This window comes from Halichoeres trimaculatus, unplaced genomic scaffold (assembly GCF_033239565.1).
Source record: "Halichoeres trimaculatus isolate MK-OKI-2021-1 unplaced genomic scaffold, fHalTri1.1 fHalTri1_scaffold_9, whole genome shotgun sequence".
In the NCBI taxonomy this organism is placed as follows: Eukaryota; Metazoa; Chordata; class Actinopteri; order Labriformes; family Labridae; genus Halichoeres; species Halichoeres trimaculatus.
Window position 1 is genome coordinate 14382885 of NW_027437188.1, and position 144179 is coordinate 14527063.

Genomic DNA, 144179 nt, shown 5'->3' on the forward strand with positions numbered 1-144179 from the left:
ATGAGTAACACCCACAACTGAAGCACTATCTGGCTGCAGTTGGGAGACAACACTGTTTGAATACCAAGTTTGGTTCTGTTTCTGTTCAGGTTCTATCTTGTGGGTTCACGTACAGTGTTTTGTTGTTGTTGTTGTTGTTGTTGTTGTTTTTTGTTTGTTTGTTGTTGTTATGTTTTGTTCGTTTGTTGTTGTTTTGTTTTGCTTTGCTTTGTTTTTAGGTTTTGTTTTGGTTTTTTTTTCATTTGATTCTTTAAAAAAGTTCAGATAAAATGTTAAAAGTATGAATATCTGCTCTTGAAATGGAACGTATGCATAAAATAAGGCGATTATGGGGCTTCCCACAAAAACACTGAATACAACAGGCTTTATTGATATAAAAATCATTCTTATTTGCCAGGTACAGCTAAAATATGAAGCTACAAATAATACTAAACTAAGAGCCGTTCGGGAGCCAAAAGAGCCAGCCGAAAGAACCGGCTCCTTGAATGGAGCCGAACTTCCCATCACTAATGCAGGCAGGTAAGTGTTGCTTTCTGCATAAAACCACAAGGGGGCGACAAAAGTTAACAAAGGAGGACTTTTGCTGTTGGGACCGTTAGGCATCAACACCCCGCAGACAGTCAGTGATGAATTTGAAAAGTCATATACACAGAAAGCTCCCTTTGATTATCTCATCTTCTCACACTCGCTACCATCAAGTCGTGTAGAGTGTTAGTTATAGTGTAAAGAATAAAAAGTCGACAGCTGTATTCGTGGCGAATCTTTCAGCCATCTGCAAATTAAAGCTGGTCTGAATTAAGGTTTGAAATTGAACTTCATGTGACCATTGACGTGAGAAACACAACTTGCCCGTGAAATGACACCGACAAGTTTTGGTTATAAAAGCAAATAACAGAAATGTTGATGTGAAAACACCCTCTACACTACTTGTGCACACGCACATAAATAACACCCTGTTTTATTTTGAAGAAAACTCAAGAATTCCTCATTTTAATAATGTGTCTGCTTCACCCCCCCCCCCCCCCCCCCCCCCCCCCCCCCCCCCCCCCCCCCCCCCCCCCCGCTGGGAGCTGAGGTGGGCGGTGCTAGTCAAATTAATCTGAAGACTAAAACCTTCAGACCCTTCCCTTCATTGTGAACTGCGAAGTCGGCACCTGATCTGTGTGTGGTGACTTGACACGGTGGATTTGATAGGGAGGAAAACATTTCATTGCCGGTCCAACTCACGTTTCTATGAGGAATCAGCAATATTATATTAATGAAGAAACCCTGTTCTGATGGTGGGACTTTTATCTGCCCGGAAAGTTCGGTGACTGAGTGACTGAATGTCGCCTCCTGACACCATGGATTACAGCTGGATGGCCCCTCCGGTGCCCCCTCACAGCTCTAAACCCGCCCGGCCTGGGCACGCGGAGGGTCGGCTGTTGAAGTGCATTCTACTCGGAGACGGAGCGGTGGGTAAAACCAGCCTGGTGGTCAGCTATACGACGAATGGATACCCGACCAAATACGTTCCTACAGCGTTTGATGACTTTTCGGGTAAGCATAGGTGGAGGAAAGATTCCTAGAAACGGTTTTACTCATTTATTCATTGGTTCCAAGTGCGACAAAATGTAGGCATTATACCCAAACTTACCTAGATTGGCTGTCATCTCCCAATATACCGCATTAAGTAGTGAATAACCGTAAAATCCTTGTAAGTGTTACACTGTGAAGTTTGTGGACAAAACTTTATTGGCATTAGTCCCATTGTATGTGTAACCCTTCCTCGACCTCCATTTTTAAGCCCATGGTAGATGTTAGTATTTCATTTAGTCTGTGCTCATTCACGAGTTTTCCTCCATACTGTATCCAGAAGATTCCTATATGACATATCCAAACTGCTCACCTGCCCCAACAAGCTTCTGTGTTGTTGTTGCTGAAATACACAGAGCAGAAAGAAAATCCTTCGAAAGAGAAACATGTTTTAAACTGTTGGTTGGCACAGGAATAAAAAAACACATGGTGTGTTGATTTATTGACTTTCATTGCCTTACTATCCCAACATTTTCTTCTTGACATTTTGAATGCTAAAAAACACTAGATTAACACTTTAAATAAAAACTGACAGCTTTCCTGCTTGGAGCCCTCTCCTCTGTACTGGAGTTGGCACATCTGTTCCTGTGGCTCAGAGGCAGAGATTGTTCTTCAACCATGGCCTGACAGAGACTGATTGTGTGGATGGGAGGGGGCCCTTAATGGTGATGTCATTTCTCTGTTCATTCTCTGTGTCCTCTTGAAACTTCTGAGCTGTTATGCAACGCCGCAGGTGGTGAGAGAAGTGCAGAGGAGAGGGGAAGATAAGGGCTAGTTTGAGTCTGGAAAGTCAAAGCAGTATCATATGTCAGAGTTTATGAAGTGATAACACAATGCTATCTCTCTTTTTCCTTTCCCTTCCTCCAACTTTTCTCCTTGCTTTTGTTAAAACACAGTTCTGTGAGTTCTGCTCTTCAACTTGAAAGATCCAGCAAACCCTTTGATCAGGTGGCACAACAAACCACGTACCTCAGGCGTATTGTAAATGTTTCCATGTGCCTTTTGCCCCGCCTTGTGTTCTCTTTTCTGAAGAGAATATTGTGAAACACTCAGTTAGATGACTCATTCACTTTTCCAATCTTGAACTGTGGCCAACTGGAAGAGAGTCACAGAATCTGTGTGTTTCCCCCCTCATATCACTACCTTTGAATGGCCTTTGTCAAAACAAGAGAGAGAACAAAGCCCACAGTGACTGTTCAGTGCTTTGGTCTCAACTGTGACAGAGTCAAGGTGGGCGAGACTGAGCAGGCCAGGCGGTCTTTGTGTCTTTGAGCTTTATTTCAGAGAAGTTTTTCTGAAGTAAAACCTGTGTGTTATCTCAACAGCTGTGGCTTAGTATCTCTGTCTGTTTCTGTGTCTACAGCAGTGGTTCAGGTGGATGGAAACCCAGTGAGACTACAGCTGTGTGACACTGCAGGACAGGTGAGTTCCAGTCACACACATTCACCACCATTTTTCCTGATATCGTCATCACACTGAGTGACACTCTAAGCCTCCAAACCTTTGCCAGTCTACACATACATAAAACATGTAAGCGATGTTAGTGTTTTGACTCTTAAAGTGGCGGTGACAGCTGTTCTAGTGTCAATCAACCATTTTGACATGACTGAAATACTTTAGTTACTACAACAGTCTTTTCAATACCTTTTGTCTTATTCATAGTCCCAAGAAGCCAGATCAGTTTCATGATCCCTCAGGGCTCACATTTTTGGTTCTCAGAGGAATGTCTTTTTAATTATGACCAATTATGTCTCCTTAATTACGAGTCATTTTATGGTTCCTTGGGAAATCTCATATTTACTCTTATTTATCTGTTTCTCACAGGTCAATCGTAATTACTTTTGTGATTTCTTAGATTTTCATCAAATTTTAGTTTATCACTCAAAAAAACATGTAATGCCTCTATACATGGGAACATCCTACTGGGTACACCAGCTGTGACATGTTCATCAGTTCCTTCAATTCAGAAGTGATGAAACTTCTTGGATAATTGGCGAAATGTCTTCCCAACTCTACACAGTCCAGTTGTGTTGTTTTTCGAGGCTTCAGAATAACCTTGACCTGGATGTATGAGAATCTATGGACATGTCACTGGAATTTTTCTGTGTCATTGTTGACATATTAGTATTGTAAAATTAGTTGGGGTGAAACAAAATAGTCAACTCCCGATACGAAACAAAATACAGTTTAGGGCTCACTATATGAAATAACTTTTTTTGTTGATTGTCTTTATACTACTTTCTCAAAGAGTTCATTTCAATGTCTGACTTACATAACTGGCATTGTTATCTTTAAAATTAGGAGTAATATTAGGATTTACTATATATATATAGAACTACAGCACATAACATTGCGCAGAGTTTATCTTTGAAGTTAACGTCTTATCCCATTGAAAAATGACATCCATCCACAATAGCTATTCCTCAAACAGGGCAGACTGGGTGATTAAATCAAATGCACCCTTCCCAAAACTGTGGAAACTCCACACTGCAAGCAGCTTACAGTGGATCAGTCTGAAAACAGTGAAGTTATATTTCCTGTTCAGCTGATGAGGAGGATGACCAACAGTGTTTTCTCAAACTCTGATACAGACATCTTGTTGAAGGGGAAACACAACGATACAAGCAGTTTGACGCTGCCTTGCTGTAGTTTCGATCAAACGTAACTAATGTTACTTAAAGTTTGTTACTTTAAAACAGTTGTATGCCAAAGTTATGATCTCCTAACAAACAGTAGTCTCCTGTGCCCCAATGCAGTAGGGGGGGAAATGTGAGAAGCACTGATCCAGGCAGATGCGTCTTCAGCCAAACCTTAAAAAAAAACTTGCTGAGTTGTACAGTGCTAATGTATCTCCAATGTTATCAGGGTCAGACTTCCGCAAACTAAATGTTTTGAGCAGAGTACCTGCAGAAATTCAGGCCTCCTTTAATTTTTTAACTTGATTTTATTTCACACATTTTGAATTTTATTTTGCCATATTTTCATTTTGCAAAATTTTATCACATCCCCAAAATTAGTATTAAGATCATTCATGAAAAGTTCTAAGTCCATTTTAAAAACTTTCTTCTTTTTATTTTAGCTAAGTAAAACATCTTATACTGTACTGTTACCTTCATATAGATAGACCGAGCTCAAAACAAAGGCACTGAAGCTGTAATTTTCTGTATTGTTCTACACTGAATTGATCAAGCTAATATTAGATTAAAAATTCAATTTTTCATGAATTCCTCTCATTCGCTCATCCTTTTAGAAATTGCCTTGGAGAAGGTTAGGCTAGGATAAGGCAGCAAAAAAAAAAGTGAAAATTAATTTCTGCTCAGACAAAATGTATTCTCTCAAATTTAAGACAACCCTGAAAGGATCTTTATGTGAAAGTAAAGTTTTCACTCTCAGGACACAGAGTTCTGCTTGAATAGGCCTTCACAGACGCTGAGGGGCACTGCCTACTCGACACAGACTCTAAGGAAACAGCATTCAGACAAGTTTCTAATACATATAAAACTTTACAGCAAGTTGAGCTTGCTGTGTCAAAACTGCAGACTCCATGGTATAAACACAGGCAGACAAGCAGGGGCAAACAGATGAAAGTACAACACCTACTGTACCTTAGCAATTTTATACGAGTGAAGCTTTGGGCCAGAAACAGGTCAGGGTGTGCCAAACAGAAAGAGGGAGGAGAAGAACGTGAGTAAGCAAGGGAAAGGAACAGAGTAAAAAAGATAACAGCTGCAGCCAGGACGGGTAAACAGAGTTAGGTTTTTTTCCCCAGATGTTGATATGTGTGAATAATACAGACAGAAACTCATATCATTTGATCTAACAGGGTAAAAATGCTTGTATGGGAAACGAATGTGTCTGCTGTGTTTGAATTCCACTAGTTCTGCATTGTCTCTAAATTTCCTTGAACCTTCAAACCTATTCTAAAATGTTTGGGAGCTATCTTTTTTAGCCATAGCTACGACAAAGGTTTTGGGCCACAAAAAGGTCAATTTATGAGATTAATCTCATAAATTAAAATATGTTTTGAGGAGGATCTGTATTACTTGGACTGCCTCTCTGTCTTCTGGCCCAGAGTCTCCGCACACTGTCGTAAATTACTTTTAGCAAGGCGTGTGTTTGTTTTGGCATTAAATGGAGATGGATCGAAACAAATTTTCTTTGCTCAAAACAACTTTTTACTGCGTACAACGAGGTGAGGTAAGGTATTTGTCAGTACAGTTAAATAGTGATATGGTTTGAAACATGACATCGAGCAAACATTGTAGTGGCTGGCTATAGTAATGCTGTAGTGCTATCTGCGGCTCGGTGCTCCCATGTATCTGTAGGCTAACGTGACAGCCCTGTGCTCTAAGACATGTCCTTAATGGTTAATGTTACTAAATCCTGGTGATGTCCTGCCAGTCATCTACCAAGCAGAGCTAACATAACCTCACTCTTCATTTTATTGATAGACTCTCAAGTTTGAACAGACCACTGCAGAATAACTGCTGACTGCGGGTTGGAATCAACATTATCACGAACAGATTAGCCCCGTGTTAGCTTTTAGGTGGGGCTGTATCTCTCTCCTGTTTATCTGTCTTCTGCTCTTCTGTCCTTTTTCTGTCTGACATTTAGGCTCCTGAGTCCATCACTGCAAAATTAGTCACAGAAATCATTTTCAGCAGAGAAAAACACAGATCTTTCTTCTCACTACTAAACTTCATCAGTCAGCGTGGTGCTGTCATAGAGACCTAGACATGCCATAAATCAATCCAGTCCTTCCGGATCAGGAGACTAAGAGGCAGCATTTTGAAATAACCTATAACCTGTAATATTGGCGCTGATAGTCCCATGTTAAAGTGTGGGTTACCCTTTAAGAGAACACTGTCATAAATTTCGGAGAATAATATTAGCTATTGGCTATCAGAGGATCTAAGAAATTAAGTATGAAAAACATTAGATCACATTTGTAAAATGATTATGATAACTAAGCTACGCTTTCCTGGGTAAAATTATTTTACATTTCTGTATCATATTTTATTGGGGCTGCAACTTGCAGACACTTCATTTGAACAAAAGCTCGCTCTGCATCGAGGCTAATGAAAGTTCCCCAGCTCTGAGAAAAGTTTGTTTTAAGGTTGCTCATTGTGGCTCACTGTCTACTTTGCTGTGATTGCAGAGAGCCGTTGATTTGTAAAAGCAATGTCCCACTGATGAGTTATTGATCGGGGAAAAGCCAAATCTGTGAATACTTTTTAACTCTTCTAGAGTTCTTAACAATCCTCTGTTTCTTAGCTGAAAAGGTGGCATCAGCATAACATCGTCATTGGTGAGCCAAAAGATAAAATAAGTACTTACTTGTGAAACCTATACTAAAGTATAACTTCACAAGATGCTCACTTGTCCTCATGTTTTTTTGTACAGGGGCTCTCCTGATAGCCCACAGCTCTGGACTTAAATTTGTGATTTTATTCTCTTTTTTTTTTTTTTTTTTTTTTCACTTTTTTTTTCACTTTTTTTTTCTAATTCTCCCTTGTACAGAGCTGTGTGGCCCTAGAGTGTTAATTTAGGAGATTACTGTAGATTATGTGAATCAGAAGGCACAGCCTGTGTGTGGTGAATTACCAGAACATGAAATCTCTTAAGACTGTTTCTTTTAAACAGTGGCTCCTTTTCCAGTAATGTGACACAGTCGAGTGAGAAAACATGAGTGTGACGTCAGGCTGGGTGGAAAATGGAACAATGGTCATCATTATCATCATCAAAGACAAACTTAAATGTTTTTTATGATGTTTTAAAGTTTTACACATCGGCACAACAGTAACAGTGTGTTTCCATCCTCATCAGGATGAATTTGACAAACTTCGCCATTTCTGCTACAACCGAGCCGATGCCCTGCTGCTCTGCTTCAGTGTGGTCAGCCCTGCCTCCTTTCAGAACATCTGGGAGAAGTGGGTCCCCGAGATCCGCCGCCGCTGCACCCTCACACCAATCCTTCTTGTGGGCACACAGTGCGACCTGAGACAAGACGTCAAAGTGCTAATTGAGCTGGCCAGGAGGAAGGAAAGACCTGTGTTGGAAGAAGACGCAAGGGCACTGTCAGAAAAAATAGGAGCAGTGACTTACATAGAGTGCTCAGCACTGACACAGAAAAACCTAAAGGAGGTGTTCGATGCTGCAATTGCTGTGGGGCTGCGACACTCTGACAGGAGGGCGAGGAGGGAGAGGAAGGTCCGCAGCACAGCAGATAAGATGAAGATGCTCTCCAAGTCCTGGTGGAAGAAATATGTTTGTGTCCAGTAAAGAAAAAGGAAATAAGTATCCTGTGACCGATGACAAAACTGGATCTACAGACCTCTTTGTGGCTGAGTCAGATGTAACAACTATGTTAACATTCTCCAGGATGACCCAAGATTCATACAACTTTTCATTCAGTGGGCAAAACAGAGGCATTGCATAAGGATACATGAGCTGAGCTGTGATGTTTTCAGAAATGTTCCTTCATCTATGCCCAAAAAGACAGTGAACATAAGGCTGTAACCACTGTCTGATCCTTTGGATAGGAGTCAGAAGTGTTGGACTTGGACCAGTGTTGAAAATGATGGAGTCAATAAAGTTTCACAGCTCATGCACTGCAGGTCACAGCTGACTTGAGAGAAATGTGAGCAGATTCAAGTGGAGGGTACGCTGTGTTGAAAAAGTCTCTTTAAGGTTTGTGTTTGTGTGTGTGTGTGTGTGTGTGTGTGTGTGTGTGTGTGTGTGTGTGTGTGTGTGTGTGTGTGTGTGTGTGTGTGTGTGTGTGTGTGTGTGTGTGTGTGTGTGTGCGTTACACTGTATTTCAGCCTAAAACACTTGTCATAGATTCTTTCTGTTTTGATAAAATGAGGGTATAAGGTCACCAGAAACTGCCAAATGTCAGTCCGTCGTGGTCAGTGATGAAATTGTTTTCCCCGTGAGGATCAGAGTTAGTCAAGCACCCTGTTTTTGAACCACACGTTTCTACAACTTCAGGTTGAGGCGTAACTGATTTAAGTTGTTTCAACTTGTTCTCTTGGACTACAATCAAATGTAAATGATTACAAATTCTTCAGAGTTCTTCAGGAGCTCTGGTTTGAACTTGTTTGTTGTCCAACCATTGAGGTTTGTACGTACTGAAAGCTCCTGCAGGGACTCACTGTGATGTGTTGATACAGTTGTTGTACTGTTCATCAGCCAGGCAGTTGGAGATCTACAAGTTTCCTCCTGTCTATGCCTACTAAAAGAGGTTAGTGGAACAAAATGTGTAAGGTTCAAGAGTTTGCCTTGTTGACCCTGACTAAAAAGTTCACTTAGATAGCCAGCTGAATACATTTCAGAGCTGTTACATTTTACAAGCAAGCAGTAGTGCAGCACTAAGTTGAGTGGTGCCACATGGTTGACACACAGTGATGTAAATCAGACACAGAGCAGGAAAGTGCGCCCCTAGTGCTTGTGATGCACTCCGTTCTAAATAGGGATGGAAATCGAAAACTGGTTCCTGTTGAGAATCAATAAGAAATTTTTCAATCCATCGATATCATCAGTCTTTGTGCTTAACGATTCCAGTATTGATTCAGGATTTTCAGCTTGGAGTTTTACTGAAGAACTGACTTCATAAAAAATATACATTACTCTCTCTCAGGAGATTCATATTCAGTACATTTGAAATGGAATAAATCACCTTATTTACCAAAATAACAAAATAGCGCTTACGCTGATGCTAACCTATATGGGAAACTGCATTGATATGCTAGCAGTTAGCATACATAAGTATAACTTCAGCTTCAGAATAGAATTTCAACTTTCATCACAGAAACATATCACATCAACTCTTTGTAAAAAATACTGAGAATTTCAAATGTCAAAAGCTAACAGGCTATTGGCTCATGGCTGACTTCATAACTACGAAAAGCTTCCAAACAACTTAAACCATTGCTATAACCACTTTGAGACACTAGATGGCCTACTTGAATTATTAATGTATTACCACACAGTACATCAACGTCACATTGTGTGCAATTTTTTCTTGTTTTTGTATAATTTTGCCCAGAAATATCCAGACTCAGGGACCAATTACATTTTATTCACTTACAGTATAAACTCATTTAAATGTTGTTGACACAGAAAACCTGTAAAGCTACTTTTTGTACCAAGAAAAATTCACAACAAGAATTGATAAGGGAATCGGTATTGACAAAATCTTATCAATTCCCATCCCTAGTACCAAAACCAAAGTGACTCATACCTGTTTTTCAACTGAGCTGGTGCTTGTGCTCGTTCCAGGCTAGTGCCTGACTTAGCCCCAGTTCCCTGTGTTCCCACAAAAAAAACACTGGCTCCGGGTGCTCAAAACAGGGTCTTAGCAAGAACCAACTCTTTGCTGTGCCAGAGCGAAGCACCGACTATGTCAGGGGCCAAGGACAGAGCAAGCGTGTCTGCAATGGCCACATATGCAGTGACATACTGACATTTTACGGTGACGCAATGACGTGGCTCCAGCTTCGAGGTAACTCCAACTTGCTGATATAAATCAACTCACAGGGTCTCTCGCCATAAGCAGACAACAGATTTTAATTTATTTTTGTTGGTTGGTTTATCAGAGCTTTCTCTTTTTCTGAAATAATTTTCTTAAATGCTAAATGAGGTGAAATCACTGAAAAAAAAACAGATTCTTACTTTGCTTCTTATTTTTCAGAAGCCTATTATTCAGCTGTTTGATTTTCTGCTCCATCTCAGCCAATAACTGATTAACAGCAATGTGGAGCAGATGTTTGAAATATATATGACATTATGTATGTTACATAGTAATCTATTATGATGTTTGTAATGTCATCAGGATAAATCTGACTGACACACTGTATAAATGGTACGTACAGTAGGAATGTTTTGCCTGTGTACTCTGTGAGCGGTTTGTTGAGCTGCGTGGACAGAACATAATAAAATGTGAGATGTTTAACCGACTCAATGTTCTGTTGACCTTTGCATACGTATGTCTGTATGTGTACCATATATATAATAGCTTTGGCTAGTCAAGGCCAAGACTTCACTGTGGTCAGTGTTGAAGGAAAGTGTATGTGTATCTATATGTCTTTATCTATATGTCTATATCTAAATATGTGAAACTGGGGAAAATGCAAGTTTGGCATTGTGTAGTGCATAGTTCTAAGGGCTAAACTACAAATTAGTCTGGTTATAGTTATTATAATAAAGAAAATGTCAATGTAATGTTTTGTGTGCAGTAAACAAAGCACAGTATTCAGAATCTTTAATAGCTTTTCTGGGAGGACATTTAGCTCATTTGCCCTTTTCCTAGTTTTTACTATGTGAAACTTCTGACTAAGCTTTATATTCTGTGGAGGACACCCTGTCATCTACCCCAGGGGGAAGTTTGTTTACATTTTGAACTTGATGTATTAAACCAAGTCAGATTAACAGAAAGCCTTCGCTGAAACCTCCATGGGTGATGTGTTTTCATAGGATGTGAACTCGTTGTGTCACTAAATCCCCTCACATTCTCTGACATTTATCTGAAGTGTTAGTGGAAGCTATGGACGTAATGGAAACTTCGAGAGTTCCCTTTTAAAGTAATAATGGTTGAGATATTGTTGTGGACTGGGTGGCCCTGCCAGCTGAAACCTGGTTTAACTGTAAAAACTTTTTGGCTGTTGAACGCCTGGGACCTGTAATCCCACTTTCTTACATAACCTCTAAGGAACATTTAGGTAACAACTGAACTCTGGCTCCACATGTAAAATGCAGCTCTTCTATCAGTTTGAAGTCTGAGAGTTGGAGAGATTTCAGATAATTACCCACATACTGACATGAGCTGAGCCCATGTTTTGGGCTTACTGAGTAACATTAACATTGTCTATCAGCTCTGCTGGATTGAAAGTAGCCTGTGGTCTACTTTGTACATTGTCTTAAGGATTAACTATTGCCTCAAGCTCTTGTAATGCAATACGATATGTCTGGGGCCCCGATTAAAAGACACCCACACATCAACTTAATCATGGGTTTAATGCAGTTCATTATTCCTGACACAAATCTGCTTTAGTAATTCTCTAAGACCTCCTTGTCCCTCCTGACTCTTCTGTAATGAGCGATTTAAGTGACTAAGTCTCATGCTCTCAAATCCACAGGACTGTTAGGGTGAAGTGCAGGATCACTGGCATTTACATTCAGGCATTATGAGCAGTGAAGATGGTGGAAATAATTCAGTTTGGTAAAAATTTACCACCTTCAAATTTTTATCTTTTAAGAAACAGATGCATAATTCAGCAGAAATCCTGATGTGATGTCCACCTTGAAAGGATTGATTCAGGCTTTCCTTTTTCTTTTCTTTCTTTTTTTTTTTTTTTTTTACAAACCAGTAGTACACTTCATAAACAGCATCTTTTTCCATTCATTATTTCGGTTATGGATGGGTTGTACAGTTTTTTTTTTATCTTTACAAAGTTTTAAATACAACAGAGGATAAGGGCCATTTTTTAAAAAGTTAAAAATAAAAGGGAATTATGAGACTCATCTCATAAATTAACATGAATAGAGTCATAAATTTATGGGTAAAAAAAGCTGTGAATTTACAAGAATAAAATCATAAATTTACAAGAACACAGAGGCTCTGGGCTGAAGAAATTTCCTAAAAATCAAAATGTCAGCTTTTACAGGAATAATCCAGCGCAACTGTGTTCCTAAGGCCCTTTTTCATGTGTGTCAGTGTGTCTTCCTCAACCTTGTTTAATTGAACCCCCTCCTCTGCCTGTGTGTTGAAGTTTTGGTTGTATCAGGAAGTTTCTGGGCGGATCATAAGCATGGTTACATCAGCCAATCACAGCGTGTCGAGTGCACAAATGACTTTACGTGTTAATGCTGCTGGTGCTGATCCAAGGAGGAGGAGCCCAGCTTGAATTTGTGTTCACTGAAAAGTCACAAAAATCTCTGCAGACCCTACCTTTGACAATTTACTTGCGTTAAGTCAATATTTCACATCTGTATTTGAGGTTCAGCTGGTAAACATTCAGATACATACTTTAATGTACAGACATGAAGAAGATGTGTGTCTCACATCTGCTGTTTGCAGATTATCCTCAATTTTGTGTACTTGGTTTTGTTTTTAAGTGCCAAACAGTATCTGGACCATGAAAGTAGAGTAGAGACTGTGGGGTATGGCTCAACAAGATTTTGATTTCAAAGGGTAACCAGCTTTTTGAAGTTTTTTTCTTTCTTCAGGAGATCATATTCACTAGCTTGGGCACAGCTGTGCTCCTGACGTCACTAATGGAGATGATGATTGGTTCACAGCTGCAGCCCACTGCAGCACATATTACCAGCTGGCCTCCTGAGAGTTACATTGACCTCTGTAGAAATGGCTCATGGGTGCAGTGACCTTAGGGCATGTTGCAGGTTAAATACTACAGTTAAGCAATTGATAGTAAAATAACCGAAAAGAAGAATTTTGAAAGAAATTTTGAAATTAATGAACCACAGGGTCTCCTGGGGACATTTCAGTACGTTTATTTTTACTTCCACTTCCTGTCATTGAAGAGGAAGAAAATCAGTATTCCTGTACATGTGATGGTCCTCAGGGTTAAAGTTTTTAGACTTTTAGGCAAGATGGAGACAGGGAACAGAGCAGGATTAGGAGGAATAACGGCCATAGGAGAGCAGTGGAGTTGTGTGAGGAGAACGAAGCAGGTGTCTCTGTGAGTGAGCACTGTTAGCTAGTGATATGTAGCCTGATGCTGTGTTCACATCAGCAAATTTAAAGTTTGAAATCAAAAACACTGACTTTAAAAATAAGTAGTATGAAGATCATAAAGAAACAGCCTTCATGATAAAGCCCACAGAGAGACAGACAGAGAGGTCTATCAGACGTCTATCCACTGATCTCAAGTCAGAAAATCAAGACCAAGCAACATTTCCAATGTTAAAAAGGATTAACATTTCCGTCAGGTTGAATCTCAGGTTGAATCTCTAGCATTCCTAGTGCCCGTCTGCCACCAGGAGCCTGGTTAGGGGCTGCTCTTGCCGCTGAAGCTGCATTTGTCTGTATTGACGGAACAGCACCCACGTCAGTCTCACCCAGACTTGGTTCTGGTATCCCATCATGAAACTCCCTCCATGGACTGTATAAAATAGACTCCATCATATCACCAGGCACAAAATCTTTCTGTGGAAAAATGGGCACCATGGACGACTATGATTTTTGTGACCGATGCAAAAATAAAGTCCCGTTTGTCACCTGCATGAAACAAATCCACGCACCCACTCACTACCTATTATTTACATTGGCTAAAATAGAAGTCAAGGGATGTGTGTCCCCTTTGCTACGTCATATGACGTGATGTTAAGAAAAAAAACTTCTTAAACAGCTACACTGAAAACAGCCACGTATTCCTCTAAGTGTGTGCCCTTTTCTGTTGTATGACACATAAAAACCAATGATTGACTTATTCTACTGCCATTATCAGACAATGTTAAGTGTTAATTTATGGAAAAATTTACCTTGCAATGCGCCCTTTATTTACTACAGGGCCTACTGTTTGTTTTTTTTCCACACACACCCCTTCCTGTTCCCATCAGTGAGCTCACACTGAGACTGTCTGCTGAAGTTAAAAGCAAAGCCCTCCTGGTGATTGATTGCTCTGTTATCCTGCAGTAACAGCACACCAGACCAAAATCACTGTCGCAACATGTGTGCTTGACTGTGCAGCAGGTAATGAGCGCCCTGAGATGGATCACAGGACAGAGTGAAACTGCATTTCCACTTGCTATCAACACCGCTCCCCTTCTTTAACCAAAGGATATAAATGCTTCCATTTTTAGAGCCCAATTACAGAAGCCATTTCCGTGATCCACAAAGACACAGTGGTACTAAGTGGAGCCAAACAACTTATGGTGACCCTTTGACCTCAGCCCTGAGCAAGCTTGGAAACCTGAGAAAGCAGTTGTGACCTTTGACCTCCAGCCTATCATCTCCCATGGTTTAAGGGGTCCACTTTGCATCCCCCCTTAGGACAGGATGTGACCCACGAAAAGAGCTCTGTAGGAGGGCCATGACCTCAGACACTGTCCAGACTGTGTATCTGTACCAACCTCATGTGAGGCTGGCAGGGTGAAGGCAACAAGATGTAAGAGGTCAAGACGTGTCAGATGGACAATAGACATCAAGAAAAATGTGCAGAGGAGAAAACAAACAGGCTACACTAATGCATTAGGTGCATTAGCATTATTGTTATATATTATAACAGGGGCTATGTAAGGACACTTTCCAAAAACATTAATGGGTCTAGACACGTTAAAGTTATTAAAAGTTCAGAAATCTCAGACAGAACCAGACTCATGTTGGACATCCACCACAGCAGGCCAGCCACAGCAACAACCCAAAATCTACAAGACAAACTCAGAGACCCCCAGAGGGATGTATAATCAACATAATGATAAATAATGACATAATAAATTAATAACTGTCAATCAATCAATCAATCAATCAACCAATCAATCAATCAATCTTTATTTATTTGTACACCACTAAATCATAAAAAAAAATGTTTCAAGACATTTTCCAAAAACATCAACAGGCTGAGACCTGTTTGAGACAACAGTTCTTATAAGAAACTTATTCAGAGTAGAATGGTAACAGTCATTCATTTTTCAGCATGGAATTCTTTTTTTTAACTGACTATCAACTGATCAATCGATCTGTCAATCAATCTATTAATGGATCCATCCATCCATCCATTCATCCATCCATTAACCAACTGTTATTGGTACAGCGCTTTTTGTACGAATGAAGTGCAGTTCAAGGTGCTCTACTGTATGGACAAAAAAAATTACAGTAGAAAATGTATAAAATAGAATTATGACACAAAAAATAGAATTGTTTTAGAGTAAAGACTAATACACATGTAAATAATATATTTTAAAACAGATAAAAAGTTGAAAATAAGCTAAAATTTAAAAAAGCAAAAAAAATGAGAATAATTCATAAGTAAATATTAAAGAAATAAGAAGGTTAGAATGAAAGTTAAGATAAATAAAAGCAATGAAACACCAAGATTCTAAATAATAAAGATAATTTAAAAGAAACATGAATATTGAATTAAAAAGCATCAGAGTTATAAAATTATAGAATGATACAACTCTACATAAAAGCCAGATTAGATAGATAGATAGGTCATTAATTTACATTTAAAAGTATCATTATTTGGAGCTTCCCTCTGATTTTCTGGCAGGGTATTGGAGAGTAGTGACTAAAGGAAGCATCATCAAGCATCAGTTTTTGTTCTCCTTTTGGGAGCAGCCAAAAGAGAGGAGCCAGAAGATCTTAGAGGTTTTCCTGGTTCACGGCTAAAAGCATTTCTGAGATATTGTGTGGTGCCAGGCCATGTTAAAAACTGATAAAAAGAATTTCGAAAAGGATTCGAAATCAATTTAAAAGCTAACTGGCAGTCAGTGTAAAGATTTCTAAATAGACAAGATGTGGGGTTTTTCTGGTTTTATCAGAACTTTTGCTGCTGCATTCTAAAAAAACTGCAACTGATTAACTGCGCTATGTGATGCACAAAAAATACCTTTTGCAATACTTTTTAATATGTAAAAAAAAATTTAGAGCACTATACTAATTCTACGATATTACATTAATATTAAAATGTCCTTTGAATGTATAGATTTATTTTCTTTAAAGAAATTGAATTGACAAAAGTGACTGTTTTTGCAGGGGTTGTTGATTGTGTTGTTTTTATTTAGCAGGTGTACAATGAATGTCTTCGTACAATATTCTAAGAAATGTTTTCTATTCAAATCTTTTTTAAAAGTCAAACATCGCAACAGATTTTGTTTTTGGGAGACTTTGCTGATGGAAGTGAAGAAAGAGGGGGTTCTGGGAGACGGAGGGGGCAAAAGCAGACAGCAGAGGGATGTGGTATCAGTGCCAATGAGGACTGATTGAGAACTTTATTACCTGACTTATGTGACATCAGCCACTGGCCAATGTAAGAAGCTGTTTTTATTTATTGCTAAGACAAGACTTTTGGTAAAAATGTGGCTCATTCCTGAGTAAAGAGAGAGGCTAATTTTCCTGGTGAGATATAAGAGACGGATGGAGACAAAAAGAAAGAGACTGCATTCCTCCTCGGGGCTGCCTCCTAATTGGTCTCATTACTGCGTAACTTGGTGGTGAATGCAGGCCACTCTGACCTTGGCCTTTGAAACATAGACCCATGGCATGTGGCCAAGGGACAAACAACAACCCCTTTTGTCACACGTGTATGCCCATGCATGTGTGTGTGTGTGTGTGTGTGTGTGTGTGTGTGTGTGTGTGTGTGTGTGTGTGTGTGTGTGTGTGTGTGTGTGTGTGTGTGTGTGTGTGTGTGTGTGTGTTCATGGGTAGAATCACAGCAATCAGTCATGAATCTGCAACTGAATCTTTTTTTCTGCTGGTTAGGAGTATGACTACGGTTTGTATCTGTCCATAGTTTCCCAGATCTACTTACACTGATAGCTTTCCCATGCCTTGAGAATAAAAGAGACAAACACACAGAGTGACGTTGGTTGTTGCTGACTCTGGCCTGGAGACTTCTGCAGCACCCATCACAGTACAAGGGGACAATCAGTCTGTGAACAGGGTGGAAGAAGTCTTTGAGGATGCCGTGAGCTTGACGCAGACAGTGTTTCCTCTGGATGTCCTCAGTGGTGTGGAGTGCTCAGCTGGGTAGAGCTCGTAGCTTCAGGTGCTTTGGAGCTCTCAGGAATGAGTCAAAGTTTGGTGATAAAATTGTCAGGGAGGTTTAATCCAGAATCTAAAAGATACTGTCAGTTGTTAAGGCGAAGCTGTTCTGTATGGACAGACTCAAGATGAGCAGGAAAGTTACTGTAAAATTGCAAAACTGAGAGCGCCTGTGCTGCCATCTTGGTCTGAAATCTTCTCTACCATCTGAATCTGTGTGTGTTGTCTAATTGAAACGACACTGATTAATCTCCTCTTATCTAAAACGGTTCAGATTCTGAGCAAAAACTTGACTTTAGTGATCTTATCCTTAGATCTGTGGAGGAGGAACAAAAGAAAAAGAAAGTGTGTCTTTTGAGAGGAACACAGAGGGAAGCTTACGATGCAAGAAAATTCCATGTTTCCCAATGAATGTTTTGTCTTTCTGATGCATGGGACATTAATGGGCGGAGTTAAGGAGTCAGCTGGTGGGAGTGAGTGGCAGGTCGGCGAATGGCATAAAGTGTATTTGTGTCTGTGTCAAAGAGGCTTATTGAGCGAGTGCAGACAAAGATAAACAAGAGGTGCCATTCTCTCATCCTGACATGTTTCAGCATGGATGGTCTGTGTACTGTGTCCGCCCATATGCATTACTCTGTTCCTCCACCAACCCACTCCCTCTTATATAACCCACCCTAAACCTCACAGTAATGTGCTGTTCATGCACACACTTACACACTGGGAGCTTAAAGATAGGCCCACATGGATACAACACAGAGACTTGTCTAGAAAAAAAAAGTCATACTTTCAGGACACTTTTTGTTAGGAGATATTATCCACCCACAGTCCTTGCAGCTGCTTTGAATCTCTCTGACTTGAGAGTAAATCAGACACTACAAACACCCAGTTATATACAGACAAGACAGGTTGCTGCATGGACTCCTGCGGCTCCTGTGTTATATAAAGCCAGCAACCTATTTAAGACATGGTGGCCATTGCAAAGCTGTCCGAACTTCACTTATAAAAATAGACTTGCAACTCCAGACATTTACAGCCAAAGACAAAACAGAAAAGAAGCCAGACATAAAAGGATAGCACCGATGTTTGTTTACACATCCTGGTGAAAAGTGAGTGGGGTGCAGTTTTATGACCTTTCGATTAACAGATCAGTTGCAGACAGAGAGTATGACATTACAGGTTTATGTAGGAAAAGTAGATGATTGGTACGGCAGTTCAAGCCAACGTGACCTTGAAGAAGAAACGGGGTGCTCTTAAAAAAAAAAGACACAAGAATTAGGGGATAGGAAGCACGTAAGTGAGGACAGAGGAGATGGAGAAGGATGCAGGAGCTCTGAACTCAGAAGACGACTAAGAGGGCAAGTTGAGAAGACATAATTATTCCTGCAAAAGTGAGGCCAAACATTGGACACAGGAGCCTAACTGTCAGACAGAAAAAGGACAGAAGAGCTGAAGAAAGCTTAACAGGAAATTGATATGGATATGCTGTAGCACCGAGCTGCCAGTAGCGCTACATATAGCTGGCTATTGACATACGGTTAGGGATGGGTACCGTTCACATTTGAAACGATACAGTGCTGATGCCCAGGACCTGGCAATTGGCACTGGTACTCAATGGTACCAATTTTCTGTGTTTTTTTTTGTGTTTCTGTAGTAAAAAGTAGCACTTTGTTTAATAAAGTAAGTTTAATAAAGTATTTTTTTTTTCAATTCAGTTACATATTCATTCTTCAATATATAACCTTGCAATGCTGTGTTCATGTCCAGCATGGAAAATAACCTACTCTTCCACTCCCTCACAGTCACAAGGATGCATTCAGGTACCTAGACATGGTACCTTTTAATTTTGCATGAATCGGTACTTTTGACAGAATTTGGTCGGTACCTATAAAAGTACCTAATTCAGTACCCAGCCCTACAAATGGTACAAACTTACAATGTTTGCTTGTTGTCACGTTTCAAATAACAGCGCTAATAAACACCGCGTGTTGTATCTGGTAAAAAGTTGTCTTGAACAAAGAAAATTTGTTTCCAAAACAAACACAAGTGTTGTTAAAAGTCACATCTCAGGACAGTGTGCGTGAGACTCTGGGCCAGCAGGTGGCAAGGCAGTCAAATTAAAAAGGGCCCTCCTCACAATGTCTTTCAGTTCATTAAAACTCCCATAACACAAATGAGCTGCCACAGAGGATGCTCAGGGATGGTGACACACTCAAACCTGACATGCACTCAGCTAACTGTTACCACTTAAATAACAACTGTCCTGGTTTTGCGCGCGTGTGTTTGAGTTTTATACAGAAGTAAGAGCTGAGCTCTGACACAGCCTGTGTTTTGGTGCCATGTAAACTTCAATATTGAAGTAACTGTATGTTTTGGTACCTTGGCAGTAAAAAGGCACGGGTCATAACGATGAAACTTTTACCAACTTTAAGCTAAGCCCCTGCCCCCACCTGTGTACACCACTGGGTAAGGAGGGCTAAGATAAAAGGGGGATTACACACCCCACCGGGCCAGTGAGGAGAAATAACAGGCATGTCACAGTCATGAGAGCAGATCCCCTCTAGGTCCAATCTCAGGGATTCATCCCTCAGCTCAGGCATTTAAACCTCATAAAGCCTTCATGTCAAATATTAGATTTAAGGCAATAGAGGCCAAACATTTTACTGAGCACATGTATAAAACTCTCAGACCTTTTACCAGCGTCAAACTGCAACTGAGTGAAAATGTATCAACACTTTCCCCTCATCCAGAGCAACAGAAGTCTAAAGCTGGCAACATGTTGATATATTTAGTGTCACAAAATAAAAGTAACTAACATAATACCTTCAGTGTGACATCGAGCCTCCGATTTGGCACCTAGCCTGAACTCAAACACGTGCTTGATTATAAGCCAAACAGTCACTGTTCAAATATGGCTTGAGTTCACTGAATATCAACAGACAGGACACATCAAACGTGGTCTAAAGCTCTGGACAGACTAGGGTTGTTGAAGATACAACAAATCTAAAATATTTTCATTATTTTGCCGCCTTTAATGTTTCAACAGACAAACTAATACTACAACAAGTGTTATTTATTGTATTAAAGAAGCTTTGTTTGGAGTTGTATGGGCAACGCCTTTACGGCATATTGTCAACGAGGACTTGCTGTTGCAGCGTTTCAGAAAAAATCCACTCTGGAGGCCGTTTTTAAAAGTTTGCATTTTAGGTTGGCTAAAACACTGTTGCTGTGTAAACGAGAGGCCAAAACGCAACAGTACTTTCGCATTTCATCCTAAAACCTTTGTTGTGTAAACAACCCTTTAGTTTACTCAGGCTGCCATCAACACCTCTGCTGTAGGTCATCTTGAAGCCTGTGATGGTCTTCATACCACTTTGTGAGCCTCGTCAGACTTTGAGTTCAAGAGTGTGTTTGTGTCCCCCAGGAACCGAGGGCTGCCAGGAGGGAGATGTGTTGGACCAGTAGCATAACCAGTTCCTAGGTAGTTCAACATCAGGAGAGTTAAAGGAGACATACAGTATGAGGTTACTAAGTTAGGTGTGATACTAAACCTTGGCAAAGTTTTAGAACACAATGTACATGAAAGAAAGATGCTGAATAGGGCTGAAATAAGGGTTTTAAGCACAGACAATCATGAAAAGCTACTCTTAAGGTGTCCCAGACTGACATGATACAAGGTGGAAACAGTAAAATAGACCTCCTATTAAAGTAAGGGTTAGAATTACAGCAGAAGTAAGCCTGTGTGTCTGTAGTCAGGGCGTAGCAGAGAATAAATCAGTGTACCCAGCTCTACTTACCCACTCAGTACAGAACTCACGCCTCAAGGAGAGACGCATCAGTGGCTGCTTTTGGTATGTGTGTGTGCATGCCTAGGCTGCTGATTAATTGATGCAAAGATAAGACAGTGAGGAAATCTGTCAAACATTTGTCATTCTAAAATAAACACCCACGTTTGAATTGGGTGTGTGGATTTTTTGAGCAAAGGTTACAAAAACTGTGATTATGCTGTGAAACAACTCCTCAATTAAAGGAGCTGCTTGCACTAAATCACAGACTGGATGAGCATACTTTAAGGATTGTTTTGGGAAAACAAGACATATTCCTGGATAAGAAAGAAGAACCTTTTGAGAATGGTTTGGCATATTTGAGAAATAGTTGATTAATAGTTGAACTAATGAAGATATCTGAGGTTAACGGGGCTGTGAGGAGGACAACACCACGTCAACTGACGAAGTTTAGAAGTGAGAAGAGACATCTGTGTTTTTCTCTGCTAAAAAATAATTTCTGTGATTAATTTTGTAGTGATGGTGGACACAGGAGCCTAACTGTCAGACAGAAAAGAAGAGAAGAGCAGAAGAAGGCTAAACGGGCAAGTGATAGAGCACAAGCTAAAGGCTAAAAAGGCTGAACTATTTGTGATAATGTTTAATGTTAGCTTTGCTTGTTAGATGACTGGCAGGACATAACCTGGATTTACAAATGTTATACATTACAGACATGCCTTAGAGCAGTGGTTCTCAAACTTTTTTCAGTGACGTACCCCCTATGACATGTATTTTTTCCGCCAAGTACCCCCTAACATTAGTTTTGGTTGGAAAAAAATGTAAAACAGCGCTGTACAATTAGTGTCTACTGGATAAAGTACTCGGTTTAGGAACTTAAACTTATTTGGATTCAAACATCAATTAAATAAATTGTGTTAAAGGGATTTTTCTTGGTTGATTTTCTTTTTTAATATACATTTTTGAATCTTGCTTACCCCCTGGAGTGCCCTTGCGTACCCCCAGGGGTACACATACCCCCATTTGAGTCTTAGGGCACCGGGCTGTCAATAAGGCTACATGTAGTCAGCTACTAAACTACCAAACAAACTTACAAAGTTGTTGTCACATTTCAAATAACAGCACTAAGTAACTGTGATGAATACATTATATCAGCTTGTTGTGCCAAGTAAAAAGTTGTCTATATAATTCCAAAACAAAGACACCCCTTGTTAAATGTCACATCTTCTCGACAGAGTGTGTGAGACTCCAAGGCCAAAACAAATCCTCCTCACAGCACATTAAAACTGAGAAGTGCACAAAGAGAATGTAATTTTCAATGGGAAATGATCAACCGCACTTAGTGTCTCAGGTACCATTTACAAATCTAACACCTCTCCTTCATCTTTTTTTCCTCCATCCTCACAAGCATAACTTTCTGACCTTCTCTAGTCTCATCACACCAATGAGTTGTCCCATCTCCAACCCCTCAAAGAGCCTGACTGGGTGGTCCCCCTCCTCTTACAACCAATCCACCATCACCCCTCCAGGGTCAGGAGTCAGAGGTGAATCTCAACAGTGTGTGGGAAAGGTGCTGCCTTGTGTGTTGTCCTGGGAGGAGGGAAAGGAGCTGGGGTTGGGATGTTTCTTCCTCTGGCTGGTTGATTGGGGTCTTGAGGTAAGCAAGATGTAAGAAACTGCTGCTCACAGTTTTGATTTACTGAACACATTTATTCTCCAAATGTGAACTCGCTCTGGTTCAGAGGGTGAAAGAGCAGACAGGCTCAGGCTGAGGGGATCAGTACAGACGCCATGCGGGATAGTTGTGTATGTAATTGTCTCTGTGTAAATGTGGCCGATGTGTCTGGCAACACAGATCCCTTGCTGAGTCTGTGTTAGCTTGAAGCATTTATCAGCAACTGTCTAGCCAGTGTCGTGTCAAAGGAGCTTAAGTGATTTATTCTGATGGCTAAGAGAAGCTGGTTATTTCCCTGGCAAATTGGTGTGCACTTTAGAAAAATGATAACCTTGTTTCTGTCCAATGGGGAAAAGCAAGTCTGGCTGTCAAGTAAACAAAACCTGAGCTGAACTGGAAAATCTGTGATAATAACAGCTTCAGATGGATAAAGGATATGAGACCACATACGAAATATTTACCAAAGAAAGCAGAAAAACTGAAGGACCAATTGGCCCAGGTTTACCCAGCCAGAGTCACAAACTGGGTTCAAATCTTCATATCCCAGTGACTTTTTATTTTCCCCTAACATGACAGCCAGTAATGAAATATGAGACAGGTTGTGTGATTTTAAAGGTGAAATCATACACTTTTATTATACTTTTTATTTAGTTTATGTTGGTTGCATAGGTCCCCAAATCATGTATTTGAAGACCGTTTCATTTTGGCATGCCTTTTTCAGCCCTGCTTAAATCAGACAGTTTCAGTTGGCAGGGCTTTGAAAAGCTGATGCACTGTCTGGCCATGCCCCAATCTGGACGTGGATGTGGCTCGGCTCACGTGTGCCCACGTTCACATGCTCTCACACCTATGGCTGCATACACAACCAGCTGAAGTTTGAGCCTACGACTTTGATCCAGAATCCGATCCAGAAGACGAGTCACCAGCAGAAGCTCGGACTCTCCAACTACAGCAAGATGTTTCTGAATTGTTAGTTGTTAATTAAGTTTGACAATTTTTGTGATGTTACTTTCTGATTATTTCTCAGCACCAATAAATGAGCCCAACACCTCTGTTAGACTCTTTGAAGCTAAAGTGTGTTCAGACTGTGGTTTGACTTCACGTTTAGTTACATGGGGTTGGCATGACGTTTAATTACTTCAGTAAATAGGGACAAGGTTTCAAGTCTAGCTTTTCCTTATTTAGTAAAAATATATTTAAAAATACAGTTGGCCAAAATTATTTGAGCACCAGATAGTTCTGAAAGGACTGTATATAAAGCATCATGGCATAAAGATAACTTTAAAGATACTTTACTTCTGTTTTGTTTTTGTTTGTTTGTTTGTTTGTTTGTTTTGCAAATTCAACAAAACAACTGAAACCTCTAAAATGTGCAAAGTGTTTAGATAATTATTGCCACCACTGTACATTCCAAAAAGTCAAAAGTTTAAACTTATCAGGAATGAGCTGGAGTGCTGCTTTTTCAAATAGAGAGCTAATATTATAAAAGATTTTTTTCTGTTTATGTAAGATAAGGGTGAGGGGGCTGTGTGTGTGTGTGTGTGTGTGTGTGTGTGTGTGTGTGTGTGTGTGTGTGTGTGTGTGTGTGTGTGTGTGTGTGTGTGTGTGTGTGTGTGCAGTGAGACTCTGAAACAGGCACTAACATCATGGAAAGAGAAATGATGTGAAATCAGAGGCTGAAGCTAAAGCTCACAGGAGGGCTCCATGATTAAAAGATTATGGAGGAAATGAAAGAGCTTCTCTCTCTCTCTCTCTCTCACACACACACACACACACACACACACACACACACACACACACACACACACACACACACACACACATACACACACAAACACACACATGTTTGTGTGCGCAAAACATGTGTGATGACTGCAATAACTACCCAACTACCCAAATACAACAAAAACAAGGATACTGTCATTTGGAGCTTTAGGTCTGTACAGGAAATGAGGTCACAGGGCTCACCTGTCTGTTCCTGCAGACACTCAGAGCTCTGACACTGCCGTGGAATGAGCTGATTCAGTAACAGACTCCAACAAGCTTCCTCCTACACCCGTCATCCACACACATCAAAAATGACTCACCTGACTCAGACTTAAGGGCTCCACTTTTTCATCATATATCATTTTGTATTGCATCAGAAAAAATTGGTTTTTAACTTTGTGTGCTTCAGAATGTTACATAGACAACTATCAAGTTATTTTTCAGTTATGGTTGTTAAGACTATGTATTATTACATAAAAATGAATGGGGGAGACAGAGTTGTTGACCTATTCTGCAGCCAGTCACCAGACTAGAAGCCTGACTTTGAGCCATGAAAGATCATGTCCATTTTATTTACTGTGAATGGTGATGGCAGCTGCTAGCTAGGCTGAGAGTCAGGGGTGATATGGTGGGTTTACAGATTGTTGTGTAGAGATAAGTATTTGTGACATGCATAGAATGTGAAAAAAAAAATGATAATGATAAAATTTAAAATAATAATAATAATAATTGGATGTCATCCTGCTCTGCTTGACATGAGGTCCCCCTGGTGGCTGGCTGCAGTATAGGTCAAAAACTCTGTCTCCCCAGTCATCATTAAAATGGGTTGGGAGGGAGAGCCAAGAAGAGGTTAAAATAACAACATATTTTTGCCACCTGGCTCCACTCAGATTCTCTCAAAGTCCCTCATAGTCTCTGGTACACAAACTCGGTGACGGGGTATTATGGCTTCAAAACTGTAAAAAGGTAAAAAGCAGAGCCACACTGACCACTCTAAATACAGTCTATAGTGCTCTCTGATTGGCTCACCTTACCAATTATTGTCTAGTGATACAGTGATATAATACTGTCATGTTTACGGACTGATACTGACTAGAAGACAGGACACAGTGGGTTATGGTGGCTCACCAAGAGGTGGCGGTACTCGATATGTAAGGGAACTCTTTTGAACAAAAACCAGAAGTGCAGGTGCGGGTGAGTTCTGGCCTATTTACTGCACTGGTAGGAGACATATTTTAATGGAAACCATGTTAAAATTAACCATGCAACTTTGCTGGAATGCAGCGGAGAAACTTTAATCTGACATGAAATCTAGAACAAACATTAACATTATTTCTTACTGATAGTTGATTCAGCAGCTGAAAGTTCAGCATACTTTACACACTTTAAAGTAAGTAACAGTGATACTATTGTCCCAACTTTTTTTTAAAATTGTGAGACATAAAGAGGATGTGCACAGACATCTCTGGGATTTGTGGAAACACTAGTTGTGGTCAGTGATGTCATCCATCATCACCCCTGACATCAGCGAGGAAAGGCTGTGGGTGCTCCCGCCCCTCTTTGACATTTTGCTTCAGGGGCAGCAAAGCTTGCATGGACTTGCAGGAGCCAACATATGAGCTCTGGTTTCTTGAGGACTTTGTTTGGATTTGGACAAGCCCCACTGGCCTAGATTTTTTATGTTGTCCTGCTCTTGTTACATATCGACTTCACTTTAAGATCTGTGATCTATGAGAAATATGCTCTCACTGAAATGCATAATTAATCAGATTCACCAAATAATTGCCCCTTAAGGCACAGATTTTGAGATACTTTGTTGTTTCTTTACACAAATAATTGTCAACCACAGCCCAAACAGGCTGTGTAGGTTGTTATATTAAAGTTGAGAGATTTAAATAATTGTGGGATTGGATCTGGAGATTCTGAGGCTGACAAGTATGAGAGGAAGGGGAAATACAGGGAAGCACTGGGCATATGTTTATACCTGAGGGAGGTAAATTATCCTCCAGTGGCATTATGAGAGCCCATAGATACCCTCTGAGATTATAGTGAGTGGGAAAGAAACCTATTCAATGAAGAGATAGCATCAAAGGCCCGCCTTGAGTAACTAATAATTAGGCAGTGCTGTTTTCCGTAGATACGATGCATCGAAGTAAGAAACATACACAAAGGTAACATGAGGCTTTGCGGGTAGAAGGTATTTCCTGCTCATTCTAAAGACACTCAAGTACAAAGTAAAGTAAAGAAATGAGCCGTTTCCACCCAACAATCCTGAGCCTTTGTGTGCAGGTAGTCTGGCATATCCCTTGATGTTTTCTGGAGGGGCTCTTTCAGTTAACTGAGTGTTGAAAGATGAACTGACGGTCACATTTAGCAGAATGTGCCTAAACAAAGACATGGGTCTTCTCCTTCCTTGCAGCTGAAAAAGGATCATGTGGTGGCAGTCAGCCACAGAAGAGCTTGAGTTATGTAGCCTTTATCTACTCTTTCACTTGTTACCCCTGAGGACCTGTAAAATAACCTTTAAAGCAGATCTGTACGAATTCCATATATCCTGAATGACATCACTCCAAAATTCCTTAACAAGTTATATCCAGCATGCATGCAGCAAGAGCAGATGAAAAGACATTCTATATATCAATATGTGACATAAAACCTGTCTAATGAAAGTGCTTTATGATCTTATAGGAGCCATGAAGAAGCCTTCAGGGCTTGTTGGTGATTGAAATGCCATGCACTGATGTTTTCTTGAGATTAAGTAATAACTTTGCAAGTGTGGAAAAAAACAAGTTATATAAACTGAAATCTGGTTTGAACTTTTTGGGATGTAGACTATTAAGTTAATATTCTGTATCATATTTCATATCATATCATATCATATCATATCATATCATATCATATCATATCATATCATATCTTATTATATATCATATCATATCATATCATATCATATCATATCATATCATATCATATCATATCATATCATATCATATCACATTGCTTGTGTTGTGCTGTATTCCATCACTTTGAATTGTATCATATAGTTTATCATATTACATTATTTTGTCTCACATGGTATCATTATGTATCAAAAATGGTATATCAAATATTTAGTATTATATTGCATTGAAATGTACCTTTAATTTAAAATGCATATATACAGATTGTCACATGTATCTCACTTCAGAATGGATTAATGGTCATAAGTCCTCATTCAATCAATGCAAGCATAAATAAATTGTGTAAGGGAGTTTGTATCTCTTTAATGTTCTTACAATATAATAACCCTTTTGGAGTCAGCAGGCCTTGTCAACACCAACAGCACTAACTAACGGTTTTAAGGTGAAATGCAAAAGTATTTTTGCTTTTTGGCCTCACATTTACACTGAAACAGCATTTTAGCCAATCTAAAATGCAAACTTTTGAAAACGGCCTCCAGAGTAGAATTTTTCTGAAACGCTCCAAAACCGCAGTTTTACAAAAAGTATCATCCTTAGAAGAAAACCAGGCTTGCTAAAGATGAATCATTCAGTAGGAAAAGTTTCCTGTAACTTGAAAATAAAAACTTCTTACAAATAGCGTTTTTAACAAAACAATGTGATGCATTCTTTGAATCAATGTAGCATTGGGCTAGCTTGCATTATGCAGCCTGCTGGCTTTGCTGCATTCATTTTAAAAACTTTAGCACTGTTTTTATCTTGGTCATTACTACCTCTTCCTGACCACCTTTGGAGTGAGTGTTTACAAAATGAGTTGAAAATAAAAGCTCTGTGTCTCCCTGCGTCATCATCCTCAGTGTTAATCTAAGTGGGGGAATTCTGTTTTGAATGCAACAAACAAAGTAGCAAACACACTGGTAGTCTGCAAATGCTAGATGAATGTCAAGTGAAAACCAATACGCCTGAGAGTCTCTGGGTAGGTTATGGTACTGTCAGTCTATTTTCAGTCATCCCTGAGAAGCTGAAAGGCTGTAGTGGCTATAAATGAAGTTCATTTTTAGCATATAACCTTGAAGTCTATATAGCTTTTTTCTGTCCTTAACCTCAGTGAAAATAGCTTCAAATAAGGCAGAAGAGAATGGGTTTTTCGCTCTAACATTTTACCATACCTAACTGCAGATACAAAAAGGTGATGAATGAATAGGGAAAAGAAGCAGATGTTTCTGATTCCTCAACCAACAATAGAGGACATTTCTTTTCAAAGGGTACCCAGTCAACTGCTGGCCGAAGACACTATGTTTATGAATTACTCTTTACTACAGATTTTGACAGTACTGCTGGTAAAATCTGCCCACATTCGTTTTCTTTTTGGTCTACATTCTCTAGACTCAAAGGTTTAAGTTCAAGCACACATGAAGTGTAAGCATTTATGCAAGATATGCAAGGTGTAACTATGCAATAACATCATGTACTTTGTTTTATATTGTGTCATCAAGAGATTTATTTTTGTAATACACCTCAACACTTTGCTGTCTTTTAAAATTCAGAACTTGTGTTTCTTTATCTTTTCTGCCACCTAGTGGCATGCTGTTGCATATGTGCAATAGTCAAGTTGAATAAGACCACAATACATTAAGTAAATAAATGAAGTAATTAATAAAGAAAAATAAATAAAGAAATAAAATAAAATAAAACAAATGTAGTGAAAAACCTTTTCTGACTACAATTTGCTTTGATCAACACTGAAAAAAAAGCATTTTGAGGAGGGAAGACGGTAAAATGCATTGACTGTACAAAGATACATTTTAATAAATAGTCCCCAAAATGAATTCTTACCAAGTGCATACCATAAGAGAGCACTTTTGGTGGACACATTGTATTAATTTAAAAAAGTAAATCAATGTAACCGAAAAACTGGGTACTGGTCAGACGAGCGATGAGACATGTTTCAAAACGTACATAATTTAGAACATTTGATATAAAGTAAATATTATTGGCGATAATAGAATATAACAGAGATTCTATCAAAACGCAAAATGAACCAAACATACAAACAATCTCGCAAATTTACGATATTCGGAGCAAACACCCTTTTTGTCTTACCTTTGTTGAGTTTTTCGTGTTGACGAACTTTAGAATTACTATATGGTAAACTGCACCTGAAGGCAACACCAGATGACGGATGACGTAGCAAGGAGCGACCGTATATGGTTGTGGCCGGAGCAAAAGAAAAAAAAAGGTAGGAAGGGTTTCAGGAAACCTCTGGTATCGTAGATAAACACCATTTAAAGGTGCGAACGAAGCCAGTGATCCTGTTAGTGTCACAGTATCAAGAAGACATTAATAAAGGCCCGAAAGAGTCATTGATACAACGAGGGTCAACATGTCTGAGACATACGGTATGTTTGTGCGCGTTGGCAGATTATTTCATGCTTGCTAACCGTTGAATGCTCTGACAGGGGAGAGATGAAACAGACTGGCTACTAGCAGCTCAGCTAGTTTGCTAGCTACGCCGTTAGCTTGGTCTAGCTGCCACCCAAACACGTCCTCTGGTTTCTCTTGATGTTTTATAGTATTCACCACTGACATTCTTTCTAGCCTAATCGGCACTGTTCGCTACGTCTGAATCAACTGACACCCTTGTACTGAGACAATGGCGGAGAGAAATAGCTGCCTTTAGCGGTCAGTAACATAAGCAGACAGATTTCCAGGTGAAGTTGGCCAAACTTCAGGCACAAAGCGACTGTATCATGTCGACAAACTAAGTGTGTGTTTTTATCTTAGTGTTAGGGCTGTATGGGTGACTGTAAGCTGGAATAACGGTACATTTAGTCTCATGTGCTGCGTAGTTTTACCAGAGGTTGTTTTTTGCCCAAAGGCCCATAAGAGGAAGTTGTATACAGCAAAGATAATCAACTCTTTACCTGTAGAGCAGAGGATGTAAGATGTTACAGATATTCTCATCCACAGCTCCGCTCATCTGCTCCTCAAGCAGTTGATATTACAGGAAGATGTCGGCACAGAACACCTTGACCTAATGACCAGCCAGCAGTTGGTTCGAAGTATTATGGAGACATTTATTTAACATTGGCCTGACACTGAAGATCCTGTTGTTTAAAAATTCAAACCATCATCCACTCTTGCTCCACACCCTCTCCCTTTCTCTAATACCCTCTCATGTAATTGTGACCTGTCTTATTATTCTGTAAAACACTTTATTCCAGGGGGCAATATTTGTGTGAAAGCGCTAGAGTAAATGGTAGCTGTAGTGACTTTTATTGGTTACTGTCTCATTCTCCTATGCTGTCGTCTCTCCTGGTTGGTGTCTAGTTGAATTAGCATATGTGTCGGTTAAATAATGGCATATAAAAAGTACATTTTCATTTATTATTTCAATGAAGGGTAAAGGTTGAAATATTATTTGTGTGTAAAATACAAAATTGTACTTATAGTGTTTTTTTTTTTTAAACAATCTCTGAGTGTGAGTTCATCTCTGAATTCTGACAGATATCTCTTTTGTGATACAAAAACAAACTAGACTTTCCTGATTATTTGATTGATGCATCTCATTTATGATCTGCCACTTTTTGTATAATAAAGGCCCTGCCTGAACTTTATAAGCAAAACTGAAATTGTGTCACTTTTGCAAATTTTCCTGTTCATAATCCACAATTTCAAACAAGATTATAAGCGCCAAACAGTTATCCTAACCTAACCTTCTGTACATTAAACTACAGTACAAATTGAGTTTACAAAGTTAAAAGTAGAGCTACATGACAACAAATAAATACATAATCTTGTCACTTTGCATCCTGCAGACAGTTGTTCTGAACATAGAAAAGTAGTATTAAATGGCTACTTTAGGGAAAGGTACCAAATTAGGTACGTTTATAGGTATCAACCATAATTCTGCTTGTAGTACCATTTCACTTATAGTCAAAAGGTATCTTGTTTAGGTACCTAAACACATTCTTGTTACAGTGAGTGAGTGGAAAGGTAGGCGATTTTTCATGCTGGACATAAAAACACAGCATTGCAAGGTTATATATTGAAGAATAAATATGTTTCATTGAGAAATTTAAAGGTTTTATTTTTAAACGATTTGATATGTATTGTCACATAAACACATAAAAGTACAGAAAACTGTTACCATTGAGTATTGATATCAATTGCCAGGTACCAGGCATCAGTATCGTATTGTTTCAGATATTAAAGGTACCCATCCCTAATTTAGGGTCTGCAAGAATTTTCATCACTTGTTCTTAAACACAACATCACGTGTTGTGATGCTCACTAGCTCACCAGCCTCCTGCAGCATCGCGTCTCTATATGGAAGAGACTCAAGAGACGTGCACCTGACTTGACATGTTAGCACAAGCCTATCACTGGTATTGCACACATACCTGCTCAGCAGAAAGCCAACTTGCGTCCCACTTCACCAAATGCCCGAAAGAGAGTGAAAGTCGAGCCAAGCTTCATCACGGTTTAGGAAAAAGCGTTATCTGTTTGGTGTTTCATTTCGCTTTGGTTGTGTTTTTCATCCTTCACATTGCGTCCACTGTCTTAGCTGTTATTAGCTTCCACTCGCAGTCATCAACACGCAAAGTCACTTGTACACTGGGCGCCCTGTGATTGGATGAAGTAACCTTGCTTACTTTCCCCAGAAATGTCCTGAAACAGGCAAAACAACATACAGGCAGAGGAGGGGGTTGAGACAGAAACAGACACTGACACACTTGTATAGAGGCTCAAGGGTGATGACTAAATAAGATTATTCCTGTAAAAGCTGACATTCAGTATTTAATGAAAATCCTGCAGACTTTCCCTTTAAAAATAATTTCTGATTTTAATTTTTTTCCTTTCAGTATAAATGTATGCCTTTTTGTATTCCCTCCTCCTTCTTGCTTATTGACAGCTCAGTTATTATATGTAGATCTCATATGCAATGTGGATTGCAAAAGTATAGTCTCTTTTTCCCTGTCATCATGACAGTTTACAACGTAAAGATGTAAGATTGCTGTTGCAAAGAGAAACTAAGTGCGTGTTGGGTTTTTTAGTTGAGCCTTTGTGTTTCTCTCACTGTGAATTTGAGCCCTAGCTGGTGTTGTGTTAGAAAGTACTGGCTTTAACGAACTAAAGGTGTACCATTAACTCTGGCTGGGTCATCAGATGAATGTGGCAGCAATGGCTCACTGATTTTTAAATGTCACACAGGCAAGTGAAGCCAGTTCAAACCTTTTCTAACCCTGTAACTACTGTTTCTCTTGACCCGATGAGGTGATGTCATGACCAGTCATAAGCTAAACCAGTGATCCTGACTGCAGTGCCAGTGCCTGAGCCTGAAGTGAAATGCACTTTGTCTTCAGGGTCCAACTGAATCAGGCTCTGTGGTGGAGAGGTTCAGTTTGCAGCCATTACCAGCCTTTGTGATTCATCTCTCAGGTTTCCTGTTTGTCTCTCACAACCTCTCTGGGCGTTACAAATACACACTCCGTTTTGATTCTCAGACCCGGCGTAGAACACCCAGGTGAATGCTCTTCCTCTGTCTTTGATTCCTGGTCACAAAAAGACGTCCATGCACAGCTATGAATGGACTTGCACGTCAGGAGTCATTAAAGATTTAGAACACTTGTGTGGGTCGGGTTCTCTCTGGAAGATCCCTGTCCCCACGACAACAACATCTGCACTAACAGCTGGCTGTGGTTATTCAATCCCCAGGCATGACAGCTAACCTAATCCAAGTTCAATAACAAGCTCTGACTGGCTTCTGTAAGGTGTTATTGAGCGCTGGTGTTGGTGTCATGTTTCACCTTAGACAAACAAGCATATTTAATTAGAACTATAAGCTGCAGGTGATGGTGATTACATGTAAGGCTTTGTGATTAGCAAGCTAATTTGGGGCTGTTGGATACAGTGAAAGTAGGAGCTCAGGGGGATTAAGAGGAAATCTAAGGATTGTCTCTTGCTGAGACAGAGCAGCAGATTTAGATTCTCCTTCTGACATTGGTGATGCATTTATCTCTACCTCCTTTGCTCTGCTTTCAGACTTCCTGTTTAAGTTCCTGGTGATTGGCAGTGCTGGTACTGGGAAATCCTGCCTCCTCCACCAGTTCATTGAGAACAAGTGTAAGTGTTCACTCACTATTTAGCATTAGCTAAATCACCATGTCTACATGTCTACATGTCTAAATGCACTGAGTTGTTGCCATGTGATTGGCTGGTTAGATATTTGCATAAATGAGCTGTTGAACATGTGTACCTAATAAAGTGACTGGTGAGAGTTCATAATCTGGTTGTAAAAGACCCACTACTTATTTGGTGAGTAAGAAATGTGACAACTCAGGGTCACACACTTGTGTTAATTTGATTAAAGGTGTGTGAGGTCTCTGTGCTGTCATAGAGAAGAAAGGGAGAGCACTTTGACAGTGTGACTGGCTGGGACACGGCCTGTTTTAATACAACTTTGTTATTCTAAAAAGCAAAACACACCTACCTAAAATAAATAGGAGTAGCAGTCTGGGAGCAGTTTTCTAAACGTGTTCTGCTTTATGATAGAACACAGCTGTTGCTTTAATAGAAAGCTTAAATTTACAAGTAAAAAAAAAACTGATGACATTTGGGTTCATGCTGTTCTGTTTCTTCATACTCTCTCTGCATCATTGTTGCAGTTAAACAAGACTCCAACCACACCATTGGTGTGGAGTTTGGTTCCAGAGTGGTCAACGTTGGTGGCAAGACGGTCAAACTGCAGATCTGGGATACTGCTGGGCAGGAGCGATTCCGGTAAAAGAGCCTTCAGTATTTCCTGTTTGGGTTGGATTTACTTTTAAAAGATACAAAGATGTTAAGAATCAGTGGGCCCACATGCTGTTTTAGAGAAACATCCAGATTCAAACAGTTGTCCTGCCAGTTAGCATGTGTTGACTCTTCTCCTGAGGGATTTCTTTTGCTCATACTGACCTGGTAAATGCATTATTTACACTGCTTTGGTTTCTCTTCACAGGTCTGTTACACGCAGCTACTACAGAGGAGCAGCTGGAGCCCTTCTCGTCTATGACATTACCAGGTAAAGCATTCCCCAAATTTACCGTCCAATGGACATTCCTTAAAGAGGCTGTTTGGAGTTTCAAAGTGATCTTTATGCCACATTCAAGTCTCTCTCAGAAACTTTTCTTCTGATTCTGTGCAGCTTTGGGTCAGCCAGACCTCTCCCTGTTATAGTTCCTCCCAGTCTCTGAGGGTCTTTTGATAGTGAAGTAAACTGTACTCACTGACACCACTCTTTGCAGTTTCCTAGAAAGACCTTTTCTTGAAATTTCTTGATGGTCTGTCTTTCTATTATTGCCCTGTCATTTTTATCGTATGAAACTACTTTCTGCTGTTCAGTCATGCTCACAAGGGTCTGGTACCACAGTGTGTTCAGCACTGCTTTTCTACTGACAGAGATGGTCGTGAGTAATACACAGAACACTGGGACACATGTCAACTTTCAAAGCTTGATCAATGTCCATTGCTGCAGAACAGCTGTAAGTTGTGAGAGGGTCATTCTGCATAGTTATGAAAAGTTCATTATTTTTCAATTTTGGGTAACCTTACCTTTTTTCTTAACCTGTCAGTTCATCACTTATTTGATTACCATTTCAAGCATTGGACTTGAACTGCTTGAATTTGAGAAGGCTGTATGTGTGCACTGTTGCCTTACAGCAGTGTTTCTCAATTCCGGTCCTGGGGCCCCCCTGCCCTGCATGTTTTAGATGTTACCCTACTCCAGCACACCTGATTCAAATGAATGGCTCGTTATCAGGCTCGGGCAGAGCTTGATAATGAGCTGATCATTGGAATCAGGTGTGTTGGATTCGGTAACATCTAAAACATGCAAGGCAGGGGGGGCCCAGAACCGGAATTGAGAAACACTGCCTTACAGCAAGAAGGTCACTGGTTTGAATCCCAGTTTGGGCGAGGAGGGCTTTTCTGTGCATGCCTGGGTTCTCACAGTCCAATGGCGATTCTGGATTGGCTGTAGATTTGTGATAGGTTGTCTTTCTCTGTGTGTCAGCCCTGTGATTGGTGAGCAGTCCAGGGTGTACCCCGCCTCTCGCCCTAAGACAGCTGATAGGCTACAGCCACCTACAACCCTGAACAGGATAAGCTGTAGAAAATGGATGAATTAATGAATAAATGAAATTGGGGTGTTTTAAAACTTTTGACTGGTTGTGTGTGTAGCAAATAAAATTTTACACCTCCCAGTAACACAGGCCTCCTTCAAATGATGTTCTTGAAAGTATGTAAGTCAAGATTTTCTGTTCAATTTAAGTATTTTTTATAAAAATATATTCCATTAAGCAAGTTTCTGTTCGTTTCAACTCATCCCAGGGACTCGTATTAAGTTTGTAGAGTTTAAAGAGCTATGAAGTTTATAAAACAACAAGACAAAGATCAGTTTCTTTTACAACTATAGGCTGGTTGGAAACATTTTTACTCAGAGCATTTACAGTCATCACTATTCTCTCTAAAGATATCAATATGCCTCTGTACTAATAAGTAATTTAAGCCCTCCCAGTCTCTAACAGGAAACCAGCTTCTGTGCTTACAATATGTCCATCTGTGCTGTAATGTCTTTCAGTCGGGAAACGTACAACGCCCTCACCAATTGGCTGACAGATGCACGGACTCTGGCGAGCCCAAACATTGTTATTATTCTGTGTGGCAACAAGAAAGACCTGGATGCAGACAGAGAGGTGACTTTCCTGGAGGCATCGCGCTTTGCTCAGGAGAATGGTAACTGATGTTAAATGTGCATCTCACTATAATTCAGGTTTTAAACTCAGATATGCTAAGTCTACCTACGGTCTAGACTGTTCTGGTTCTTGATGTGTGCATTTTCTGTCTATTTCCACTTTTTGCAAATATAGAGCTGATGTTTTTGGAGACCAGTGCTCTGACAGGGGAGAATGTAGAGGAGGGTTTCTTAAAATGTGCTCGCACCATCCTCAACAAGATAGATTCAGGTAAGCCTTCTCATTTCTTTGTCACAGATGTAGCCGAGTTGGGCGTGTCTGTGTCTATGCAAATATTTACACATGTTGAACGTGATCTCTTGTCTGCATCCCTGCGTGTTTGCCTGTAATTGCTGATAATATTTAACCCCCTCTTAAAGGTGAGTTGGACCCTGAAAGAATGGGTTCAGGTATTCAGTATGGAGATGCTTCCTTGCGACAGCTGCGACAGCCGAGAGGCACCACCACACAGAATAAGCAGCAGTGTAATTGCTAGGGGTCAGGGGACACACCCTTGCCTCAACCAACAGGCCCAAACAGACAGGACGCCCCCTACAGGTCAGTGGTGCTCAGAGGATGAAAATGAGACTTTCACTGGAACTTGTCGGGGTTATTAAGTGCATATCAGTAATCACCCTCTTGTGTCTTCATCGGCATTTCAGCTCCAGGTGGTTTTTCGGTATGTGGAACGCTTCGCTCTGCAGTTTCATACACGTTTCATCACCTGGAAGAGTGGTCCTGGAGATCACAGCAACCCTGTTGCCCCTTAGTCTGGGCAGGGAAATCTCTCAGTCTGAATATGCCAGGATAATCAAGAGGAATAGTCTTCTTCTTGAAAAATTGTTTGTCATTATTTACCAGACAAGGAGGATGGTGAGGGTTGTTTGTATGGGCTGTCCTGCTGTTTTATTTTTATTTTCTTTTGGCTTGTTCATTCTGGTTTTAGCAACCCTAACAGACGTTCCATGTTTGCACATCTTTGTAAGTTATTTTCCGTAAAATAATTTGTGCTTTCGCCATTTAGAAGTTATCAAGGGCCCCAATGTGTCCTCTTTTCAAGTCACAGATTTAGGTGTAGACCTGCTGTACAAATACTGTAAGCCGGAGTCAATGCAAATCTTTTTAACATTTTTGAAGCTGTTGTCCATTTTCTTCTCTTGGTCCACACAAAAGCTGTCAATCAAGGAGTTAAAGTGTATTTCCACTCTTTAGAGTATGAAAAGCCCAAGCATAGAGCACTGTTCTTTTCCTTCCTCGGAGATGTGGGTTACATCGAGTCGTCTGACCTTTCAGTGATCATTGAAATGCACTCTTAAGACATAGTGTGTTGGCCTTAGTAATATACTCGATATTGTGGATCTACAGTATATTATTCCAAGTCATTTGTCTCTAAACTGTCCACCGTCTCTATTTTACACCCACACAGATGAATCTGTGGGTCTGGTTTAAAGCACAAAAAGGAGATTTTTGCTCTTTTATTTGATTTACCAAAGTGTGTGGATTTGCATTCTTAAAATTAAGCATTATTAAGTCTGTATCTCTGGTCCTGGCATGGTGTTTGCAAAACTGACAATGTTTCCAAGTCCTTCTGCTGGCTTTATCTTTACCCTCCCTTCCCTCCCTCCTCCTATGATTCACGTAGCACAAACTTTGTGACAGACACCTCTGGAAATCATTTAGTTTTGCCTCAGTGCCATTTTTGTGGCAGATCATTAAGCCCATCCAGTTTCCCGAAGAGTTTCAACACCGTTAAATCCAGGGGGTTGTTAACACACTTTGATAAGAGTCAGGACTCTGTCAAGCTTTGTTCACTCCTCTTTTCACTTGGTGTCACTGAGATGACCAGGTCAACCTCAACTCCTTTTTACCAGAACTGACTCTGTGCTGATGTCCTTGAGAGAAAGAGGATTTCCAATGATCTATATAACACATAGCAAGGTTTGTGGTGCTGCTGCTGGGAGAGAATGTTTGAGTTAATCACTTAAAAAAAACACAGCCACTTCTGTCCGAACCACTGAGAGCAGCTCGTACTGACCCAGCTGAGAGAAACTTTTCTTCAATCTTCAACTCAAATTTTCATGCATGTCTTTCCAGACAAACCATACGTGATTGAAGCTCAGTTAAGCCAGCAAATGTGAAAAGAAAACATGGTGATTTGTGCAAACATAAATATAGGATATGAAGAAACAGATGTCAGAAAAAAAAGTAGATTTCATTAAATACTGGCACTGTGTGATAGTTTGTCTTCTTCTGCAAGTGCACTTTTACTTTTGAATTTTTCATGTTTGTTGATATGCTGCAACTATAGAATTGTACATTTTATTTTACTTGAACAGTATACTGTAATAAAGATTTTAATTGGAGATGCTATCATTTCTTACTAAAGACAACTGAGGTTCTATCTTATTTTTCATTTCCTTGTTTGTGCCACCAAATGGTGAGGCTGCTGTAGTGGCAATGACCTCCTGCTCTGCGAGCTTTCATGTGTGTTGCCCACAGCTGACATGGAGGGTAGAAGTGAATGGATGTGAATACCCTACAGGAGGTTTCTGCAGACAGTTCAGAACTGTCGAGTCAAAGCTTGTTTATTTGGCAACATTTGCTATTGGATCTTTTTTTTTTCATTAACAGTTTATCATAGCTATATGAAACACCTCATGTTTTGCAGTATGGATCAGTTATAATATGAAGGCAATCCATCTCTGTTGTTGCTCAGTAATAAATGTTATAATGTTATAATCAACCTAAATTCTACTGTACATCTTAAGTAATCTATGCTGTAACCAGAGTGTCTATTGAGGGTGTTTCTGACTGATTGTAATGATTATGCAATTCAAAGTAAACTACTTCTTTTTTTCATTTAAAAGTTTACCTGTTGGCCTCATGTTTACATTTATGCGCTGGCTTTAAGCCAATGTAGGTTGTGTTTGCGTTTTGTTGCATATAGGCAAATCTCATGTGAGCAGCAAATTGTAAGACTTCAGTTTTACAGACAGCAGGCATAACCAGGGATGGGTACCTTTCACATCTGAGATGATGTGGTACTAATGCCCGGTACCTGGCAATCATTATTGATACTCAATGGTACTAATTTTCAGTACTTTTGTGTGTGTTTATGTGGGGATAAATATTAATTTAATGATAAAATCTAAAAAGTTTTTAATGTAACATATTCATTCCTCAATATATAAATGTGCAATGCTGTGTTCATGTCCAGCATGGAAAACCGCCTACTCTTCCTCACCCTCACAATCACAAGGATGTGTTTAGATACTTAAACATGGCACCATTTGACTTTACTTGAATCTGTACAACAGATGGAATACAGTCAGTACCTACATAAGTACCTGATTCGGTACCCATCCCCAGACATAATAGACCCTAGAATTTACAACAGAATCCATGATCTTGATTCATTGGCCTCATCTTCTGTTCTTCAGCTAAACCATTTCTCTCTGAAGCAGTCAGGGTGAGGTTAGGCTGACACAGGACTCGTATGATAAAGAGTAAATGCCCTCATTGTCCAATTGCTTGGATTTACTGTATCTTCTCAGGTCGATGGAGCAAGTACCCGAGCGGTTTAATGTAGCTGAAGTGGATTTATTGACTGATTTATTGATCTAGCCCCAGCTATTCAGATGATCTTATAACCAAAAGAAGGAATTAATGTTCAACCACTAGGTGGTGCTAAAATATTACAAGTATATCAACTATCTACATTTATATATAAGCACTTCATTGTAATGAGCTACTCAGTTAAATTTCTACAAGCCAACTGATACTTAAAGGAGTAAATTTTCAGAATTTAGAACATAAATCACCAGTCATTGTGTTAGGGGCTGTATACAGGGTGCACTCTAACCTGCTCCCAGAGTAAATGGATATCCAGTCATCATTGGCAGCAAGGACAGCTGGTCCTTTATTACAACCTTATATTTACACATAATGGGCTTTTTGTTGTTCCATCAACAAACACACAGGTGAACAAAAATGGAAAGCAGTACATTTCCCGAGCCAAATTATAAAAAAAAATATAGAACTTCAAAAACAGCAACATTTGAAACCACCTTAAAACACCTTTCTGACTGGTAACACTTAAAATATGACCAGTAAAGTCAACCACACAACAGCCCAGCACAGGGAAATATTCTATGTTCGTAATAGAATATTGTTTTTAGAGTTAATGGGCACTGTTCTCAGTAAATATATTGGATACAATAAGGAAGGACAAGTAATTACTGCCCAGACTAAGTATAGGAGAATCACACTCTCTGGAATGGATGTGTTAATTTCACAATATTCATTATACATACGGCATGTACTCACACCACAAAAAGCAAATTCCACAGTGCTTCTTCCTTTAATGTATCCAAACTCTCTATGCCAGGGTCTTTAGTTTTAATGCTGTGTTGATGATTTGAGTGTTATATGTGTGATGAATAAGCACCATTATGCAATAGGACGCAAGACTGATGCAGATAATTTGCATTAAAAACAATTATACCATCCAGAGAGCAGCCATAAGCTCAACTGTTTATCATTACCAGCTGTGAGGAGGTCTGACACAGCAAAGGTTGGCATAGCACACAGTCAGAATTGTACTCAACCTGAGTACACTCCATTCTGTCATTGACCTGCCATGATGGGTCAATTGCTCTGCAGGGCTTTGGAGTTAAGTTTGCTTGTACCGTACGCCGATCCAGACACTAAACAAGCAAAAGAGGAGACAGTAATATCCCTGTGATGTTTTTAGACTGCAGGGAAAAATATGTAAAGGTTAATATGTTACATGGCAACTGAAAAGAAACTGACATGGGTGGTTCATGAAATGTTAGCATGTTGAAATGTACATCCTTCAAGTACAACTGTTACAGACAAGTTTATCAACTTTCCATACCTGAACAACATTTCTATTTCTAAAAATCTGCCTTAAGAGGACCTATACAGAGGGGCATTCGCTCTGAGGAGGGGAAACAACAATTGGTCCTTCAGTGAGAAACAAAGATCAACAAATGGGTGGATTCATTGGGTGACTGGGCAGCAGGGGGCAGGTAGGTAGGGTGGTCTTCCATTTTCTACTCCAGCGACTGCAGCATCAGCAGCTGTTTGAGGACCTTGGTTTGACTGGTCTCCCTGATCTCTCCCGCCAGGAACATCTCATCCACCACAGTGTACACCTTCAAGTGAAGACAGAAATCAGAGCAGACTTCAGTATGATAAATTGTCTTTCAAATGCTGTTTCAGAAAAACACGTCAGCAGATCTCCTTTTAAAATCAGGCTTTTGGATAGTTTGTATCACACTTTAGGCACAGCTCCCCTTGTTAATTAGTGATTGCTAAGTGTCACTTCTGTTCCGACTTCTGTCATTTCATCTTTCCAAACTGTTTCATCTTATTGTAAACCCATCTGTAATTGAGTTCAGAAGGGTGCCACACAATGTTTATTGTTTTGATTATAGCGCTGTTATTTAATATCAAAAACTGCAAACTTAATGTTCAGTAAAACTTAGTGTCAACAGATAAACTTGATCTTAACTGCCTTTGGTTCACTGATAGCAGCAAAGAAACAAAGAAAAAACTGAGGTGGGACAAGATTAAAATGGAGCAGAAGTACCACGTACTACATTATCCTTTTCCCTACTCATAAAAGGGCTGAGCTTCCAGTAAAACTACACTACACAGTGCTTAGTCATTTGGTTTGTGGTCATCATCAGTTAAGTTTCCTGCTTCCATCATTAAAATCTAAATAGAGCTGATGAGTAAAGACAAGAAGTGGCCGACCTAAGCTTCCTTGAGTTAACATCAAAGACGTTAAGAGATTCACTTTTTTTTTACCACACCTGAGAAAAGTGTCTGACTGGAGCCAGTGAAACACTTATGGCCTGAGAGCAGGGACACATTATCAAACTTGAAGTTCTTAACACTATCGTAAAATGTTGGTTTCTATTATTTATGACCTAAAATATGGTAGGGCCTCTGTCAGCGTGTATCTTAGCAGAGGGGGTGTATTAGCCTGTGAGAAATATATTTTCGGCACTGCAGTGAAGGAAATGACATCAATAATAACGAAGGACTGTCTCAGATAAGAAAATAATACTAGTTGCCAAGGCGTTGTAATGAAGAAAGTTTTCTGATCTTATTTTTGTGCTGATGTTTGTTTATAGAAAATACAAAACTCTAACAGGGTATAAATAAAGTGCAATTTCCTTACCTTATAAAAGTTGAACACAAGGTCTAACTCGCACACGTTGTGGAAATACTCATTCAGCACCTTAAAAGAAAGAAAGAAACAGTAAAAACCCTACAACAGTGGCCGATGACCTCATTCATTCCTTTGAGGCACAAACATACATGGTAGTTGTATGTCATGAGGAAATGAACTTGAGTGGCTGAAGATGTAGAAGTCACGAACTAACTGTGTGATAAGCTGATTTCCACTTCAGGCCCCTAATCTTAAAAGGCTCCAAATTAAAACTAAATGTGCTTCTGGTCTCAGCTTACCTCTACAAAGAACCATTCAAAGCAGTGATATGGTGACAAGTACAATGGCAGAATTACTGACCCTAAAATGACAATTTGCTACAGCAAATACACAGAAACAAGGACTGTGTGGTCCTACTGTTAATACAGTTCAAGCAGATTAAGCCCAAAGTGAAAAGAAAAATGTCATATGAATGATAAATCAAGATGCAAATGTGTTTGCAAAAAGACTTAAAAAAGACATTTTTAAGTCTTTCAAAAAGTCTTTAAATAAATCAATAATCCATGAACGGTTACTGGGGTGTTCTGTCGTGATCGAACAAAAGCAACAGTTTCCTTTCTATGGAACTTAAGCACAGTTTGAAGTGCAACATTGAGCAGAAGTTTTCTGTATTTCTTTCAACATTTTAAGTGAAACCAAATTTTTAAAGATTTCACAGATCTATCTGCCACACAGTGCCTCACTTGAAAAGCAATATAATGGGGATGTACAATACGAAAATTTTGGCCAATACCAATATCCGATATCCGATATTAATATTGCTGTTATGGTCAATAACCGATATTTACCGATATCAACATTGGTAAACAAAAAACCTCAAAACAATCTGAGATTATGTGTTGGGGTAGTTCAGAGAGAAAGAGCAACCATAAGAGAAGGCGACTATGGAAAGGATCAAAGCATGAAGCGCCCAAGATGAACGCAATTATAAAAATATGTTTGTTTTTGGGATCAAAAACAAAAAGTGAGACAAAAAAATAAGAAGATCCACTTTTCTTAATTAGTTTTGGTGTTTACAGAGTCATAGAAAACAATATTATTTGGGTCTTGAAAGGTCGTTCAAGATGCTCTGAAAGTGGCTGGCAACTCATCAGCCCACTTTTACACATCGGCTGATATGTATATTCATACCAATATATCCTGCATCCCTAAATATTAATTTATAACTATGCTGTGTTTTCCCTGCACTTTGTTGTAGCTGCAGTCCCCCTCCTGCTGCTCTAGACTGTGCAGGATACTTTCTGGCAGAAAAATAAGGATTTTATTAAAAAGTTAATTTATTTTATTTTAATTCAAAAAGGTAATCTCATATTTAAAATAGATATAGTACACAGAGTGATATAATCAACATTTTTTTTCTTTTAATTTTGATGATTGTGACATATAGCTAATGAAACACTCAAATTCAGAGTTTCAGATTACGTAACAATTCAACCAACGTCAAAGAAGCAGACATGATGGACTATGTACGCTGTGTGTGTGCTTTCCTGTTTTCTGTCAGTTTGTGGACCTTGATTTTGCATTGCGCTACAGTTGCCATACACACTTGCATTGAACTGAAAGTGCAGCTTTACACCTCTTGTTGAAATGACTGGTATGCAGTAGTTTTTAAAAAAAAAAAATTTAAGTGGCAGTGCTTACGGCTGCTTTCAGATTCTGCCAATAACTGTTTATCAAATTATTGTTTGACTTATTGCCAGCATCACTTGACACAGCTGTATCACTGACTGCTGAAAAACATAATCGTATTTAACTTGACTACGATGACAAATGGACATAATGAGTGGAGCCAAACCAGGACTCAACAGGTTTGAGGTTTTACAGCCCAGCATGACTAAAGAGAGATTTATCAATGGGTTTGTGGGAGGAGCAGGAACTCCTCGATCTGTGACTCCAGCTGTCAGTCGTGCAGCTTCTCGGTCTGAACAAGTGTGTGAGTTGACAAAGGCAGTCAATACGCAACGGAATGGAGTCGTACTGCAAATGTATCTGGTGTATTTGAGGTGTGATACTCAATTAAAAAAAAAAATAACCAAGGATATGAAGGATGAAGTTAATTTCATAGTAACTTAATATCATGCCTTTTAGAGTTTGGGCTTCACTGGACCTTCATTTTCTTGGCAACAACCTATTCTATTGAACAAAACCTGGTATAGTAACTAGGCTTTAATTGAGAAGTAATACAGATAGTGTCGAGTGGCAGCTGTCAATACTTTTTGCATGGAGCATATTTGTTATTCACATACAGAGAACACAAATCTTTGAGGGAAATTAATAACATGCATTTCTTTAAAAAATTAGACCATTAAAGTTAGACCATCAGAGTACACTTGCTGCGTCCAAACATTGTGTGTGTGTTTGTGTGTGTGTAAGTTACCTCTACAAAGTTGTGTATTCCCTCAAGGTATGCCAGGTTGTTATCAGTCACATCCACACAAATACAGAAGTAAAGACCAGCGTAACGGCGGTAAATGATCTTGAAGTTCCTGAACTGTGCGAACAAAAGCAAAAACAGTCATTCCCACATTCTCATAAATATCTGTACATTATCATTAGCTTTACTAAGATTAAGTTTTGGAGCATTATAGAGTAATTTATTAGACCACCACACATTGTAAGGTGTTTGACAGTGCTGCCCTAAGTTAACAGTAAAATATAAAAACCAAAATATTTTCTTTTACTATCTGTGACAGTTAATCTGCCAGTATATGCAAGCTCTTCAATCAAAATATTTTTTCATGGCTAAAACATAATTTAACTATTACCAAGTGTTTTACAAAAAGCATACAAACAGTCAAGAACATTATAAGCTTTAAATTTCCCATTGCTTTTGTTTACTTGCATTAATGGACAGGAGAAATGTTTTAGTGGAGATATGTTTTCTTGACTAATTTCTGACTTTGCTGTAGATTCTTGGGCTAGATAGACTCTCAGGAGTAGGGTTAGTTATAACAGTAGTCTTAGTTTTCTTAGTAAAAAAAAAAAATGTTTCTATCTCTCTTCATATTCCCCCATTTTCTCCTTTCCTGCTTCAGCTAGGCTACTCTATAGCATTCAGGTCATTTGCAATTTTGAAACACACAGTTTAGAGCAGAGTTGAACATTTCGCACAGATACTGACAACTTCACACCAAACTGGCTGTTTGCAGTTGTGTTTTTACTTTTTTTTTGGCCCCTGTATGTGTCCTGAGACCTTACGTGCAACCATTGTTCATGCACAAGATTTCAGCTGTTAGCAGCATGTAGCATGTTGATGCTAACCAGTGCCGGGGCTGATTTTCTCTATGAGCTGAGGGGGAGGACGTGAGGACCACATGCTGGTGCTGCAGCATCTGAAGAATGATGGCAAACCTTGTCGTCTCTGATGGACATTTTTTATTTTATACTTGAGACTAATCGTATTATTCTATTTATATACTCTTGATTATTTTGCACTATATACTTTCTTGTATTGCTGCTGTGACTCTGGATTTCCCTTCAGGGATTAATAAAGTACAAATTATTCTTGCACTTTTTAAATGTCAGGTGCAGTTTAAGGAATAATACTGCATTTTGAGTTGGCAATGTTTGCAAAAGTTCTAAGGACGTTTTGCAAACTTGAGTCCGGGCTTGTCTTTGGACTTGCTCTGGCGTCACAAATTGAGGTGCTAGTGGTGGAAATAATTGTTTTGGCGATATGTTAAGCCTTGCATTATTCGCACAAAACAACTCTCTTATCTACACTTTCATTGAATTTTTTTAAAGGGGCTGCAAAGACTTTAAAAAAAAAAAAAAAAAAGCTTGTGTTTTTTCAGGATAAAGACCCTGCTCCCTGTGAGCACTTTGTGTAAGTATTGAGGCTGTCGAGAGGATATGACTCTGAGCAAGGAGTGCATTTACAAAAAAGAAAAATGAAGGGGAGATCAGATCTTTTTCTTTTTAACTTTACTTCTCTTTGTTTAAGACGGATACAACGCAACTAGAAAGCTATTTATTAACCATTATGTAGTGCTATTGTTTGAAAAGTGAAATGAGGGCCTGTATGTGCATTGAGTGTTTCTGCAGTAAAAGGTCTACAGTGCAAGATTTTGTTTTCCTGTCATTTTCTTTAGAGAGCCACTTAGTTTTATTCAAATTTTTTAATACATAAAGTTCATAAGCACTACTGGATTAAGGTAATGTGGTGGGACACAACAAGAGTCAACCAAATAAACAATTAGTGGGGCCAAAACACTTTTTTCCTGACATGATAGATGGTTTTTGAAATTACACTGTAGGACTTAAAAGGTTGTAAAGATTTCTGGTTCAATATATTCACAGTACAGACCCACCCAAACGTTGACCTTACAAACGTGAATGCAAAATACGTTACATGTAAATCCCATACCTCCACAAAGTTGGTGTGTTTGGCATCTCTGACCGTTACCACAGCGTGTACTTCCTCAATCAACTTCTGTTTTTCATCGTCGTCAAACTGCATGTACCATTTGGCCAATCGTGTCTTCCCCGCTCGGTTCTGGATGAGGATGAATCGGATCTGTGCGACAAACGGCAGAGGGAGAGAAACATTATTTACTGTATTTATCCCCAATGAATTGAGACACTAAACACGTTAAGAGGAAACAGGGCAAGAATCGATATATCTTTAATTGCTTTCAAGTGTATAACATATCCACCCTTACAGATTCCTTGACCTCTTGCTGATAGCATCAATACTAACTTTTTGGCTAGCGGTAACACGCCCGTAGGCTTGACAACACGACAACAAGGGAAGGCCTTTCACGGTCAAAATTATTCCTGCTCGTAAAAAAAGGCTAAAGTGTTTTTGCTTGGTGAGGTTAATATCGTGACTTAATGTATGTGGCCTAAACAGCTTTGATAGGCTAGCTCTACAGCTAGCTAACAGTATCTGAATGAGGAGGTTATCCTGTCAAAAGCTAACGATGATACATTACTACTTCTAATGAATGGCGTTGTTAAATAGCCACATATTTACCATTGTCTCCTCCCGAATATGGACGACTGAAGCTCCAGATTATAACGTGTCTGATCCTTTATGCAAAGATTTCACACAAAACATTAGTAAATTCTTCAGCCGACCGTTTGCTATTTTTTCCCCAGAGCTGACAGGAAGTACAGACCTTTTGCTAAGTTGCGTTGCATGATGGGACTTGTATTTTTCTCTCAACGTTTAGAACATTTAGAAGGATATACTGCACTACAAGAACCAGCATCCCATGGTGAAGTTATGTCCAGCTGGATCACATGAGAAATAATAGGCCGATGCCCATAGCAATAACAAAGTTTTTATTTTTTATTGTTTCATTTTCAATTGTGTGTGTGTGTGTGTGTGTGTGTGTGTGTGTGTGTGTGTGTGTGTGTGTGTGTGTGTGTGTGTGTGTGTGTTTGACACGCCTAAATGACTTGATCACTTGAAAATTAAAAAAATTGACATAAATCTACAATCTCTTGAGAATACAAAAGTTTCTGGTTGTTTCAACAGTCAGGACTCAAATTCTGTTTGCTGGTATGATTGGGCAGCCGGTTCACCACAGAACATTACCAAGCTTGGACAGCATGCCTCTTTTTGAGCTTTCTGGGTGTTTGGGGAGTCAGAGGGGGATGGGGGAGCTGGGTTCGTCAGGGATTGCACAACAGTGGATGAAGGAATGTGCTTGCCCTCGGGACCCAAAAATATTTCAGCTGCAAATACAGAGTGGGCTGAGGTTGGACGGGGAAAAGAAATAAAAGTAAAGGAAAACGAACCAGTGAATAAACACTGACTTTAACGTTTTCCTTTTCAGCTATGTTTGATGGGGGCCTGTCCAGGCAAATGAAAACAGATCCAAATCTGCTATACGTTTGATCAATATGCATGATGGGAAAAATAATTCAACTGTCAAATTTGACATAGTTGTATTTCTTAAGACTGGTACATACTTTAAATAACCGTGAAGAGAAGAGACCAACAGCACCGGCAGATTATTCATCACAAACTTTGACCCTTGTTAACCTTACTCTGTGATTAGGGACATCTCAATATTGCTGTAAACACACACCAACATGATTGAGTGGAAGCTTGTAGAGTTTTTCAAATGCAGGGTGGTGCATCTTGCATGAAGCCGGGCTGTAAGTTTGATAGTAGATCACATTTCAAACTGTCAAGATGCATGAAGTACTTGTTTACATTTAAAACATGTTTGGAAGTCGCCTTGATGAAGGGCTAAAAGTCAAAAGCCCTCTCAGATGGTGTGCTGCATTTAATGATTGTGTAAAGTTTTACAAACTTAATATTTATTTTGATGTTTAAAATTATTCTAATATTAGCAGATGTGGAGAAACAGCAGCACTCATGATATCAAACCCTTTTTTCAGTGGTCTTCTTATTTTTCATGGAGCAATATGCACAGAAAGAGTTAAAGCCCTATCTGGGTTGTCTCATAAACCTTTACCTTCCAATCCATAGTCTCCTTTCTTATGTTGTAGTTTCATGAACTGCCATAATAGAAATCTTATTGTGGCACTGTTGCCCTTTCATTATAATGATATGTGATGGCACATGGAAATATTATTCTCTGTGTTGACTAATGAAAAGAAAGGCATAGAAGAATAACAAATCATAACATTTGGTTTTACAATATTCTCACTGAAGGGGCATGTTTGGCTTTAAAAGAAAGCCTTGAAAAAATTTATGTTGACCTGTAGAAAATACCAGTACAATTATTTGCTGTAGCTACATTTTACCTAGAATATAGATAAATTGATTTCAGATTATTGGTTCTGTTGTGTTATTTCAGTAAATTTCTAAGTTTGTGTCTGACAGAAACCTTGTAATCTCGTATCAGTCATTTAAGAAACTCATTGAACCTTCTGTAAAGTTTTCATATTTAATTCATGTAAAGGCAACAAATTGGGATTCAAATGCTAATGGCAAATGTCAATGCAAATTTTATTTAATCTGATTTAATTTTGATTAAAGGCCAAATTATTCAAAACTTATAATACATTTACTGAGTGGCTTTTAAATTTTATGATATAAAATGTATAAATTCCGATGAACGGCTGAGCATTACTTTTCAATGTTCGTGCGCTTGTGTCGTAATCGTGTCCATCGGCCGCTGGGCGAGTCTGTCTCTCTTTTGCTTTCTCTCTCTCTCTCTGTTTGTGTGTGTGTGTGTGTGTGTGTGTGTGTGTGTGTGTGTGTGTGTGTGTGTGTGTGTGTGTGTGTGTGTGTGTGTGTGTGTGAATAGGGGAGGGAGATGCTGGATTCGGGAGAAGGTCCGCCATTATTGGGAGGCTGAAAAAATAGACTTTAACACACCGACGCACATTTAGCTTGTACGGGGCTGATCATAAGATAAGCAAACACAGCTCGTCGGGACGCACTGCTGGACACTGAAAAACGACGTTATTACTGGAGGCTGAGCCTGTTTGTCGTGATTCCTATGGACTCTTTTATTTTTGACACAACAAAGGAAATAATAATTGGTCAAAACAACGTGGTGGCTGAACCAAGAAGGAAAAACACACACCGTAACAGCGCTTTCCGACGCCTCCCCCTTTCTCCTCTAGACCAGTCGTGGTAAAAAAAAAAAAAAGAAGAAGAAAAACCTGGAGTTTGAAAAGCATTTTTTCCTTTTGCTGGGGAGAATATAGTTGTTTTTCCTTCTCTCACTTCTCAGAAAGAGAAAGCGAGATAAGCATATCGTTTTGAGAAAACTTCAGACTGGTGGAAATGAACACATAATGTTGAGAGCAGTGAACAGAAAGCGTGTTTGCTCAGACAAAAGCGGAAAATAATAGATGTGAAGGCTGCTGGGAGATGTTATCGCCTGTTTTTTAAAAGTATTCCACCGGCTGTGACTCGCAGTTAGTGAAGGAAAGGAGTGGACGAAAGCTGGACAGAGGGAGGAATGCTATGGTATGTTGCTTGTACTCTTCTTTTACTACATTATACAAGTGAATGGACAATTTGATGTGCTGAACAAGGTAGGAAATGGGTTTAGAGGCGTTAGCTACTGTGAATAACAAGAAACTGGGAGTCAGTTCCAGTCTCTGGTGTGTTGGTATGGTTTAAAGTCCTTTCCTGGGAAGAACACTATTTTTTTGAATAATTATTTAAGGGTGTAACCGGTTTATTCCCAGGTTGAAGTAGTCCTTCAAATGTCTAATAGGAAGTTTGCACAGCAGAAAGGTCATAAAATGAATCTGGTCCAAACATAAAAATTGGTTGAATAACAACACCTGGAATGCATCGCTCTTGAAGAACATGGAGAAACTAATGGTTAGTGAGACCTTAAGGGCTTTCTGTTAGAAATACCAAAGGCTATTTGCTGGTTATGGGTTGTGCTGTTAGAGAACAGTGAAACTCACGTTTACTGCTGTGTCTGCACGTTTTACCCCTCATATGCTGATCAAGTCCTGGTCAAACAGAAAAATCAGATGAATTCTGAATTAGAGCTGGTGTAGTTGATAGTGTCTGATAAAGCATTTTTTGGCCATGTTTAGCAATTTCTTTGCCTGGAACAGATCTAGACCTCATGTGAGCTCTGACAAATTAGAAACTTGAGCCAGGATTATTTATTTTCTTAAAATCAAAGCTGCATTGACAGGGCTTTCTGGTGACACAGTCAGTTGATGTGCATACGCCCTGCCTGGAGGTGACAGGATGTACAGTGAATGTCTTACCATTTTTCCACCAATTACACATCTTAAATGGGGGAATTTACCTGCCCCCTCTGGATGCTGAATGTTTATCCTGATATGCTGTAACATAAGGTACAAAATATGACCATAATGGTTATAATCATACAGTTTACCCCAATATTAATCTATTTGGTACCATAACTAGTCACTAGAGTATCATGGCTTATAGCCTCTGCAAAGTGATCCTCACCCTGCCAGCCACTCCCTTTTTGTTAGAGTTCTTACACTGGACCCCAGTATTTTTTAAGGTGATAGTGCCTCCTGTGTTTAGGTTACTGGTTTCATATTGATGGTGGAAGACTTCATAGAGTGGGAGAAGTTGAAGAATGAAAGATTTGGTTTGGTATTAACCACAGAGGTGTGCAGCAGCACTGCTGCTGTGTCACTGCAAGAGGGAGGCGACATTTTCAAAACAGCAACTTAGCAATTTGATGAAAGTTCTGCAGTGTTGTCTTATGGACCTAACATCCACTTCAGAACAATAATCTGACAATTATTTGGCTAAGGGCTTTTTGACAATGATTTTCTACCACCTGTACATTTTTTTTCATACAACCTTAAATGTATTAAAGGAGTACATAAGCCCTACACCAATATTTAATGGAAATATAATATATTAGCCCTCCAAAAAAGAACAAAAAAGCTACTCTCTTCAAGTAAATCATGTGGCAATAATGAACAAACAACAGTCGTTTCCAGGGAAACACAAGGAACGTGTTTTCCAATCTATTTAAAAGTGGATAGTTTTGTATTGCTAGTATAAATAAAGTTCTTAGTATTAGCTAATACATAATTTCCATTGCAATAGTTTCTGCGCATTTCTTACTTTTAGACACATTTCTTAGATCACACAAACCTTACTGTGAAGACCTGGCGATAGAGGAAGTAAACACGCACTCACACTTTTCCTGGTAATATGGTCTCTTTGCTCTCAGGTAAAAACATTAGCAGCTGTCAGCACTTCTGTTCTCTGCTTGATTGGGCTCTTTGCCGTGCAGTCACACCTCTCCAGGAAGTCTCCTTCTTCCCCTCTAATAGCTGTGCCATTTGCCCATGCAGGCAGAAGGCTGGCTACCAGTATATATACTCACCCCTGTCTGTGTGCCTGCAGTCTGTCTGACTGTCTGTGTTCCTGTGGGCTGTGGATCTTGTTATGAGTCTCTCGGATAGAACATGTTCCTAGGATTAGAGGAGGGCAGGCTTTGTTTGTCGGGATGTAGGCCAGAGATGCAGATACATGTTTTTATGAGTCTACTGTGACAGAGATTCTGTTCCATATTGTGTTGACAGATAAACACAGGGTTTGGCACTTGTCCTAACAGAAAGGGAGAGGGTATCAGCTACTCATATCATGTCAAATTGTAATAGCAAGCACTCAACTATTCAAGGAATCAATTAAGAGAAGTGACTGGAGAGTACCTGTGTGCTCTTCTGTAGAACAAATTCCCTAAATCAGCAGGCCTGGATGTGACCATGGTATTTCAGCAAGAGACAGTGGAATACTACAGTTTGAGATTTTGCACTATGCTATATCTATTTAATGTCTGAACACGTTTTTCTTCAACTGTACTGTTCGCTGAATCAAACCCTGGCCTCACCTAGTTTTCAGATTTCACAGCTAGCATACCTGGAAAAGCAGAGCGACTTAAAATGTGCAGATTGCTAAATCTTTCCCTGTTCTTGTTTTACAGGAGAGGTTTGCTTGTGAGTCAGTGTGTTGCCTGTGTACGATGGAGAAAAGAGCTAATTATAGCGGGCAGCTTTGGAGTTTGGTGGACCAGATTACAGTCACTCTCCTCTCAATGGCAGCCTTGTTCTAGTGGCCGATTATTAGGCAGAGAGAAGTGCATTCTGGGATGATTGTATCTGAATTTCCATTAGAAAGTGTGCCTGCCTTAGTTGAACTGAGGTTCCCTTCTCTCTCTGCACTGTTCCAGCTCTCTCACTCATTACAGATTTGCAGATGGGGACAGCCTGATATAAAGGCCTCTGTAGTGTTGCCTGTTCTGTTTTTGAACCAGTTTAAGCCTGTGTCCTGAATGAATGAATTATGTCTGAGAGAACTGACCCCAAGTCAGTAGATGGTTGGCCTTGCCTAGTTTTGTGAGGGAATTTTATTGAAATATATTCTTAGTATTTCTGTGCATGAGTGCAGACATATTTGACCCACTAGCTGTCATTGAAAGCAGTCAGTTCTGTGGATTATATTTGCTGTATATCTCAATCTATTGGCAATCCAATACTTTTCCAATACTGACACATTATTGATGAATATGCCTTAAGTAAAGGCTTTAGGTATGATTTATTGTTTGATACTAGAAAGGTTAAAACTAGTCTTAATGTCTCCAGGATAGTAACACTGTTTGAAAGTTCGGTGTCCATGGAGATGAAGGGCCAGGATGTAAACCACAGAGGAATGATGACCTCTGGACGTGAGTGGTCTTGTTTTGCTTTTCCAGCTCCAATTACACAACAAGAGAGACAAGGGTAATGGGGCTGTGGTAATTTGAAAAGGCTGCAGAGAGAGAACACGAGAAGAGAATCAGTGAGTGAGTGACACAACAAAGTTGGTAGTCAGTTAGAGAAGGGAAAAAGGGTGCAGGAACTGGAAAGAGTAAAGTAAAGCAAAGGCAAACTGTTGCCAGTTTTTGCTTCAGGCTGTGTTCCTGGTATGTGCCCTTTCAGCTTTGTGCTCAGGGATCAACCAATCAATGACAGCCATAAGTAACTGTGCTGCTTGGCTATTGGCCACAGCAGAATTCCATGACTCAGCATGTCCGTAGATAAGATGTTATGATTGAGTCACTGCCAGTGAAATGAGGCCACAGACTGAGTTCAATAGGTTGGACTTTGGTTGCACACGAATAGCTTGTACCACCTAGATAGAAAGCTGTAGCTGCAGATATTTAAAAAATGCCCTGAAATCCAGTAGTTAAAAGCTTTAAATACCATTTCTTAAATGCTTTGGTCTAGTTTTTATTAGCTGTGATATTACTTTATACAGTGGCTTATAGATTCTTAACTGTACTACACAAGTGAAACAACAAATAGAATTGGAAGGGGAGCTAACAAACTTCATGCCTCCCATAAATACTGCACTAGAAAGAATATGAAGTGTGACTGACTAACCAAGCTATTAACTTTTAATTTTTACACATTAGCAAAAAGATTATCTCTCTCATAGGCTTGCTGTGGTAGTTGGTGTGAGAGATTTTGATTTAATTACTTTTCCATCACTGGTGCTGCTTGGCAACAGATGTTGAACAGTTTATGCACTGACAGTGCCATGAGAGCTCATCCAAAGCCATGTAAACAAGTACTGAGGTAGAAAGTTGATGGCCAAGCACATTACATTGAAGATTCTTTCATCTTCATGTGTTTTAAGTAGACTGAAGTCAGACAACACCCTCTGAGAGACCCAAAAAAGCACAACCCATGATGGAGAATGGCAGGCCGCAAAACTTCCTACCATCCAGATCACCTAAGGCCCGATTACACGACAGAGTTTCATCTGAAAACGCAATGAAAAAATTCTGCATTTACATGGAAATGCTGAGGGACTAAAAACACTGTAGTAAGCATGCCAGGCCTGTAGTTGGCGCTATTACTGTCTTGTCCAGAAGCCACTTTTGGTGGTTCCCCACTGAAGTAGAGTTAAACGGATTAATCTGATGTATTGGGGAGTGCTAAGTGCAAAAGTAGAGCAACAGATGCACATTTTGTTGAAAGACAGTCGGCAGATTCAGCAGATTGAGCAACACATGGTAGACCGCAATGATCGTAGCAACATTGCTGTTGTATTTGCGAAGTGGAGCGTGACGTTTGCATTTCCACTGAAAACGCTGGCTTACTGTTTATACGGCAATGGTGGCAGCAGCGTTTCAGAAAAGTTCCACTCTAGATGCCATTTTCTAAAGTTTGTGTTTTAGGTCGGCTGAAACGCTGTTTCCTCTTAAACACGAGGCCAAAACGCAAAAATACTTTTGCATTTCATCCTGAAACTGTTGTTGTGTAAACAACCCCTAAGTCCTGATCTGACATCCTTGTCAGTGGTGTGCCTTCTGTTATTTCTCAATATCCATCTAAATGCTGCTTAAGCTCCAGATATCCCTCATGTCACTGACAAACATATTCTCCTTATATATTCTTTATGATCACTAACATGTTCACAAGTTTACTGGCCTTTGCTTGTACTCTAGCAGCCTTGGTTTCATATGAAATACCATGTAGAGAGCGTTTCAGTATATTCTAGTGTGAAAAAAAGCAGACTTTGTGTAGTCAGGAAGTTGTGATGGCCCCTTTTCTCTAAAACTCAACAGCATGCTGAATTACAAAATCTTCAGGCAATATGTTAATGCTCGTGCATATTAGTGCAGCTGAAAACACATTTTTTGTTTGTGTGTCGTCTGTTTATTATATTGTCTCCAACATGATGTATCTGCCCTGACAGAGAAAAGAGGGGTGGAGAGTGGGAGGCAGAGAGGTGTTCTCATTCTAAAATATAGTCTAATTTGAGCTGGCAGGTTTAATCACATGCTGATGAGTCTCAGAGAAGAAAGAAAGGGTGCAGAAGTGTATCAGCAAGAAGAGGGAGGAGAAGGAGGACCCAAGCAACCACGGGTCCACTCGACCCAAGTGCTTCTGGCTTTCACTGAACTCTTCCTAAGTTCTTTTGGTCAACCTCGTTCCCGCGCTGCTTCTTCTTTCTGTCTCTAAATAGTGGTGCCTCCATGGCCCTCTCCTTAGATTCTTTCATTTTTCTACCCTCTCAGGACAGTGCAATGTTATTGTCAGATGTGGTTAAGGTCGCAGTAAGGGCACCCCCTTGTCAGTAAATGTTTGTGTCAGATGCCATTTCATGGGGATCTAGCCACCACTGTGGCAACCTTTGGCATCTCCCCAGTGAACGTTTGCTGACACAGACTTTCTCCTGCTCATGCAAGGACAAATAGAAGTCTTTCTTTTCAACAATAAACTTTTTTTTTTAATTTTTTTTTTACAATGTTTGATCAGGTATTCTTAACTCGGGGCATGCCCCTGGCTCTTTAACATTAGGAAATCATTATGTGGCGGTTATTATTTAGTATTCCTCTGCAATGCAACTCAACTGTAAAACTTTGGAAGTTGACATTTTAAATGACTAACTGTACGTTACTGCTATGTACTGCTATACACTGAGGTTTGGAAACAAAATGATTCACTGAAGTATTGCAGTTTTTTTCCATGACTTGAACTCATTATTTGCACCCTGGATATTATTGGTAACAATATTAGATTAGTAAAAACAGCTCAGTATTATGGGCCCTTTCCTTTTGTAACCAGATGCAGCTACTGTTTAAGCAAACCGAGGGAATTTACTGACCTGTCGAGGTTTTTAGTAAAGTATTACACGTGTTTCTGCCAAACCAGTCAGATTTCTGTAGAAATACTTTTTAAGTTAAAATACATGAACAATAACAATGAAGGTGTCCCATTAGGAGATATGTGTGTCGACTGTGCATAAACATACATACACTGTACAAACACAATGTGGCCAACTGACCCACCCTCACCCTCACCCTGCTGCCAGACTGAGTCAGGCTGCTGGGCAGCTGTTTGACAGCAGAGATCATATCCTGTTTAAAATGAGAAGATAAGGGGTCTCTTCGCGACCATTTGTTATCTCAGGCAGCAAACCCTGGACACCTACACATCCCTTATCTTGCCTATTCCCAGTTTCTGGCCTCAGCTCGAAGCTAATGCAGGCCCAGGGCTGATGAGTAAGCACTGTCCAGCCTGCACATGGCTGGGCCTGCCGTTATTGATCGCAGTGCCTCTGCCTGTCATCCAGCCACCACTTAGCTAACGGTGTCCATACTATTGTCTCACAGCTGGGAAAATGGCCATAAAACAGAAAGTGGTGACTAATGGATTGGAGGGGAAGACGAATTTTACCCATAGAGGAGGCACACCCAGAGCAGCCATAGCCAAGTCTTACTATTTTATGTTGTCTTTGCATGGATGTACTGTAGTTGTTGTTGTAACTCTCTCTGTCTCTGTCCCCTCCCTCGTTCCTTTCTGTTGTTGTCTGTCCTTATTGATCCTGCAGTGAAAAAAGATCGACCACAATTTCCAACATCTTGTCAGTCTTTGTGTCAACTTGGTTATGACTTTGTTATTACTGTAGTTGTGTTGTTGAGCAAACAAAACCTTTGATTGTGCTGAATAAATAATATCACAATCATTTTTGCTGTTGAACCTAGGGCAAGTAGAAAAGGAAGCTCTGAATGCTGTAAACATGCACGTCCTCTTTTTGAGCATTGTGAATGAATTTAACTCTGGATTTGGGTTTTAAGGGGTTACATGGGTCATTTCTTTTCTCAGTGCCATAATTTCCCAGGATGCAGTTGGGGCCCCAAGGTCCATAGCTCTTGTGTCAGAGTTCATTTCCTGTTGCAGTGTTCCAGCAGCTCCTGAGGATCCACCATTTTGTAACATTCCTGATGAGGACTGGAGAAATGTGTCTCAGTACACCAGCCTTCAGCTGACAGGCTTTAAGCTCTTTTGGCTCCATTTCTTTTTCATAGTTCATGGAGATACAGGACAACCTGACTTATTTGAATACACATAGTGCAATGTAATTGTCAGTTCAAACCCCAAATCTAACACAGCCAAAATCCCATCTTACTGTGCTAAGCCTCATGTATTTTTGAATCTCAAAAGAAGTGAGGAAAATATTAGCAAAGAATGTGAACATTTCTAGAAGTTTGTTTTGCTTTGAAGGTTGTTCAGGGAAAGGACGGCTCATATTAGTTACAGTCACTTGAGAAAAGAGGGAATGCCCAATGAGGGAAAAGGTCGTAGGGAATGCAGTTTGTCAGGCCGGGACGAGGCGGGCTTGTTGTGGCTTAAACTCATGTGACTACAACAAAGTAATTGAGTTAGAGGGAAGAGATCCCCAATGGTCTCATTCCAGTTTTCTTGTGATTTTTTCTTTATGTCTACATAAATGGGATTTTGAATTCAGAAATTTGGCCACTTTATGCCCTCTTGTGTATATTCTTGCTAAAGTTGACCCTAAAAAAAGTGTAAATTCCCTGATTTACCTGGAACGTAATGTCAATTTGATTTTATAAAGCAAAGAGAAATTTGCAGAAGTCCAAATATTCAAAATCTGTGTGACCAAGGTCAAGCTCTAAAAAGGCTGAATCTTTTATTACTGCAGATGCTGCTTGGTTGTGCTCATACTCACTTACATGATTTCCTCAGTGTTATCAAACACTGTAAAGTGAAGCAAAATCTACTCATAAGTAGAGGAAGGGGAAATATCTATCATAGTCGATGTATTGTGGGTTGTTCCATGAGAGATGTATGAAATGACTTTATCATGACCAATAAGTACAAATTGTCATATAATTTTTTAAGATGTTGGAAAGTGTCTCTCGAGTCTCACGTCCTTCACTTCTGTTGGTGCTCCTGTCACAGCAAGCCCTCCACACCCCCACCCTCACCCAGAAAACTCTCCTCTCCTGTTTTCGTGTTTGGAGAGGAAGGTAAAAAGTTGCTTGCATATCTTGTCAGTTGCAGGTTTGGGATTTGCAAATGCAAATTTTGCCTGGTTTACCATGAAGGTCTAGTACTGAAACATTGTAATAAAAATATTGATTCTATCTGTAAGTCGGACGTTGTGGGTTTTTACCTTGGAATTATTTACAGCAAATGCAAATTTTAAAAGTCCATCTGAATGGTCTGCTTGAATCGTTTGGTGTCATTTTATGCATCAAAGGGTTAAATTTTAATTCTATAGAGAAAAAATCAGTATATAGCCAGGAATTATGGAGATATTGGTTTTAGGCTATATCCTGCAGCCCTACTCATGAGGGATTATCTGTAGGACTTTGTCAGCTGACTCTGTATCAATACTGAAACCTACTTATACTCTTATCACTGTGAGGTCACAGTAAGCAAGTCTCACTTTCAACTGTGAAGAGAAGACTTTGAGATGCAGGTTGGACAGGTCAAATTGCAGGAAGATAAGCGTAAGACAAGGAAAAAGACGCTTGCCCGAGCCATCAAACACTGCCTATAGCCTACTGATGGCAGGAAGATGAAGCTATGAGCCAATGAATCAGAATTTGACATCTTTAGTACAACCCTGCAGGTTGTTTGTGGACCATTGAGCAGGCAAAAGGATGGCTCCTCAGTGTGTGACATCAAATGTACATGTGGAGGAGGAAGCATGTTGGTCTGGGGCTGTTTTGACGCCCCACTATTGTTCAAAATGATTGTCGAGAGGTGCGCTTGTGGCGATCATACATCATGGATCTTACGTGCTGTCTGTGTGCTTGTGCTTGTACATGAAGTTAACCGTCCAGAAGCCCACCTCTCTGAAGCGTGCCAAAACAGAGAAATTAATGGCGCTCAAGCACGGCATCCTTGTGGTCACACTGGCCAAACGAACTGGGCTTTAGGGTTGAAGCGTGCTCAAGTACAGTACAGTTTGCCGGTGTGACTGCGTCCTAAGTCCAAGCTGTGCCAGAACTACTTTGAGAACAAAGGACAAGACAAGACAGTAAGCTTGAAAACATTGAGTGACCAGCACAGCCTCTAGACTTAAACCCCATGGAGCTGGTTTGGGATGAACTGGACAGAAGTAAGAAAGGAAAGAAACCTGCAAGTGTTAAACATTTATAGGAGCTTCTGCAACAGAGTTGAGAAAAACTTTCTGAAGAATGTTTGATCTCTCAGAAAATAAAAGTCTACAACGTTGTCATCCAGTGCCATGCAGTGTTACAGTGGCAGGTACTGGGTCTGCAGCACCATCCTCTCCAAATAAGAAAGTGATCGGGGCATAAAAAGCCTAAATAACTTAAACTAAAAACACCTGACCTCTCCTGTAAAAGGCAACATTTGCAGGACATGTTGTGGTTTTACCATTCACAGTGACCAGCTTGTTCTTTTGTGTTTTCGAGGATAGCCAGAAACCGATCTTGTAACTGCTAGAAACAATCAGGAAGCCATCAGCTTAGGTGTTGCCATAAACGTGTCAGCACACTTGAGTCATGTCAGTTTGATTGCAGGGTACTAACCTGTTTGTTTGCTGTCTTTTACAACCGACCGAGCAAGTACGACCGACTAGTTTAACCGGCCCCTTGAAGCATTACACATAAACACATGTATTGTCAGACTTAAGCAACCTATTTCAAGATACCTGAATATTACAGTCCCATCCACACTTTTTTTCTGTTTTAGATGCACAATTGTGTCAGTAAGTCTCTTTTCTTTGTTTTTAACCTTTCTGTGTTTGGCCGCAGAGAACCAGGTTCTTGGAAAATTGTGCAACTCTAAAAATTTCCAAGTGCAGCTTTTTGGCCACAGAACAGAACACAAATCTCAAGCCTTGCTTTTTCCCCATTATTCCTTTTCCTGTTCCCTCCAGAGGTCAAAGTTGGCAGGAGACATGGGTGGGTGGTGTCAGCGCTCTCCTTTGGGGGGACCAGGGGTCCTTTGGGGCCCTGTGAGGTTGGGCAGCTGCTCTGGAGAGGATGACAGGAAGTGGTGATGGCAGAGAGGGAAGGAACAGCTTGCTGTTGTTGTACTGTTTGTTTCTCACATGTCAGTGCTATAGCTGGAGAAACAGGATGTCTTTGGTTGGAGCTTGTATACATGTTTTTAGGCTTGTAGAGCCATCTGATACACCACAAGGTCAACACATTCAAATTTAAACTGTGATTCAGCACAATTGTCAATAATTTCACTGGGTTTCTCATCAGGAATTGGTTATTTAACATTAAAACGTTTTAACCATGCAGTGACCATTATTTCCAAGTGCTTCCAAGGATTATGAATGCTGTTGAAGCAGCTGGTGCAGATGTACAGCGGTAAACTCTTGGTGCCTGCACAGCTGGGGCACACTTGATGAACCTTTGCAGTGAACATGGAGAGGGAGGTGGAAACAGAAGAGTATGGGGTGGAGGCGCACAGAGGTAGAGGAGGAAAGGGGGGAGGAAAGGGGTGAGAGTGCTGGATTGATACAACAGAGGAATGCAGTGAGGGCCTTCAGGGCAGGATACAAACTCCAAAAGGAGTACAAGCGAGTGCAGAGGAAAAGACAAGAAAACTGATCCTAATTTACAAATCCCAGCTCTTTCGACCTAAAAGTATCAGCTGCTGTATCCTCAAATGGAGAGAAAGCAACATTAACGGTTCTAGCTAAGTCTCCTGTACGTCTTTTTTGTGCCGACCATGTTTGTGTTTGTGGCCTCTCCTAGATTCAGCAGACAGAAACAGGAAATTTTGCCCTTCCCCTCCTCTGTCCTTCCTTCATCCTCTGCCCTGTGATGGTGGCCCAGCCCTGATTGGCCAGGAGCAAAAAACGAGGGATGAGATTTTGCTGTCTAATCTGGCAGCAGATCGCCACTGATGGGCCTCTGTAGAATGGCTTTAGTAAATCACTGTTCCAGGGAAGGGCAAATCCTCTTCTATCAGATAGCAGCTCTGTCTTCGTCTTCCCTTCCAATCCAAGTCCCCCACTCTCCCTCTCTTCACTACATCAGTCAGGCTTTGATTTTATCTCTTCATCACTACCTTCTACACCTCCTCTACTTCCTGTCGTCTTCATTGTCCTGCTGTTTTCTTTTACCTTTTCATTACTTTCTCATAATGTGTATCTATTTGTGTGTGCAGCATACCCAGTGTTCCCTGGCCAGAGGCCTCACGTCACACCTGGAGTGAATGAGATGGGTCATGTCAGAGAGAAAGAGACTGTAGATTATGCTGGATTTTACAAAGCTACTCATCAACACACTACAGACTCTGTGTGTGTGTGTGTGTGTGTGTGTGTGTGTGTGTGTGTGTGTGTGTGTGTGTGTGTGTGTGTGTGTGTGTGTGTGGCAACTGTCTCCCCTATCCCCTGCTGTGTTTATGGATGTCAACAAGATAGACCAGTTTTCAAGGTGGCCATCTTGCGTCAACCAGTAAACCAAGCAAGAAATAATACCTCCTGCCTCAGTACCTGGAAGACGATGTTTAGGGATTAGAGGGAATTGTTTTCAGTTTTGCATACCTGTGTTGCAAAAGGCTTAAGAAGGAAAGAAGATTAGGGAGTGAGAGATACTGAAAATGAAGGGAATGTTTTTGTCTACCTCTGACTAACTGTGTTTGTGTACGTTTTGCAAACTCGAGTTGAGGAATGTTGCATGGCAGGGAGCCAAACCTCTGACCTTCCTCACAGTCATGTAAAACATCATTATCGCTCTGTAGTGACATATGGTAGCTAGGCATGTCCTAAGTCACACATATGCAGACAATGCTGTAGCCCAGGGACATGACAGACCAGCCACACCGACAGACTGCAACGTAACAGAACCAGTGTAAGTTGACAGATTGACTTGAATGGAAACCTATCTGATCCGTTGCCATGAAGGAGTTTGGTGTATTTCAGCTGTTAGAATACCATACCAACTTTTTTCTTAAAAATAATTCTCCATGTTCATATCTGTCCATTTCATTTAAAACCCTGAAAGGTGTTTAAACTAATAAAATGTGGCCAAAACTTTTTAGGAAGTATGGCTGGTGTAGATTTAAGTAGCTGTCAGACTGGCTTGGTGTGGGTGCCCCCTGGGCTGTAGTTTAGAGCAGTGGTCCCCAACGTCTTTTGTGCAACAGACCAGTTTAACGTTGGACAGTATTTTCAGGGACCAGCTATTCTTGTCTCCTCACTGGCTCTTTTACCCTGCGTAAAGAAACTTTTTAAAGATGTTTTTTCTTGTCCATTTTGTTAGCTTGGGAGGTTTGGCATCAAGAATGAGTCAAAGATGAGTATTGACTGGGAGAATCTGGTCATTTTTCAAAATGACACATTGTTCAGAATCATATAATAAATCAAACTGAAATAATGTAAGTTGAGTATTTTTTATGTGCAGCCCAGTGCCAATTGACCTCTGACCAGTACCAGTCCACAGCCCAGGGGGTGGGGACCACTGGTTTAGAGTGTACCTTTATGTGTTAGTCATCAAAAAACAAGTTTTATAATGTTATATTTGAACACGGAAGCTACAGCATTTTAGCATTATCATATCCTGTGAAGCCAGAAATGTCTACAACTAATTTAGCAGAGCCTTAAAATGGAACAGGTGTAGGTAGTAGGCAGATAGCATACATTAGCAATGTTAAATCATTTCAATAAAGTTTAGAGTTAAAGAAAGAAACCTGAGTATCTTTGCACAAGTTTACAGGTCTGTATAACATGTAACAAATCTGTAGTGGGGGGGGTTTATATTTATGCTGGGTTATATAATCCCCCAACATGAGACCCTCCGAATTAGAGATGGGTATGTTTCACATTTGAAACGATACATTACCAATGCCTGGTACCTGGCAATTGATATCAGTACTCAATGGTAACAATTTGTTTATGTGGTAATGAATGCCATTATTTTTTGAATAATAAAATATCAACGTTTTCAATTTAATATATTTATTCTTTAATATATAAACTTGCAATGTTGTGTTCATGTCTATCATGGAAAATCATCTACTCTGCCATAGGGATGGGTATCGAATTAGGTACTTTTTTAGGTACCGACCAAATTCAAAAGTACCGGGTACCAGCTTACATAAAAAACAAAAGGTACCATGTTTGGGCACCTAAATGCATCCTTGTGACTGTGAGGGAGTGGAAGAGTAGGTGATTTTCCATGCTGGACATGAACACAGCATTGCAAGGTTATATATTGAAGAATAAATTTGTTAAATTGAATTTTTATTTTATTCTATTATTAAGCAAATTGATATTTTTTACCACATGAACACAAAAAAGTACAGAAAATTGGTACCGTTGAGTACCGTTACCAAATGCCAAGTACCGGGCATCAGTACTGTATCGTTTCAAATCTGAAAAGTACCCATCCCTACTCTGCCACTCTCTCACAGTCACAAGAATGTGTTTAGGTACCTGAACATGGTACCTTCTGGTTTTATGTGAATTGGTACTGGGTACCACAGACAGAATTCGGTCCGTAACTTTTAAAGTATCTAATTTGGTTCCCATCCCTACCTCCAACATTACAATCAGTATCAATCTAAAACTATCATAATGGTCAATTTGGTAAATGTTTGAGGCATAACAAGAAAGCCACCATAACCTTATCGTGTGCTAGTCCTGTGCATGTGAACCTGCTCAGTATGAAATGTGCAGTCTCTTGATAAAGAGTCTTTTGGGCTCATTCAGTTGCTCCTTTAATCACCTGTGATCATTGATGTCGACCCTTGGCATGTTTGTTTCTGCTGCCGCCTGTCTGCCTGGCTGGTGCTGTGTCACACTCTCTGACAGCGAGCAGAATGTCCAGCCTGTTTCTGGCTGGTGTACCAACACAGATTAGAATGACAGGAGGACTTGTCTGTGGTGGGCCCCACCCTTTTTTATCGACTCTCTCTCCACAGCACTCTGAGAGGAAGCATCTTCCTGCCCCTCCTGCCTTTCTGCTGCTCACTGGCTGCACATGCTCTCCCCCCTCTCTGCCAACAGCCCACACTGCGCTGCTGCGGCTGCTCGCTATCCAGCTCAGGCTGATGTCAGAGCCTCTAATCTCTCTCACATAAAGGCCATGCAAAGGGAATTTATGTTAGTCTGCCACAGGAAGAAAAGGGGAAGCGGAGAATCATTTGAGCAGGTTGACAGATAAGGCTCTTGTGCTTTCTGTGTGGTGCTTTTTAAGCCATGTTAAGCTGCTTAATTAGACATAATCTACAGACCCCAGACTGAGGCGGAACTAATGAAGTTAAAAGATTCAAATCCCATCCTACCATCACACTCTCCTCCACACCATCACTTGTGCCTCTGTCTGATCACCACACTCTCCTCTCTGCTGCCTGTTGTTACACTCTCGCTGCCCTTTCTTCTTCTTAAACTCATAAGCAAATATCACAAGATGGTAGAAAATTGGTTACTTGATTAGATAACTCTGTGTGTCAAATATGCAGTGACACCAGCTCCTGTTAGCTTGGTTTAGCACGGAGACCTGAAACTTGTGAGCCAAAACTTAAAATATCAGCCAACCATTATGCTAATGTCTCAGTCACCAAATCTGTTGAAAATGTGTTTATTATTGAATGAGATGAGTAGCTTTCCTGCTGGTTACCAGGTAAACTTACAAAGAAGACACCGAATATATATATTTTTTTCCTTTCAGGGACTCACACCTACAGGCACCTCAGGGCCCAATCTCAATGTCCACACTCACGGACTGTAAAATGTGTACCTGCTAAGTCAGTGAGGGCTGTCACGCTCTCAAATGTGAAGTGTGTCAGGGGTTTTACGTTGACTTTAGAGACCTTTAAACACACTTTGATATTTGCAGACTAAGCATGGGGAAATTACCCAAAGTTCATAGCAACGTGACATGAGACAAGGGATTCCCAGGGGGATCCCATAAGCAAAGCCAAGTAAATAGACCCACAACACGGGAACTAACCTGAATAAATGATCTGCTTAAATCTCTTTAAACAAACCTCTGTGTGTATGTGAAGTTTAGTTGATATATTAAGATTTTTCATATTCATGTTCCTCTAAATTTTGTGGTCAAGCTGTTTTGACCCAAGAGTATATTGGTAAACACTCAGTTATTTCAAAACTGAAACTTGTTCATTAAGAATACTAAATGCTGCTCAGATGAGCTTAATGCTGATGTGCAAGAAGTGGCAAGTGTACCACTTCATGTTACACCGTTTGAAACCCTTACAGCCTCAGTCACTTTCTAGGTGACACCAACTAAGTATGGAAGAAGGGCTCAGGGGGACATTGAGATCCATCCTAGAATGACCAGTCCACCTTGGACAGTTGGAGGAGGCCGGAGTGCCCAGAGGAAAACCACACATGGATGAGGAGTACACCGTACCCCACACATCTGTCTGGCAAGGGAATCAAACCAGAAACCCACAACAGCACTAACCACTGCACCAGCACGTAGCCTTACAATAATGTCTGCAAAAAATGACAGCCCAAAATAATCCTGTAATAAACTGCCTAGGTAATGTCATAATGTAATGGCCCATCTGCTGCTGTGGTACCCATGCTTTGAAAAAAAAGGGTTTCTCATGTTTGCACCACCATCATAGGAAAAACCTGTGCCCTAGCCCTGCATCTATGAACTGCAGATGTATGAGTTATTCTGACTTTTATTTTTTGACAGCTCATGATAGTCTTTATGTACCAGCTCTTGCTGAATTCCTCTGTTGTTGCTGTGGCATGTTTAAATATCTAAAAAATAACTTGCGAAAGTTCTTCTTAAATGTTCAGTATTTGTAGGTTTCTTTTCTTTCAGTCATCTGTCCATTTTATCCCAAACCAACTCAAAAGAGTGTAAAAAGTCAGGAGACTTTCTTGTTCTTTGTCCTTAAAGGGGCTGAACTGCACAAAACAGACCACGTAAACACAGAAATGACATCCTCTCCTGTAGATAAGATTCGTTAAAGGCTATTTAGCCTGTTAGATAGAAGGAAAAGGCATAGATCTGAAATATGAGAAAGATAAACCAGTATTATTTCTTCTATGATATGGCCCCTTATAGAAAATAAGATTAACTTGACCCCCCCCCTCCAACATAATGCTAGGGAGAACACTGCGACCTCTTCCTGTCAGTTTCCTCCAGTCTTTTGATGGTGAAATATCTGTACTCACTGGCACCTTGACACCTTTCTTTGCAGTTTCTCAGTAGAAAAGAAACTATTTCCTGAAATGTTATGGTGGTCTGAGTCTCTTTTGCTTTTTAATTACCTTTTACTCATCATTTTCATTGCTTTAAACTACTTTTTGCCAACGAAACTGTTCACTAATCCTCACAAGGACTACTTTTATACAGAACAAGATGGTTGGAAGTAAGTATGTATAGGTAGTCAGTAAAACTCAGGAGCTGTAGGGATTGATAGCACCAACTTTCAAAGCTTGATTAATCTCCATTGCTGCAGAATAGCTTTAAGTCATGAAAGTGCCTTTTTGCATTATTATTAAATGTGCATTACCTTTAGTTTTGGGTAATCTTACCTTTTTTCTTAACCTCTGCCAATTTGCAACTCATTTTTTTATAAGTTTCAAGCTGTACATTGGACTTGAACTGCATGAATTTTAATTTTTTAGAAAAGGAAAAACTGGTGTGCTTTTAAACCTTTGACTGGCAGTGCACGTCCTCTCCAGTGGTGTATGTCCTCTACAGCAACTCTGGTCCATTTGCTTTTCATTTTTTGGGAAACGTTCCCTCTAGTACTGCCTGACTGGGTGAGAGGGCTACTGAATTCTGGTTCGTCTCGATTACCCAGTGTGTGGGGCTGCAGGCATTGTTTAATTGCTGAATAGGCTGCTCCACTAAGAACACAAGAGCACATGAGAACCAGAGGAGAAAGGTGTATACGAAGGAGAGAATGGGGAATTGAAACGGAAAAGCTAGAGAGTGCTGTTGCAAAAAAAAAAGGGAGTAGGAAAAAAGAGGTGTGCACAGTAGATTAATGAAAGAGAAAAAGAAAGTGGTAAGCAGGAGGGAGAGCAGAGATGAGAGGTGCAGAGACAGCGGTGCAGAGGGGGGAATGACCTCCTCCAGTGGAGGGGGAAGATAACTGTGATTGTTTAGAAATGCTGAGGTGGACAGAAAGCATATCTTCTCCCGGCACACCACCTGCCTGCCTCCTCACCATTCACTGACCAACTTTCTGTTGATGGCAGTGCCTATGAGTGTCTTCTCTGCCTCATAAAAGTGTGTGTGTCTTTCTATGCAGACAAATTATGACACATCCAGTTAGTACACCCTTTTCTGTTTCATTCCTTGAGGTAACAGCTTGAGATGTGCTTCATAGATCACCTTAATTCACAAACACAACAAATCCCTGAATCTCTGCACTGCACCACTTTAACACATGGATGCTCTGATAGATTTTCTTTTAAGTCTCTGCATGTACATTCACTATCAGATATGTTCACCAAAAACAGTTTTCAGCTATCTATGAAGGCAGCACAGCTTTGTCACAGGTTATTGTAGCTAAGAAAAGCTTAAAGTTGCCTGGTTAATATGGAGCTGACAGATATTTTTGTTTTATTTTTGTCAGTTTATTTTCAGATGCATTAAGACTTTACACAAGGTACACATAAGTATGTTACAAAGGGTTTTTGACACATGTTAAAATCACAATAAGCTTAGGAAATATTGCAAAAGAACAAACAGATGATTTCATTGATTTAAAGGGCTTGGTAACAAACACAACAACAAAAAATTGTTTCATTGGAGATAGCCCATGCAAGAAAACCACTCAACTCACCATGTAATTTTATGATTTGAACAAAAGTAAAACACAAACTGTAACATTTTGGCTTTTTGCTGTTGCTGGGTAGATTTGTCACAGTGGCCGAGGAGAACATGGACTGAAGGTCTTGACAAAGACATAACTAAGACAATAGAGGTCTTAAAAACTTGCTTTATACATATCATAAAAGGATAATGTACAAGGTCTTGATTTGTGTTAAGGTCCTGTCTACCCTGTTAAGATATTTCACATGTTCTCTTATTCACTCTACACTATTCTGCTCACAATCTGGCTGTAAACTTTGAGCACTAAAATGTTGAAACAAAATATCTGAGAAATCAGATTTAATCTAACTGATTCTAAAATGTTTTGATGATCCATATAAACATTTCTGTCCCCATTATGACGTTTTTCTTCTTGGGCTTTAAAGTTGGCGCCTGAAAAAGTCAAACAGGTGACAGTCTGAAGACTGAATACAAAAAAGAACTAAGGTTTTTGCCACATTATCCAATTAGAAATGCAAACTAAAACAAATAATTTTGCCAAGATTTCAGGTTATAAGCAGTTAGCTAGTGAAAGCTTTCTACTGTGGAACAAGTTGCGCTCTAGCTTGAAATATTATTTTGAAATGGTTACTGAAGTGTAAAACAAGCGACAACCTCAAGTCTAAAGATATGGCGCCAAGTGGTAAGAACTTAAGTTCATCAAGGCAGCAGAAGCTCTGGAAACCACACAACAAAAGAGATTTTTGGTCTGACTGGATCATTTCACTGTTAACAGACACCGTATGAGAGTCCATTATTATGTTTGAACAGTTTTGCTTATTTATGAGCACAACTTCACTGATGGGCATGTACACTGCAGCTGCTAGTGGGGAGACTGAAAGCCTGCATGCTTTTTCAACATGGCTCTCACCAATGATCAGATTCAGGACTGTACTCGAGAAGCATATGGCTGATGTCAGCAAGACCACTTTTGTTAATATATTAAAAACAAGTCATAAATTCAAAGATATTTTTTTTATGTTTTAGTTTGTACTTAATGGCAGAGTGACTGTGCTGTCCTTGTTAGAAATTATCTGTCACTGTTAATTGAAATTTTATGTATCAAAAGCACTAGTGGTATCCGTACTTGGTTTCGTTGAGCACTGAAGAGGGAGTTCTCGTACTGGTATTGGTCTAAAAAAAAGTGGTATCGGACATCCCTAATTTTAAAGCCTTTGGCTTCAAAGTACACTATAAGGCACGTTCAGTTCAGTGCTGATGTGTACTCAAAGGGTTCAGGGTTCACAAATCCTGAGTCCCCACATGACGGAAAATGGAAGAGCAAAACACAGTTTTAAAGTTTTTAGTTTTTTACCTGTGACCTGTGTTCTCCTATGAGCTCAAACAGTGGTTGGTTACTCATGGCCATCAGTGTGTGTGTGTGAGTGTATGGAGCAGAGAGGGTCTTTAAGAGCAGAGAGTCCATTCAGTGCAGTCCACTGGACTCTTCTCAGAACCAAAGCACTGCTTTAAAAACAGATCCTCTCCCACCTCTTACCATCCTCTGTCTGCTGCCTATCTGATGAGGAGGCTTTGTGTTTATTCAGACACAGACAGCTGGAGGATGAGAGAGCCTTAAAAATGTGGGTTATTTTTTCATTTCAGTGTCAGAAAGACTACTTTTGGTGCTGCCACAGCCTGTCTTCCTGAAATGTTTCAGTGTATGTGTGTTGTTCTGTGTCAGTGTGTAAATCTGTGAAGGCAGCCTGCGTTGGAGATGGAATAAAGCCCACTGCAAGTGTTGACTGTGTTGGCTTGTTAGTGCTAATGGGGTGGATAAGGCTGAGTACTGTGGGCTCAAACAGGATCTGGGATCAAATCTGCACTTTTTGTACAGCCTGTGTTTAGATTCCAAAAAATCTCTCTTGATAAATTCAAGGTTGGACTCTAAAATGAAAATCTGACAAAGAAAAGCCCCCTTGAGCTCCTTCTTTACAATCCCTGAGCCTTGTTACGTCTTTCATCGCCTTATACTTGCACTTTCTCTTATTTTTCTCTTAAATATGTGATTCCTCTTTTCTACCTCCTTTTATTGCTTTTCTTTTTTTTTAGTATCTCTATGTTTCCCGTCCTTCTTTTAACAACTGGCCCATTTGATAGATGACTGGAAGAACACACACACACACACACACACACACACACACACACACACACACACACACACACACACACTTGCATGCACTCATTCACACACGAGCAAAAGACAGAAATAAAGAAGCCCCTTATCTCCTCTACCAGAGACACATGGTTAATGTGCTTGCATGCGGATGAATAATATATGTGAACACACACACACACACACACACACACACACACACACACACACACACACACACACACACACACACACACACACACACACACACACACACACACACACACACACACACACACACACACACACACACACACACACACACATACACACACACACACACACACACAAACAAGAAATGGGTTGGTGGTGGTGATGCTGACACGGGCTGTTATACACTGTGTGCTTGTGCTCTTTGTGACACATCTGCATGCATGTGTGTTTGTGTATGCTGTGGCTGTGGAAGGATGCAGTCTCAGGGGCCCGAGGAAGAATGGAGGTGTTGTCACAAGTCAGGTCCAGCTGCCTTTGTGTGACTCTGTGCTGCATATTTGCCTCTTCCAGTGCATGCCAGGATTTCAAGCCGTGTTCAGCGTGGCTGCACAGAGAATAGACGTGTATGTGTTTTGTCTTAATGTGAATGAAACAAATCTTAAAGGTGTTGAGATGTTTACGTTGAATATGTGTTGCTAATGTTTTTAACACATCACCAGTAGTTATAAATAGATGTGCTCGCTTCTTTCTTATTTATAATAATGTCAGCCCTTCTGTGTGTCTCTGGGTTGCTGTAAGTAAAGAAACGTCTCCTGTGCCATACTGAGAAACTGCTGTCAAAGCACAAGATGAATAATTTGCCTCCAGACACATTCATGATACAGTGACGTGTGTGTGCATAAATTTTCCTCCAGTGGACTGGCTGTGTGGTTTCCCTATAGCGTGTGATATCACATTAACTCACACTTAAGTGTGGAAGTCTTTTGTTTCCACTACACACTGATATCGGCCCCCTGTGGGATCATTTTTAGAAGATGAGGAGAGTATGCCACACTTCACTCACACACACACGCCTGCACTGAGAGTTGTAGAGAAATTTATCCCTTCCTCTTTATTAAGATGAGTTTGGCTGTGATTTATGTTTGCTGGATGGGAAGCAAAGAGTGCTTGGTTGTAGGAAGTTGATACAGAGCCCCGTGGGACTAATCTAGACCCACTTTGACTGCACAGGGAGGCAGGTGGGGCTTTTTGATACCTCTAAGCATATACTGTTAACAATTGTACAGACAAACTCCAGTGTTTCGAATTAATGGATAAATTTTCAGTAGCAACCGATTTTTCTGTCTGAGTTGTGAATGTTCTCACGAGTTGCCGTCTGCATCCGAAATGACATCTGAAACATTACAGACCAATGTGCATGAGATGAATCTACATACTGGTAACTGTGTTTCTGGAAGAATAGATGAGAGTTTAAAGCTCTGAATAGGAGCAGTGCTGGATATGTTTGGATATGTTGCCTCAGTTGGCGCTTAAATTCAGTTTTGTGAAAAGGGTTGCTATGGAGTCAAGGGAAACAAGAAATTGCTAGCTGCTTTCTGTCTTGCTGTTATGAAGCTGTAAGTGAGCAGTTCATGTCACAAACATTGAGTTGTGTTACAAGGATACAGAGCCTCAAACTGGCAAACAACATTTAAACCCGGCATTGATGCTGTGGAGCAGACTTTTCTGCTTTTTAATCAAATGGTACATAACGAGCAAGATGTCCTCTTTCCTTCCAATCTGTCTCCTGCGTTCTGAAAGGCCTATAGGAGACAATACATTATATGATCTGTTGCTTAACACTATGGTACAGTGCTATACAAGGTACTGTATTAGATTAGACTTTTATATATGAAAGAAATGAAAATGTGTATTTTGTACTGATTCCTGATTCACATTACCGATACCACTGGTACTATTGATACATAACATTTCAAAATACAGTGACAGATCATTTTGAACAAAGACAGTGCAGTCTCTCTGCCATCAAGTCCAGAATAAAACTCAAACAACTCTTTTTGAGTTTATGATTTGTTTTTAATAAAGTGACAAAAGATTAAAATAAAACTAACAGGCAGGGTTGTAGTAAATTTTTAGAAATAAACTCAAAGTGAAAAATAAAACAGTTGAAATGTTAACTCTCCCTGGTTCATTCATGTTTTCTGAAAAAGACCTGATGCACATTTGCCGTGGTGTCAAACCTCAGCAATGTAGCGCCAACTACTGGTGAGGAGGACTGACTTGATGTAAGATTTTTTTTTTACCTTGAGCATTGGCTGCTGCTATTGGAAGCCTTTATGTGTACTGATAACTTGAAATAAGGCCAGTATTGATCCAATACCAATACCGATATCTGGTATCCGGACTGGCACATCCCTCAGAGTTTGTGCAGAGCTTCTGCCCTTTTGCCACCATAGACTGTAAGGTGAGTTAAAACCTTAGTTACCATTTGCTTCAAATTAGGAAAAAACAATGGCTAAAATGTTGGTTTCAGGATGCTAATTTGGCATACAAAAAAGCATTGATTTTTTTCAGAACTGATCCTGTCAGCAATTCTACAGAGCAGGTGAAAAAGAACCTGGAAACGAAGGACCTTAGCAATGAGAGGATGGTGATGATTGCAGCATTTGGACAAGACCTTCCACTTAATGATGGGGTCCTGTTACACATGTCTAGATTCTGTTATAAATACCTGCTAACCATACATTATCCCATATTTTATCTTCTGCTTTTTAATCTATGCTACTAAGGATGTTATTTTCCAAGGTGACAGTGGAGAGAAACACAAGTCAAGCTAAACAAAAAAAAGAGAGAAAGAAACCCAACAAACCATCTCTATTTATTTTGCAAGTTGTTTGTGGACTCAATCCATTATAACAAAAAATACATCAACACTTTGTTTTAGATGTAGACGCAGACACACTCTCACCTCTCTCTGCCTTTGGAGGGATCTAAATGGGAATCTGTCTGGGGGTAAACATGTCTTTGAGTCAGGCTGCCCAGCAAACAGACAGGCTGACAGGCTTGGTAATGGGGAGATGAAGGGATAGGTTTGATAGGCATAATAGCAGATTTGTTAGTCTGGACTGTGTCAGATTGTGTTTAAACTGGCCTCGTGGTCATTTATCTCTAAATTCTTCTTAATTAATTCTCCACCTTCATTAGCATATGGCCCTGATGGTGCCAGGAGTTTGAATTAGCATCCATTGAGGGTTGTTTAGGAGGCTCACTTGAAAATCTTAACATCAGAGTGGATTGATAGGTTGGGAACCAGGGGCTGTTGCTTCTGTCACACACCACTGCTACAAGGTAAACAGATGCTAGGAACTTAGACATAGGAAAATTGTGTATTGTTTTTGTTAACTTATTCAAAAGTTGGTGAATGTTAAGTTTTGAAGAGCTTCAGTAAGTTTTTGATGTGTTTGACTCAACTCACCACTCTTCTGAAGTCTTTCTAAGTTTTTCCTCTCGCCTCTTTTTACTCAGCCATGGCATCAACCCTCCAGAGTGCAATAAGAACAAGGCTTTATCTGGCATAATTAGTTGAACCCCCCAGCACATATACACACACACACATACACACATACACACACACTTGGATGTTTGGTTTTACAATCCTCGATAAGTAGGTTGGTTTTATGAATAAGCCTTTCCAAGGTCACTTGGTCAGCATGCCTGTTGACGCTGTTGATGCTTTGCACACTCATCCGTATCTCTTGATACCAACTACAAAAAACTCTGACTCCTTGACTTGGTCACACCTCCCTCCTCTTCTTCCTTCCTGCTTACTCTTATCAAGTCCCCATTGAAACCGAGAGAAAGTTTTAAAAAAAAGGAGCAAAACCTAGCTGAAGAGATTGTAAGAGCAAGAGAGCGATAAAGACAAAAGAGAGAATCTTTAAGTTTCCTGATGAGTGGACATGAGTGAAATAATCCCCCTTCACTTGTACACAACAGTCAGTAATAATCTTAGGCTGAGCAAATTAAGATAGTGTCTGTCTGTGTAAATAGCCCCCTTCTTTGTCTAAGATCAAGGATTAGAAAGGCTTAAAGATGGTACACCTTGCTGAGTGTGTGCATATGTGCGTCTTTGGGAGGTTTAAGTTATTCAAGGTGATGTCCAGAGTATTATAAGACCAATTTGGGAACGTCCTGTGGTTTAATTTTTGCGACTCGTGACAGTTAGATGTGGTCATTGCAACCTTAAAAAACATTTTTTGGGTCATCTTTATTGAACAGGACTAAATCGACGTACCTTAAGCTTCTATCAAACAATCATTAAAACTTATAGCGCGTTGTTGTACGAAACAGTAGTTTTGAGCACATAAGGAAACATTGTATTTAACATTATATTTATTTAAAAATGACGACACAAATTAACCAATACAATCCTAACTGTATGGAGTTATGGCTGGTGAAAGGTGCATTAGTTTTCACAATTGTCTCTTTGTATCCTTACAACTATATTGAAGGAGTTCATTCATTGTTAACTCGTTACATATTTTTTAAAGCATGAGATTAAAATTCAATTTTACCAGTGTGTGGCTGTCTCTTTAAAAACAGGACAAAGACATTCAAAGGATCGCTCAACTTTTCAGAAAACAGTGGACAGAAGTGTGTGTGTGCCTGTGTGTGTGTGTGTGCGTGTGTGTGTGTGTGTGTGTGTGTGTGTGTGTGTGTGTGTGTGTGTTGGCAGAGAAACTTGTCTGCGCAGGAATAAATAACACAAGACCCATGAAACTTTTAAAGTGAGGGGGAGGTGGAGGTCAGCAAAGGTCAAGATCAATTTTTTTTCTCCTATGGCTGAATCTGTGTTTGTGGTCAGCTATTACATCTATCATATATGGGCAGTTTTACAGCACTACAAGTACAGCTTTAGACTTCTCTGGTCTGCAGTATCTCAGGCTACAATTTGCCCAACAACCAGAAACAAACTTGTAGTAAAGAAAAGTGTTTTGACTGAGAGCAGCCTACAGCTGCCTCTCCTACGAGTGGACAAACTGATACTGGAACATGCTGACATTATCATTTGATGGTTTCATACCCGACCTATAAGCATTATGGTGGTAAGGGTGCAACTGCATGTGTACACAGCTGTGAAAAACAATGACAGACTTAGTCACTGATAAATTAATTAGTCTTTGAGTTAACAGTGACATCATCTCACATGTTTTTATGTTGTGTGTGGATGTAAGAATTGTTGAACAGTTGAGGAGTTACAAACAAAACATGGGAGCACCCAATTCACCATCTTCACATCATAAATGTCTTAAATCAGCAACTCTGAACTCTGAACTGAGCCCTGCAAAGAACAGAGCTGCTCACAAGAGTTGTACACACACATTTGCTTTTTATGAAAGTACGTCAGTAGTGAGTGTTAGAAGAAAAGGCATGGTGATATCAACGTTCATGCTCTGAAGTTTAAGACACATTTTCCTAGAGCCTCACTTTTCTTCTCTGCCTCTGCTTTGTGCTTTGTTAAGTTACAATATCACCAGCCTCCAGTTGGAGGTCAATTCTTCCCAGTGTCTTGTATAAATGTGAAACTTTGTTTAGACTTTTTGTCACTTTTTATTACAATCCTAAAGTCCATTTGACGTATCTGAGCCTTTTAGTTTAAATAACATAAGGTATCCACATAGCACAAGGTATCCAACAGGCGACTGATAGTCTTGCATAGAGCAGAGAACCTAACTTCCCTTTTCACCTGTGAGTGTGCAACAGCTGCTCTGCAGTATTCATGCTTTTGTGCTTTCATATTGAACCAGCGGGATAATATTGGTGTGTTACAATGTGATGTTGTGTTGCATAACACCTTTGTAGTTTTTGTAGAAGCGTGACAACTTGGTCCCACCATTACCTCTCTGAGGCATTCATGCTGGAGGATAAATGTTGCAGAGGAAAGTGTGCTCTGTGCTGCAATATGAAAAGGGCCAAAGCCCCTGATGATTGTGTACCAGCGAATGACACTTCAAAAGGGGGATGCTGCATGTTGGTCCATCACATACAACCAAAATGAAATATAAAAGTGCTGAAAGAAGAAAACACGCAAGGCATCAAATAAATTTACTGAACTGATACTACTGCAACAGCACGACAACACTGAAAAATATTATACAAACTCAAAATTTCAAGGCAAGGCAACTGAAAGTCTTATATTTGAACCAACTAATAACTTTTTGTTAGATAACTTATCATTCGCATTTAATATATCTTAAGAGAGCAGAATTCCACCCCACTCCTCTCAGTGGGAGTCAGTGACTTTTCCACTAAGCCAAAGCCACTTCACTAACACATGAATCACAATCTTACCAAGTAATGATAAACTGTAAATCTAAGTACAACTAGAAATATTCACCTTTATGGTGAATTTATTTTATTCTAATCCATTTTATTCATGAGAACAAGAAAGATGGTGGAGCATGTGGGAAATTGAAAAAGTACACGGAGACCCCTGAAGATTTGAGTTGGAGACCCTGTTCTTTGCTAAAGGCATACTCAAAGAATTTAGTCAAAACCTCAGACATACAATTTGAAGTTTGGCCAACTTAATTTGTAAAAAGAGACCAAATTTAAACAACAAACTTAATATAGGTAGTCCAGATAACTATGTAGTTTTCAACACAGCACAACATTTTTGTCTGCTTAACGGAATATAATTTTTAGGCCAACAGTTTTAAGTTTTCGTTTTTACAGTAAAGCTATGTGCTAAGTGCTGTCTCACATTTTCTCGTATCACCATACAAAGAGGTGAAAGTAACATTAAGTCATTATGAGAATAAGAATACTGACTTCTTATCCCCTCTCTTTTCACATACAGTATGTACCAGAGCGTTGAACTAGACACAATGTGAGGCTTTAATGAAGCTGTAAGTGGCAATAGATGGAAAAGAGGCAACATTTACCCTACAAAGAGATCATCTTACCGTGTCAACACTGACGTGCTCCATGAAGGGTTGCCTTGCCAGACAGGACCAGCTACGCAGCAGACTTGACTAAAATAAGCCTCAGCAGACAAAACTTGGCATTGAGCTTTGTTATTGCTGCAGCTGCAGGTGCAATGGTAAACTTTCTCAGCTGTGATGGCCTCTCTAGCGTGTGTGTCTGGAGACTGATTTAAAATGGATGACAAAGCAATTACCCCTCTTACCTCTGGACAAGCTGCCCAAGAGCCTGTCAGCTTCCTCCGAATAGACTGCACAAGAAGCTCAGGGGTGACACTCTCCAATGTGGACACACATGAGCTGCTTTAACGGGGGAAATCGTCACATATGAATCCATGTTAAAACTGCAAGCTAAAGAAGAGATGCAGTTCATTTAAGCTGACTCACCTTTTCCCATCACTTTGATTCTTCTCTTTGCCAGAATAGGCTTCATCTCTTATCAAAGGGGAGACAAAGCTACTATTACAGATAGAGTTAATGAAAACACGGTCTATTTGTTTAACTTTCTATTGCCATGTCACAAATTGCACTTCAGCAAAACTTGCAGGAGGGTAGAAAGAAGGGGCAGTTCTTGGAAGGGAGGCGGGGGCTCAACGGGTGAAAAAAAATCTTGCTGCCATTGTGCCAACAGCTGGTTACCGTGGTAACCAGTAAAAGTCATTACCTTTAATTTACACTGTGGCAGGTTCAGGTGTTTTCAATTGTATCATTAGCTTTTTCTGCCTCTCTGCAGTGAGTCACCCATCCTTGGCAGCGCTCCTCCACTTTATCCAGTGCTTCTTTTTTTCAGTCCTGTGTCATCCATTCATTTAGCATCTTCTCTCCTTCTAGCTACCTCAGCGTGGTGCGATGGCGTGTGGTGTATGTGTTTGTGTGTGTCTAAACAATCAGCTTCCACTGTGAGGTTATTCATCTCCTATGGCAACCTGATGCCACTGTGTGTTAGATGGTGCAAAGTGCTGATGGATGACAAGATGACAGATGAAGCAAAATAAGCTGTTTGAATAGAAAACGTCAGGCACGTAAAAATGGATTGGCATTGGAAACCAGAGTTGAAAAGGTGGAGGCTAGAGAAGTGGAGAAAGTGGTTTTCTGTCCCTTTTAACGGGGTCTTATTTCTTACATGTTGAGGCTTGTCAGGGAATCAGCAGCATGAAGTGCAGATGAGTGCTCGTAAAGTAGTCCTGTCTGTGTACCATTAGCCAACCGCAAGTGCTAAGCACTTACCAGAAGCCACATGTGTTAACCTCCTCCTCTCCCTCAACCTTGCACTCTCCCTTTTCAACCCATCTTACTGCACTTTGCTGGAAACTCTTTTGTTCTTTGCCTTATTTATATTTTCAGATGCTGCCCCCTACATACATCCACATCTAACCAACTCTGGTTCTTTGTCTCTGGCTCATTTCATCTCTTGTTTATGATGGGGGACACTCTTAGTTTTAGAGGTAGCATTTCCTGGAAAAAAAAAAGCCATTGAGATTAAAAAATCCAGTTTTGTTCCAGTGTCTTTATACCCTAGAAGCCTTCGAAAACAATTTGTTGTTTCTAAATCCATTTGAGTATAACAAGCAATTTCACTTTGCCATCCCCAGAGGCTGGATGACAAAGAGTTTAAGGTACAAAAAGAGTCCAGTCGAATGAAAAAGTAGTTACACAAACATAGCCAGTGTTGGGTGTACACCTGTTGTTTAATCTGTGTTGTGCCTCAATCTATTGGACAGCCTGTCAGAGGCAATTGGCAGCGTAGCGTTCGGGCACAGCTTTTATTACTGCTCGCTGCTTTATTAGCCATCCACAAAGTAGGAAAGGAGTGAGGGGATTGACTGGAGGTGTGAGTGGAAGTAGCACCTAATCACTAACTTGTCTTCAGGTTATACTAGCATGCTGCGATGATGCTATAAGGATGCTTTTGCTTGTGGTAGCCCATTAGCAGCTTCATAGATGAGAACATGACAAGAACACACCACATACAGTTTGGCTTCCACAGCAGTGTGTTGACGTGTCGCTGCTGTGGTAAAAAGTGTACAAGCATTTATTAAAATTGATTTATATGACAGCTCATTCCCCTCTTGACCTAAGCTTGTTCTGTATTTTTTGTCATTTTCTGACTTAATTGGTCTCAGGACTCAGAAGTTAATGTCTTTGAAGCAGAGAGCAGGCCGTTTAAAGGGCATGGTCCCGTGTGGGGAGTAAACGTGCTGTATCTATGTTGCAGCATATGGTGTCAATGTTAGACGGTTACCTATAGTATGTGTATTTGTGTGTGGGGGTGTGGGTGTGTGAGATGACCATCTGTCACTTCATAACAGTTTGTGTGATCTCTGGTTGATGTGAGATTTCCTGCAGGGATCATAATACCTCATTACACAGAAAGCCTGCAGGTTTGAAGCCCAGATGGGAAAGCTTAAGCAATATTATCTAAAAATAACAAACAAATAAAAAATGTAGCAGTGATCAGAGAGTAAAGCACTCTGTTGCTTCATATTTTGATCATTTATAAATGTAGCTTTAGTGCAATAATGACTGCCTTAATCCTGTGTAATGGTGTGATAAACCCGGTTGGATGAGTTTTAACAGGTGACCTACTTCACCTCATGAGTGTTTCTCTTTTTGATGTGTAACTTTGTCTGCTAAGGATAACAGAGATGGTAAAACATGTGTATGACAGTAAGATAAAAATTAAGGTTGCCAGGTTATCTAGGCACTGTAAGCTGAAATTTCTTGTCACATGTTGTATCTAAGTTGCTGTGTGCTGCCACTAGCTCAGGTAAATGGCTGCTGCCATGATAAGATTTTCAATAATTGTTTCCCACTCACCCCAAACAATTTAGTATATGTTTGATAGTTTTGAAAAGCACAGAGAAAGGAGAGAAAGCTAGCAGAGAAAACAGAGTTAAAAGGAATGCAGTGTCCTGGGTTTTGAACAACATCAAGGTTAAGCTGCAATGAGGACAAAATGCCACTGTTCTATGCTTTTCTATGGTCATCAATGCAAGGTGTTTTTCTCTTGCTTCGCCAACGACTCTGACGGCAAACAGGGCTGATGATGTGATAGTTGTTTGTTCTTAACATTCTTAGTTCAAGGGTTGGGTATAACTTTAACTTGAACAATACAGATTTTTATTCAAGTGAGTCCTTCCAGGATGTTGCAAGAAGGACAAAATGCTGATGGTGCTAGCTTAGCAAATGTTAGCTCTACTGTATACCAACTCAACATTGTTTTTCTACAGACTTTGAAGTCTCATTGTTGGTCATGTTAGAAAAGTTGTAATCAATTCTGGCAGTTTTCTGGGTGTTTCTCATCTTTTGAGTCGTCAAAATAACTTTTCATTTAAAACAACAGGAAAGTATTTGTTTAAGCACATCCCAGCTGAGTACCAATTTTGGAAAAGATTTTTTTTTAAATCAAATCTTAGAGATCTGGTTATTTCCCCTTTCTCCCTTTGCTGCTCATGTAAAACAGGAAGTTTGTAATGCAGTGGAATAGACAGTTGAGTGGCCTTTACAATGAGCAATAAAATCAGTCTGCCACGCTAACGCTAAAATAATAGAAGGGGTGTTTTTTCAATCAATTAATTAGTTGCAATCAAGACTTTGCTGTGAGCTCAGTTTAGCTGTCACAACCACAACAGCAGCAGATAAAGTGACAAAAATTAAACTCTGGCGGCAGCAGTGCCTCAGGGAGTGTGTGCACAGTTTCCCCATCTTGGCCACCATCTGGAAAAACAAGCCCAGCACAACTATAAGATTGGTTAAAAACTACTGTTACATTAAAGGTAAAGTCAGTCACAAATTACAGTACTCTGTGCACAGGTTTTCACCCTGGGATTAGAATAAATAAGTTAATGAACTGAATAGCTGAAAAATCCTAGAGATGTATAACCTAGACTTCGGCTACTTACAATTTAAAGCCTTTCTGTGAAGGTCAGGAGGCTCATCATCTACAAGAGTTTCTAGGAGAAGTTCTGCTCAGGGACAGTTCAACTATTTCTCCTTCTGCAGCACAAAATCACAACTTTATACTGCTTAATGGGCTCTTCTATCTTTTCTGCACAATGTGATCTTTTCTGTAAACAGAGAGGATGTGCTAAAAGCAATTTTCAATTCACACTAAGTCATTAACCAGTACGCAGGGCACATGAAAAGACTTTTTTGATGAACTGGGAAGCATTAGACAGTAAGAAGGAAACATTTCTAATATAATATCTATTTATCGGTGTAGAGAGCTTTGAAATTCACAGATTATCAACGGTAGTTCAATTTCGAGGCCATTCCAGGCTAAAGCTTGGTTTGAGGACCCTTATTAATTCATTTATTCTAACACATTTAATCACAAAACTGGCATTGGGGTGTGATGTATTTGTCAAATTTGCTTATAATGTGCCCTGCTTTGTCCACCACTGTCGAGAGCAGTTGTCTGTATCGGTTAGTGTTGCCACCATTTGTTTGTCCTGCAGCACTGAGTTTGGCATAGAGCATGGGTCAGCTGATTTGGATGTCTGAATGTTTGTATACAGTTGTGCCGATGCTGCCTTCTAGCAGAGTAGCAGGGATCAGATGTATGCTAATATAATCGGCACACAGTCTGCTGCTCTGACAGAGGCTGGGTTGAAAGGTGAGGTACTACCGCAGGAGAGGGCCAAGCTGGGAGGGAGACCATGTAATATAGGGACAGGAAATGTAGTGAGAGTTAGACAAGGGTCAGGGGGGATTTAAAGAAATAAGGAGCGGGGCTGTGCATGCCTGGCAAATAAGAGGAAGGGGGAGAGTTGACTGCAACAACTCTTTCAAAGGTTGTTGTTTTTGTTGTGTTGTATAATACACCACTGGGGCAAAATGGAAATTAAAGGAACAGTTATGTTTTTTTTGTTGCACAAAACACCAGTCAGCAAAGCAACATTTTGCTTCAATTAGGACTGCAGCAAGTTCTTACTCACTATTCAATAATGTTTCATTCTTGAGTAGCTTGCTCTTGCAAAGCAAGTGATTTTCAATGAACAATTATTTCAAATAGAGGAAATGCAGTTTTACATTTGAGGGACGGAAACGTTTTGCACTTGTTTTGCTTTGCAGATGTTTTAAGCTGTTAGTTCTTCATGTTGAATTTTACGTTAGATTTAACAAAGCAATTAATTGACCAATAGATCTTCAATGTCAGCACCATTTGCACACTCATCTCTTTCTAGTTTTGAAGGTGAAAAAATAAAGGAAAATTTAGAATGAAGTTAAGGGATTTAAATAAATAATGATTTATCCACAAACTAGTGTGAAGGCCAGAGAAGTGGCGCTGCAGTTTGATGAGTCGTGCCTGCGGGAACACTCTGCCTCTCCCTCTCGCTTGCCTGTTCTCAGCTTGGAGAGAAATGACCTTATCATTCAAGAAGCTAGCACAGTGTGAGCACTTGTGAATGGATGTGTGTTGGTAAGGGTGGGTTTATATGTTGCTAATTTTAATTATTAGTAGCTGTCATTCCATGTTTCTAGCACATTATTTTTAGCCATGTTATCAGTCAGGTTTCCTGGTGCAGTCGAGGGGTTAACAGCAGTGACATACTCTTTCTCTGTCCTCATCACTCTCTTCTCCCTCTCTAAATGGGCTGTCTATTCATTCAAGATCCACTGTGCATGGACTTAAACCTTGTCCTTTTCTCTGTGCCGGTCCCTTGAACTGCTCAGTTATAGTTTTAAATGTCCTCCTTCTGTCTTAGTCCTGATATCCCAGTCTTACAATGTTTTTTTTTTTTGACTGTGCAGTCTGTCTTGGTCCTTCTCATTCTTTCTTCTGCCCTTATTGTGTATGTCTTCCTCTTTCTGTCTGTCAAGCCTTCAGTTCAGAGGGTCCTGCTTTTTATCTTGTGTTTCCAGATGGAGAGAGGAAGCAGAGGTGAACTTAAAGGAGCTAAGAGCCAGATGGAGCATGGCAGTTGCGCCTAAAGTTAATAAAAGCACGGGAAATATATTGCACGTGCATGTTTGAATGTTTTATGCCGGAGTGCCCCGATGTGCAGCGCAGCAGTATGGAGATTAGTTCGACCAGTTTCTGGTCTTATTCCTCCCTGTTCATGTTGCTGTGTTAGGGGATCATGCTAATGCATATGCAGAGACACTTGTCATCCTGCAGATGGTCAGATGCAAATAGACATAGCTAATCCATCCAGTCCACAATCCTATCCACAGCTGACCTGCTCTCCTGTATATGTTATGGCTTGTTGGATGAAGTGGTGTTATGTTTGTATATGTTGATGTACATAGATATACACTTTGTGTTCCATAATGAGGGCTTTATTGGTTCGAGTTTTGCTGAGCTTTCTTATTTTAACTGAATCATTTACGTCTGTTGGATTTGTGGATTTGCTGTTGTATGCTGAGTACAAGCCACATGTGAAATGCATTAGCAGTGGTGATGTTGTGGTGTTTATGCTCTCCGCACACATACATTAGATTCAAAAGTGAGTGAAGAAAATGTGTACTTCCTGTTTGCTGAGTGATGAATGAAAGGGTTGCATTTGTGGAGGAGACAAATGACTTCTGTTTGAGTGGATGCATTAAATAATTTGTGTCATGTTCCAGGTACACATCCATGGTTGTGCAGACTTGGAGAATTGTTCATTTACAGCACAACACCCAGCCACCCAGAGCCCCACGTCCCTGCTCACAAAGCTCTTTATACTTACTACTGGACAACAAGCTCCCAGAGAGGGGGAGTTTTCAACAGAGTGGTGCAAACAGAGAGCAGTTTAAATGAAAAAAAATGACAGATTAAGATTGGGGATCTATATGCTGAGGATAATGATGTGGGTGAGAGCACAAGAGGCAGAGAAATGATACGGGTGAGGGGAGCAGAAGCATGACTGGTTGCAGACTCATATTTACGCAGAGTGAGTGAGAAAGGGGAGAAAATATATAAAGAGAGGGTCTGCCTTCAGGGGCACACAGGAGAGATTGACAGAGAGGGTGAAAAATGTTCCCTTCTGTCTCTGTGTCAAAATCAGCAACGCACTGCTGCATGACTATTGCATGACCTTGGTTTCTGTCAGCTCCCAGCCTTTCTGAGTGTGAAGTCTTGAACAACCAGAGGGCCTGCGACAAAACCATGCAAGTGGGCTTTGTCTTTTATACTCGTTGGGCAGAACCATAGGAACTATTTCAGACTTTAGATTTTATGTTAGAGAACCGCTTGTAAAAGACTACTGTCTGGGCAGTGTCATATATTTGAACGAATTTTGTTCCCTTATAGAAAAGTAGGTACTTTATTTTGACTGCACACAGTAAATCCTGCAGTAGTGCGCTTCCACTTGCTGTTTCTGTGGTTTTCCAAATTTGACTCACAATAGTGGCACATTCAGTCCATGTTAGGTTGCGAAAGAATTTGCTGAAAGTTTTCTCGCTATTAAACATATTTAGGCATTAACATCGATACAGTGCTATTTGGGAGTGTAACTTAGGCAAACTATTAAAAAATCCCATGTTTTTCTTATTAAACACATTTTAAGGACTTAACATTTTAGAAACATAGTAATGAAGCCCAGCCTGCACTAAGGGACTTGTAAAATCTTGACTCTTGGAAAGTGAGACCCCACAAATAATGACAGACATGGTGGACTGAGATTATACGTAAAATTGCGTCCCTAATACAGTAAAGACAGTTTCTACCAGTGTATTTGTGCACTTTAATTAGCTTTTACTATTTTTGAGTGGTTAAAACACTCTGCATTCAGTGTTGTATGATCACTATGTTGCACTCATTGTTGCTCAGATTAAACTCCTCCACACAGACAGGTGCTCACCATGTAGCCTTGTCACCCAGTGTTGGTACGGCAGCTTAGCTAGCCATACCAGAAATGTACTGACCAACCTGTCCTTTACTGGACAATAAATCACTGACCCTGTTGTGTTTTTCTGTATACATGGAAAGGGCCTTCCTCTTCTAATCCTCACCCTCCCTGCTCTGCTACTGTGATGTCATGTTTTGCAGATGGCAGTCAGTTAATTGTGCTTAGCCATTTGCAGTAATGTCCCCACACTGAAAGTCCCATTTACATATGATAATGTTTGCATGTAGTGAAGTCCATTCACTCAGAACTGCGGTTTACACTGCTCGCAGGAGGCCTAATAGACCCTCAGGCCATCCCAGTGCTCCTGCCATTTGATTGTTACCTAAAGACAGATTATGACAGAATTTACAGTTATGTTCTTTTCAGCCCACCAAACACTAGCAGTTTCTCTTAACAAACTGAAGTCAATGCACTGATCCAATTCTGGTAATGGTTCTGATACTAACTCAAATGGTAGTATGGGATATCGGTGACAAATGGCTGGTCCATAGGTCAGATCCCTTCAACTCAGTGCTCTGCTTTCTATGCTCTGTCATGGTCATCAATACCAGGAGGGCTACGCATTTGTACTGGCAAATAAGTAATACTGGTAAAATAGCATGAAGGAAGGTAACTACAGCTGCTCAGCAGTTTGAAGGTGTTTCACTCTTGTTTCACCAACAACTTCGATGGCAACTTGCAATATATGCACTAACTTATCCACTGTTTCGGTTTACAGTTAAATATTAACTTAGCTGGTTCTGGATATCTATTCATGGCACATTGAAAAATGTAGAACCCCATGAAAAAGTTACATAAATGGTTTAAATATGATTTTAATTTACTTTTGTTTACAAAATTAGAAAGGCCAGAGGTTACCAAAGCAATTCTCCACATATAATAAATGGAGAGTGTTTATTTAACATTGCTATTAGATCAGTTTAAAAACTGGCTCATACAAAAGCCCAGGTATTGGTATGGATACCAGGGCTTAAAATCAGATTATTGCATCCATAGCTCTGAATCTCCAAAACCAAATAAACAAACAGGGCTGATGATGTGATGGTTGTTTGTTCTAAACATTCTTAGTTCTAGGGTTGGTACAGCTTTAATTTGAACAATACATATTTTTATTCAAGTCAGTCCCTCCTGGATGTTGCTGCCTCTTTTTGTGATTGTTGTGGGCCAAAATGGCTGACTTTGTGGCAGTATTTTTTTTTTTTTTTTTTTTTTAAGACAACATGATCCAGTGGGAATAAAACAGCGTAGAATGTTTTAAATTTATTGTCACCCAGCAATTTCTCGATGATGGTTAAATGTGCGTTTACTGTTCACAACTATCTGGAGGGACAGTCAAGTTCCTTTGATTCTGGTCTTTATTGATTTGGTTTTGTTTTTGGTTTAGTTTGTGCACAATAAGGATTCTTTTCAGAAACCAGGTGGAGGGGGGCTTCCTGAAGTGGTGTCTTATGAAAGTATAATGTTTGTAGACATGATTCATTTACCTTTGCATGGAGGTGAACGAGAGTATAACTGTGCACTTTACTTGGGTGTCACAAGATGTTACTAGAGCCGCAGGGGAGTCGTTTAGGAGCAGTAGACTGCAGCACATTGAATACAGAGCATTACATCAAACTACGCAGAGAGGAAGTAAGTGTCATAATGGATGTGCTTCCTTTCTTGCAGTGTCATTCACATTTTTAGTGAGAACTTTAGATCTGACACAGAGGCAGTTCTGGCAGATAAGAAAAACCTTTCTGCAAAATTCTTACTGAGGTTTCATGCTAAAAGATGTACGCCATGTTAAAACCTGAAAAGCAGAATTGAATTGCACTTATTAGGCTCCAGCCACCCATGACCCTGCACAGGATAAGCGGTTCAGAAATGAATGAATGAATGAATGAATGAAATGCACTTATTGAACCCATTTAAATACCCATCTTTGGGACTAGCTCTCAGTACCCAAGCATACCTAGCTCATTAGCTATCTGGTACAGCCACTGCAGTAGCATTGTTTGTTTAACTGTACTCCTTGCCAGTTTGATTGTGATATGTTTTAATGGGAAATGTTTAAAACCATATGCTGCTAGCCCCAAATCAACAAGTCTGTCTTCGATTTCTGAGTCTACCTACTTCATGCTTCACCTTTACTCACACCGTGTTGGAAAATATACCAGTCCTCAAGGGTGCTCACCTCCCTAAGGGCTTTCTTCCTATATCGATTTTGGTTTCATTTTGACAGGCTGTGTATCCGTGACAATAACATGGGCTGCAAGCAAGACAAGCTGAACTGCAGTTACCTAGCTTAGCTTTTCTTATTTTGAGATTCTCACCTTGTTTTAGAAAAGATGTTTTAAGATCAGTGCACTGATCCAGTTTATTACTAAACGATTGAGTTCTTTTGGATCCATACAAGGTGAGAAGTACAGATGACATTCGTAAAATAACACAAGATGTGAATTTCACATTACATTAAAATCAGAGGGTAGGCCTCCTTGCTTTGTCCAGTACTTAGTCTAGGTAATGACAGTGGAGATAAATTGTATAAGAGCACCTAATTTTTTTAGGTGTTGAAAAACTGACCTGGCTGACCCCCTGAGCTTGTCTTCTTCTCTTCCCTTTTATGAATGGAATGCAGCTGTACCATAAAGGCTACATGCTCTCCTCTCAGGGGCAGTGAACTCAGCCTCTTCTTTGCTGCCTTTTGTAGCACGTGTTATGATGAACTTCATGCCCTGCCGCCCCAGCATTGGCTTCAGGCTGCACTCTATACCCTGCAGATGCATCCCATCCTCCCTTGTCTTGTCATGTCCTTGATACAGTGAATGACCTAGAAAGGGCTGGTTGGTTCAAGGCAAGACAGCTGTCTTTTGTTTGTTTGACTTGTTAATGAATGTGAGTGAAAGGAAGATAAAAACAAAAACAGTGATGATGCTAGGATCGGTCATTCTTGTATACATTGTCTGGAAATGCTGTTTGTGAATAGTAAAGCAGTGGGTCAAACCCTGACAATAAGCTCACCCAGGCCTCACCCAGGCCTGCGCCTCTGCCCTCAGGGGATTCCAATGTGCAGCTCACCAGACTCTGGCCACTGACCCTGCTCCTCGTCCTCTTACATCCATTCCTCTCCCCCACCCTAACTGTGTGTGCACTGACTTCCCAGCTTCTTCCCCCTCCAATTTCTTCCTGCAGCTCTTCCACCTCCTCCTGCTCACTTCCCCTCTCATTTTCTGTTCACAAGCTAATTCTGAGTCAGAGGCAGATGCAACGCGTGCCTTAACCTGTCTCTGCCTAAGCCCTAAACAGGCCTCCAGACAGTGGTATGTGAACAGACATGCGCACTAGACACAAGGTCTCAGGCCTCAGGGGGAATTGGGAGACTGGCTGCCTGACTGATCTGCTACTGGACTTTGCAAACATTAGTTTAGCTCAGGCAGTGTTGTTGATACAGGTCTTCAGAAAGAGAAAATATATTCTTTAGGTGCTTTTTATAAAGAGCAGCACAGGCTGCTGAAATAAGCTGAGATGTGCCGAGAGGTTTCTATAAGTCTGGCTTGGGCATGACACTCAATCTCCTGAAACATTTTATTTTCATCCATTCTGCTCTGCTATTTTGTTCTTAATCACTGCATCCTCACCTCAGTTAAGACTGGATTCTGAGCTGTCTGCTCAGGTCTGTCTTTGACTTTTCACCTGAGACAGCTCTGAAAAAAGAGAAGTTGCCTTTTGTTTGTCTTTTCTTTTAGAGGTTGTCATAAAAGTGCATCCAGTCTTTGCCTCCAGAGCACACTAAACTTGCACCCTAGGAAAGTTTCAGAAGACAGAATGTTTGAATGCAAATGAGCAAACACACTGAGCATACTATAGACTAGGTTTTTTATAAACAGATGAGAGAAGCAAGTTATGCATCTGTAAGAATGTCTCCCAGCTCGTCAAGTCATATTGTGCTGTTACGAGCTGGATGTGCTCAGAGACACAACTAGTTCTGTGTTAAAGTCACAAAATGTGTTGTGCTTATGCAGACATAGTTAAGGACAAAAAGTATTCTCTCTTCACACACACACACACACACACACATACACACACACACACACGCACGCACGCACGCACGCACGCACGCACGCACGCACGCACGCACGCACGCACGCACGCACGCACGCACGCACACACACACACACACACACACACACACACACTTAAAACAGCAATCCTTAACACTTTTCCTCTAATCTTTGTGTTGCAAAATCTTAACAGATGTTATTTCTGTATTAGCATATTAACTTCCAGGCTGTTGGAGCACAGGATTAATACTGGGAGTAGATTTATTTATTTATATACAATGTATATTTTTCATGCTTCTTCTCTTAAAATACCAAAACATGAGGTCTGCTTTTCAAATGTGCTCCCCTTTCTGTTGGCACCTCAGGGTAATGACCCTGTAATGTTAATTCACAGTCTGGAATTTGCTTTCTTAAAACTTGCATTTAATACTTCAGTTATGATTAATAGCATTCAGCTTCCAGTTGTTAATTAGATACGTGCAGTGTTTGCTGTACTCAATTTATAGCAGGTGTGTGGTCGCCTTTTTATCTGCAGTGTTCTCTTTATTGAACAAAGTTTCTTTCTCCTCCTCCCGTTTCCTTTTCATTGTCTGTCCCTCTGGTGTAGCACTGTCTAACTTTGAATTTCATCCTTGCACATCCAGAGTATGTTGTTGTCTGGAAAATTCAATTCAGCAACAATGAAGGCTTTGTCTTCATTTTGCTCCCTGTTAAAAAGGCTATTCATGATTTATAGCTGTTTTAGTGTCTGATTTACTACATTGACACTGCAATTGTGACATAAATTGGTACTGTGGTACTGTACTTCAAGTTGAGTCTTTGAAGATTTTTTCTTTAAAGATTGAGCTGTAAGAGTGGGTCTTTCCTTAAAGAGCATCCAACTCAGTCATACTCTGATGTGTCTGTGGGCAAGGCACTGAACCCCAAATTCCCCCCCCAGCAAATGTGTCTGAATGGGATTAGCTAAAACTGATGGTCCCTTTCCATAGTTTTTGCCACCAATTTGTTTACATGTGAGATTAGATGAATGTGACTAGCAGTGTAAAAGCATTTAGAAAGACTAAAAAAGAGGTGTATGAGTGCAAGTCCTTTAACCATTCTTACTCTTGTTGTTTTCAGTTCTGATCAACTGCTTGAATGTGTAAAAAGCGGCTCTGCGTGTTCTCAAATAAATGTGTCATGTCTTTGCAGCACAACACATGTATCATCAGTACATATGTGAAGACATTAGCGATGATGTTTCAGCCAACTCTGATCAGTTTGCAGGCTGATGTTTGGTGAGAAATATAGGAAAACATGTTTTTGATGGAGAGTCAGCCAACAGCCAGCACAGCCTTTTAAAATGCAGATGGCTCTCCCTAGTTGGCCAATTAGTAACTTTAGCTCTGCAACACTTATCTGCTTTCATGTTCTTGTTTGTGTCTTTCATTTTGGGGTGAAGGGAGCTTAGCGGGCCTTTTTTCACAAGTGTGTAGTTAGAAGTGTATGCATGTGTTTGTGTGCTTAGTCATTTATTCATTTTCTGCAACAGTCAAACCCTGTGTAACTTTGTTCCACTGCTGCTGGCACTGAGACATCCAACCCCACGGTTAGCCGTCTGATGATGAGCTCAAACACACATAGTCTCTAAGAACATTCGAATGAATTCTTGAAGGCACCGCTTTTAGCAGAGCAGCCCAGGAAGAATAAAAATGGAATGAGTTAAATGGGGTATGAATGACTTTTCAGGAAATGCTTATTGGAGGAATATTTTAAAAGATTAACCAATATTAACCTTCTGTCAGAGGAATAATGATTACAGACACAGGTTTTTAATCATAAGCATGATTGGAAAATGTTTGTGCTATATTTCTCCAGATTTAATTCACTTACCATGACTTACCATCTCTCTTTTTGGTGACTTGCAGGTCCAGACCTCAGCTCTGTGAGCCCCTCTTGCATGGAAACCCTCCTTCCTTGGCAATCCTCTCCTCACCCTAAAGCCAGCAGCCAGCATGGCAGGATGACTCTCCGCCAGCGATGATGATGGCCAAAAAGCAAGATGTCAGGGCACCCACCTACAACCTGGCCGTGGTTGGGCTGTCCGGCACAGAGAAGGAGAAAGGCCAATGTGGTGTGGGCAAGTCCTGCCTGTGCAATCGTTTTGTTCGGCCGAGTGCAGATGACTTCTACTTAGACCACACCTCTGTTCTCAGCACCAGTGACTTTGGGGGCCGCGTGGTGAACAATGATCATTTCCTGTTCTGGGGAGAGGCTGGTCGGATGGTGGAGGAGGGGCCAGAATGCCGAATGAATGTGGTGGAGCAGACAGAGTTCATAGATGATCAGACATTCCAACCCCACCGGAGCACAGCACTCCAACCCTACATCAAGCGGGCGGCTTCCACCAAACTGGCTTCAGCTGAGAAACTGATGTACTTTTGCACAGATCAGCTGGGGCTTGAGCAGGACTTTGAGCAGAAGCAGATGCCTGAAGGCAAGCTCATGGTGGATGGCTTCTTACTCTGTGTGGATGTTAGCAGGGGTATGAACCGTAGCTTTGAAGACCAGATGAAGTTTGTTACCAACCTGTACAACCAGCTAGCTAAAACAAAGAAGCCTGTAGTACTGGTTCTCACCAAATGTGATGAAGGAGTTGAGCGCTATATTAAAGACTCTCACACCTTTGCCCTTGCCAAAAAGAACCTACAGGTGGTAGAGACATCAGCAAGGTCTAATGTCAATGTTGACTTAGCTTTTCTTACACTGGTTCAGCTTATAGACAAGAGTAGGGGAAAGCCCAAAATCATCCCTTACTTTGAGGCCCTGAAACAGCAGAGTCAACAGATTGCCTCAGCTAAAGACCGCTACGAGTGGCTGGTCAACCGGATTGTCAAGGACCACAATGAGACGTGGCCCAATGTCAGTCGTCGCATGCAGTCTGCCCCAGAGTACAAGGAGTATGTTTTCCTAGAGGGGACAGCTAAAGCTAAGAAGCTCTTCCAGCAGCATGTGCACAGACTTAAACAAGAGCATATAGAGAAACGAAGGAAGTCCTATCTAAGTACACTACCACAAGCATTGTCTGTACTGTTACCAGAGTTGGAGGAGATCGATCACCTGAGTTGGTCTGGTGTTCAGAAAGTCTTGGAGACAAAGAGAGATTTCTCCCAGTGGTTTGTAGTGCTGGATGACACGCCTTGGGAGACCACACCACATATTGACAATGTGGAGGACGATCGAATCCCCCAGGACCTCCTGGAGACACCTGCTGCTGAAGCTATCTATGAGACCCACCTGGAACAGCTGAGAAATGAGCGCAAACGGGCCGAAATGAGATGGGAGTTCAAGGAGAAGCTTAGTGTTTCTCCTTTCATTACACCAGGAAAACCTTGGGAGGAGGCCCGAAGTTTCATCATGAATGAAGACTTCTATCAGTGGCTAGATGAAGCAGAATATCTCGATATCTACAACAAACACCAGAAGGAAATCATTGATCGAGCCAAGGAGGACTTCCAGGAACTACTTCTTGAATACTCTGAGCTCTTTTATGAACTGGAAGTGGATGCAAAGCCAAGTAAAGAGAAAATGGGAGCCATTCAAGAGGTGTTGGGTGAGGAGCAAAGATTTAAAGCCCTGCAGAAGCTTCAGGCAGAAAGGGATGCCCTGGTATTGAAACATATCCACTTTGTCTACCATCCAACAAAGGATACTTGTCCCAACAGTCCACACTGTGTGGACAGTAAGATAGAACAGATACTGGCTTCCAGGTTTCCTACCCGCTATGCATCATCAGAAAGTTCAAGACTTGAGGGGGGAAGGGCAGAACGAATAAACCTTGTCATCCTTGGGAAAGATGGGTTAGCCAGAGAAATGGCTAATGAGATAAGGGCCTTGTGCACCAGCGATGATAGGTATGTGTTAGATGGCAAGCTGTATGAGTTGACTCTTCGTCCCATTGAGGGTAATGTGCGTTTGCCGGTCAATTCATTCCACACACCTACCTTCACACCCCATGGTTGCCTGTGTTTGTATAACTCTAAGGAGTCCCTTTCCTATGTTGTAGAGAGTTTAGAGAGACTTAGGGAGTCAACTATCAGCAGGAGAGAAAGGGAAAACAGCTTAGCCCAACTTCCACTATCCCTTCTTCTGGTTACCAAGCGAGGGGTGGGCTCCATAGGGGACATTGGAGGGGAGACAGCTCAGACTCTCATCCAACAAGGGCAGCAGGTGGCTGGAAAGCTGCAGTGTTCTTACCTAGACCCTGCCTCTCCAGGTGTGGGCTATGGGCGCAATGTCAGCGAGAGGCAGCTCAACCAGATGCTTAAGGGCCTCTTAGAAAGTCGGAGAAGCATAGGCAGCAGCTCCCCTCCATTACCCCCTCCATCTTCTGCCTTCAGAGACTCTCAGTCCCAGCCAATGCTTGAGGCAGACCTTAGGATAGTCATGTGCCTCATGTGTGGAGACACATATGACCTTGACCAGCTCCTTGCTCCCTTCCTGCTGCCCCAGCATTGTCGACCTGCCAGTAGCCTCAGCAGTGGAACTTCTGTTTTGCTGGATGTCAGTGTCGGGAGCCAGAGGCAGAATATTGAGTTATCACTACTATCCTTTCATTCCTCATTCTCCCTCCGCAAGACTAGACTGGTCCACGGCTACATTGCAGTTTACTCTGCTCGCCGCAAGGCCTCTATGGAGACATTATGTGCTTTCCTGTGTGAAGTCCAAGACATCATCCCAGTTCAGCTGCTATCTGTAGGGGAGAGCCAGATGGAGCTGTCAGACTCAGAATCAGCCAAGGAGCAGATCAGTCAGGGAGAGGAACTGGCCCATGAAATAGAAGCAAGGTTCAACACAGTCATATGCGGACATGGGGGAGTGGTGGGTGGGCTTCATAAGATAGACCTCTTCCAACCTTTTTTCAAAGAGGTTGTAGAGAAGCGTACTATTGTGGAGGCCACACACATGTATGATAATGTAGCTGAGGCTTGTACCAATGAGAGCATCAGCCCCCGCTGTGGCTCTCCAAGTCCAGTTAACATTCTCATGGACTCAGAGGACGATATTGATCCATCGCCACCTTACCCAACCCTCAGAGAGGATGGCAGTCTGAGTTCTCACCTTGGAAGCTTCAAGTTGCCAGATCTGGATTCAAGTGATACTTTCTCTGTCATTTCTGAGCTGAGCACCTTTGAAAGTAAGCTTAACAACAAGATCCCCCCACAAGTGAAGCCCAAGCCTGTGCGTAAGGTCAACCTCGGTCCCTACATGGACCAGCAGAGTGGAACCAACCGTCGCTCTCAAGCTGTCACCTGGGCTCCAGGTAGTGATGGTGGCTATGACCCCTCAGACTACGCTGAACCCATGGATGCTGTGAGCAAACCTCGACCAACAGAAGAGGAGAATATTTACTCTGTACCTCATGACAGTACACAAGGCAAGATCATCACAATTCGCAATGCCAACAAAGGTCATGCCAATGGAAGTGCAGGGGGGAATGGGTCAGACAGCGAGGCTGATAGCAGCTCACTTGAACGTAGGAGAAAGTTGTCTGCCATCGGAGTAAAGCCTAAGCTTTACAGAGACAGATCAAAACGGCTTGGGAAGTTCAGCAGTTTCAGGACAAGCTTCTCCATAGGCAGTGACGACGAGATGGGTGGTCCTCCCAAGGCCAGCCAGGATGATGGAGGTGCCCAGAAGGACAACTCGATTGAGGAAAGTGAGGACCCCAAAAGGAGAAATATCCTCAAGAGCCTACGAAGGAATACAAAGGTTAGTGTTTGATTGTTAAGTGGCTTTGTTACTTGACCACACATTGTTACATCTGAAGTTGGGATGAAGTTGAATTGACTTGTGTAAAGAAAAATCCAAACACATCAGATAACAAGTTTTAAGTGCGTTAAATTAACCACTGTATCAGCAGTTTTTTGTGCACTTTTATTGTTTTCTGGAAGAATTGGATAAAATATTCATTGACTGTAGTTTGTTGAGCCAAGAGACAGAATCTTTTTTCAACAGACTTTGAGGTGGAAAACATTTCATGACTAAAAGTGTGTACACACCAAACACATTTTCTTATGGTCACATGAGCAAGTTCCATTGAAAGTCAACAGGTAGACACAAATTTGCATCAGGGATGCAAATGAAACAGCACTGGTGTTGGCTGCAGGTTTTCCACACCAGGCAGTCTCCACCTCTCACTGGATGCCACAGTTAGGATCCTCCTGCAGCTGTTCTCAGACTTCTTTATGAATCCCCTGTGGTCAGGAACCTGCAGCAGGGGTTGACTGATAGACAAGACAGTTTGCATATCTTTACATATCTAGTTATTTATGGAATTAAAACTGCACAGTAAGCACTTCCCTTTTTTTGCTGTTTTAATGTGAGAATTTATAGAGCTACATAGACCCAACTGATCTGAACCTCACTTAACTGTAGAACAGTTGAACATTTAAAAAAAACACAAGTTTATAGTTTTGTGGACAAGAATAAAAATATTATTTCAGGCTAAGATTCATACACAGCTTAAGCTTTTTTGGCAACATCATGAATTAAACTATATGTGTTTGATATCCGTGCGCTCCAACATCAGGATGTCTTGATGAAATCCAGACACTGATCCTAAGCTTACAGGTTGTCAGGCTCGTCATTAGCCTCATGTAGCTCTGGAAGCAGTTACTGTCTATCTGTATCATCCAGGAGAAGATGGTAGGAATAACAGAGTCTCTATGAACCCAAACATGACGGTGTTTAGATGTCAAAGTTGGTTGACTAACTTCAGTCATGTTTGATTACGGTACTTTGATACGAATACCTGCAACAAAAAAGCTTTCGGTATCAAGGAGACAGACTCTTCTCTCCTCTGTTGTCACTTCAGGGTTAAGGAGGTCAATTTTTTTCTTTCATAGAATAAAGGCATAATGATATTGGTGTGAGGAAAGCAATGCATATATTCTTCTTGCATGTTGTGTGTTGGCACTACAAGAATTGTAATCTCATTATTTTCTGTAACTTCCCTCAGTAAAAAGTCACAAACTGTAGAAGTTCTTCTGAAAATTTATCCCCACTTTTTTTTTACCCCCCACTGCTCTCTGAGAATTCTAAAAAGGAGACAAACTTCTAAACTTCCTTGCTACAGGGAAGTGGCTCTTGATAAATGAAGACATAGCATAGATTACACTGCACTATTCTATCTGCTAGGGTTGTTTGCATCAAGTTTACCACTTTAAGATCCATTTCACATCAAGACTGTATGGACAGCGTCATCCATTGTTCAGATTTGTTACTGAACATAAACACAAATTGTGATAAAAAGAAAAATATTCTTGGTACCAACCAAAAAGTAAATCTTCAGTCTGTGTTAATGATATTTTCACAATATTGCACATAAGTGATGCAATGATAGATATAGTTATTATCAAGATGAGGTTGTCTCATTAACCATTCAGTGTTGTTGCAGTGCAGTAAAGTTGGATGCCAAGGCTAGCCGACATGTCCCCAAAGCTTACATCTCTGCCTGTCATTTTGGCTTTGCGCTTTCATTCTCTTTTATACTCACAGGGTTTTTCTTCTTTTCTTGCTGATTCATACTTTCTGCTTCTCACATTCCTGTCACACTCTGTTTCCCCCCTTTTTCTTTTCTTCATAACGCTGGATTTTTCTTTTCTCTTCACTTACAGGAATTTCCCCCTTTCTTGTTTTCCCCTACCTCTGTCTTCCTGTACATGTCTGTGCTTTTTTCTCATAGATGTGTTGTGACGGTGCTTCTAACCTTACGGGATTAAGTGTATCTGCTTGGTATGCTGTTGTCCATTCACACACACATGGCGTAGTACATAGATGCTAGCTGAATCAGAGTTACAGCTGGTTATTCTGTGTGTGTCTGTGATAATTACCAGGGCTGTCAGTGAGGTGGAACAGGAGGGAGATGATTAATGTTTTCCCACTCTCAGCTGTGATGTACAAGAATGTGCATGTTATATAGCTCTAAATTATTTTCTTTAAACTATTTTCTTTATGCATTAACTAACTTTCACCCAGTGTGGTTGATGTGTGAGACTCAAAAATGGCCACCCAAGTAGCTCAGGGAGATGCACTGTAACCATAGCTCAGCCACTCAGGGCCTTTGTCAGGATGAACGTAGTCAAATTTTCAGCCGTTTTCAAGGTAAAGGTGTGGTTTGTACTTTTGTCCGCTCAGAGTCAAGCCAGGTAGGGAAAAAAATAAAGACTATACTCTGAGTCATTAGTATCTAAGACAAAGACCAACTGTGTTTCTGTCCTGCCTGCTTTCCCTCGACCCAAGACCGGAAACATTTCCTTTCTCTCTGGCAGCTTTTTTCAGACCTCCTCACTTGCAACCCTTTTCAGACCTCTTCAGCCAGTCAGAGGAATGCTTCAAATTCCCCAGTCACACCTAGTCCAGTCTAGTGTCCTTAAAGGCAAAACAAGAGCAATGGGGGACAACCTAAGGAAAAGATAAAAACCTAATACCAGAAAGAAAATGAAATGGACCTGAAAGGATATAAGATTTTGATTCTTTCTTATTTCTGCTAAGTGTTTGAGTGAGCTTTGCACGTAAACTCTCACCATGGTGTCTGTTTGGTAGCATTAAGGATTTTGTTCTGTTTGTCTTTTGTAGTAGAGGTCTGTTTTGTCTTCCCAGCGCTGGCATCATCCTGTCTCTGTCAGCAACTAAAAGGAGTGGCCAGAAGGCAAAACTGCAGGGGGAGAAGGCAGCGAGAGGGGGGGAGTGAGAGGAAGGGAGAGAAGTAACAGCATAGAGACAGTCTGAATTTCTAAAATGAGATAGGTCACAGATATACACCACAGCCAGTGTGACAGGACACAAATAAAATAAATTATGAGCTGCTTCTTGCAGCCACAAAACTGACTTTGCAGTGAATGTGACAGCACTGCTCTGTGATTTCACAGATGATGTTGTCTTGTCATGTACTCTCTGTTGTTACTTCTCCTTTATATCAATTAAAGCCTCATGGGTGTTGTGTGCACTCATGAAAACACACTCCAGATGTGCATGTACAGATGTGAGGCTGATGACTACACATACGGATGTCTGTATGGTTAGTGTCACAGAGGGATCGGGCAGGGCAGTGGGGAATGTAGCTGCAGATGAGTGAAGGAGTTATGGGCAGGAACAGGCTGATGCTGGGCTTGTAACAATAATGACTGGCAAACTAAGAGACAAAGTCAGGAGGTGTTGGAGCTGATAACAGTTCTGTGGAGTCTTCTTCAAAACTTCTTGGACTAGATGGGTGAAGTTTGTATTATTTCTTTGATGCAAATAGCAATATTAAGACTAAAGAGCAGAATAACATTATTATTTGTTTCAATAGCTGCCCATTCATGAAGATGAGCAGATTAGCCAATGATGAACAGAATGGGTAATTACATCTGAGGAAGCACTGATGTATCTGAGGAACATTGATAGTTGTAATTGTGAGTTAACAGACACCATCTACTTTACAAAGACTGTGTCATATGCAAATTTAATTCCTACTTATCTTTATATTTGTTTCATCAACAAGATACTGATAATTTTGTGTTGTTTGCTGATTTAGAAAAGAGTGGTTTTATTTTTGTTCAATTTTTTAGGGTAGAACATTTGTTTCTAGGTTTTATTCAGTGTGATTGGGCCACAAAAAACTGACATTGAGTGAGTTATTGAGATATTACCATATGTCCCAAGTTAATGTAGGTCCTGTTGCCAGAAGGCTTCTGGTCAATCTAAGCTCCACTTCTTTTGCCTTTTTCGGTGTGGACCAAGACTACATCCATGTTTTATACAAAAAAAGAGGTGATTTAAAGTACGTATGTGGAGGGACCAGGAACAGTTTAAATACATAAAATTCCATATCTCCTTAATGAAATAGAGAATAACCCAAAAGTAAGCACTGCACCCAAGAGGAAACGTGCTGTTTAGAGAAAATGAAACCCATGAGGTAGTGTTAAGGTTGCTGTTAGTTAAGGATCTGCTTGAGGCTGGCTGCAGAAAGACTAGAAGTCATGTACACACCCAGTCAAAAAAACAGACTTATATGGCATTATAAAGCATATTTACAGCCTGGTTCAGAAAAAGGTTTGGGTCAGAAAAGGTGATCTTGCTGTCGGCACACACTGTACAAAGGCTGAACTTTTTTCTATCTCTGCGGTTTATAAGATATTAAGATCTTCTGATTATCCAATCAGAGACACAGCTCAGCTCACGTGACTGACGGGCACCTATAGCTGTAAGCTTAAAGCCTGCGTCATATCCAATGTGGCTGGGGGCGTGGATTAACTTCATTTCACTGTTTCAGGAACAAACGGGTGACGTTGCAGAGACTACGTCCATATGTTATACAGTCTATGATTGCACCACTGAGCCAAGTGAACATAGAAAAGGTCTACAACAGAATTAAGTTGTTGAAACTGAAACACCATCTAGTGCAGTATTCTTTAATTTAATGATCTGATCTGATCAGTCTTACCTTGAAAATCAGTCAGTTACAGTTTTTGTATCCAAATGTGTGGTGGAGCGCAGTAAGGCCAGTATATAGAGCAGAGGGCTCACAGAGCTTCTTCTCTCCGATAAGCACCCCTCTTCTCCCTTTCCTGCGTCTGTCAGGTTTGCACTAGTCCCACAGTCTGTGTGACCAGCCAACCATGCACCCTGCCCCGGCGCCCTGCCTGCCAGGGCACAGCCCCAGGGGACTGACAGGCTTACTACAGATCCAGGCTTCAAGGGCTTCAAAACATTCTCACTAAACACCCTTAATGCACAGTTCAATTATCGCTGAAGGATGCAGCAGTGCATGTTACAGTAATGTGTTAGAGGAAATGATATGAATAACCAAGGAATCAAACAACGAGTGGGAGTTTAACTATCGGAGAACTGGAGAAAGAAATAGACACGCAGAGGGCCAGAGGATGGCAAGAATGAAGAGACGTGTGATGAAGGATTTGATTTTAATCTGGCTTTGTACAGATCAGGGTCTAAGACAGGAATGTGTGATAACTTCAGTTTAAGGTTTTTAAGAATCTGCAGGATGTGTGTCTGTGTGTGTGTGTTTTTCTTCAGAACAGGCCCACGTAAATCAGTGTATTCACATGCAAATAAGGTTATGATCTTAACAAATAAATTGTGTCATTTATCTCAGGAACAGTGCTTCTAGGCTGTGTGTCATTTTGAAAATGTTTGCAGGTGTCAGTAGTTACTCAATTCTTGTTGAGTGTTTTTCTTCCACTAAGCTACATTTTCTTCTCAACTCCTTTTTAGAAACCTCGCCCCAAACCCAGGCATTCAATCTCCAAACCCATCGAGAGCAACTACTTTGGCATGCCACTGACCACCGTGGTTAGTCCTGAAAGGCCCATCCCGATCTTCATCGAAAAGTGCATCAGGTTTATTGAAACAACAGGTGAGTTGACGTCACATAAAAAAAGAGCAAAGATACCGCAGAGTATGCACTCAGATGCAGCCATGGTTATGTTTTTCAGTCTTTTTCTGTCTTAACTGTTCTAAATGTTCTTCTCCCAGTTTGCTATACCTGCGTCATGACCTCCTCACATAGTCATTGCCTGATCTTATTCCTCCTTCCTGGTGGGATTGTTATTTCACTGGTCTGCACTGCTAAGAGTGTGATTCTGATGTTCTAACTCCTTTAGTCACAAGCTGCCTCTTCTCTGTGCTTTTCTTTTGAGCTTTTCTTATTCTTTGTTAAGGTTTGATAAATGGGAGCACATGGGTGAGCTGTAGGCTTTATAGCTGGGCACCACCAGGGACTTGAACTAACTCACCTCTTACTTTTTTAGAACCCAAGAAGTTGTTTCATAAGAGAAGGCAAATGCAGTCTATTTTACAACATTAAGTCCTGACCAGAGGTTTACTTAACTGAGACTTTTCCTTTTTTTTCCAATATATTTTTTATAAAGAAAGTTCAAAACAAGCTGTGCAATGGGTGTTAAAAAATAAGAGTACATTTGAGAATAGTATCAAAAGACAATAATTACAATAAGAATTAAAGCTGCAAATGGTGATTAATTTGCTGTGTTAATACACACAGAAGCATAGGGGGAGGAGTAGAGTAGCTGAACCCAGGAGATAAGCCCACTCCACCCTGTCCAGGCCTTCTCAGAACACGAAAAGGTGTGAATGATGCTGAGAAGCCTCCTGACATTAGAGAAAGAGTGCCTTCCCTCTATGGATCCTGTCTGATCTTCTGAGATTACTGTGGGAATAATAGCCTCCAGACGACAGGCGAGGACCTTAGCTAGAATTTTAACGTTGATAGAGAGGAGTGAAATTTGGCGATAGGATGCACAGTTTTGCTGGGTCCTTGTCTTTCTTATGAATGAGAGATATAGAAACTTAAATGAGCATGGGTGGCAAGGTGTTGTGCTGACATAATAGGTAGTGGCCATAGTAGGAGTAGTGGTGCAAGACGCAGGTTTCTGACACTGGGCGTTCCAAAATTCATCAGATTTCATGATCTATTCACAAGGTCAAGGCATCCAGTGCAAGAAGAAGCAAAGCAACCACAAAATGTCTTTGACCCTCCACCATGTATGACTGAAGGGACCCTGTTCTTTTCACTGGGCCTCACTTTGTTTCCTGTAAACAGTGCCATGATGTGCTTTGTCAATAAGCTCTAGGTTTGTCTCATCTTTCCACAGTGTGTTCTCCCGGAAGGATTGTGGTTTCATCACAGAAAGTTTGGCTAACTCCAGTCTGGCTCTGACCTCTTACCAAAGCTTCTCTTTTCATTCAGATAGCAACAGATAGTGCGAGCTGACACTGTTGTACCCTGTGTCTGCAGCTTAAATTTGACTGGAAGTTGATCAAGGTTTTTTATCCACCATTTGAAAAATCCTTTGTTGTAAACTGACATTAGTTTATGCTCTACCATCCACATCCAGAGAGGTTAGTTACAGTGTCATGGGCTGTTATTGCTGGTATTCCCCCTGGAGCCAGGTTAGCACAGATCGGTTGTCCAGCTAGAGATATACCTGGAGATAGATCTTACATTCACCATAAAGATGAATGGAAGGATAGGTCAGTGTAGTCTCTTTTTAGCTCTCACTGCAGTACATGTGCACCAGCACGTCATCTTGCCTCCTTCTCAGGAAACATCAGGCCTGGTACCAGTTAGCATCGACATGCTACTGGCTGCTAGCAGCTGATATCATATGTAAACAATGAGACCATAGATACATGTAGGATCTCTGGACAAACACAGGAACAAAAAAATGTAAAAACAACACAGAAAACGCAACCAGTTTGGTGTTAATGGCCAACAAATAAGACACAAAAAGTTATGACAGACTCTAAATTCAAAGACAGCAGAAAAGACAACAAAAAACGAGAAAAATTTCAAATTCTAATGAAAGTACTGTGTTGTCCTAATTAATTTTCATTTTTCTTTAAATTAAGCATGTCACTGTAATTGAACGCCTACGACTTTTACAAACAAAAGGGAGTAATTTCCTCTTTTTTAATGTATAGTGGACTCATTGAGGTTTTGGAACCTTTAATCGCTTACCTAAATGACAAAAACGTGTGCTGTTATGGCTTAACATAGTACTTTTATTACTTTTGATAGAGTGAGTCTCATTACAGTAAGTGAGATCATCCAAACTGTGCTATGTTTACTGATGTCCCAAATCATTCCCCTGGCATCTCTGTCCCAAACAGAGTTCCTGTGTTCAGGGATCACTGCCATCTCTCGAAACATCCAGCCTCATCTTCCTGAATAGGGGTAAAATGTTGAGATAACAGGGCATCATATCAGATTTTTTTTCCCCTTACCTAAATTTATGTATTGTAACCTCTAACATTTCGATGTATTTGTGTCCTTCTTTGTCCTTTTCACTCTTGTGTGTGTTATGGTGTGTTTCAGCCAGGAAATGTTCAGCTATATCGCCTACCTCTGTCTGATCAAAATCAACACACGGGAAATTGGAAAAAAGTTTGGCCCCTGATTTTTTTTTTTTTCATCTGTAGGAGTCTGTATCAGTCTCTGAATTGATGTACATACAGTATACAGAAATATTTAGGTACATCCTTACACAGTACACAAACACATGCATGAAATAGCTGTGGCTTGAAGGAGAAATCAGCTACAATGTGCTTTTTCATTTTGATTGTGTTTCCTATAAGAAGTTGGCTCTACATATCCTGTGTCTGTGTCTACAAGCTGAGGGTATAATGACACTCACAGGAAATTACCACACAGTGCTGACTCTATGTTTGTCGCTACAGTATGAGCAGATAATGGGGACACATGAGGCAAATCCCAGTCCTGCCACTCTGACCTTGTCCTCTACCACCTAAACAAAATAGTCACAGAAACCTTTAACCTCTTCCTAGCATTTCTTTGTTTATTAAAATTTGATTTACAATCTCCAGATTATTATTACATTTTTAGAATCCAGCCCTTGGGCCATGCGATATCCTTCAGACCAAGCCAATCTATTTATTTTCTTTCTTCTTTTTTTTTTCTTTCTTTTTTTTGTTAGAGTAAGAACCACTAAATTATTTCACAACATAACTCCAGTTTTCATTGTCTAACCAGCAGTCTTGTTTCTCTGTTGCTCCTCTTAATTCTGCCTCAATACTGACTCCTTTGTCCTCAAGGATAATAGAAGCGCTTTTCTGTGTTATTGTCATGCATTCTTGCAGAAAAGGGACAGTATAAAATCAATCCATAGTGACTGCTGTTATCTCTCCTCTGCTCAGGCTTTCTCTCGGTGTGGTAGCTGCAGTTTGCCATTGTGCCTGTGGGTAACCAGGTGATGAATGTATCCAAGGGTGTTGCAGCATATCTCTCGGCTGTATTAGCCACCATAGTGACATAAAGGGTAGCACCCAGCCACAGCCTGATTTCTATAGTGGACTATGGACCTCAGGCTCCTGGGCGCTGAATCCAGATATACTGTGCTGGGCTAATTTGGGATTAGCAGGAGCACATCTCTCAGTGTAAGAATTGCAGCAGGTTTACAGGTGTGTTGGTCTATTTCAGAACTATTGGGAGCTCTGGGATTACTCATTTGTAGTTTACCTTTACAACCCATGTAATAATTATAACACCATGATTTGTTGAGCATTATTGATCAGGATAATACTTACATAGAGCAAAGGAAGATGATGTAGATGAAGTGATTGCCACGGAAAGTGTTAGTTTGTTTGCTAACCACAGGAGGCGTTGTCTTCTGAAGAAGTCATTTGTTTTCAAACATTCTTTCTTCCCTTTCTGAACATCTTATTTCAAACCACTTCTACAACAGCTCCACCCAATGATGCTACTCCCAGTCCCTCTGCCCTGTTACTACCCCTCTGTATCGTTTAAGTCTCATGTTACCTACATCTTTTGTTCTTTAAAACAAATGCCCCATCCCTCTGTATGTCCGTCCTTATCTTAATCCCTTTCTCATTCCCTCTTCATCAGTCTGACCCCTCTCATATGTGTCCTTACACTCCTCCACTATCTCCCTCATATTTCGCTGCTTGTCCTATTTTGCCCTTATCTCACTCTCTTTCCACTGCTGTACACTGTGAAATAAAGGTTTGGAAATGTACCTGAATGAGGTACCTGCACTTTATCACTCCAGTATTGATCTATCAGGGTACGAGCACGGTACATTTTTGTACCTTTCCTTTGTTGCTCTAAAATAACATTTCTGTACCCTCTGGTACAAAAGTGTATCTCTTTCTTTACAGCTCTAAAATGTACAATGAATGAATGAATGAAATAATTTTTTTCAGCTCCCTTGCAACACTTGAAACAATTCACTATTTCAAAGTAAAATTTGGCATTTCCAAGAAAAACCAAAAAGGGAAAGGCAAAGCAAAAATTAATAACACCTACCCCTCTTATCTCATAAAGCTAAACTAAGAAAAAAGATCACAAAAACAAAACAAAGTAAAAAAAAATATTGTTAACAACAACAAGCAATATTAATGCATGTTGCTGTTGTTGTGCATAATAACAAAAACCTGTTAATTAGAATTCTCCCTGGTGTATTTCCAAGTTAAGTGGTTTTTGGACAATGGTTTTAGCCTTCCTCATGTACTTCATGTTTTTACTTCTTCAGGAGAGGATTTCCATAAATTGACCCCTCCAACTGCCAGACGATGATTTTTGGTGTTTGTTTGTATCTTTGGTTTTTGAAAAATAAATGTTCCCCTCAGACTTTATTGGTTGTACCTCTTTATAAACAGCTTCTGAATACTATGTGGTAATTGACCAGTTTTTGCTTTATACATTGTCTGTATTGTGATATATTCGACTTAAGTCAGTAAATTTTAGTATGTTGAATTGCAGAAAAGGGTTGGTGGGAGAAAGGTCCAAAATGGTCACCTTAAGGACCATTTTAATACTTAAATGGTTTCAGTGTAAAAATTGTACCTTTGAGGTAGAATTGTGATACCCTTACTTCTCTGTGTGTGCTGCATTGCTCTCCCTCTCCCTATCTCCCTCCCAGCCGTGTTTTCTTAGTGTCTAGCTCGAAAAGCCTTTGTGGATAATTGATTGGTAGAAGGAGGAGATCGATACAGTATGCCTCGACTGAAAGCCCTCTTATTTCCTCCCTGCATCGCTCTTTCTTGCCATCTTTTTCTGCCACTCCCTATCTCCATTGCTCCCTTAGGATTGCTGTGTCTTTCTGAATCACCAGCAAAGTGTAAACTAAGAGAGCTTATCTCATTAAAACTAGAAGATAGATTTTTTTAATGACAGAATATTTAGTGATCTTTTGTTCACAACAAATGTGATTTCTTCTGTCATCAGTGTCCTTATTTGACTCGTTTGATTGTGATTAAGTGTCAGAGTACAGGCCAGTGTTATTAAAGGACAAGACTTAAAGTGGCAGGAATGTGTCTTGTAGACTGAAAAATTGAACATAGTTGTTGTGAATTAAAAGTGCATATCATTTTATTCATTAGTGTTATTCTTGTAAGCCTAAAATCCCAATCTCATGTGCCCGTGTTGTAGCATAGCCACCCTGACTGCTCGGTCTGTGGATTTGGTCTATGGCTTCTGCCTTGATGCCATAGTGCTACAACGCTGTGCTGCCCAAATGTAAACAAGCAAAGATAGTTGGCATCTAACCGCACTGAACTGTGGATTGGCTGTATTTTGACCTTGAAAAGAGGGTGGATTCTCAGCTAGCATAGCCACGCTTGGCTAATCAAATTGACATTTTTTTACCCAGAGATTCAGAGATACTTTGTAAAATAATTGTTCTTAATTTTGACTGTTGGTTTAGTTTTCTCTCACCAGTACACTGGCCCATAAGCCAAAAGAAAAAGATACAGCAGCTTTTGCTTCTCCCCCAGTGAGACATTTTTACAACACATGAAGAAATATCTAGTTAAAAAATACTGATAGAATAAAAGTACTTCCCAAAGCTATGAACAGTCAGTGTCAGAGATTTTATGGCATCGTTAAAACTCTGAATTTGTCTTTTATATCAGATAATTGTATTATGTGGGAAGAGGTTATTGCTGTACATAGATAATAACACCCAACAGGCCTCTTTAATGCCTATTAGATCAGCTCTCTAAATTGTGACAAAGCAGACTGCATGTGCTTTTAACCATTAAGAGTCTTGAAAGAACACAAATTCAACCAGAAGGTTAAAGAAACAGTCTTCATTGTATAAAAATAGCTTGCCTTCACATTCCTGCTCTCTTGTTTGGTATTTCTGCCTTGATGAATGGATTACAGCCCTTTAAGGAAATGACTACACATGTAGATATTCCCTTTGTTGAATGCTCTGAAGTATATTATCAAAAGGTAATGCCCACAACATCTGCATTTTTTTGAGTCATATAAGAATGTGTTGCTCTAAGTTGGTGGGCTCTCAGTAGACCTGTAGGCGTTAGCTAGAGGTTGAATAAATGGTGCTTTTAATGTGTTTAGATTGTTGGGAACAAAGTGTGCGCCCATTAGTCGAGGATGCTATGGCTTACTTTGTGAATCTCCTCGTCTGTGTAATGACAGTTCAAAGGGTGGTTGATCATTTCCAATAAAGCTTGATGCTTGTTGCAGATTAAGCACATGTAGCACTGATCTAACATTTCTCTTTCTTCTCCTGCTAGGATTGAGCACAGAGGGCATCTACAGGGTCAGCGGCAACAAGGCAGAGATGGAGAGCATGCAGCGACAATTTGACCAAGGTTTGTTGTTCCTTGCATACTGAACTCTTATGTGTATGAAATTATATGCTTCAGATGTACATATACAAAGCAATATGTAGAGAAAGGCTATGGAGGTGCTGGTGTGTATGTATCCTTCTATCTATAACGAGACGAGGATACCCTAATTAACCAAACAACTTTTATTCTACCAAGGGAATCGGCCATGGCTCCCTCAGAGCACCCTCCTCAATTTTCCTCCTTCTACCAGTTTGTGTGTGTGTTGACACAAGTGCATGTCCAAGTTATTTCCCAGTGTGTGTCCCCAAGCATGTGTCTATCTGGTGTGAGCTGTTAATTACCTCCAGATTGGTTTGGTTAATGAAGCATGTTGCTGCCGAGATAAATTGCAGGGCAAGATGGCCTTTATAGGTCTGTATGTGTGTGGGTGTGTGTGTGTCGTTGTCCACGTCCGTGTTCATGCCTGGTTGAGGTTAAATCTAACTCAGGTAATCAGACTGAAAGCCCAGCATTGAATCATTCTGAGCCTCAGGGACAATAGGACAAGACAACTGCAGGTGAAACCACAGCGTAGGTGTCTCATGAAAATAGCACTTCATCAGCCCCATGAAGATCCCCATAACTCATTACAGGAGGCAGTATCCGAGACATGGCTCTTAAGAAGTCTCCAAAATTAGAGTTTAGGTGGAATCATAGACTATATAAAACATGGATGTAACGGATTGGTTCCTGAAAAAAAGTTTTGAATGTGTTGGGCACCATGTTGAAATTGCTGACCCCTTACAGGCAGGAGAGCTGTATCTCTGTGTGACAAACAGCCTAGCTGTCATCGTACATTGTTTACATCATGCACATCGTTTAGGAACAACAACAACAAAATAAAACCTACTCTCCCAAGGCCATGTTTTGATCAGGGAATAAACTTCCTATTTTTTTTCTGTAAAGACAAGCATTTTAAAACAAAGACTGTAAGTAAAAATGGACATCATCTTGCTTGGCCTTAAGCATGGTTGCCACAAAAACTTCTACCCCAGGAGGTGCAGATGGCCTAGTGGTCTCGGTTGAGCCCCATGTGGTTCGCATTCAAGTGGGTGGCCCTGGTTTGAATTCCTCCTGTTTCTGGCATATCATTCCCCACTCTTACCCTTTTCCTACTCCATCCACTGTCCTCTCCTGTCTCATAAAGGCATGAAAAGACAAAAAATAAATAAATAAATAAATAAATAATAAATAAAATAAATAAATAAAAAATTCTCTCCCTGGTGGCTGGCTGCAGTATAGGTCAAGAACTCTATCTCCTAAGTCATTCCTGATTAGCTGTGGTCAAACTTTGAAAAATAAATACTCCTTGTTTAAATGTTTCTCACATCAATATGTTGTAGTGATACGAAGATACTATTGGGCTGCACTGTTTTTGAGTCCTCTTTTTTTCTAAAAAGTTTATTTTTTCATTAGGAATAAGTTGTTGAAATGGGGTTTTATGATGAATGGCAGCTGCTGTTCTTTTGTAATTTTTGGAGAAAGTGGAATAGGAAAGAGAGCCAAGGAGAAATTGGACTTAAGAAAAAAAAAAAAAACAGATTCTCTCAGAGTCCCTCAGTCTCTTCTGCCCAGACTCTGGCTGCTCAATGGTGGCACCTGTAACAGGAGTATTTTGGCTACAAAACTGTTCAGTGGTAAAAGGCGCAGCCACTCTGTGCATTCCATGTACAGTCTGTGTTTTAATAAGGGAGTACACCAAAATACAATGCTCAGTTAGGTATACGCAAATATCTTTAATGTCCTCTTTTCATTATTCTTTCTCTCCCCAGATCACAACCTGGACCTTGTGGAGAAGGACTTCACTATCAACACAGTAGCAGGAGCCATGAAGGCCTTCTTCTCAGAGCTGCCAGAGCCTCTGGTGCCCTACAGCATGCAGAGCGAGCTGGTGGAAGCCTTCAGTAAGTCCTGGGGTGATATGATGAGAGGTGGACATGGGGTTAGGGGAATTTGGGACCTGAGGTGTGGTGGGCGGATTCTGCCTTAAATTCTTTCCCCTTCATTTTGACTTTTCTTTCGCCTAACAACCATGACTCTTGCAATCCAAATCCATTCATGGGGAGAATTGGTTTTGCCTTGCTGAGTGAAGGAAAAGAGATGAGAAGAGCATGTTCAGGGATGGGAGGATGTGTGGATGATTGCATATGATGGAGGGATAAAGGAGCTCAATGAATGAAGTCATAAGAAAACAGTCTTGTGCTAGATAAACCAGGCCCCATGCTGCCTTCCTTTCCTTCTCTCTTTGTGTCCTGTAATCTGTTAGAATGGAGATTTAAGGCATAGCTTAGTCTTGCATTGCACCAGAGATATTCACCCCTAGGCTGCAAGGCTGCTGTCACTCACAACCTCTGTGTTTGCTAGTGTGAGTGTGTGTGTTTTTCATGGGCCCAGCGAGACCCTTCAGCCGTGACAGAGACCTGATAAAGCTGCTTCCATCAGTGCCACAAAAGAGCCAAAGAGCAGAGCTGAGGTGGAGTTTGAGATAAGAAATCATGAAATTATGCTTGAGTTTTGGAATGGGAGTTATTTTACCGACAGCTCCAGTAAAATGAGAGGTATGAGCAGAGCTGGGTGTGTTGTTTAAAATGCGTGTTGCCATGGTGACATCACATTTGAAAAGAAGAAGAAAGTTTTGATTTGATAGCAAATGATGAATGTGGAGCAAGTGGAGCTGTGTGAAGTCTTTACACATAAAAATGTGTTTTTGATCCACACTGACCTCATAGTGGGAATACGAAGTCAGATTCTCTGATTGTAAATCATGTTTGTGTAATGTGGATGAGAACATCTGCTGGTCTCTGCCTCGCTCACACATGTACACAGGATGGACTTTGTTAGCCGGTTACGTCAGCTGTTCTGACTCACTCCTCACTGCCATCAGGCTGAACACACCCAGTGCATGTATGTGTATGATCTGTAGAAAATTGTGATGGGTGTATACATTGTATGCTTCTCCTCCGGGATTTGTGTGATCTGCTTCTAAATTCTTATGTACTGTAGTTTTGAGTAGTTTTTGAACATTGTAGGTGTGTTTTTTACATTTCTCAGGATTACAAAATGGAATCACAGTTTCTTTCAACCTGAATCCAGTTGCTGTCACTGTGCTCCTCCAGATTTCCTCTCTGTACTCATTATTCCTAATCTCTCACTCGTCTTTTCCATCAGCCCTACCCCCTAACCTTTCTCTGTCTTATTCCTTCCTCCATCCAGAGATCAACGATAGAGAGCAGCGCTTCCAGACGATGAAGGACTTTCTGCGCCTCTTCCCCAAGGAAAATTATGAGGTCTTCAAATATGTCATCAGCCACTTGAACAAGTGAGTGATGGGGTCGGAGAAGGCTTCTGACAGCCGTGCTGACTACGCCGCTGAGCACACAATCCAGTGACATCACCATGACATCAGCAAAACTTGCACAGTGACAGAATAAGGGTTTTCTTAGGTTGAAGCATGACTTAACCACTTTCTGTGTGGAGATGACAAAACAAAGAGGGTAACAAAGAATGTAGCATTGTGAGAATGTTAGCATTAGCATTGAGCTAATGCATAATACTATGCCACTATTGTGGCTTTAAGCTGTGCAGGAAAGAAGTCCTTTATTTCTCTTATTAATGAAAAAATCTAAAACTGAAGAGATCAAAATTTTCTGATTGGGGTTCAAACCTTAGGATCTTTTGCTCTTCTCTGCTTTTCAAATGTATGAACGAGGTTGGTGCTTGGTTTGAATTTTGAGGTGTCAAGTTTTGCTCATTTGCTCAGTTAAAGTTCCCTGTTTAAACTCCAAACTGGTAAAATCACGTGGTTAAATGTTGAGTTATTAGAGCTATCTCTTTTTTCTGTCTATTTTTTTCATACGATAAACAATTAAAATTTTTAATGTGCTGAAACAAACTAAAACATAAAGCATGTGGTCATACATGACTAATGACTAATGTTGTTCCTAAAAACTGTTCCAGTTTGACTTACAGATAATCTTGGAAAGGATTACTCAATCTTTTTAGAACAAAATTGAAAATTGAAACTCTCCTGCACACGGTCCAACTGCCAACATTTTGGTATCAAAATTTTAATTATAAATCTTCAATGTATAAGTTTGTGAATCTGTATTTTGATTCAGAAAGTGTACATGAGTAGTTTTTTGTGTTGTATCACAAAGAAAATTGACTTATTATAATTTGTAATTTTTGGGTGATACCAGAGATGGCCACATACATTTCAAAGAGGCTTTTGTCATCCCTGGCTACTTTAGATGAGCCCTAGCTCAGAGGGCATTGTTTGTACATTTATTTTACCACTGAAAAAATTTCACTATTTATTTGTGTATTTAATTCTGGATTCTGTTCCCCAGGGTGAGTCAGAACTACAAACTAAACCTGATGACCAGTGAGAACCTCTCCATCTGTTTCTGGCCAACTCTGATGAGACCAGACTTCACCACCATGGACGCCCTGACTGCCACCCGCACCTACCAGACAATCATCGAAGGCTTCATCCATCAGTGTGCATTCTTCTTCTACAATCAGCCGCTGGCTGAAGGCCTCCCTGGCTCCCCAACCTCAACGCTCTCTTCCTCCTCTTCCTCGGCCTACTCCTGCATGGCCGGGGGCTACTCATCCTCACCGACTCCATCCCCTACTCCCTATGTCCTCCCTGCCACCCCTCCTGTAATCCCGCACTATGGCCCTCCAATCCATCACCAACACCACCATCACCACCACCATCATCATCATCAACATCAGTCCCCACCCCAGTCCCCACCTGCAACTCCCCAGTCCCCACTACCAGCACTGCTGCCGCCCTCTCTGCACCCCCATCACCCCCCTACAGAACAACACACGCTGTGAACCAGGGATCAAGGCAATAAGGGAGAACAAAAACAAAAAGGATGAGATTTAGAGAATTTAAGGGAAGATAACATTTTTAATTTTGGGAGAGAATTAAAGTAGATGCATTAAGGGAAGAAGGAGCGGAAAGCTGAGATTGAGTGAGATGCAGTATGTACAGGGAGAAATCTACTTGTCTTGGTGAAAAGAGGAAGAAGAAGAAAATGCCAGGCTGTTTGAGCCTGTTTCTTTGAGAAAAGTGGAAACGTACACAGGCAAAAAAGGGGAAAAAATGAACTTGAAGTCTCTACCTGCCTTTTTTTGCCACTTTATACCTTTGTCTCTCTACATCTAGATGTGCCCTCCTTGCCTTATAGAAAACCTTCACACATACACACTACTATAGGAGAGTGCAACTATGCTAGGAACTTTTAAAAGGGGCTCAGAGGTAAAGTACAGGAGGGTATGAACTTTGTGGGGGTTTCTTCACCACATACACCCAGTGGCCAGTGTGCCCCTGACAACCATCCTCCTCAGTCCCTTTGACCTCTGACTTTTGCTGGGATAAGGCAGGAGGTGCGTGTTCTCTTTGCAGTCCAACCCACCAGCTGTACCTACCTGGAGAATGTGGCTGGGACAGATATTGAGCAGAAAGTAATTCCTGGAAAACATGTTTGTTAATGTCGCCACTGCACATGAGGACTTCTGAAAGAGAAACGTGTTGCCACTCACTCAACTGGATGTTCTGTCCTCTTGCATCTCCCACATGACTATCTATCAACACACACACACACAGACAAATTCCAGTTTCAGTCATTGCAGGATGCCAAGCACAGAGGGGAAAAAACTAATCTGACTGGGTCTGCAAATGGGAGGAATGAATTACGAAGGCTCTTATACCTTGGGCTTTCTGGGGAGTCTTCTGATTGGAAAAAAAAGCTTAAAAAAGGGGATGTTTGATTGGGATAAATTTGAGTTCTTAATATGCTGATATACTGCCCTGGGAATTCTTGATTCTGTTCTTCATTTGACACAATCTGTGTAATCTCAGCCTGTCACTCATTGAGCTACCCTGTGTATAAGTGTCTCTGGGACTGTCTGTTCATCTGTTTGTGCATGCATCCCTGCCTTTAGTTGTACCTGAATTTCCTGCTGTGGGTAGATTCTGGGAATAATTCCAGTGTTGGACCTCCACCTGTCATGTTGCTTCTTTTATGCTGCAGTGTTTTTTTTTAAGGGTTAGTCTGCGCTGCGAGGACCTTGTTTTTTTTTTTAAAAAAAAAGCACTTTCCTGAGCACTTTGAAGGCACATTTCAAATTGAAGCTGCCAAAACATGACATGACAGCCAACGTTCACTTTATTGTCAGTCCACCCCAAATCTCTCTTTCTCTGGGAGCACACCACTGACATCTAGAGGGAGAATTGGCTACTGCAGCCATACTGTCACCTCATTACTACTGCATGGGCGTAGCACCATTTTTCCTACTGTGGTTTTTGTAGCGTCAGGTTCTCTTACAGGGTGCAGTTGTTGAGTTTTTTCACCGTTGTATGTCAGGTAACATTAACTCAAGCTTATGAAGTGTGAGATTGTAAATAGGAGAATAGAAGTGAGGCAGAGCAGTTTGAAATCTTGTGCACATCTGTTGAGATTACATGGATTCATGCTGTGTGGTCACAAAGCACATGGCTACATTGCGATTAATTAGACATGCAGTAAATACATTTGCCTCCCTATCTTCTGAGAGGTGCAGTCCACCTCTTGGATGCTTTTAATTAGTGGTAGCAAACAAAGATAGAAGAGACTGGGGCACAATGTAGCATTAAAAGCAAAGAGTAAGAGCTGGAACCAACGCACACACAGGATGGAGCTGTAAACACAGCAAACACCTTGGGGCAGCAAACCTGGTCTTCATGGACTTGAAATGTAATTTACAAGTATAACCCCGGCTCCCCCCTGCTGTCACTTTTATGCCACAGCACAATCCCGGTTACTCCCTGTCCAACAGAGACAGTTTGATACTTGGAGAGACAGCAGACAGAACAGATAGTCTATTCATTCGTCTGCATGACATGATTGGAGGATCACAGAATTCCTCAACCCCAGCTTGCTGTTACCGTAGAAACTAGCGAGATAGGGCTCGATTAGAGTGGCTCAGCCATGATCAGGATGCGTGAGTGTGTGCGTGTGTTAGTGTGCAGAAAGGTGTGTGCATGTGAACCTGTTTGGGGTAGTATGTATGTATACTACATGTCCATTTGATACCAAGCAGATGAAGGTCTCTCTATTCTGTTTGACACTGAGTTGCATTGTTGCATGTCTCCCCAGACCACCATCTCTGCCTCAGAGGAGAAGAAAAACCTTAGACCAATCACTGAACTCTTATGGAAGCTTTTATCAGTCTACACTACCTATTTACATGTGTGTGTGTTTTCAAGGATACAGGAATTTAGCGTGTGTGTTTGGGTGGCTAGGTTTGAGCTAACATGTTAGCAAGCTGTGCTTGGCGGACAGCCAGACTCCAGATCCAAACAAACGTGAAAGGAATGCAGTTCTCCTTGCGGTCATTACCCTACTGTGTAACCCTGTTAGCCCGTCCAGATTACACACACTGATCCTCATAGAAAGTGTGAGAGAGACTGGGAGAAAAGGGGAGGGAGAACAGCCAGCAAATGGGTGAATGGGATCATTATTTGAAAGAGAGAGGCAGAAAGGAGGAGGGACCACTGGTACTTGGGTGTGAACGGCAGTCAGTGGCGTTCCTTGTGTATATCGATGTATATACTGAACTGACTGTGAGGCAGCCAAAGACTGTGGGGAAAAGGGGTTTGATGGGGAGATGAGGAGCAAATTGACAGTTCAGAAGAGCAGTTGAAAAAATGTGACTTTGGTTCAGTGATATGTGGCTGCATTGCTTTTCTTCTCTTTTTTTTCTTTCTTTTTTTGCAACAATGGTGACAGATGTCTGTTAAGTTAAAATGAAAAACAAACAGAACTATATTCAAATGGTTGTTTATTGGTATGTTAGAGGGTCTAACAATTTGCCCTTTAGTAAATGGTGATAAAAATGTTTCTTTTTATGTTTTATTTTAATAATTAAAAAAATACAAAGCATTTTTTAACAATTTCTTTGTGGACGATTGAGAGACCTGCCTAGTATAATGCATGATTTCTTCCCAACTGGGGAAGAGGGCACCACCACTCTCACTATTTAAGAGATGATAAAAAAAAATATTAAGAAATTATATGGGGAAGGAAAACAAAGAAAAAATGAAGTACTGTAAATCGAAAAGATAACATCAACATAAAAAAACTGTCATTATTTGCCAAGTATGGTAATTTGTCTCAATGGGAATGGTGTATACAGCAAGGCCTTATGTGATCTGTATCATAGTTAATAAATCAAATCTTGTAAAATCCCTGCCTCTTGTTTCTGTCTTAATGCCAGTAACCATTTTTGTTGAGCGGATGACCTCAGGAAAGATGGTAAATCATTTATGATGCTTATAAATAATTTAAATTGACCAAAATAAGGCTATATAAGAGCTGGTGGGTTGACTCTTACATAAATAACAACCTGCATATTAGGTAACCCCCTTATTAGCCTTGTTTGTCCATTCCAGGCCTCTGTTGAAATGTGACAGTGTTTTAAAGAAGGAGATCCTGTCCAATCATTAGACATAATGAATTCATTTCAAGGTCAGGAAAATTAAAATAGTCTTATATTCAAGTGCTTGTAAGCTATCGAAAACATACTGGTAAGTAATATACTTCATTTCTGAGAAGATTTCTGTTTGTTCACCAGTCACTGTGGCCACTGGTTTCCCAGGGTTACTAGCCACTGAGCATTTTCACTAGACACAATTTTGTTGTTGGATAAATATGTTTAATATGATGAAAGCCAACTGTGACATGCTAAAGTTAACTTGAACTAGATTTACATCATTTTAAAATGTAAATGGCCTCTGTGCACACTTATATCAAGCCTATATGAGTTTTAATGCTACATGTCATTTTCAGGTATTCAACTCTGCAAAGGTTGTGTGAGAAGTTGTGCTCCTTTTATATGAAAATATGCAGTAGTTTATTATTGCATTAAATCAAAGTGATGGAAGGGTGTAGATGATTTATTGAAAAATAAAAACAAAACTGAAAAAATAAAAATCAAGCAAGAGACACTGCAATTTACAGCAGTATTTTTTCTGTAATAAAGTAAATACTGTTTTTTTCTGGAGTATAAGTTGAATCAGTCAGTATACTGCATCAGCAATTTATATAGATGTAGAAATATATATAGGTAATAAAAAAGACAAAATACTGTACTTTGAAAGTTGAAAGATAAATCTAACTCCTTGTCAGAAGTGTTACTTATATTCAGCACAGCAACATGGCTTTGTAATGCAAATTGTTTTATGTTTGGAGGATAAACTCCTTCATTTTTCTAAACTCAAAAGAAAACTCTTTCTCATCAATTCTAGACTCTAAAACATGATATTCTCAGCTCCAGCACAGTTTGCAGCTCTGTTCACTCCGTTTACTGTCCCGGCCACAGGGGAGCTCAAAGGAGGTCACAGAGGCCCATGGGATACCCCGGCTGCTGGGCGAGTGGCCCCAGAGGAGCCAGCCGGTGCTATTTCAGGGTGATGTGAGGATTCTGGTCCCTGTGAGGGTGATGTGAAGGCCCTGCTGCCATTTCATGGTGCCCTCATCTGACCTTTTCATTGAGTCAAACCAAAGGAAATCCATGTCCATGACCTTTGTGGTGCAGCTCTCATTCTGGCACAGGAAGAGAAAAAAGAGTGAGCGTCTGATTGGGAATGAAAAGGGCAGGGCTGTGTGCACACAAGACTCACGACCCCTGAACTCTAACCTTTCAGAAGTGTCATGAGGGAGAGTGCAGTGTGGGGTTTGGAAGTCAAATATGGGGTTTTATCCTTGCTTGGACATGAGTTTTGGACAGAACAGCTTAAGGTAGTCAAGAGTTCAAAACTTAGGAAGGGCTCAATTTGTAAAATGAAACATGTCAATTATTAGTTCTGAGCTCCACTGTGCTCATTGAGCCAATCAAATCATCATTTAACTTTTATTTCGCACTTTTCATTTCATCAAACGCCTCTCCGATGGGCATTTTCATGTTTTGCTTGTGCGTACACAAACGCACCACTAGGCGGCTGACTTGTCCCATGTAACCGATCGACCGTCTTCCTGCCGTATTCGGATAAGAGGAGGCAAACGCAGAGCAAGGACCTTAATTGATTGGGTCAAGGTTTGGATGTCAGCAGTGAGACGACGTTTTAATCCCACACTCAGTGAAAGAGCGCGTGAGACGTGCATCTGAAGCCTTTTCTCATTGATGTGGAGCTTCCACTTTCCCCCTCTCACAGTTTGAAGTTGGAGGAGGAAAAAGGTTTGACTAAACTCCAGAGAGTATAGGGGGGAGTAAGCTGCGGAATAAAGACAAAGAAGTTAATTTGAAGTCATTGTTGCTCTGTATTGACGGCGTGCGGTGCTTCTTTAGCACGAGGCATGACTAAAAAAAGTTCAGAGGTAGACAGAGGAGGAGGAAGGGGACATATATAGAGAAAAAGAGACTGCTCTTATGATGAGTCGAAGCACGTATCTCCGCTCAACCGTGTCTTTCTGGGCTCGGAGCTCGCAGCTGCGGCGGCGGGTATTGAATTCAAATGCAGCCTGTCTCCCCGCTTCGGCCGCTACAGGTGGAAATGCTCTTATCAATACGAACTGTCCGAGCCTGACTGCGGGCCGATCCGTCTCATTGATGATTTTTTTTAGGTGCCCCTGCCCTACTTCTCCTCCCTGAGGAGCCCATTGATTAATGTCTGGGTCACACTGGTATTTCCATATTGATACCTCGATTGATGACGGCGCTCCAGGAACAAGCTTATTGACCAGCAGGAAAGTGATACGTTTCAAAATGTTTGGAGGATATATTTATGCATAATGGACACAGAAGTGGTTAGATACAAGAGGAGGAGGCACCAAAGGTATAAGTGAAGCATCAAGTAATGCTCTGTTACCAGCATCATCACTAACAGCAGCCTGCTTTATCAAAACTACTTGTAATAAAGATATGGTAAAGGTGTATTTATTTCTCAATTACTTGTTTTTCTTCCTCTCATCAGGGGAGGAAGAAACTGCTGCTGCACAAGGACAGATGATAAATCTGAGAGGTAGGAAATGATGAACAAGGTAGTTGCAAGTATCACAACAAAAAGTGTAATTTTTTTCTAAAAAAGGTGCCTTTGAAATATCTCAGCAGAAAAAAAACATGGTTATGCAGAATCAGGCAGAAAACACCAGAGATGTGGGATCTGAAGCAACTAAATCATCAATGAACTCTGAAGGTCATCACCATTGCACGCTAGTTAGACATGTCCATGAACCACATAAAAGTCTGAACAATACAAAACTGGTAATCAGGACTGAAACTAATTAATTTTCAATTCTAAATAAGAAAGCTAATAGAATAGTATCAGCACTGAATCATCTATGCAAAACTGCAAATTTAAGAAGAAGCCCCAGGTCTTAAGAGCGAGTGAAACGAAGTGTGAGGCCAAATGCAAGGATAAGAAAAATCCGCTCTCAACTTAAAGCGTGCCTTGACTCATCATCAACTGCTCAGTTTCTTGACCATTTATTGAGTTATACACATTTTATTCAGCTCCTTACTGCTGGGCTAAATTATTTTTATGATATTTCTGTTTTGTCTTTGTTATAAGTGTCTATTTTCCCTGCTTGAGGTCAAGCGCACACACTGCATAATGCAGAACAGCTCCACTGAGAGGCCTGACTTGTGAACCCAATTTTGCCGGCACCCTAATTTAAAGGACAGACAGACAACAACATGAGTCTGTGAAACTTGTTCTTCTTGTGGTGGAGATTAGTTCAGAGGCAAAGGACATTTTGTGGAGAGGATAGTCAGCAAGGAATAAATAAAGCAAAGATCAGAGCTGATACCACTTTACTCTTGGGTCAGTGGTCCAAATGGGTGCAGGGGCTCCAGGTCCCTGTGACATGGCTCAGGAGCCCCGACGTATATCTGCTGATTACATCTCCTGGTTTGGAAAACATGCAAATAATAAATGTATGAGCAACGTGCTTGTTTTTTTGCTTGATTAATTATGCTGTTTAATTCCAGATCCACCACGCCGCCTCACCGTGTAATTTCCCAGTGGTCTTGGCTGTTTCTTTTCTCACATGCGCTCTCTTCTTCTTTTTTTTCCCCTCATTGCAAAATGAATCATGGATCCAACCGTCTGTACCCGGGGGACAGCGACGAGCTGGCGAATGGGCTGACCAATCATGAGCATCAGAGGCAGACATACAAGACTGAGGGGGGCTTTTGTTGTGCGCTGCACTCAGCAAGTTAGAAGACAACTACTGATTTGGCCTGCAGGAAATTAAAGATGGAGTGTAAGGAGACAAAATAACTAACTTCATCTGTGTTTATCTGTTTTCTCCCTTTTAGGATAAATCTTCTCTTTGCTCAGCAGTTTTTCCAATCAGATTGGTCAGGGTGTGTTTATCTGAGTGGGTGGCAGACTTTCAGGGCCATTCAAAATGTCAAGTGGGACCATGACTGCTCTTCCATTCCCAGCCTGGCCAGCCCTCGCTCAGCCTCCTGACAGTTCCAGGTTAGCTCTTTCTCCTCTCCTCCCTGGCCCCCCCTTTTCTCCCCTCCAGCCTTCCTCTGCAGCTCTCCCAGGGGCCCCACTGAGAATACTGCTCAGATCCAGGCCTCTGAGCCCCAAAGCCAGCCCTAATCCTCCGCATCGATCGCCCTGAGAATTTCCTCCCCAGCACAGCAGGTCCGACTCCTCGGCACTCACACTCCTCAAACCTGAACAGGCAGCTTCTTCTCAGTGAGAGAGGTGGAGAAAATAGGGTTAGGCCCATTACCTGTGTCTTTTCAACAGATGGATATGGTAGATGTGATGTTATCAGGTGGTTATAGCAGACTGCATGTCTCTCCTGTGAGTGCTGTTGTTGTTGTCGGCTCAGTGACCAAAACTTAATGTTTCAATCTGATCCATCTGCTGCGTCTTAACACCAGTTGCATTCAGATAACTCGTCTGGATGTTTTTCTAATGTATTTATCTATTTAGCGTCAGCTGTACCATTCTGGTTATAAGGGATCAGGAAGGGGGCAGAGAAGACTGATTAACTGTAGCTCAGTTTTGCGAGTTGGTGAAAACTTTATAAAAAGTTGGCTAAAAATTTGCAGAGAATTACAAACAGTTTGCCCGAAGTCGTGTTTAAGTAAGAAGTGGTCACACAGCAAAAAGTAAGATTAATGAAAATGTGTTAAAGGAGTGCAAGTCAGAAAAGGTACACAATCATGAAAACAATCAAATGATATCGGATAATAAATTATTCATTAAACACTTGATGAATGATTTAACTTGAACCAAGATCAGAAGCTTTATTAAAATAGCTTAAACCACTTGTTAAATGGTTGAATCAGTCAGCTAAGCTATGTGAAGATAGATTTATCTATAATTAAAGAATAGTTTAGTTTACAAAAAAAAATCACTGATTAAGGATTAAACCGCGAAGCAAAATAAATAAATAAATAAAAGGCAAAAGTTAAATTTCTCACTATTCTGAGTATAAGTTATGCAAAGGATTAGCATTTCAGAACTACTAACTTAAAGATGCTGTGAGGAGGATCTGTTTGAATTGGACTGCAAAGTCTCACACACTCTGTTGTGAAGGGGTGACTTTTATCAAGGCGTGTTTTTGTTTTGGAAATGAATGGAGAATGGATCACAACAAATTTTCTTTGTTCAAGACAACTTTTTTTTACTGGATACCACGTAATAAGGTAAGATATTTATCAGCACAGTTACATAGCCCTTTTGTTTGAAACATGACAACAAGCAAACGTAAGTTTGCACCGTACGTTAGTAGCTAGCTTTATGTAGCGCTAGGCTAACGTGACAACAAGTTAACAGTCAGTGTGTACAGTAGTTTAGTAGCCGTCCATACGTAGCACTACTGACAGCCTGGTGCTGTGAGACATGTCCGTGATGTGTAACCTTAGTGAATCCTGGTTATGCCCTGCCAGTCAAAACCTCACTCTTCATTTTATTGATAGACTCTCAAGTTTGAACAGACCACTGCAGAATAACTGCTGACTGTTGGTTGGAATGAGCATTATCACAAATACCTCAGCCTTTTTAGCCTTTAGCTTGGGCTCTATCTCTCTCCTGTTTATCTTTCTTCTGCTCTTCTGACCTTTTTCTGTCTGACAGTTAGGCTCATGTGTCCACCATCACTACAAAATTAATCACAGAAATCATTTTCAGAAGGGACTTGGTCAGCCAGCGTGGTGTTGTCACGAAGACTTTGTCGTGCTGTGAAACAATCTGGTCCTGCTCAACCCGACTGGGAAGCTAAGAAGTAGCATTTTGAAATAACCTATACTGGTGCTGATAATCTCACTCTAACGTGTGGATTACAATCAGGCATATATCTAAAAGGGAGACTTTTGCGAGATCACTTAGAAACTTCTCACAGCCTCTTTAAAGTAAGCTAACACAAAGTTGTTGAAATTGTCACTTATAAGTAATATGAAGTTACTGTATTTTCCACACTAGGAGGCGCTTTGGAGTGTAAGGCGCACCTTCAATGAATGGCCTATTTGAAAAGTGTTTTCATATATAGGGCGCACCACATTATAAGGCGCATAGAGTAGAAGCTACAGTAGTGGCTGGGGTTGCGTTATGCATCTACTAGTTAGAGCTGCGCTAAAGGGAATGTCAACAAAACAGTCAGATAAGTAAGTCAAACTCAGGCTACATCCACATGGAGCCGCATATTTTTGTATCCAACAATTTTCCAACTATTCTCTGTTTCCAAAACAGGAACTTTACAAAAACTGTAAAGACGGAGCTGTTTCTGCCGTCCACAAAAGCCGTTTCCAGAGATCAGTTCACATGTCAGACCTTTGGGGGGCGCTGTATTGCTCTAGCAAAATACAAGAGTAGAAGCCCGGGGCCAGCCAGTGAGCTAGTGTCAGCACCTAGCAGAATTCCTCTTTACCGGTTCTTACCACCGCTGTTACTTCTGCAACGCCCCTGACTACGGTAGCCATGATTGATCAATAGTGATCCATATATAAGTCACATCGGATTATAAGGCGCACTGTCAGCTTTTGAGAAAACTGAAGGCTTTTAGGTGCGCCTTATTGTGCCTAAAATACAGTAAACTTTTGAATCTAGTTAAAGACGATTAATAGATAACTTGATGAATTGATTGAATGGTTAAATTGATAACTAAAAGTAATTGTAAAGTAATTATCAAGGCTAAAATATTTGAGAAAAACTTAAATTGTTTAAAAGCTATCAAATATGGTAGAAGCACAGTTAAAAAAGTGTCAAACCTTTTTCTTGTGATATTACTAACACACAAACTTGACAACTTGACATAGAGAATTACCTTGCATGGAAGGTCATTGCTAATGTTATTAAGGATACAATTTTAAATTGTTTTTTTTTTAAACTGATATTTCTGATGGAGAAAAGCTATGTGAGTTCACGTTGGTATGGCTATGGAGTTAAATCTGCTACAAATATCTCTAAACTGCTGCTCCGCTAAAAGGAATGCTGGATTTGTTTCAAGTAAGAAGTATATTGTTAAGATTTCTAAACCTCCTAAAAAGCTAAAACGCAGATCTCATAGCATAAGTATGGTCTGTATCTTCATCCTTCATGCTGATACAGACTGAGTAATAGAAGGTGGTGTAGCTGTACAACTCTGCTCCAACATGAGAAAGCATCATTACTGAAGTCCTCCTGGGAAAGCTCCCAACCAACAGTCTATCCCGTGTAACATACTCGTTCATAATTTATTTACCCAGCAAGCTTCCCCTGGACTCTGCTGTGTGTTATCCTGCAAGTGTGGATGTATTTGAGAGATATCTTCCTATATCTTCCTCTACCAGTGAACACAGCTAGCAAGGCATTTTATCCAGTATAATAACAGATGATTAAACCTCCGTCTTTTTTAAAAAAAAAAAAAAAGATTTGTAGTGTGGTTAGCATGCTAAGTTTTGTCCCAGTGATGAATGTGTGGGGAGAAATATTGAACATTTGGTGCCTTCAAACTGCCGCTCTATGGACCAGTTAGAGCATCTCTGTCTACACTGGCATTAAGAGCTAGTACAGATGGTAATGTATCAATACTCCCATTTAAATGGGGCTCAGAGCCATGTCCCTAAATCAACCCCAGAGATACTTTTGGCAAAATCCTATTCGAACCCATCTTGGATAGATTAACAATTTTGAAAAAACAAATGTTCAGTGCATCATCATGAAATTCTGAAAATGTATCTTTTATCTGCTTGTGGATTTTATTAATGGGAATTAATTGTAAAAAAATTCTAACACTCAATTACTCTTAGAATGAATATTAAAAAGATTGATAATTATCATAATTATTAAATATTCAATCAATCTGCCATCTCCTTCATTAGCTGTTCACTACCTTAGTTGCCCCCTCACCTTAAGCCTATACATGCATACGCACCTACACACACCCGTTTCTGCTTCTTTCATACCTCACTGCATTGGTCTTTCCTCTTGTATCTCTGTTTCTCACCATTTCTGTTTGCCAGCTTTCTTCCTTCCCTCACTCCTCTCTTCCTATTTTACCCCTGCTCTGCTTCCTTCCCTTCCTCACCCCTCCTTTCCTCTCTCCTCCCTCACTCTTTCTCTTTATTAATTTATTGGGTTGTTATTCTCCTTGCCTGGCTCTGCTAATGAAGGCAGGATGCAGATGAGGGCGAAGGTCGTCTCCGTAGCGATCGACCTCACCGCCCCGCAGCATGGCACTCTGACTGGCACAGGTCAGTGGCAGCTGTCAATCAGAATAGAAGCATGCACATGAGCGCATGTTCATGCACGCATACACTCACACACACACACACACACACACACACACACACACACACACACACACACACACACACACACACACACACACACACACTCACACACACTCAAATAAATTCATACATAAAGATTTGAGCAAATTTATTTTACAACTTAAAAGCCGCTCCAATTATCCTTAGGAGAATTTATTTCATATTCTTTTCTAACAGAAGTTGATGAGGAAAATGAGCCATCTTCACCAGAGAAATACTCGTGCTTCAACTTTTAAGTAACTTGATGTTGAAAATTGATGGATTATATATTTTACTCACTCACTTAGATATTTTGAGCACTAAACTCTGTTACTGATATTTATTAGGTTATCCTAAAGAAGTTAACCACTTTACCCAACATACCGTGGCCAGGATGACGCTGTGCTGTAAAACACATTTAATAGACAATTGAACTGCATCACTTCATTCAACAGGTTCATGAACTACAACCTTCAAAATATTCATAATTATTAACCCATTTATCTCATTGGCACATATGTAAAATCAGGTCTTCATGAGATGTTGGAGCAGATAAGTTTTAACTGTAGGCTCTGTAAAATATAGACGTAATTGATGTGATGTCACCTGTTTGTTTGTGTTCCAATCATTGGTGAGGGCTGTATTAGAAACAAGGCAAAGTTTGCACCTCTTCACTAACAGCTACGAGGTTGCCTGTCTGTCAGTCAGCTTAGCTGTGCCGCTGATTTGTTAAACTTGGTATCTTGATATCGTTTAAACGGCAGAGTTATGAAAAAAATGTATCCCCTGTACAGTAAGTGATGATAGTGGATCTCAGACCTGGCTCGGTGTATACATGGTTTCTGGTCTGTCTGCAGCCAGCCTAAAGTGGAGTCTTGGAAAACTATGTTTTTTTTTGCACTTCCGCGTGGCTTCATGCTTGGCACTTGGGTTGAACTCACAAAAATGTAACTCAAAGTTCTATTTACCCTCTGCCTGCATCATTGATCCAGGTGGATAAGGCTTTACATCCATTGAATAGTCGAGTATGAAATTCTGAACGGACATTCATGGTGCACAACAGCTATCTTTAGTGACTGTTTGGCTTTTATCGAGCTAATTAATGACGTTGATGTTTGTAATATTGTCCAGAGCTGGACTAACAGTTTACAGAGAGGAGAGCATATTTCTGTAACCTACATGGTTTCTAAAATGATACGTTTCACCATAAGTTTTGCAAAGATTACTACCCTGGATTTCTTATCAATCAAGTAAAATACTTTGATAAGTCTGCAAAACAGGAACCAGATCATACACCTCATATCCAATCCACTGGCTGAATAGTCCTGCACATTTATAAAGTTTATGAATGTATCTCCTTCTAATGGCAACATGACAACATTGATTTTTAATGGCATCTGTAATTGAATGGAATATATTGTATACATCTCTTAATTTATAGGCTAAAAAGCAAAATTTAAGACTTGTGGTTCATGAATGACCAGTTACCAGCAGTGAGATTGAAATGTAGCATTTTTTATCACAGGCTTATAAAAGTTGTTTTTTAACATTCATCAGTAATATAAGCTCACTGACTGATACACCAGTGGAGCTCTTGTTTTTTAAAGGTAGGGTCTGCAGGAATTTTTCATTGTACTTGTTAGTAAACACAACATTCAAACTGGGCTCCTCCTCCTTGGCTCAGAACACACACCCAGACCATGACTACGTTAACACACTCACTGGCCCAGCGCCCACCTGTAGCATTGCATTTCTACATAGGAAAGAGACTGGAGAGCCATGCACCTGACTTGGCGTGTTAGCACAAGCTAATCACGGGTATTTGGCGCATGCCTGGTTAGCAGAAAGCCATGCTGCTCTCAGAAGGCCAGAAAGCAAGTGAAAGTAAAACCAAGCTTCACCCTCAAAAAGCTTTGTCTGTTTGGTGTTTCGTTTTGCATGTTGGTTTTATTTCCTATGTGCTACGTCCACTTTTGTAGCTGCTCTGAACACTTTCATGAACTCACTTTCATCAAGAGGCAAAGTCACTTGTGCACTGTGATTGGCTGAGGTAACCACACCTACTCTCTTCCCAGAAATGTCAGACACAACCAAACATCAACATACAGGCAGAGAAGGGGGTTGAGGCAGACACAGACACCAACACACATGAATAGAGGCCCATAAGAACGTGGGAACGTGGGATCTAGCCCCGGGGGATGGACGAGCTAGCCGTGCTAACCTAGCGGCATCGTGCTGTTCACGGACGTGGCTGACGGAGCTGACATCAGACGCCGGCCCCACATTGGAGGAGCTTCGCCTGCTGTGGAGGTGGAGACTGGCTGGGCTGGAGAGTGGTGGATATTCTTTCTTACTTTTGTTTTCTTAAATGCTGCGGTGACTCCTGAATTTCCCCTCGGGGATAAATAAAGTATTTTCTATTCTATTCTATTCTATTCTATTCTATTCTATTCTATTCTATTCTATTCTATAAGAGACGATTGAGTAGGACATTTCTGTAAAAGTTGACATTCTTTTTTTATGAAAATCTTTCAGACTGTACCTTTAAGTGAAGTAAATAAATACTGTGAAATGAAAGATTTATCTAAGCCTGATTACTTTGATAACTGAACTTTGGCAAACATAGGGGCTTAAAGTAAGGAAGTACACCCAGCATACATTAGTGAAGCTAAACAGGTGACTTGTGTTAACATTTAGTTCCCAGCTCACAGGATCACGCTACCAAAATACATTCCTACCCTTTCTTATCGTTTCATCATACTGAAACCCTGCATGGTTCCTAAACTCTAAGAGGGAAACCTATGCCATAGATAACTTTAAATGTATCCAAATAGGGGTCACCACAACACATATACATGCAAAATACATGAAGACAGCCTTTCATTTAACACATTAGCACATCCACAGGTTAAAGCGAAGTGGCTCACCCCTGACACGCCGTTCATTGGCCTTGACTTGCTGAACACCTCTAATTTCCCTCTTTCTACATCCTGTTTCTCAGCGCTTGTAGTGTTCACAACCTCTGCTCTTTATCACAGCGTGTCAAGAAGAGATTGTGTGTATGCAAGTGTAAGTGAAAGTGAGTCTGTGTTTACGTGCTTTTAGATTCACTCGACGTCCCGGCGTTATGTATGCAGGTTGATTTTGTTTATTGTTATTGCCGTGGGTTTATTTGTGTGCTCAGCCATGTTCTTGAGTGTGCACACCTGCATCTAAGTGTTTCTGAGTGTGCATGAGCGAACAGAACAGGAGCTACACACACACACACACACACACACACACACACACACACACACACACACACACACACACACACACACACACACACACACACATCTCTATTAGCAGTATAGTAGTGTTAACAGTGTTATGCCATGCGTGAACCTCCCCACCTTTCCCCATATCTATGCAAAGCTGGGGTCCTGTCAATCAGTCACCTTGGTGACACAGAGCCCCACCTCCCCAATTAGAGCTGACAGGGCAGGATTAGGAGGGGGGCGGGCCCCCGCCGACCTGCCTACGTGTCAATCACGCGCTGGGCATCCACACGCCTGTTTACTGTCAGATCCCATCTCCGTCTGTCAGACTGCACGGCAACCGTCGCCCAGGGAGGAGAGGAGGAAGGGGGGAAGGCGGAGAGTGGGGAGGAGGAGATCTGATCGGAATTAACTATGCTTCTCCCCACAGACCGGCCGTGCTTTTAATTCATGAAAGGGATGAGAGGAGAGTGGAAAGAGAGAGGGAGTGATAGAGGGATGAGAGCGTTTAAAACCCAGAGCAGAGCAGGGCCTTCTTTAGAAGTTTTCAGAGTGATGTTTCTTCTCTCCCTGACAATCACATATCTTCTCTGGCTGACTCTCCTGCCTGCCTTTCTCTCCCACTTTCCGAGGTGTGCTTTATTCCAACTTACAGTTGCTGCGATCTATCAACAGCCCTCCTCTCTTAAGTTATTTGACCCTGTGTTTTTAAAGTTGCAAAGATATCTCCAGAGTTATTTTAGTCAGAGACTAAGGTCACTTCATTTAGCTCTGCACATGCTCATGCAAATGTATGTTTCTGTTTGGGTTTGTGTCTTGCGGGGGTCCTGCCCACACACCTACAGTATGTGCATACATAATGCTGTTGTGCTCCTGACGGTGAGCTGTAGCTTTAAAGCAGTGTCATAGGTGCAGAGTTTACACAGCACTGATTTTGGCGTGTTTGCATGTGTATTGTAGACTCTGTGCTCCCTGGTGTGTCTACATTTCTTTTTTTCAGGGTCTCTGGTGGTGGCCTGGTGTTGACCCTGATGCCCTCACTCTAATCCTTTAAATGAAGGCTGTGTGGGGCTGAAGGGGGTGTTTGGCAGCTTCACCAGGTCACAGTTTTAGGATTAGAGGAGCAGAGTGAAGGATGAGGACAAAGGAAACAATAGATTGCACTGGAGGAAAACAGGATATTGTTGGATTTTGTTGGTCACAAATGGTCATTTCTGTCCTAGTAACTAAATGCTACAAGTCTGAAACACAGACATAACTGGGGACCTTATGACCTTAAAACATGAACATCTCATCCCCATGACATGTTCAAAATTTGGTGGCATTACAGCAGCACAGGGAACGAAAGCAGTTTTTTTAAGCACAATACTCTCTTATTGTGGATATCTGCCTTTATATTTTTAAACTCATTTCAGCTGATACTGATATCAACTCCAAAATTATGCATTTTTTCATTATAAAGCAATCAAGTCTCGACTTCAGTAGAATTTACTAAGTTGGCAGTCCACAAATTTTTAGAAATAAACCTGAAAGACATTTGATTAAACCATTTCTTTTTATAAAGAGAGGCTGTGTGTTGATGTCTGCTGCCCTTTTTCTATGGTTTTAAATATTTTCATACAGCTGATATGAAGCTTGTTGTTGCTGAACAGAGGCAGGCACTTTGTTTATGTATCACCTTATTGGCTGTCAATGTCAACAGAAGATTTTATAAAATGGAAACTAACTTTTTGGGCTAGAATCTGTTAGCATCCGACACTCATCCCTTTAATCAATCAATTAATCAATAAATTGATCTTTATTTACATAGCCCCGGATAATACTAAACAGTATCTCGAGACACCTTCCAAAAACATGAACAGGTCTAGACCAGTAAATGTTATTAAAATTTTATGAGCAGAAACCCAACATCAAGACAAGGTAAGAAGTCTTTTCCCATCTTAACCGACCATTAGTGCAGCACTTTACAGTTTTCAGTGTCCTACACTGATAAACATTGTAGTAAAAAATGTTACAAGGTGGTTTTGATTGTTTTTGTATTTATATTTTTCTAAATGTCACTGAGAAACTAATCTCTGTCACATTATTTTGCTCTTATCCCCCTTGTTTAATAATGATCTTTTATTGATCATTTCATTTTTCTATACTTATTTATTTGGGCTATTTGATACCACTTTTTTCAGACCGATACCCGTACGAGTACCCCCTCATAAGTACTCATAGATACTGAGTTCCGATACTACTAGTACTATTGATACACAAAATTTCAATTAACAGTGACAGATTGGGTTGAATAAATACAGCACGGTCACTCTGCTGTTAAAAAATAAAACACAAAGTAATTCTCTTTAAGTTTATGATTAGTTTTTTGTAGCATTTGGTCCAAAGTCAGCCTTACTGATGGCTTACCTTCCTTTATTTTCCTTTGTGTGGTCAAGCCAACGTAAGAGCTGGGCAGAAACAAATAAAAGACATTTACATTTGACATGATTTGAGACGTAAGACTTACTACACAATACAAAACATATAAACTTCCTCATATTAAATTTTATATTGAACATACCTTGTACCTACTACTGGCCAGTGCTAAATAAATCACACTTTTTCTCCTTCTTCAGCTTTGTAATCTGTAACGTACTCTTTTTACATTCTTCCTCGTGTGGATTGTTTGGTGATGTTGTGACGTCTATGTTAATGTGAATCCAGTTTTTTCCCGAAAAGACGCTCCTTAAAAATAAAATACTTGCAAGATGTTCCTTTAAAAGAAAAAACGAAGGAAGTAAAATATTACATTAGACATACATAGAAAAATTACACTTCTGCCTTTACATTTTTAATAAAATTAACAAAACTAAAAAAACAACCAACTAATCATCAGAGTTTTAGTACCTTTTAAAATGAACTGAAGTGTAAAATAAAACAGTTTAACTGTTAGCTCTCCCTGGTTCATTCATATTGTCAAAACAGGACCTTGCACACATTTACTGTGGTGTCAAACCACAGTGATGTAGCGCCAACTACTGGCAGGAGGACTTACTGGATGTAATGTTTTTTTAGTATTGGCTGCTGGTATCAGCAGCCTTTACGAGTACTGATATACTGCTATTGGCCCGGTACTGATTTGCACTCGCTCATCCCTATTATTTATATACTTAACATTTCTGAATGCTTGTCTTTCTATATTCTTAATAAAATGTAAAAACAAGCTCAAATGCTTTGGTTTTATTTTCAGAAAATTGAATTTAAATCGTGGGCAGGTCTGGGTTTCCATCTCAGGTTGCTGTTGACTGGAGTTGAAAAATAAATTGTTTATTGACTGTACTTCTCACAAAGGCCAAATTCACTCCGTCAGGATTCTAACTCATTCAACTACCTCTTTAATGTACATTATCTATTAACAAGTGGGAAACATCTCCGTCTGTATTGACAGCCTTTTGTTCAGCTCTTGTCTTTTCCAACTTCTAGAAAAAATGTGTTGCCCTATATTTATCAAAAATAAGCAGAGTTAATCAAAACAATCTGTTTGAAGATTTAATGATGAGCCACATTTTCTTCCACATCATTTGCTGCAACTATATTAAAAAAAAGCAACTATTACAGCTGCTTTAGGGAAAGACATGTATCAGAATACTTTATTGATTTCAGATCCGACCGAACATTAAAAACCTCTCCACACTTTCTGTTATAGATATGAAATATTTACAGATTTTTTTTTGAAGTCTTAGTGAAGGTGTAAGCTCCCTGAGTTTCTCGTTATCTTTATTTCTTACTTTGCGCTCTCATAAATATTTCTTTAACATTCTGTTGGCATGATTGTCGAGGTGAATTAATATTTGACAGTTTATTTTGAATAAACCATTTGTCAGCTACCCTGCAACCTGCTCCTGACAGTTATACACAAGTATCTCATTTCTGCTGATAGCTGTGTGTTTAGTGTTTGTTGTTACCGTGTGCATATATGGTTGAAACATGTTTGTCTCTCGTCTCTGTCTCTCCCTCTCGCTGTATTTGCATTAGACATGCGTTCCATGCTTGTGTCTGAGACGTAGCTCAGGTGTCTGTTGGTGTCTGCTGAACGACCTCGCTGCAGGGAACAGGCTATCAGGCTGAGAGGGAGGCTATCATGTTAATTACTTTACACACACCCCACCAGCCAAGCGTGCAACACAACTGCCGGAGCTCACACACACATGCACATACGCTCCAGTGCATGCACGTACACACAAAAATCATCCATCTTTCTTTCATTTTGTCGTTTTTCTGTCTTTCCACTCACCCCGTTTGAAGGCCTTGGACATCAATTCCCTTTTGCTTTCAAGAAAGATTGTTTTATATTCTAATCAATTCAACTCCGTCCTGTGAAATTAATTGACATTCATTCAATGATTTTCAAATTCCTTCGAGGCTCTCCTTTTGTTTCAGCCTGTCAGTGAGCTGCAAGTGAGATCGTGCCAAATGTTTTGTCATCTCACACTCCGGGGGTAAGCCAGCTCCAAAGCGCCAGCCTGAGGTCAGCTTAACCTCTGCACGGTCCCGTTCTCGTCATCTATACGGGCATCAAAGACGGGGAAACAATGCAGATTCACGATCACAAACTCTGAAGCTCATTCTTTCTGTGGCAGCCTTCATATGTCTCCTCACAAGGGGTTCCTCGCCCCTCAACGTGGTCTGGCTCTCTAAGGCCGGGGAGGCAGAGAAGTGGTATTGGGCAGGCTGATGCCTTTAGTTAAATGATGCTGGCACGCAAAGGGATTGCTTTGGGAAGTTGTCATCCATCATGAGTTTAGAATGACTCAAAAGCAGCACTCTGCTTTGGGGGTTACGATCTGGGATCCATGATTGATGTGGAGTGGATGTGTGTGTTGGAGGAAGAAGAGAAAAGGACACAGTGTGTATAAGTGTGCTACACATAAATCAAGAAAAGGCAAAAAGTTGGAGAAGTTTGCTTAATTTTCCATTTAAAGAAGTTAATGGGAGCTTCTCTAATTAAAGCTTCTCTGAATCAGATAATAGAGATCAGGGTAGCATTTAGTGAACCGTACCGTGTGGCAAAATGTCTATACTTGTTTATCTTTGATGGTAGCTTTGATTTCTTGCAAGTCCGTCCACCACATGTATGTGCCCTTGTTTGTACGTTATTGTGTTTCTTAACAGCCACAACCTTTTGTCCGTCTTTGCCTTTCTCCCTTTCTCCCTTTCTCTCTTTCTCCCTCTTCCTTATTCCCAGATTCAAGTCGCACTGAAGTTAATTCTTCAATTAGTGTGATCCCAATATTCAGGAGAGATCATACAGAGGGGCCCTGGCAATCGATGTCCAATTAGCAGGGCTCCTCAGCCTGAAGGAAAGATCAGGACCATGACCTGGTGCCGTGGACGTTTTGGACGAGCTGGAAGTTTGGGGTTTGGAGTTTTTAAATTTAGAGGAAAAGAGATGAAAACACTACAGAAAAGGAAAGAAGGAGGAAAAGGAGACAAGAAGAAAGCATTTGAGGTCTGTAAGTGGGCGGAGGTGAGAAGGGTGTTTTTTTTTTTCTTGTTTAGGATGGGGGTGTCTAAGGAGGGGGTGTGTGGATGTTAGATGCTCAATCAAGCCTTGTGAGGACAGTGTAATTAATCCATTGAAGATGTCTGATTGCAGATGACTTTGGGAATACCAGAGCAGTGGCTACATGGGCCTGGGGCGGGGAGGGAGGGGGGAAGGAGCAAGATGGATGCAGGGATGTGGGGAGAGGAAAAGCGGAAGGGCAAACAGAGGGAGTGAGTGAGATGAATTGAGAACAGAAGATACAGTACCTTTTAAATGAGAAGGATGAGTTTCAGAGACAATTAAGAAAAAAGACCAAAAAAAGAGGGGTAGAGGTGGGGTGGAGAAATGGATCATGTCAGGGTGGGGTCAGACCATCACTCACTGCGCTGTAGGAATAAAGATTTCCAGCAGATGTCACATGTATGTAAAGACAATAAGCCTGCTGTAAACTCCTCCCTGTGTTTTCTCCTGCTAAAACACTCTATTCTCAGACTAATGAGTGTCTATCCTGTCCAATGCTAATATGCTTTTAAGGCACTGTAACCCAGCAGAGTTTTTACTTTTATTTAATGGACTATTAATTTGTTTAAATGCATTTTGTCTCCATGGCAGCACAGAGTCGGCCTGCCTTTAGTGTGTCTCCTAGATGCCTCATGATTTACTTACCCACAGCTATTTGGAAGATAAGTCTTTATAATCTAATTAACTTCGATAAAGAAGAGTAATCACCTAAATATTTTGGAGAGTACTCATCATACTGATATGGTAATTTGTTCTATTGTGGATGAAGAGGTTTTTCTTTTTTGCATTCATGCCTGTTTCAAGTGCTTTCATTTTGTGTGTGGATTATAACTGAGCAAACACTCATTGTTACAGTAAACTGTGCCAATGTTAACTAAAAGCTTCCTTCATATGTCAGGGTAGAAAAGGTGGACAAAAGTTAACCTCTCAAGAGGAATGACTCCTTGACCGAGAAATCAGACCGGAGCTTATTAAGTTAAAAAAGTACTTTTCCATCTTAACAAATCAAGTCACATGAGTTCACACACGATAACTGCAGGTAGCAGTTGTTTTTGCTTTGGCTCTGTTTTGTTTGGTTTATAATTTTTTTAATATGCATATATCTTATTTATATCTTGTGTCTTGGTTCTGTCAGTGGCTTTTACCTGTTTTTAAAAGCTTCTTTTTGTTGTTCGGTGAACAGAGGTGCTGTTTTGAACTTACATAATACAGAAAACTGAGTTGTAATTGATCACTGCTGTTTGGACCAAGCGGCTACCTCTGGTCTAAGAATATAAGACAATGCGGAAGTGCTAAAATCTGCTGTTTCTCGAGTGTTCGCTTGAGGCTGGGGCCAAAAGTACTGGAAGTCACATACACACCAAGCCAAAAAAAGCCATTTTCAAAGCAGAAATTAACATATTTACAGCCTGGTTCAAAAAACGTCTCCTGTCTGAGTCGCTAATTTATTGACCGGCACACACTGTATGGGGGGTGAATTTTTTTCTAACTCGGCTGTTCTGAGGATATCAAAATCACAAGCTCCCCCAATAAGAGGCACAACTGAGGGTCACGTGACCAACAGGCGCCCTATGGCTGTAGGCGAAGCCCTTGCCACTACCAATATGGCCGCTATAGCCAATGTGCTTCATTTCCCATTTCAGAAACAGACAGGTGACTTCAGCAAGACTACGTCTAGGTTTTATACAGTCTATGGTTAGGACGCACCTGCTTTAAACTTTAATACGGTTTTTTACCTGTTTCTCTGAAAAATAAAAGTACATGTAAATAGAAAATTCAGATATTAATACAATGGTCAAATAAATTTAGTGTCTATGCTGATGATTATAACACTTTCCTCTCTGGGGATATTCATGTTTAATATTAATATTTACTGCAATATTCCTCACAATAATTACTTATTTGTTACACAAATTATTTATGATTTTAACCATCTTAATCAGCTCACTCTGAGTTGTAACCAGCCACCATTAGAAACAAGTTACTTTGGATTATATCTATATTTTTATTATCCTTAAAGAAGCCGAACCATAACTGGACTGTCCCAAGTTTTCTTTGTCCTGCTTCTAGCGATTGCTGTTTAATGACCCAGTTGAAAGAAATTAAGGTCGATGTTTGTTTATAACCAATTCAAGTTACTTTCATTTTTATCTCCTTCCTTCTTTGCCACCATGAAATGTAAGATGATTAAAGATAGCATGAATTCAGAATCTGGATCACTGGGCCCTGAAACCAGGTGGGGTTTCTACAAGTACTCTGACTGATATGAAGAAATAAAAGCTCAATTTCTTTTGTGTTTTTCTTGTGCTTCATTTGGCATTATTCATTAAAAAACCTCAGTGCCCCCCCTGACTATTCCTAACTCCTGGTTTGTACTCGTTTGTGGGATAAATGAATGCCGACGTCGTAGGTCTGCATAGCTGGTGTATCCATTCAGAGGTCTATCCACATAGCAGCCATGCTTTAAAACATCAAGGACTAGAGCCCTGTGATTGGTCTACTGAGAAGGATCATGACTACCATGTGTTTGCAACATTTCAGGACTCGTATATCAGCCCAACATTTCCTCTCCTTCACCGCCAACTATCGTTGCTGTACGATAAACATAAACAGCAACATGTATGAGACACAATGAATAAGCTCAAAATCACTGTGAAAAGCAAACCAGCAAACAGAGCAAGAGCAGAAACAGAAGAAAGAACATGCAAGTAACACTTCCCTCATGATTTTCCTTGGAGCATTGTGGGTATATGATGACTGTGACGGCATCAGCCCCTACCGTGTACCTACGGTGAAAAGTCAACTCAGAAGTATGAACCAGGCTTTTGGTTTGTAGGATTTTTCTGCCCACTGTGGTCAAGTTGGTAACTCTTCTTTTTGCCAACCAAAAGTGTCTTTTCTGTCTTTTGACGGTCAAGTTTACCATTCATAAGAATCTCTGCACTGAAACCTACCTACCAACACCTACCTTGAGGTGGCGGCTCTACACTTTTAAAGACAACTATAAATAAATATTTTTCTTACTATTGATCTACTTTGCTTTTTTATTACTTTGTGATTGTTATTATATATGTTGATAGAAAAGTCTGTGTTGGACAAAGTTGGACCAGTACTTATGTTGCGCTTCCCACTTGAAGCCCTTTACCCTTCTGGTCTCTTTCACCCATCCACACCACTGATCACACGCTGATGGTGGTTTATCAAACACACATCCACTCTGGGAAAAAGTGAAATCTTATCAGGTGTTTTTGTCTTATTTTCAGTAGAAAATGTCTTTTAGACCTAATGTGAGCCACATTCACCTGGCCAATACAGAAAAATGTCTTGTCATAAGTTATTCAAAGACAAAATGAGACCCGAATTGCTTGTAACAAGTTAAAAAAAAAAATCTGCCAATGGAACAAGAGGAAAGCTACTTGTATTTAGACATTTTTCTAATTTTAAGCAACATTTTGAGCACATTTCTGTTATCCCATTGGCAGATTTTTTAACCTGTTACAAGCAATTCAGACTTCATTTTTATCTTAAAATATCTTGAAAAAGACATTTATCTGGACTGATTAGTTAAATGTGGCGCATATTAAGTATAACAAGACAATTTTACTTGAAATAAGAGAAAAATAATTGATAAAATTTCAGTTTTTGTAGGGCACACACCACTGACAAACAGTAAGAGCAATTGCTCAGTCTTGCTCAAGGTTAGTCCAGCCTGTGACTGCAGAACCTGGGATTGAAACCCTCAACCTTCTGAATCAGAGACAATGACTGTGACACTGAGCCAAAGCTGAGGAAAGAAAAACATTAAATCTAGGCCATGTCCACATGTCATACACGGTATTTGGGAAACCGCATATATTTTTAGATGTTTACGCCTGTCGTCCACATTAAAACGCAGTTTTACGTCACTAAAAACAATGTTTTTTATAAAAACTCCCATCAAAGTGAAGATTTTTGGAAAACTCCGGTTTTATGGTTTCGTGTAGACGCTGGTAAACAGAGTTTTCGGTTCTCAAACGTCACAGCTGAATGACAGGGGCTCATTCTGATTGGCTGGCATGGGTTTTACTTCAGGAAAATACTGCCCATTATGGGTTTGGCGTGCTTGGAGATGCACTCACCGGCAGATTTATTCACTGTGTGTGGACTAAAGTATTTTTTTAAACAAACGAGGGGGGGATACTCATTTTTGAAAATACCCAGCTATGTGTGGACATGGCCATAGACAACAATCACTGGTTTGCAGGAAGACTGTGGAGAGGTTCGTGGGGTCAAACATTTCAATAAGGTGAAACATATATGTGTGTGTATATATATATATATATATATATATACATATATTTTTTTTTTATTTATATATATATATATATATATATGAGCAAAATTGCCCAGAGTGGAGTAAAAACAGTGACAGTCTTTGGTGAAGTGGAGGGAGAAACGTACCAGACAGACTGGTGGAGAGAGAGACTGGGGAAAGACAGGCAGAGACAGACAGAGCGAGAGATAGACAGTGACAGAGGGAGAGATAGACGAGCTGTGTGAGGATGCAGAGAGTGTCCCCCTCTCTTGGCTGCTGCCAGAGGCAAACAGACAGCCTCTCTGCTGGTGGAATGCTAATGCAACAAGCTGCTTCTCTCTTGTCTTTCCCCCCGTCTTTACCTTTCTTCTTCTTTAACTCTCCTCTGTGCCAGAAGTTTAGAGACTATAGACACAAGACTTTGATAATGGAGACCCCTACGCTTTTATATTATTTGCACTTCACATATCAGGCTCAGTGAGAATGTCATTTGCAAATGATGGTTTTAGTAGTAGATTAGTTGCGTGGCTGTGTGTCTGTGATGAGGTGAGTCTTCAATGGGTTATTATTTGACCTCTCTCCTCTACCTCGGGCGCTCCCTCCCCTCTAAGTCTAACACGGACATCATGTTTGTCTGGAGCTCAGTAGCCATGGCTACTACCAGGGTGGTGGGTCATCATGTCAGGGGCCAATCACAGGTCAGTCAGTTGACCTTTCTCTGTCTGTGTCGCAGTCAGATGGCCTTTGATCCCCCTGGCCCAAAAGAGAGACAAAGCTGTTGTTAGGAAGCGATTGGCTTCGTATGCAGGCAGGTTGTTAACTTCCATCAGTTAAGACATTCACATCACATCACAGAGAAAAAGGTGATGCTCACGTTTCCTGCTGTGGAAAAAAACATCCGCGCTCAACTCCACGCAGGACGTAACCTTGAGTGAAGCCCCTAACTCACCCTCCACACACACACACACACACACACACACACACACACACACACACACACACACACACACACACACACACACACACACACACACACACACACACACACACACACACACTCAAACTAAGTCTGTCTGTGATCCTGTCTGTAGAAGATGGCAGTTTCTGAGAAATGGCGGCACACTCTCAAGTGTGATCCATTTAGATAGTGGTTAGGTTCTCTCCCTGCCTGCCCACACACATATGCAAGCTTGCCCTGAACACACACACACACACACACATGCACACACTCTCCAAACCTGCGTGTGGGTGGACAAAAAAAAAGAAAAAACAGAAACAGATCACCCTTTCCTGCACACACGCACACACACACACAGCAGTCTCTTGACACACACTCGCTTGGTTGACAAGTCATCTCAGATAAGCGTGAGTGACAGGAAGTGTTGGGAGTGTTGACTTCGTGAGTGTGTAGAACACTCTGGTAAATGTCACCTCCTTATGATTATTGTGTTGTATTCACTTCATCAGGTTTGTATTATTTACTTCATCTGAAACAGCGATCTGTTTCCTAAAGATGCTGCAGAGATTGTTTTCACGTCTTGCTTCTTCTGTAGTGTTCATCTTGTAATAGGTATTCTATTTTGAAAGGCTACCCCTGTTTCATTCCTGTTGTTAATTTCCCTGCCACCATTTCTATCTCCCTTCAAACATATTGCACTTCCTCTGACATCTAGTGAGAATCTCGTCAATTTTTTTTAGCAGCAGATGTATGTTGGAGCTACATTTTTAAGGATTCAGGCCTTGTATACGCACTTGCTTACACTCCCTCCCTCTGCTCCTTCTATCCCCAGGCCTCTCCATGCTCCATTCCTCTATTTTCTTATCTCCTTTCTTCTCCTACTTGCTCCTCTATGTCATTGCCAAATCTCTCCTGTCTGCTCTCTTCTGTCTTCTCCTCCTTGCTCTCTCCCTCCCCCCTACCTCTCTCTGTTTCTTTTCACACAACCTCTTCTCTCTCTATCAGTCTCTCTATTCTGTGACTGCTCTGGCTGGTCCCCCTGTGGCACACCGTGTCGTGTCCCTAATTTATTTATAATTAGTGCTCTTTGTCGGGATGCGCGGGGAATGTTAAAGTACACGCCACCTCGCTCTGGGTACAAATGGGGGCCTGATGTTCCTCCATCCCTCCCCGCCTGCTCCGACTGCCCAGTAGACACGGCCGCTGGGATGGACAGAGCCTGACACACTGAACCCGTGCACTGAAGACTCTTAAAGTTGTAAAGACCAAAGTACAAAACCTTCATCTTATGAATTCCTTTTTTGATACGTGACAGAGTCCTGGAAAGTGTCAAAGTGTTTGAACAACTTAAACAATCCTCTTGTGATCAATTTTGGATTACTTTTCTGGAAGTTTTTGTTTATAATAAAGAAGAGGCAGATTTTTCTAAATTAGTAAAATGAAAGAAAAATGCTTGTTAAAGATGCTGTGGGGAGGATCTGTTTTAACTGCACCACCTTCTGGTCCAGAGTCTCACACACACTGTCATGAAGACATGACTTTTACCAACACACTTGTTTTGGAGCAAATATTCTTTGTTTAAAACATCTTTTTACTGGCTACAACCAGTGGCAGACTGGGACTGAAAAACAGCCCCAGACTTTGACTCAGCCCGGCCCACAACAACGGGACATGTCGGTAGACAGGCAGCACACATTCCACCCTCCCGGCAGCATCGGCCGTTCTGATATTCTCCAGAACTTCGAGATGACCAGTTCACCCCTGACGTCATTGAACTAAAAAAAAAAAGAAAAAAAAAAAAAAGAAAAAACGCTCCGACCACCGGCCGGTTAGGGTCTGAAATAGACCGGCTGTTCGGGAAAAGTCCCTAATTTCCCGATGGCCAGTCCGCCCCTGGCTACAACGCAATGAGGCATCATGTACATTAATCAGTACGGTTAATTAGCGCTGTTGTTTGAAATGTGACAACAAGCAAACGTAAGTTTGTACCGTACGTTGCGTAGCACTACTAGCAGCCTGGTGCTACCATGTATCTATAGGCTAACGTGACAACAAACAAACTGTCAGTCTGTACAGTAGTTCAGTGCTGGGAAACATGTCCGTAATGTGTAACATTAGTAAATCCTGGCTCTGTCCTGCCAGTCATCTACCAATCAGAGCTACTGTAACCTCACTCTTAATTTTATTGATAGACTCTCAAGTTTGAGCAGACCACTGCAGAATAACTGCTGACTGTGGGTTGGAATGAACAACATCACAAACAATCCTTTGGTCTTTAGCTTTCCTTTGCTTTTCTGTCATTTTTCTGTCTGACAGTTAAGGCTGTGTTATGCTTTCCGCGCAAACGTGACGCGCCGAAATGGGACGCACAAGATCTGCGCAAGAGAAGGCGTGATGCTTTTATGCTTTTTAACACTCCAGTCCATTGATGTCAATTCCCAATCTGCAGGGGGCAGTGTATCACAAATGTATGTCTATGAGAGTACTAAACTAGACTCAAAGAAGTTTGCCTTTGTTAACAACACAACAAATCTGTTCAAGAGATTTTTCCAGGTTCTTTTAAATGATTTCTCTTTCCTGCCAAGAGTGGCCGGATTTTCACTCCATGAATTATCCACCACTCGGTTATCGTGGTGATTTCTGTGTGAAGAGTCACAGATGTCTGTATTTCTGCACTTCCACCACAAGCAGATCCCCTTCTTCTGCTATCTTGTTTGCACGTCTCCGTCTGGCAGGTTAGACATTTTTTGAGTTTGCGCAGCGTGGAAATTTGCGTGTGAAAGGGATTGTCAAGGGGGCGTAGGTGCGAAAAATGACGTCATTCGTTCGCATGAAGCCATGTGGACCCTGCGAATGCGCCAAGCATAAATCAGCCTTTAGGCTGCAGTGTCCACCATCACTACAAAATTAATCACAGAAATTGTTTTCAGTAGGGAAAACACAGATCTCTCTTCTCACTACTAAATGGTGTGGTGTTGTCATAGAAACCTAGACGTTCTGTAAATCAACCAGGTCCTGCTCAACCCAATCAGGAAGCTAAGAAGTAGCATTTGGGAATAATCTATATTGACGTTGATGATCTTGTTTTAAAGAGTGGATTACAATTAGGCATATATCTTTAAGGGAGACTTTTTCAAGACCACTTTGACACTCCTCACAGCCCCTTTAAAGTTGATGATATTACCAGCGTAAAAATCATATCCTACTAGTAAATTGGGAAGGGTAAGGTAAACAAAGCCTCTGGTCCAACTGAAAATAACCATACTTTGAAGCCTAACTGACACCTAGAGGGATACAGATACACATTGTCAGCTCGCTCATCTGTGCAACACCTGAATGCAAAACAGAATAACAAGACGGGACAACATGTAATCTGAAAGTGTAATTTATTAAACATCCTGTTGAATTTTAATGTCCATCAATGGCCATCACTTATAAAGTTGAGTTGTTTTGGGGGTTTGGGCTGCAATAACACAATATTTGTATATCACACTACATTAATGTCAGTGCTGTCTTAACACATGATGTACATGACCAGGGATGACAGTGCTGACAGGCCACGCTGCATGAGTGTGTGCGTGCGTGCGAGTGTGTGATCAGCCGGGAAGAGCTTTTGTCCTTGGGCTGGGGAGGGCACCTGGCGCCTCTTCCCGTCCTTGTGATCTCTCTGTTCCTTTCTCTCTCGTGCCGCTCTATCCCCTCTCTATCTGACTCTTCCTCTCTCCTCTCAGCACCGATCCCTTCATCCCCCCATCCCGTGTGCTCTCCCTCTCCTCTGCCCAAGGCGATGCCGTCCTGCAGGCTTTGATCAGGGGGCCAGGGAGGAGAGAGGAAGTGGGTCAGAAAGTTGTGCTGGATAGACTGCAGAAGAACAAGGCTGGAATATCGAGTAGGTGAGGCTGGGTGAGACAGATAGAGAGGGAGAGAGCGCGAGTTAGTGGGGGAGAGATGGAGTAATCTAGTGAGAAAGTGATAGAGTAAGAAAGAGGGAGATGCCAGGGGGAAAAGAGGAGGGAGGGTGTCAGTAAAGAAGAAAAAGCAGGAAAAGGGGGAGGAGGGTGAAATGGGGCAACTGAGAGAGGTATAGGAAAGGGAGGGGTGCTTGAACTAAACGAGTAGAAGGAGATAAAAAGAAAATGAAGAGAGCAACAGGAGGAGATAGAGGAGAAGGACGTGGGAAAGGAGAGGTGTCTTCATTTACCAGGAGGAAAAAAAAGACAACACATTTGTCTTGAACGTGACGTTGAGCATTTTAACAGTGGGTTGGAGAAGAGGCCTTGCTTAACTAATCTACACGGTGCAGGACAGATAGTTCAGCTCACTGAGTGCATGTGTGTGTGCGTGTGTGTGTGTGTGTTCAGATGTGTTTGCATATGCATGGACCTTTCTGTGTACGTGTCTGTCTTCCTATCCTGGCTATACAGCACTGGACTGTGGCTCTTTGTTTTTCACGTTTTTTTTTTAGATCATTAAGATGCATGGGTTATTAATATTCAGATCAAACCATTAATATTCACAGAGTGTTTTTGCTCTCCTTGTGTCGTCAGCTCACACGGGACTGGGGGGGGAGGTGGGGGGTGGAGGTGGTGGAAGGGAAATTGGAGGAGGTGGGGGAAAAAAAATTAGGGGTGAATTAGAGGGACTTATGGAGAGGAGGGGATCAGAAGGTATGGTGAAGATGGAGGTCCTGTGAGGGGTCGCTGTATTGTGATGGACAGTCTTGCTGCAAAGGGCTCATGGAGCAGGGGGTGCAAGGTTGGGGGTCCACCAGTGGGACTTGGAGGTGAAAGGAGTGAGGGATTTTGGGGGAAAGAGTGGAGCAGAGGGGTTTGGTTCTGGAGTAATTGGGCCAATGGGAGAGTAACCATAAACACACACACACACACACACACACACACACACACACACACACACACACACACACACAAACACGCACACACACACTATATGCATTCTTACATTTTTACGCACACCCAATGTCACTCTTGTGTGGATGGAGAAAGAAATGTGATGTACTTTATGTATATGACTTGTTATATAGATAATAAATATTTTGTTCATATGTTTGTATATACTTATGAAAAACTTTTACAAACTAAAATGTATACAAATACATTTGTACATTATAAACATGACGTACATAAGTACATTTTTTTTACTCTTTTTTTTGTTGCAAACACAAATGGCCGTCCCCTAAAGATTTTGTCGTACTTGTCTGGATAAAAATGAAATAAACTTTTTTTGTATAGAATACTCAGCGGGCATTACAAATTTTTATACCATCAGTTTTTATTATGAGAAGGTAAAGAGTCAATAGTCCTGAGTTTGTATTGTTTTCAGTGGTAACATTCAGCTCATTATCTATAGGTAACAGAACTGGTTTCCTCATGGTGACAGGATAACTTACTGGAGAATACAAAGCAATAGTCAACTCCCTTATCAGCCAGACCCATAGACTGTATAATAAATGATGATGTCACAGAGTTTTGAAGCAAATCGTCATCAGAGGCCATATTATCCAACAGGTATAGGGTGCCTAACTGTAATCAGCCGAGCTGTGCCCCTAATTGGGCAAACTTACAATTTACAATTTCACTGAGCAGACGCTTTTGTCCAAAGCGACAAACAACACTGAGCAGTTAGGGGTTCTGTACCTTGCTCAAGTGCATCTTGTCAGTACTTGGGGAACTATGATATGGCGTTTCCAGCCATCAGCCCAATTCCCAATCTTTGTCCACATTGAGACTTGAACCAGTG

The 144179-nt window shown here is 40.7% G+C and overlaps 4 protein-coding genes across 4 annotated transcripts; 3 read left to right on the forward strand and 1 right to left on the reverse strand.

Moving 5' to 3' along the window:
- The first annotated feature begins 1133 nt into the window (after positions 1 to 1133).
- On the forward strand, positions 1134 to 10984 carry rhoub (ras homolog family member Ub). Its single transcript, XM_074679880.1, has 3 exons — positions 1134 to 1539; positions 2939 to 2997; positions 7402 to 10984. The coding sequence occupies exons 1-3, from the start codon at positions 1326 to 1328 to the stop codon at positions 7855 to 7857; spliced, it is 729 nt and encodes a 242-aa protein (XP_074535981.1). The 5' UTR covers positions 1134 to 1325; the 3' UTR covers positions 7858 to 10984.
- An 18690-nt stretch (positions 10985 to 29674) lies between these two features.
- On the forward strand, positions 29675 to 38597 carry rab4b (RAB4B, member RAS oncogene family). Its single transcript, XM_074680212.1, has 8 exons — positions 29675 to 29858; positions 33505 to 33585; positions 34128 to 34242; positions 34463 to 34525; positions 36083 to 36237; positions 36372 to 36467; positions 36617 to 36794; positions 36899 to 38597. The coding sequence occupies exons 1-7, from the start codon at positions 29843 to 29845 to the stop codon at positions 36730 to 36732; spliced, it is 642 nt and encodes a 213-aa protein (XP_074536313.1). The 5' UTR covers positions 29675 to 29842; the 3' UTR covers positions 36733 to 36794; positions 36899 to 38597.
- Positions 38598 to 40128: 1531 nt separating this feature from the next.
- On the reverse strand, positions 40129 to 47641 carry ap2s1 (adaptor related protein complex 2 subunit sigma 1). The gene is made up of 5 exons (XM_074680095.1): positions 47474 to 47641; positions 46865 to 47014; positions 44876 to 44989; positions 42448 to 42507; positions 40129 to 41413 (listed from the first exon to the last, which is right to left on the reverse strand). Exons 1-5 carry the CDS (start codon positions 47474 to 47476, stop codon positions 41312 to 41314), a joined length of 429 nt encoding a protein of 142 aa, XP_074536196.1. The 5' UTR covers positions 47477 to 47641; the 3' UTR covers positions 40129 to 41311.
- A 2096-nt stretch (positions 47642 to 49737) lies between these two features.
- Positions 49738 to 115832, forward strand: arhgap35a (Rho GTPase activating protein 35a). Its single transcript, XM_074679046.1, has 7 exons — positions 49738 to 50398; positions 91350 to 95193; positions 100699 to 100840; positions 107521 to 107598; positions 109389 to 109520; positions 110830 to 110935; positions 111966 to 115832. Exons 2-7 carry the CDS (start codon positions 91462 to 91464, stop codon positions 112459 to 112461), a joined length of 4686 nt encoding a protein of 1561 aa, XP_074535147.1. The 5' UTR covers positions 49738 to 50398; positions 91350 to 91461; the 3' UTR covers positions 112462 to 115832.
- The last annotated feature ends 28347 nt before the right edge of the window (positions 115833 to 144179 follow it).

What these genes read in the sequence shown, in the direction of transcription:
- ap2s1 (XM_074680095.1), bottom strand. An exon ending in AACACACCAACTTTGTGGAG is followed by an intron (nt 44,990 to 46,864) that starts GTATGGGATTTA and finishes TTGTTCGCACAG; the next exon opens with TTCAGGAACTTCAAGATCAT. An exon ending in TTGTGTTCAACTTTTATAAG is followed by an intron (nt 41,414 to 42,447) that starts GTAAGGAAATTG and finishes CTTCACTTGAAG; the next exon opens with GTGTACACTGTGGTGGATGA.
- rhoub (XM_074679880.1), top strand. Translation starts at nt 1,326, where the DNA reads ATGTCGCCTCCTGACACCATGGATTACAGCTGGATGGCCCCTCCGGTG. An exon ending in AGCGTTTGATGACTTTTCGG is followed by an intron (nt 1,540 to 2,938) that starts GTAAGCATAGGT and finishes CTGTGTCTACAG; the next exon opens with CAGTGGTTCAGGTGGATGGA. An exon ending in TGTGTGACACTGCAGGACAG is followed by an intron (nt 2,998 to 7,401) that starts GTGAGTTCCAGT and finishes CATCCTCATCAG; the next exon opens with GATGAATTTGACAAACTTCG.
- rab4b (XM_074680212.1), top strand. An exon ending in GCGCTTTGCTCAGGAGAATG is followed by an intron (nt 36,238 to 36,371) that starts GTAACTGATGTT and finishes TTGCAAATATAG; the next exon opens with AGCTGATGTTTTTGGAGACC. An exon ending in CCTCAACAAGATAGATTCAG is followed by an intron (nt 36,468 to 36,616) that starts GTAAGCCTTCTC and finishes CCCCTCTTAAAG; the next exon opens with GTGAGTTGGACCCTGAAAGA.
- arhgap35a (XM_074679046.1), top strand. Translation starts at nt 91,462, where the DNA reads ATGATGATGGCCAAAAAGCAAGATGTCAGGGCACCCACCTACAACCTG. An exon ending in GCAGCGACAATTTGACCAAG is followed by an intron (nt 107,599 to 109,388) that starts GTTTGTTGTTCC and finishes TTCTCTCCCCAG; the next exon opens with ATCACAACCTGGACCTTGTG. An exon ending in GTCATCAGCCACTTGAACAA is followed by an intron (nt 110,936 to 111,965) that starts GTGAGTGATGGG and finishes TCTGTTCCCCAG; the next exon opens with GGTGAGTCAGAACTACAAAC.